The 144,179-nt window shown below is 39.9% G+C and overlaps 2 protein-coding genes across 4 annotated transcripts in view; both read right to left on the reverse strand.

The window, feature by feature from the left end:
• Positions 1-1,806: 1,806 nt before the first annotated feature.
• Positions 1,807-75,464, reverse strand: asah2 (N-acylsphingosine amidohydrolase 2). Its single transcript, XM_028793419.2, has 21 exons — positions 75,456-75,464; positions 61,962-62,106; positions 61,385-61,476; positions 60,236-60,379; positions 55,279-55,455; positions 53,228-53,355; positions 47,988-48,065; positions 47,769-47,889; positions 47,478-47,603; positions 42,051-42,137; positions 39,341-39,445; positions 30,247-30,328; positions 25,768-25,883; positions 25,460-25,554; positions 20,804-20,843; positions 20,069-20,167; positions 15,153-15,248; positions 11,097-11,249; positions 6,554-6,613; positions 3,376-3,458; positions 1,807-2,688 (listed from the first exon to the last, which is right to left on the reverse strand). Exons 2-21 carry the CDS (start codon positions 62,089-62,091, stop codon positions 2,505-2,507), a joined length of 2,196 nt encoding a protein of 731 aa, XP_028649252.2. The 5' UTR covers positions 62,092-62,106; positions 75,456-75,464; the 3' UTR covers positions 1,807-2,504.
• A 17,773-nt stretch (positions 75,465-93,237) lies between these two features.
• sgms1b (sphingomyelin synthase 1b) overlaps positions 93,238-144,179 on the reverse strand; it is a 257,517-nt gene continuing 206,575 nt past the window's right edge. For 2 of the 3 annotated variants that reach the window (XM_028795426.2, XM_028795423.2), the window contains 5 exons: positions 131,805-132,668; positions 106,351-106,468; positions 100,970-101,123; positions 97,905-98,071; positions 93,238-95,371 (listed from right to left, as the gene is read on the reverse strand). In XM_028795426.2, coding sequence (XP_028651259.2) covers positions 95,198-95,371; positions 97,905-98,071; positions 100,970-101,123; positions 106,351-106,468; positions 131,805-132,409 — 1,218 coding nt within the window. In that variant the 5' untranslated portion in view covers positions 132,410-132,668 and the 3' untranslated portion in view covers positions 93,238-95,197. Of the gene's footprint in view, positions 95,372-97,904; positions 98,072-100,969; positions 101,124-106,350; positions 106,469-131,804; positions 132,669-139,806; positions 139,931-144,179 lie in introns of those variants that run through there. The other variant, XM_028795424.2, reaches the window with a different exon arrangement.

The following is a 144,179-nucleotide window of genomic DNA, read 5'->3' on the forward strand; positions in this document are numbered from 1 at the left end:
AAACCCCGTGACAGCAGCCAAGTGGTTTAAATGCCTTAGCCTTCAATCTATAGGCATAAACAATTTTCAGAAATGATCATGTAATAATAATAATAATAATTTATTTCATTTTGAGATTGATATACTACAAACTCCAGTAAGGTGTGATTCATTTGTTGATTGTCATTAACAATCCTGGTCAGTAAAATAGCAAGTATTCCTCTAGAATCAAGAAATTAAAAAAAAACTCACTTTTATACATAGCTCAGAATAAAACAAGGGGAAAAGACACAAAGCCAAGAAGCTACTTAGGTATCATAAAGGACTTTCTAATGTTAAAGTGAGCTTAAATTATCTTGGGAATGCCATGTTAGGTTGACTGAAATGTCTATGTAATTAGACAGTCACTTGAATGAAGAGTGACAGGTTAGTCACGTCAGTGTGACTTTGTGTGGTTAAGGATTTCTTAAGGATAACCTGAATTTTCTGTGAAACTGTTAATAATAATAATAATAATTCTTTACATTTATATAGCGCTTTTCTTGTCCGCTAATAATACCAAGTATTGTTCAGGGAATACAGAAGGTGAAGAATTTAGATGGGCGGCACGGTGGTGCAGTGGGTAGCGCTGCTGCCTCACAGTTGGGAGACCTGGGGACCTGGGTTCGCTTCCCGGGGTCCTCCCTGCGTGGAGTTTGCATGTTCTCCCCATGTCTGCGTGGGTTTCCTCCGGGCGCTCCGGTTTCCTCCCACAGTCCAAAGACATGCAGGTTAGGTGGATTGGTGATTCTAAATTGGCCCTAGTGTGTGCTTGGTGTGTGGGTGTGTTTGTGTGTGTCCTGCGGTGGGTTGGCACCCTGCCCGGGATTGGTTCCTGCCTTGTGCCCTGTGTTGGCTGGGATTGGCTCCAGCAGACCCCAGTGACCCTGTGTTTGGATTCAGCGGGTTGGAAAATGGATGGATGGAAGAATTTAGATTGAGTATACAGTATATATTCAAATGGAGGCATACCCATAAAAGAGTTTCATAATTCATTTTTCTTAAAGTAAGAGTTTACTTGATTTATGGTGGGTTCACACCTTGAAGTGTAGAATTTTTCGGCAATGGAGTGCGTCTGTTTCTGAAGGGGTTGTGGTATTTAAAAGTGGCAAATCACAGTGAACTATACTCACTCAAACCATAGGTGAGGATGTTTGTTTGAAATTATTGATAAAAGAACACCTCATGTTGCCAGAACAGTTACGACATGTGCATGCTCACACATAACGCAACAAATATTATACACTTAGGCTTTCGTCACCTCTGGCTTTTGTCCTATTTTCACATGCTAATGATTTCAACTCTGTTCAACCAGATTTATTACTAAAAAAATAAGAAGTAGAAAGAGAAAAGGCACTCGATGCATTATAGCTGATTGCCATTTTGGAATTTAAGGACGATGCACTATTTTTGTATCAAAAGATATTGAAAATTAAACAGAACGGAGTTTTTCCCACAAAAAAATTTTCATTTTACCATCCTTATGTTTTACCTCAAATTAAAGTGAACAAACTGGTAAAAAAAAAATGCCCAGCCCAATATTTCCATTGCATGAATAAGTGGGGAGTTGGAAAGTGTGGCCTTTTATGCACCACTGTAATGTCCAGTATTGGCTTCTTGTCTTGTGGTCGGTTCTGATGTCCCCAAAGCCCTGTATTAGAATATGCCAGAAAAAAAATGAATGAAGTAATATTTTATGTTCTTACTCACAAATGTCTGAAAGAATAAAATAAAAATGGAAAATGTTAAAATGAAATAAATTAATGAAAAATGAAAACAAAGAAAACATTTGTACTTTGAGGTGTAATTTAATAAAGCAGTAATTAGTACATTCTTGACTAAATAACAAATGTGTCATATCCTTAACAGGATTTTCCTATAAAATCTCACACCAGGGTTAGTTATGAACATTGCTCATATAACAATTAAGTCATTTATTTGGCACAGGCGTAAAGACAGAAGACAGAAGGGTTACTGTCTGCCCGCTGTAGCCTACATGGAAATGACGCTTAGTGAAGGGCGCTATACCAACATAAACTAAACTAAAATGTCTCACTCAGGTACTCTACATGTGAAGAGCCTGTACATCAATCTCATGCACATCATTTGCACTAAAACCAATTGTAATGGATTTATTTTTCTTAAACTATCCACAATGAAACTTTTCATATCTGCCATTAACATAAAGTGGATATTATTCAGCTGGATATGTGTCTCCAGTGTCTGCATCAGTGTCTGGATAAAGATCCGCTCTCCATTTTTGACCACCTTCAAATGTGATCTGAATGATCTGATCACAAGTACATGTACTGCTGGTTTTTACTGTGGTCAAGTGCTATCTGATTGCTATCACATCATAGAAAATGGTTATTGTCAGGTGTAAGGAAGTCCAGTGACTTGCCAGCCAGCAGAGATTTCGAAAATGTCCATGTTGAATACTGAACCAAAGGAATAGGACTGCTCAGCAGCAGAAAAAAGAAATGTTTTCATTTGTCAACCTTAAATATATCAGATGATCCCTCATAAGGTTTAACAACAGGTTTTAGAGCCACAAGCTCTTTGTAATGGCCGAAGTGTCGTATTTTGTAAATGCCAGGCAGAGTGGAATGTGGAATGTGCCACTCAATGGTAGCGTTGCTTCTGCCCACTTTCTCTTTTTTCCAGTGAAATCTGTAGGTGAAGAAATCAAGTAGAAGGATTTAGTTCATTAAGCACACCGTTATGAAATATCTGGACACGATTTATTCATTTTTTTTTTCGTAGTGATATCAATTTCACTTTGAGAAATTAAAAATATTTTACATGGCCTTGATTTCCTTTTAAATAAAATAAAATTGTAGAGGCATTGGTTTCATTTTGCCAATATCCTCATGCAGTTTTCTTCTATAATACTTAGTGACACCATTACACTGTACATCACACACAAGAATTAAAATCTTCTATTTTTACTGACAGGTACATGCGGGAGCCTTTTTTCAGTTTTCATAAATGAATATTGCTCATTTTAGTATAATTACTAGAATAAGCAAAAAGGAAAGATCCATGAATGATTTACCTATAAGCAATGTTATACCTTTTTATAATATGTATAAATGATCAGGTCTGAGAATGTGGAATGTAAAATATATTTTATATATTAATTTTTGACCTTGTATCCCAAACAACATGTCCTGAGGGTTTAATGGCCGCAGTCACTGGTTGTGTTAAATCCCCGCCAGGCAGAACTAAAGGAACTCTCGTCTTGTCCAGCGTTTTATTAGCAATGATTACTGAGTGGAGACATTCTTACCCCAACCCACAGTCTGGTCTGTTACAATAGGAGTGCAAAGACACTGTAATATGTTGGTAATATTTTACCTTGTTTCCCATGATGCATCATTGTGAACTACCTCCCATTTGTCTGTTGCATTATCATACTTCTCAATTGTAAGGAATGTTTTCTGAAATACAAGCACAAATAACCATATCACTTTTTATCATATTTCTTTCTTTCAGTGTTTCTCAGCTGAAAATGCTATTGAAGAACTCTGAGGCAAGTGTCACAGAAATGGAGATCAGGGTATGTGATTTGTATTCAGCCATTTTGTGAATATTTGGTTAGTGTCAGTCCACTTTGAATAAAGTTACACTGTATTTAGTAAAACCGCTCTCGGCGTACACCTAACCAAACTCATTTCAATGCTTCAGAAATATTATAATATAATGTTTTTTAAAGAGTAGTAACAAATCTAAAAAACTAGCGTAAAGCATGTATGGTAACAATGGCAATTACTGCAATCACTGTGGTCATTCAAGAAAAACAAAATTAAGCAATGTACAAAAAGAAAAAGGGTTTAGATTCTTTTCCAAACCATACATAAGACAAGTGGTTTCTTTTAGTCGATGACTCCTCCGTTTCTCTTTCCTAATACTCAGCTGTGCTGCTGAAGTTTCAAGACATACGTGAATGTAGGTGTGGGTGGATATAGGGGCTTAGGAAATAGGCTGGTGTCTATAGGGGAGAGTGGAGATACAATAGGTGGTTATAGATGGGAAGGGGACTCTGGGTATTATTTTGCAAGACAAACTCTATATAGAGTTAATAGTTTACAGTAGAACCTCAATGTATGCAAATTCATCTTCATGCAAACAGTCTCAAGTTGGGGAGCATGCAGTGGTATGGCATGATGCTACACCCAACATACGACGAAACAGCTCAGGATCCCGGTTGGCAACTCTCCAGACAGACACGGGGTCCAGTCCCACCCTCCAGAAATGACCCTCTATCTGCCACAGCCAGGTGTTATGCGGACGCTCCCTTGGTCTGGTCCAGCCACTCAGATCCCCAACAATGAGGATCCTACGACCTGGATAACCATCGGGGAAACGCGCCACATGGCCGTAGTGCCGTAACTGACACTCCCTCACAATGCAGGTAATGTGCCTCATTCAGGACTCTATGAGCAACCGCTCATTCGACACAAACTCAAAAAAGTGCTACCCAAGGATTCTCCAAAGAGACACAGTACCAAAGGAGTCCAGTCTTCATCTCAGGTCACTGGATAGTGTCCATGTCTCGCAACCATATAGCAAGACAGGAAGCACCAGGACTTGGACCTTCATCCTTTATTGCATAGAGGGAGGACCACACACCCCTAATCCATCTACTGACTTCATAGGAAGAGTCACCAGAGACAAGAATATCACTGCCGAGGTAAGTAAATATCTCGACAAGGTCAACACTCTCTCCACAGACAGACACACTGCTGATGACTGTGCCCAAGAGCTCATTAAAGGCCTGGATCTTGGTTTTTATCCAGGACACTCAGAAGCCCAGACACTGAAACTACTCGCTCATTCTCTCGAGAGCCCTGATCAGGGCCTCCATTAACTCCACGAAGATCACAACATCATGAGCAAAGGCAAGATCAGTGAATAATGCAAAATTAAAAGTGGCTATGCTCTTTTTTCAAACTTTGCATAGGAATGGCCTCTCATAGTCTCACTCTGTCACATTTACTGTGAAAGAGGTAGTTACGTGTCTGCTGCATTCTCATTCTCTCACATTGCCATGATGCATGGTAGCACAACAACGAGTGCCACGTGCTACCAATATACTTTTCCATTGTCTCATCCACAGCAGTAAAGGAGAAAGAGGAATGTACTGCTGTCTGTACTCTGTCTTATTCACCCTTGCATTAAGTAGCCCAAGAATAAGGGAGATGTGTGCCTTCCATACTTCGACCACCTCACCTTCATCACTGCATAGAGTAGTCTGAGACAGAGAGAGACATGCATCTCCTGTACTATCACCTCATGTATCTTCTTCTGTGTCTCACCTTGTTTAGTGTGATTTTTGTGTAGCAGCACTCTGTTCTGTTTGTGGAACTGAATATATAATAGTAGAAAGACACAGAAACGTTGTCTGGAGCCATTTCATGATACATGCTTTTCCAGTATACACAATTGCCAGGAACAAATACTTTGCTTCAGAAATGTTTCTACTGTTTCTACTTCTACCTTTTAAATTGGTCTACTCAAAATAAAACTCAAATAAATAAGTCCTTCACCTATACCAAGAAATTCTGATTTATTATGAGGAATTACTGCTTTCTACTGTTCTTCATTTTAGCAATCCCAAGATGATCATTAAAATGTTATTTTTTTTGTAATCTGCCACCACGTAATTCACACAACCCAACTCAGAAAGTCAGGAAGTTCCATCTTAAAGCAAAAACCTGCCTAATAAATGATGTGATTCTGCTGAACAGCCTGCTGAATACACAAAAGAATAGACAAAATGCATACATTAAATGGGCCCAATGACTGTACATTGGCCTATTATAAGGAATTGTAGGGGTGCGTGAGTGTGAGTGTGAGTGTGTCCTGGGGTGAATCTGCACCTTGTCCTGCTCTGAACATGATGCTTTCAGGGCAGCTTCCCATGTATCTGGATTGGACTAAGCACTTGTAGATAGATGGAGAGATGGACATCTGCTATAGAAAGTAATGAACATGGTAATAAGGAAAATGTCACAAGAGCTAGGAATTAATGCAACATAATTATTGAGATACGTAATTATTATTCATACAGGCATTCAGGTACATTTATGACTAAGAGCACTTAAGGTGCAAGAGTGCCAGGGAAGGTAAAAGCATTAGAAGAAAAGAAATACAATCTTTAAAAACCCTAGGCAACCTACTAAGAATGCAGGCCAATCTACATGTCCTGTTAATAATAAAAGGATTACAAGTGTTAAGCAGAGAGCCTCAAACAGAAATTATTTACATTTGGAGGCTCTCAGGGCCATCTCAATAGGTGTCTAAAGTGGCTAGATGCCAGATATATCATATTTCGTATCTGTGTATTCCTGCAATTTTTGCAATGCCATTAATGTTAGGGTCACCTACTGTCTCATTTCTTCTCTGAATGGGGGTTCCTCAATTAACACAGACAAATAAAATAACTATTCCTTGTATAATTTGAAAGCCAGCAGCATTTTCATTATTAAGAGGAACATACTATTTGCTCAGAAAGTGTACTGTTTTCTCTTACCATTCTTGTTACAGAATTTCTGGGGTTGCCACTGACAAACGTCACATCGGCCACTTCTCCCTTTTTAAAAAAAAAACAAAAAAAAAGTACTTAAAATTCACATATTCACAAATTTCATCATCATATATACTGTATAATCCTTTCAGCATGCCCTGACCTTACCTTGAGTTTTCTTCCAGAGGGCAGTGTCAAGCACACATCATATAGAAGGCACCAAGGGGGGCATACTAACGACATGCCCAAACTACCTCAATAGGCTCTAATCACTTGGAAGAAGCAGCATTCCTACACCAAGGTTGTGTAAGTATTGCTGAACTTCTACAAAGTGCGACTCCCAGCAACCCCATGTAGGAAAGTAATTTCAAAGGCTCTTTCAGCCAACATCCGGAGCTCATTACCTCAGGTGAGACTGTGGCTATAGACTCACTTGTAAAGTTAAAGCTTCACCTGAGGATGTAACTAACCCTTCTCAAACATGGTCCAGTACACCCTCCACAAAACTGGTACTGTTGCTTCAATTTGTTTGTCAATCTCACAAGCACCTATTTACCACTTATGAACAAGGCTATGATATAAATGAACTCTTACACTTCTGGCAGATGCTCATCCCATACCTGAAGAGAACAAGTCACTCTCTTCCAAGAAAGGACTATGACATCATATTTGGAGGCAAGAACATGCAAACTCAACATGGACAAGGCCCAGACATGAGATTTAAATCCAAAATGTAGTATCTCTGAAGCAGCAGCATCAGTAACTGCACTACTGTGCCATCTTAAATCAAAGCTACACTTCTATATAGTAGACAATTTCCTAGTAAACAACATTAACCATTGAAAATGCTACCTGGCTCTATTTTTCATCCTGCCTTTTTTTAGTTTCAGAACAATGAATAATCAAGAAAATGTTTGGAACTGCAGTAAGCAATCAAGAATGTTTTTTTCCCCCTTTTTCTCCAGGCTGCAAATAGTCTTTCTGGGAAAAGTGAGCACCAGAAACCTCAAAAGAATTTCAATTGAGATGTTTAAATGCAATTTTAGCGCTACAGGTAATAACTTCAGAGCATCACGATTACCATAAGGATGTCAATGGAAACCATAAACACTTAACTTTTTCATTTTATTTTTCACATCCCAGATTCAGGCATTTTCTGACCATTTTAGTAAAAAGGCAAGGTTGTGCTAAACAGACACATGAGTGTATTTGTTTATTTTAGTTGCTTATATATAAGAAAACTCCAGCAACAACAGTCACTATGAACAGACATGGAATAGGAAACTGTTTTTACCTCAGGATATATAGTGCCAAGAATATGTAATAAAACGTATTGCTAGGAATACTTTGTTGTCATAAACATATCTCAGAAATGTAAAACTTTTCTGATTAAAAATAGACAAATTTGGTAACTTTTTAAAGCTTTTGTTTTCACATTTGGACCAGTGCCCTGCAGACTCCATTTTGAAGAGAAGGCATGATATTTTTTTTAATTATTTAAAAAAAAAATTAAAAAGCTTCACTTAACAACATAGTTCCTCATGGTATACTAATCTGTACCATGAGAATAAAAAATAACTATGACTTGAAAAATTACAGATGTAATGTTTGCTCTGAGGATGTTGATGGAGAAGTTTAGAGAAGGCCAGAAGGAGTTGCATTGCGTCTTTGTGGACCTGGAGAAAGCATATGACATGGTGCCTCGAGAGAAGCTGTGGTATTGTATGAGGAAGTCGGGAGTGGCAGAGAAGTACATAAGAGTTGTACAGGATATGTACGAGGGAAGTGTGACTGTGGTGAGGTCTGCAGTAGAAGTGACGGATGCATTCAAGGTGGAGGTGGGATTACATCAGGAATCGGCTCTGAGCCCTTTCTTATTTGCAATGGTGATGGACAGATTGACAGACGAGATTAGACAGGAGTCCCCGTGTACTATGATGTTTGCTGATGACATTGTGATCTGTAGCGATAGTAGGGAGCAGGTTGAGGAGACCCTGGAGAGGTGGAGATATGGTCTAGAGAGGAGAGGAATGAAGGTCAGTAAGAACAAGACAGAATACATGTGTGTAAATGAGAGGGAGGTCAGTGGAATGGTGAGGATGCAAGGAGTAGAGTTGGCGAAGGTGGATGAGTTTAAATACTTGGGATCAACAGTACAGAGTAATGGGGATTGTGGAAGAGAGGTGAAAAAGAGAGTACAGGCAGGGTGGAGAAGACTGTCAGGAGTAATTTGTGACAGATGGGTATCAGCAAGAGTGAAAGGGAAGGTCTACAGGATGGTAGTGAGACCAGCTATGTTATATGGGTTGGAGACGGTGGCACTGACCAGAAAGCAGGAGACAGAGCTGGTTGTGGCAGAGTTAAAGATGCTAAGATTTGTACTGGGTGTGACGGGGATGGACAGGATTAGAAATGAGTACATTAGAGGGTCAGCTCAAGTTGGACGGTTGGGAGACAAAGTCAGAGAGGCGAGATTGTGTTGGTTTGGACATGTGCAGAAGAGAGATGCTGGGTATATTGGGAGAAGGATGCTAAGGATAGAGCTGCCAGGGAAGAGGAAAAGAGGAAGGCCTAAGCGAATGTTTATGGATGTGGTGAGAGAGGACATGCAGGTGATGGGTGTAACAGAACAAGATGCAGAGGACAGAAAGATATGGAAGAAGATGATCCGCTGTGGCAACCCCTAACGGGAGCAGCCAAAAGAAGAAGAAGAAGAAGATTGTTTGGTGACAAGCATGCATACAAAACATAATTACAGGGACACAAGGACTGACTGCAGTGGCCATTGAACCTCATGCTCTCAAAGGACCTCCTACAAGATATAACAGAGTACCTGGTCAGTGCGTTTACATGCACAATCACAATTAGATTAAGGTGTGTGACCCGGTTAAGGCAGAAACATGATTTCTTAAAAATTCTCATTTACATGCTAAAGTAATCTTCTGGAGTTCTCCTTTGTCAAGATGCTCTGACGTCCTAAAAACTGCACAAAAAAGAGTTAAACGTCATCATGAACCACCATAAATCCGTAAATAAGCATGATGCCTGTGATAATTTTCTTGTGTTTTACAAATATGTTTAGACAAATTGACATTTTATTTATAGGTTTCTGTTACCAGATTGCATGCAGCAAACTCTTTTCTGCTTGGCTGTGTGATTGAGCCCTGCAAACAACCCAGTACATGTGCTTCTTGTCTTACTTCAATAGGATAAGTATCGTGTTTGGCTACTCATTACTTTAAAAAGTAATCTGTCTACGTAACATACATTACTTTTAACGTGTTACTCCGTACACTGTTCCTGAGGTTGTGCATCTGAGTTTAGTACTGTACATTCAGCTCTTCAACATAAATTTAGCAATTTCTGAAGTATTGAGACAGAATTTTAGTTAGAAGAAAGAATAATGCAATCACTTGAACATTTGCTCCTGAAAATGTATTTTGTGGATGCTTCTACCCGTGGCTGCTGAAAGCGTGTGCAATGCAAATACATGCGCAGGCTAACAGAGTACAACGGACATGCTCAGACTACAAAATTAACCAGGTTACCAGTAACCCAGTTAAGGGTTTACAAGGCCACATACTCAGGTTATTCTTGGAGAAATCTACCTCTGGTTAACCAGGTTTCTCAGAGGCCAGAAACCCGATTTCTCTAGCTGGAGTAAGGATTTACATGACATTTTACAAACCAAGCTTCTGTGAAAACCAGGTTATTGAGGAATGTGTAAGCACACTAGTTTCTAAATCCACAAGCAAATGCAGACATATTTGGCAAATTCCTGCGACCCCCTCAAATATCTATGCAATCACAAAAAGTTTATTTACTGTTCTCCAGCCAGCGCAAAATCTACCTCGTTTGTCCTGGATAAGCCCTGCTATAGCTGCTGCGTTTTTGACATACTATTAACTTTCAGATCAAATCTGGAAACCCTCCAATTAACATTGTATGGAAGGCCTTCTTCCTCATCATGATAGCTTCTCTACTGGTCCTAGAGTTATGCTTTAACAGACACCAAAATCTTTAATGCCACAGCTCCTTGCAGTAGCCTGTATTACAAATTTGAGAGCTGAACTCATCCTCCACAGAGCTATCCACTGGTCAATCCTAGTAAAACCTCACTACCTACTTAGGTTTTCCTGGTCTGTCTACTGGGAATGTGTTCTTCACAATTCTTCAAATAAACAATAATTGTTTAGTTTTCTATTAATACACAGTAATAAGATTACATCTTGCCTGAAGAAGGGGCCTGAGTTGCCTCGAAAGCTTGCATATTGTAATCTTTCTAGTTAGCCAATAAAAGGTGTCATTTTGCTTGGCTTTTCTCTACATTCATAATGGCTAACACGGTACAACACCCTAGTACTACACAGTAATAAGAAACAGTGTGCACTTTTTCAGAAACGAAACGTTGCATGTTGTAATCTTGTTATAATATTAACACAAAACAATCACACCACATATCAGTATCAGTTCTTACAGTGCACACAGAACGTTGTTGGAAGTCTTCTTTCTTGACAGAGATACAGTATATATAAAATATGTTCCTTACCACTCTGTACGATGGCCGCACTTGCATTAGAACATCTCCAAAAGAAGTGTTAGTGGGTTTCTTATCAGGCTGGTTACTAAACATCAGGGTGAACAGCTGTTTGTCACAAAAGAATGGAGGCTGTGGCCCTTTGGGCAAGTGATTAACTGTGTTCTGCAAAAGAAACCAAAGACAGCATCAAGTACATCTATTAAGCATGATATCTGCAATATAAGTTAGCCAGTTGAGCTGTTATAACACAGAGTCCACTTTACGGCAGCATGAATAGCAAGCAGGACAACATATTCATTTTGTAAAATACTGCAAACAATTAAAAAACAAATACCATTCAGGACCCCTCTTTCAGGTGTCTCTAGTCCCACCTTTTCAATAACCTGGAACCCCAGTGCCCAGGCTTGATTTTTCAATGAATTATATACTATGTTCTATGTAAAATAAGAAACCAGTGTTTAATTTTTAGCTGGTAGTTGAGGTCACAGACAAAGCACACTGCAACTCCTATGCAATACTGTATTAGACTGGATATTATAAAATTATTTTTTAAGGAAGAAGGCTGAAAGGTATGCTTGGTAAAGACAAAACCTCAAAAGTTACTGTTAAAGAGGTCTAATATTCGGACTACACTGAATGGCAGAAGTTTTGAATGGAAATGGAATGAGGAGATGTTTCCAACTTGAAATAGCAAGCCAACAAGGACAACGATTTTGATAAATCACTTATGCTTTGAAAAGGTAATTTTGCAGTTAAGCAATAAATATCTCTTCCATTTACAGAGTTAGCAGTGTCTCTACTGAACAACATGTTAACTGTTGGTAGCATGGCACAAGTTTGTGTTTGCTTTCAACACTGGGCTTGGCGTGCTGTCTCTGTTGAGGAATTACTGTACTTGCTGTTCTTGTGTTGTATTGTCAAGTATAATTTTAAGCTTTGCCGTACCGTACTCTGTCTGTCTGTTCCTGTCTCTCTATCTGTATGTGTATATATACAGTATATATATATACATATATATATAAATACAGTATATCTATATATATATATATATATATATATCTATATATATATATATATGTAAATATATATATCTATATATATATATATATATATATATATATATATATATATATATACAGTAATCCCTCCTCCATCGCGGGGGTTGCGTTCCAGAGCCACCCGCGAAATAGGAAAATCCGCGAAGTAGAAACCATATGTTTATATGGTTATTTTTAGAATGTCATGCTTGGGTCACAGATTTGCGCAGAAACACAGGAGGTTGTAGAGAGACAGGAACGTTATTCAAACACTGCAAACAAACATTTGTCTCTTTTTCAAAAGTTTAAACTGCTCCATGACAAGACAGAGATGACAGTTCTGTCTCACAATTAAAAGAATGCAAACATATCTTCCTTTTCAAAGGAGTGCAAAGCAAGCAGTCAAAAAAAAAATCAATACGGCTTTTAAGTATGCGAAGCACCGCCGGTACAAAGCTGTTGAAGGCGGCAGCTCACACCCCCTCTGTCAGGAGCAGGAAGAGAGAGAGAGAGAGAGATAGAGAGAGATAGAGAGAGACAGATAAAAAAAATCAATACGTGCCCTTTGAGCTTTTAAGTATGCGAAGCTCCGTGCAGCCTGTCCTTCAGGAAGCAGCTGCACACAGCCCCCCTGCTCACACCCCCCTACGTCAGCGCAAGAGAGAGAGAGAGAGAGAGGGAGAGAGAAAGTAAGTTGGGTAGCTTCTCAGCCATCTGCCAATAGCGTCCCTTGTATGAAATCAACTGGGCAAACCAACTGAGGAAGCATGTACCAGAAATTAAAAGACCTATTGTCCGCAGAAACCCGCGAAGCAGCGAAAAATCCGCGATATATATTTAAATATGCTTACATATAAAATCCGCGATGGAGTGAAGCCGCGAAAGGCGAAGCGCGATATAGCGAGGGATCACTGTATATATATATATATATATATATATATATATATATATATATATATATATATATATATATATATATATATACTGTATAGTGACACTCCTGAGATGGAAGGATGGGGAAGGCAGCTTTTGTAAGACACTGCCGCCCCCAAGATGCTGGATGGCAGCTCCCCTGGACTGCAGCGGTGCCCTGGATTCCCGCAGGGCACTATGAGACTTTGAGTTCGGCAGCACAGCCCACTGAGTACCGTGGGTGCCACCAGGGGATGCTGTGGGACGATGGTGGGAGAACAAATTATCACCTAGACCGGAATTACTAATGGATTACGACAACGGAATCCCTGAAGTACTTCCGCGCTGATTAAAGAACTTTAATTCTCTGTCTGACCCAGAAGTGCTGGCAAGTCACATGGACGGAAGAGTAGAAGCACTTCCAGGTCAAGATCTATATAAAGGACTGCAGAAGACCCAGCAAGTAAGCCAGGAGTCTGGGGAAGTAGGACAGAGCTTGCTGGAAGATGTGGAGAAGAGATTTGTGTTGTTTATTATTATTATTATTGTTGTTGAATTGTTTGTTTATTGTGGTGGAGGTGCTTGATGGCACTATAACAGAAAGAAAATAATTAAAAGATCTTCTTGTTGTTTTTAACCTGTGTCCAGAGCGTCTGTCTGTTGGGTTTAAAGGGGCAACAGCAACCCCTAATATATATATATATATATATATATATTGTCACGCACGAGCGCATGGGGAGCAACTTAAGGACCCAACACGCATCGCGACAAGTCATGCCAGGGGACAATGGCGGGGTACTAACCTCTCTCTCTCTCTCTCTTTCCATAGAAAAGATGAAGCGCCGCCACCATAATCCTTCCCAGATAGCTACAAGAACAACACTTCCGGGTCCCTTTCTGTCCTCTGGTCCCCTTCTGATGACGTTGACTACCCATCCACTGCCACATCTTCCCAGCATTCCATCCATCCATCCATCCATTTTCCAACCCGCTGAATCCGAACACAGGGTCACGGGGGTCTGCTGGAGCCAATCCCAGCCAACACAGGGCACAAGGCAGGAAGCAATCCCGGGCAGGGTGCCAACCCACCGCAGGACACACACAAACACACCCACACACCAAGCACACACTAGGGCTAATTTAGAATCACCAATTCACCTAACCTGCATGTCTTTGGACTGTGGGAGGAAACCGGAGCGCCTGGAGGAAACCCACGCAGACACGGGAAGAACATGCAAACTCCACGCAGGGAGGACCCGGGAAGCGAACCCAGGTCCCCAGGTCACCCAACTGCGAGGCAGCAGCGCTACCCACTGCGCCACCGTGCCGCCCTCCAAGCATTCCCCGTTCCTAATTTCCATTCCGGCTCCTTAAATTGTCCGTCTACCCGTCCTTTGTTGTCTTATAATTTCTATGAAATATTTGACCTTGCTTTTTGTTACAGCATATGGGGCCACAAACCCCAAACCTTTATGACCTTGTGCTTGTCATTATTACAATATGTACTGTATAGACTATATAGCTATATATAGTATATACAGTAGCTTATAATCTATAATGTTGTTTCAGAATTTTGTTTTTGGCTTTCCATACACGTATTACATACTCTTGCAATACTTGCTGTTCTTGTGTAGTGGCTATTCAACTCTCCTCTATTTCTAAGCTCTGACATTACTTTCTAGTTTTTACTGCGGTTCCCTCAGTATAGTCACATGGGGCCCAAACAATGATTCAAGTCCAGGAACCCCCTCCTCACTAAGTTTGCCCCTGTTTGTCTGTGCTAAAGAAGATCACAAAATATATATTTTAAAAAGAATACATTACTGTATTTTTCTATTTAATTAAAACAAATACAGAATAACATAAGGGGTGAGTTTGACAGCAAATCAAGCAACAATCCATAAAAGTCAATAAACTGTTATTTCTACTGTAATCACTTGTGTGCATTTGCATAATAGAATATGTATTTTAACCAGTGTTTTTCAAAAAGCTGCAGAAATTAATTATTTCATTTATACAGTGTGACAAATACCAGAGTGAACAAAAGAACAGTAAACTCTTAGAGTGTTGTTGCCCCCTCACAGAGTAAAGGAAGGATATGACAGGTCAGACTCACAGTAGCAATTGCTCTGGCCAGGCCTCTGAAGAGCTGAATATAAGCAGAAAGTGTGTGGGGTCCATATATTGTTGATGCCCCCTCATATCTCTGTACCTGCAGCAAACAAACATGCATCTCAGATGGAGGAAGTACATCACAAAATGATGAAATTAAATAAAACTAGATTAAAACAACAACATGTGCTTCATATATTAGGTACTAGAAGTTAGAAAAGACATCAAAGTTGTCTACAGTAATTCTTAATCTTAATCATCCTTAAGTTTAGCTCTAGTGTGCCTGCATGGCTGCAAGTTTTCAATTCAGCCAAAATTCACAAGTCAGTGGATCAGCGTTGTCTCTAATTGAAATAACTGTGTAACTGGCTGGCCTTTTTTCCTTCTGTTATTGTGCATTTGGAAAAGTGTGCTGGTATGATATTAACATTTTGATGAAATTCAGATATTTTTATTTTTTCCATATCTTTAAAGGTTTTAACTTTTTTTATACTGTTTTCTTTTTAATTCACCTTTGCCTGTGCAGTTTGTTCCCTCTGTCGTATCCAACTCCTAACATTTAGTGGCAGTATACAGACACAGGTACAAGAGACACTGAATATAAAGCAGAGCTGCTACTTCTGTGTAAAAGGTTCATTCATGTGCTAATTAATTTAAAAAAATGCTTAAATCAATGGTTCTCAAGTTCAGACCTATGGACCCCTGTAACCGCAGTGATTCAACCCAACCAACTTCAGCTTTCAACTACAGTAGACTCCTGCCTTCATTAAGCAAGATGTTATTTCCCAGTTTCTGCTTTCCTTGTTTCAGTATGGAAATTGTTTGTTTTTGTCATTTTAAGATTTGGCGTCCTTGTAATGTTCTGGTTAGTTTTAACCCTTGTAAGCATTTATCACAGCAAGAAAAGCTGGATTTCTTTCTCATTAAAATACTGTGTTAAACTGCTGCCATATTTCTAATTTTTCTTCTGATGTGTTACAAGAACTTTAAAATCTTTATTTGAAGGAGACTTTTAAATGTCAACCAGAGGTGTAATGAAAGATAAAGATTAAGGTCAGCAGTATTACATTGTTGCTTTAACTTTAAAGGGTGGGTGGCAGAGTTTAGTCCTACATATTATTCTTTGACCATCTACTCCTTCCCGAAGCATTCCACAGGCACCCCAAATGTGTCAAGTTAGGACTGACAACAAACAATGTATCAGCTATTGGCCGCATTATTTATTTAATTTTTTTTTGACTGCCATAAAAAACAACAATTGATTAATGACAGCATTAAAATATTTGAGCAATCACTTGACTTACTCTTTTTTTTGATTGCATTACATGGATGTATTGCAAACTGCGCTCTTCCATTTCCTTTTTGACTACATTGTTTTGTAAAGGGCTGTGTTTTCTAGTGTCACATTTATTTAAAGGCTGCACTTTTTACTTCTTAGATCATGCTCTTTAATGTTAACATAGCAGGAGGCACCATATGTACAACTGTGCACAAGTCATAAGTGCTCCATGCTTTGTAGACACACCACAAGCATAATAATAACAATAATAATAATATACATGTAGCACCCAGAACATTTAACCTACAGTGGCTATAAAAAGTATTCACCCCCTGGGAGGTTTTCACATTTTATTGTTACAAATGTGAAAACCTCTCAGGGGGTGAATACTTTTTATAGCCACTGTAGGTTAACGTATAGTTGTACAGGAGAAAAGCAATCTTGCCTCAAATCAATGACAACCTTTTGTAGGTCTATGAACTATTTAATGTTAGCTAAGAACCGGCACTTAAAAGTTTCTCGCTACAGCAATTTTAACTCCGTTACAAAGTGATCCAAAGTCTCGTTTATACCTCGTGTCTTCTCATTAAACTTGTATGTTGCGAATATGTTATTGCAAACGGCAGCGGGAGCGTTTCTATAAACTTAATTTAAACTTTCGGTTTACACCGTGCTTTGTTTCCACAGTAGCTGCACTTATGAATATGCTTGTATGCGTCACTCGCTCGCTTCTTATTGTTTCGCTGCCTTCTCAATTGTGTAATGAATGTTTTCTTCAGCGCTCTTTGGGGCTCTTCCTTGTTTTGTACATACTGCGTTCACAGTCAGTTCACATGATTACATGGGAGGCGTGATGACGCGATACGCAACTCCGCCTCCCACGGCCATTGAGCTGCACTCTATTACAGTATATGGACAAAAAAGAGGTTCCATTTATGACCATTATGCGTAGAATTTCGGAATGAAACCTGCCTAACTTTTGTAAGTAAGCTGTAAGGAATGAGCCTGCCACATTTCAGCCTTCCACCTACATGGGAAGTTGGAGAATTAGTGATGAGTGAGTGAGTCAGTCAGTCAGTCAGTCAGTGAGTGAGTGAGTGAGTCAGTGATGGCTTTGCCTTTTATTAGTATAGATAACAATGAATCACAGTGGATTTAATTTGGAGAAAAAGTCTCTTTAGTGTCAAAGTGAAAACAGATTTCTGCAAAGTGGTCAAAATTAATTACAAATAAAAACCACAAAATATATATGACACACACTTAAACTACACTGGTCAACAAGCATTTTGCTACTGGGATTCTTTCTCCTGTACTTTAACAAATTTCACTTGCTGACTCCAAATCTGAAAACCGTTTTCATCCAGCATGTCCCATTTTTTAGTTATGATGTTCCAGGTCTTGGACAACTAGGGTGAATGGACAGTAAAGGCGATGCATTTCAGCATTTAAGAAATAAGTTTGGTCTCGAGAAAAGTGAAACCAGAATTAATGAAGGTGTTTTTGTTGGTTCTGAAATCCATGAACTGATGCTTGATGATGAGTTCAAAAGGAAACTGAAGCCAACTGAATCAGCACCCTCATTTGTGCGGGTTGTCCAGAATTTTCTTGACAAGCACAGAGCAGAGAATAATGCTGAGCTTGTGGTGAATATGCTGAAAGTATATTAGCTTACGGGAGACAGAATGTCACTGAAGACGCATTTTTTACATTCTCATCTCGACGTTTTTCCACCGAATCTAACCGATGTCAGAGATGAGCATGGGGAAAGATTTCATCAAGATACAAAGGTGATGGAAAACCGATGTCAGGGACAATTTACTCCAAACATGATGGGTGACTACTGTTGGTTCATGCAAAGAGAGATGGATGTGCAGTACAAGCACAAAAGCAAGGGCCTCAGACAATTTTGAGCACACTGACCTCGCTTTTATATTGAGGTAAATTGACATAAATATGTTTTAACGTGTCTCTGGTATCGTCTTCTGGTTTGTTTTCAGAATAAACACATTCAAACAATTTTGGTGGGACAGAGTTTAAACTCTAGATATTGTGTTGATATACTGATATTCAAAAGTGTCAAAACGGCAATGATGTGTATCTCAAAAATCTGACGTGCTAGCTTAATTCCAATTCCATATATGAAATCAGTGTAAAAAACTTAATAGAGAGCTGCTCTGAAGTTCCCAGTAGCAAACAAAAAATATTTTTTTTTGTTGACCAGTGCTATCACTCAAAAAAACTGTTAAAGAAGGCTATCAAAAAGCACAAGTTAAGGGAAACTATCACGGACCAGAAAAAGTCCCTGACCATCCCTTGGAGTCTAGTTAAATCAATCATTAAGAAATAGAAAGAGTATGGCCCAGCTGTAAATCTGCCTAGACAAGGCCATCCACAATTGCTGAGTGATCGTCATAGCACAAGACTAATGAAGGAGGCCACCAGGAGACCAATGAGAACACTGGAGGAGTTACAGTGACCGAGACTGGAGAGACTGTGCATACAGCAACTGTTGCCTGGGTGTTTTATGAGAGAGTGGCAATGCCACTGTTAAAAAGAACATACATAACATCTCAGCAATAGTTGGCTAAAATTGGCATGAGAAATCTTTGAAGTAAGCTGGAGAAAGGCTCTGTGATGTATGACACGGCTTTACAAGTTAGCTTTATAGGAGAATGGAAGAGAGAAAGCCACTGTTAAAAAGAGCACATCTGACATCTCAGGTAGAATTTCACAAAAGAAACTTTATAGATATATTGAGGAACAAGGTTCTATGATTTGATGAGACCAAAGATGAGATTTTTGGTGATCAGACTAACCTTAACCTTTGGTGCAAGCCAAATACTGCATATTATAAAAACATTCCATCCCCACCATGAAGCATGATGGTGGCGGCATTATGCGGTGAGGATGCTACTCTGCAGCAGACCCTGGAAGGCTTGTGAGGGAAGAGGGTTAAATGAATGCAGTAAAATACAGAGAAATCCTGGAGGAAACTCTGCAAGAAACTTGCATCTTTGGAGATTTGTTTCCAGCAAGACAACAACCCCTAGCATAAACCCAGAGTGCAAAGGAATGGCTTAAAAATAACAATGAAATGTCCTTGAGTGGTCAGGTTAGTATACAGATGTCAATCCAACTGAGAATTTGTGACTGGACTTGGAAAAGGCTGTTCATTTGCAATTCTGATGCAACCTGAGAGACCCTGAGCAGATTTGCAGTATCTACTGCATATGTGTAAAGCTGACAGACACCTCTCTGTCACACAGACTCAGTGTGTCAAGGCTAGGAAAGATGCATTTACTAAATAGTGACTTGCAGAGGGAGAATAATTATGGGATGAATAATGAGAGTGAGATTTAAGGAAGAAAAAGTGTTTCTTCAAATTACTGCTAATGCTATTCTACCAATTACTTTCAATTTAGGATTTTTTCTACTGAGATAAATTATACTAGTTTATTAGAAAGCTAAGTTGCATAGGAAGGACTATTCTGTCTAGCTATTGACTGATTCAATCACATCTATCCAAAATTTATCATGTTATTTTTAAAATGGCAACAAAGGTTTTAACAAAATGACAAGATAAAGATTACTTCAGCATTCCAAAAATATACTCAGCATTAATTTCTGACACCGGTTAGTACCTGATACTCTTCATAGGTGGAGATGTAATGTGTATAGACATTACATAATCCAGCAAGCACTACTTCCATATGCTCCATATTGCCATTGGATTCCAATTCCTCAAAAGACAATAAAAATGTAATAAATATTAGACATCAAAATGAGTAAAAATAAAAAAGAAGGAAATGATGTTATGAATCTAATGCTTAAAATAAAAAAGATAAAATTGTTAAAAAAATAAATATGTTAAAATAATAAAGACTAAGATTAGAAATATCACACTTTCTAAAGAAAATGTTTCACTAATAACTTTAAGCATACTGCCAAAATGTTTTTTTACTTTCAATAATTGTACATGACAGCTCAGTCCAGCATGTTGTTAACAGTAAATCTTACATAATTGAGTACTACTTTAGGTGCTCTATAAAGTTTATTGTTTTTGTATGAAGAGGAATATTGGAATAGGCCCTAAACCTAACTCTAACTTGTACTTTTTTCAGAATCAGATAATAATCACTTGTTATATTTCACATTGACTAACCTACATATTTCAGAGGACTGCAGTAAGAGTAAAAGTAAGCAGATTCATTTTTGCTACATTCATTCACTGTATTGACACAGTTAATGTCTGAAAGAAACAAGCTGGATAAGTCAATTGAAAGGTTAAGAAAAGGGATTATGAACATGCATAATTTTTCTACAAATTTCATACTTGAAAATACATCTGCACTCGAGAAAATTAATATGCGGCTCACTTTTTTGACAGCTTCTCTTAATCTTCTTCCTGACATGGTTCTGAAATGAAAAAGGTGAGTTAAAAACATCATATGAATTAATCTGCTGTCGCAGAAAAAAAAAAAAACTACTGTACTTAGGAACCTTCTTTCAAGGTTATGCTCTTTATTCCCTTTCAGAAATGAGTCTTCAAGCTGAACAGAAGGCAAAATGTCCTGTTCGGGACACCAACAATAACAAGATTCAGCAAATAAAATGACTTTTGTCTACTGCTCCCCCCACATACCAGGAAATTGAGAATGAAGGATGAAACTGTAGTTAAAGCAGTGACATTTTCATACATGTTACAAAAACAATCTTTTCTTTCTAGCCTTCTCAAAGCCAAGCAGATTTCTCTCATTTAAATGTAAGCTCTGCAGAATTCAACTGGAATATATGTGATTCAACCTGAAGAGGTAAAGACACGTCACCAAAGATATAAAAGAGTTACCTAGTGTTTACTATTCCACTACATAAGAAACAGAAGCGTTTAGTAGAAGAATAATGCTTGCTAGCCTTATACACTTTTATTCATCAAATGGAACAAATAGACCACATCTACAAGTTGACTAATGGCTTCATATATGATATATGGTAATACAACGTTTGTAATTCCTGTACTGAATTAAAAAGTTGTTATTCTAACACCCTAGATTATCTTTCGTGGTTGAGTTCTTATACTAATTTGGATGATATCTAAGATCTTCTGACATTTTCTAATAATTTCATGGGCTGGTTATGATGTTTGCAGTGAACTCCCATTTAGTTTTGTTGCTCCTAATCTCCGTTGCTCTTTCGCTAGGTCTATATGTTCCATCCCTGGTCACATTAAAATCACACTTTAAAACTCACCTCTTGCCTCTTACATGTTAATGTGTAATAATTTTTACTATTTGATTGATTTTTTTTTTTGTGCCAACTGCAAGTACTGATACTTATATTACTGTACTGTCATCTTATATTATCAATCTCATTTTATGTACTACCATTTAATACTTACTAAAGCATGCTCTTTAAACTTTATTTCTTGGTAGCAAAGTGGTAATGACTGATATCACGCCACTCCTAAGCACTGGGTTTGAATCCCAGACCCATGCTCTACCCAAGTGAAGTTTGCAAGCTCTTTCAATAGCTGCACCTTTTTTTCCTTCATATTGTTTTCCCATGTACCCAAAACACACACGTTAGGCTAACTGGCGACTGTAAATTAGCCATATGTGACAGTGAGGATGTGCGTCTAAGATTGGTTCCTGTCTTGTACCCAACCCTGTCAGGATAGGCTCTGCTCCCACCTAACCAAGTTAAATGTGTTAGAACATTAATGTATGGATCAAATCATGATCTTGGAACTTAACTATTTTGCTTCTTTCTTTGCCTGTGAAGAAGACAACATAAATTAAATAATAAATGATTCATTAATTGATTCTTTCCACTTCCCACATTATGAGCACTTCCAAAGGAATGTATGCATATTACTCCCTGTGCTGAAACAAAGTCAAAAATCAACATTTAATGCACGGAGAAATACGCTTCTAAAGAGATATGTTCATTAAATTAGGGTCTACTAGGGGGCTCTGCCCCCTGCTCGCTTCGCTCGCCAACCCCTGGTCTTGGGTAACCCGAAAAAGATTTGAAAGAGATTATTTATCTCTGTCAGTTGTGGTCTTTCGTTTTGAACCCGTGCCTGCTTTGCTTCCGCAGTTTCAGATGCGCGTTGTAGGCGCCTGCGTTCATTGATCTTATCCAGGTGGGCTCGTGTTTGTATCGTTGAGCTGTATTGTGTTTGAATTTGGTGTAAAGCGTTCAGCGGTTTGTACAATCCCAAGCAGCACATTATTCCTAACTTCACTCCGCAGTAGTGCCACTCACAATATGGCGGTGACGCCTGCGCCTTTCGTACTATCTTTGTGGACCTGTGGGGCCTCCGTAGCCTCTCACGTTTGACTCTGGGGTGCAGCGCAGAATCCTCTTTTTTGTGTGGTTGTGTCGTTAGTGGAAGCTATGGGCGCGTTGTTGCTTCATTTCTCATTCACGTTAGTTGAGCTCTTTCGTTCTTGGGCAGTGACTCCTTCGTTCGCGGTGGATACGACTTCGCTTGCGGTTTATGAGAAGTGCGCCTGCGCAGTACGTCTCATGGTCCCATCGCCGTGTCCCTGCGTCCATATCCGGTTTATTCTCGGTTAGTAATATGGATAGTACACTTAAGTCAATCCATCCATATATTTCCAAAGCCAGCTGTTTCCACAATAACGTCACTGGATGCCAAAGCTTCAACGACATCATGTGCAAGGCAAGAACCAACCCCAGCCCGAGAGCCAGGTCATTACAGGACTCACTCATGTATAGACCAACCTAGGACCAGCAACAACTTTGTAGTTTAGGAAGAAATCTTGAATACCCACAGAAATCACATTTTAACATAGGGAGAATGTACAAACTCCATACAGACAGTGACTAGGCCAAAAATTCAAAATTAAATCCCTAGAGCTGTGAAACAACATTCTCACCATTGTGCCATAGTACCATTCTACAGCAGTGAAGCAAGTATGCAAATCTGCAGTATTATAAACTAATTTTAAAAGGTACTACATAGATATATGGTGTATGCACAGGATGCCTAGAAACAGAACTAGCAACCTTAATCTGCAAAGCATGACAAGAACTTTGGTTATGAGAAATGCTGACATAGCCTTACGTTGATGTGACATTACGCGATTTCAAGTCAGAAGGGATGTCAAACTTGATGACTGCAGTTGCTGATCTCATTTACATGACTAGAAATCACAGGGCATGACAAATTACACAACTGCTTGGCTACTTACCAGCATGATTTCACACTTCTAAGTATTCATGAACTCACCACCTCACCTGACAGCCAATAATGTGCTGCCTGACTGAGCCAGTTCTGATGCAAAGGGTTTACAAGTATGGATAGTTCAAATGCAATTCCAGCCCTCCCACGTTTTTTTTTTTTTTACTTTCTTGTATGCGAAGTATAGGGAAAGTATTGTAATCGTCCTAAGATTCAATGTTGAGATTTTGATGAATCTTGACGTTTTAGACCTCCAAAAACAGTATTTTTGCAATTATGTCTATGTGTGTGTATGTGTGTATATTTAAACATGATAACTTGACCTACGCTTTCACTTAGGTGAACCAAATTTTGCATACAAGTATTAGGTACAAAACGTAGATTTCAATCAATGTTTGGGCTAATTCTGTTAACCGGAAGTGGTACTTTACCTTTTTTTTACTTTACTTTACCTCCAATTTATTTAACTTTACTTTTATAATAATTGTTCTATATATTATTAATTTGATTTGTTGTTGATGGTTCTTTAATGTACATAATATAAAAATATAATCATTGTCTTAGGGTTTACTCCTCAAATATCCATCCCCATATCTGAGTATATGAGAAAGTCTAGGGGAGACCACTCCTGATTTTTTTTTCTTAGGTCCTATCAGAGTACATAACACACAAGACATCAACCAAATGAGTCTATCTTCTGCTTATGAGGTCCTAAACACCAGTGACCCTCTTCAGTGCATTATATGCATTGTACTTCTGGGTAGGCTCTCTTTGGTTGTCAGCTCTAATGCACACAGAGACCACCCCTAGGACTAAAGGCAAAATCAAACCAGTCACAAACTAGTTGGACTGAATCTCCCCATCTTGCTAAAATTGTGTAAATGAAGTCTGTAACTAAAAAATCACAGGAAAAGTCGTGTAATGTGACGTGGCCTTTAGATCTTGTTAAGCTGTCTGGAAGAGATCATAGACATCAAGTAGAAAGCAACATCACTTTGTCAAGCCTGGACCCATACGTTGGGGGCACAGTGGGCATTGTCCTTTAAAAGCCTATGAGGATTAGAGGTGTGATGTCTCCAGTTGTCTGGAAAGGGTGGTGATCCTGTCCTCTGGCTGGGATATAAATATAGACACTTTCTGCTAGCAGCTGTTGAAGGCAAGGTGAAGGGGAACTAGAATGTTATTTCTGAACATTAAGTAACCAACAGAACAGCTATTTACAGTATTTTCTGTTCTATGCTTGTGGGTATTCCTTTTTGAATTTTTTACTATTGATCAGGACCCTGTGTGGTAGATATAGATGGCACCATGATAAACATCAGAGTTTTATTTTCCATTGTGACTCTGTCATTATACTGATTTATGCTCTAAAACAAATGTGTGGTGTAGGTTTGTATTGAACTTTGCTTAACAGATAGTGCTAATCTGTATGTAGTTCTGGTTGTAGTACCTCTTGGAGGCTTTACCCTTAACCACTGGCCATCTCAGCTCTAGGAGTGGGGTAACCACTGCATTAATTGGAGTTGAATAGCTCAATTAGAGTTTTACTTTGTACTTCATACTCCTTCTTGTTTTATATGCACAAAATAAAAAGAACAATGGCTATCTGGCTCTCTGCATTTAAGAAGTGCCACAACTGGTACTTACAAATAACAAGACATACACAATAGTCTGCTTGGGCATTATTTTGTTAGTTGAAGTTAGGAAAATATTATCATCTTCTGAAGATTCCCACAGGATTATAGTAGCAATATTAAAGACACCTTAGCAACCTAGTACTCTATAAAACCTTAAGATTGGCAAAGTAGATTTAAAAGTCACCTACGTAAATTCTCCAGGAACAGCCACTACTGCTAAAGACCCTATGGTGATTATCTGGACGTCGACAATAGCTGGGTGCCAGGGCAAGGGCTGATTCATCTACAAAGAGCAAAGTGTAAGACATAAAACAATACAGTATAGTATTTTTCATTGTCCTTCTGCTAACTGGAATATGGTACAGATGATTAACAAGATTTTATGGAACAAGTGGGTGCAACTAAAACTAATGTGATCATGGTTTGCCTTGCTGAAACTACAAACACAGAAAACATTCTAACATGTATAAGTACTAAGAAATTTTTAAAAATTCACCTCTCCTGTATTTAGAAGGATGGGTTTTGGACTGTGACAGTCCTTAGTTTCATTTGAAGGGACTCCTAACAATGCATCTCTGATACCATCCCAGAATGGGTCCCCCTCTAAAGAACCTGTTGAAGAAAATGAAAGGCATTAGCATTTAAAAGGACATCACTTGTTTGTTACATTATAAATGCACTTTCTGCCTTTATGTTGGTTCTCCTTTTGCTCTTCCTTGGTAAATATTACAGGTTTCCTTGGTCTTATAAATGTGCGCATTGTGGTATTTTTAATTTCTGCACAATATATTTAATCAATCATTTAAAGAATCATTGGCAAAGAATATTACTTACACAGAGACAAGCCATTTCCAAAGCAACTGAGAAAGCACAGAAAAAAATAAAATGCAAAGGAACCAGAATATTCTGAACTCATACAAAAAAATAAAGAAATAACTCAAAAGAATTGTGCTTCTCAGGCATGTATATATGTATAATTATAAATGATATGCTACTAGGTCTGTTTAGCCCAGCAGGTGCAAAACTTCAGTGGATGATTGTAAAACAAGGATGTAGTCAAAAAACTGTAGTGAGGGGTAGAATCAGGAGAACAACTATCAGTAAACAAAATAATAAGCGCGAGACAAAATTGAAGTCAGAAGGAATGCAAAAGGTTCAAAATCCAAAGAAACAAAACAAGAGGGTTTTTTTTTCCAAAAAATTTTGAAGGGTTTTGGAATCCATATAGTGAGATGGAGGAGCATGTGCCTGCATGGTCTTTTATTCTGTTGTGTCATGATTGACAGGCCACAACCTATGAGGACATGCCAACTCTGGGACAGCCCAAGCAACAGTAATCAACAATAGCACCATCAGGATGTCAGTAATACAATGGCCCAAATCAAAATTAAATATGTCAAAAATAAATTAACCAAATGGAACCCTAAGGGTATAAAATCCCCCAAATGGGGAAAAGGAAGTCAAATTGGGACCCATATCATGGACAGAGTAATATTTAGGTAGGAAGCACTGCTCAGTTCATATAGCAATCACTTTGAAAGATAGATAGATAGATAGATAGATAGATAGATAGATAGATAGATAGATAGATAGATAGATAGATAGATAGATAGATAGATAGATAGATAGATAGATAGATAGATAGATAGATAGATAGATAGATAACTTGCTATTAACACTATTTTTAACAACAGTTTTACTTTTAGATTTTTTGTAATATCAACCTTTATTAAAGACCCTTTTCTTATTTTCTTTAGTCACTTTCTTAATCACAAGGTAGGTCCAAAGCAATGCCTTTTATTATTCATCTTAAAATATTTAAAAATGTGGACATTAAATACACCTCAAAATTGAACAAGTGAAATAATCTAGGTCATTATTTGTTTTAAAAAGATGATGTCTGGTACCAAATGTTTTTCTAGAGTGGAGTCTTGAGGAACATTGCATATTGTGCGTAGCTAATAAAAGATTGCCAGGGAACCACTAGCATGGTGCAGATCAGTGTTCTGTCTTACACTGAATTCCTGGGTCTAAAAGAGAGTAATACTGGCAAATTATATATATATATATATATATATATATATATATATATATATATATATATATATATATATATATATATACAAGGGGGCTGTGCCCCCTGCTTGCTTCACTCGCCTACCCCCGGCGTTTTGAACCCGTGGCTGCCCAGATGACGCACGTTTAATACGGAGCGTTCGCCCATGTCACTCTGGGGCCCCCCACTGTTAATACGGAGCTCCGTCCGTACTATTATGCGGTGCATTGTGGACTACTGCGGACCCCGTAGTGTTTCCCGTTTCAGTTTGTATCTCGGTCAGTCGAGCTTTTGTTTTTGAAGCTTTTGAATTCCGGTCTTCATTATCTGTAACCTGCTGTCCATGTGTTTGGCCCCCTCGTTTAACCTGTTTATGACGTTTTACTTTGCTTTCTACTCTGTCTTTCATTTCTGATCTCGCTTTATTCTGCTTTTGTTTCAATGACACCTGGTCTGTGGTGAATATATTTTCCCTTTTTCGAGTAATAATTTTCATTTGTTTGCGATACTGTGATGTTTATCGTACTGTTAATAATGCCTCACTGTAATGTGATTCACCTATGCTGTATAGTTTGGACGTGTGAGGATGACGTATGTTTAATACGGAGCGTTCGCCCGTGTCACTCTGGATCTCCCCATTGTTACTACGAAGCTCTTTCCGAACTATTATGCGGTGCATTGTGGAGCACTGCGGACTCTGCAGTGTTTCCCATTTCACTTCGTATCTCGTTTAGTCGAGCTCTTTCTTTTTGGAGCAGTGCCTGCCTGGTGTGCGGCATTTCAGACGCACGTTGTAGGTGCCTGCGTTCATTAATTATATCCAGGCAGGTGCGTTTGTATCTCAGTTACTCGAGCTGTGTTGTGTTGAATCCGTGCCTGCTTTGCCTACGCAGTTTGAGACGCGCGTTGTAGGCGTCCACGTTCATTAGATCTGTCTACGCATGTCGAAGCTGTGTTAGTTGTTGAGCTATTTGGTTTTGGAGCCGAGACAGTTTTGCTTCCGCGGTTTCAGACGCGTGTCCGTACCATCTCGGGTTTGATGTATGAACCTTTGTGGACTCCGTAGTGTGTCCCGTTTCACTCTGGGGCGGGGCATTGACTCCTCTTGTTTTAATATGTCTCCTCCTGCGCCTTCACCACGCATTAGTGCCACTCACAATAAGGCGGCGACGCCTGCGCCTTCCGTATTATGTCAGTTTTTACCATGCTGTGTAGGCGCATTTGCCTTTTGTACTTTACCGCGCCTTCCGACGCACAATGTAGGCGCCTGAACCTTCCGGGTCCGCCTCCGCTGTGTGGTGTGGACGTTTAACTGTCGTTGTTTCTGCCTTTATATTCTGTATCTCGGTGTGCATGTGTTTAGTGCCTAGGTTTTTTTGAAGCTGTTGCATTCCAGTTTTCATCATCTGTAACCCGCTCTCCATGTGTTCGTCCCCGTTCTTTAATCACTTTATAAAGTTTTACTTTGTTTCCTACTCTGTGTTTTATTTCTGACCTCGCTTTATCCTGCTTGCAGCATGTCAGACGGTTCGTAGTCTTCCTCGTTTTACTCTGGGCAGGGGGGCTTTTTTCTGTAACCTGCTCTCCATGTGTTTGTCCCTGTTCTTTAACCTCTTTATGACGTTTTACTTTATTTCTTACTCTGACGGTTAGTAGTCTCTCCCGTTTTGCTCTGGTGCGGGGGGGGGGGACGGCTTTGTGTGACGCCTGCGCACGTGCGTAGTCTCTCCCGTTTCACTCTGGGGGGGGGCTCTTTGTGTGGCACTTGCGTACTATGTCTTTTGCGTCCACGGGCAGGTCCCTGTGTCCATATCCGGTTTACCATTCTCGTTTAGTAATATGGATATATATATATATATTCATGGCATTCGTAGTCTGAATCACAATCTGATTGTATAGGTGGTTACCTACCAGGTAACGCTTGTGGTTGGTCAGCAAGTTGGCTAACATCCGCCACGGTGCCCTCTTTCAGTTGCGAGAAGCAGATCATAGAATGGTTGAAAATAGTTTTACTGTCAAATAATATATTGTGGTAGATGGCCAGGACCCTTACATGGCTGGGATGCCTTCAAAAAGGAACAACCAGGGGGAGAGAACTGGCACAGAGCATTATCTTTCCCTAGGTGCTAGATGGCAGCACCCCTGGGTTGCAGCAATGCCTTGGATTCCCACAGGGCCTCATGACAGTTGGAGTTTGGCATAGCCCTGTTGGGTTCCGTGGGCGCCACCACCTCACCTGGAAGTGCTTCCGGGCCATGCTAACGGGCACCAGAAGTACTCCTGGGAGCTAGATAAAAGAACCCGCTGCCGTTGCTCCAAGAGCCAAAGTCAGGAAGGAGAACATGAATATTGCTGGAAGGAGTGGGGGCAGAGGCGACAGAGAGAGAAGGAGAGAAAAGATGAAGACAACTGCTTTGTGCTGATTTTATTATTGGTGCTTTTGTACTGTGCTGTGGGAAACAGTTCTGGAAGAGTTTCCCACTGAATAAAGCTCATGTGTGCTGCTAGACTTGTGGCTTTTGTCTGTCTGTGTCAGATTTGGTAAACTGAGGCACCCCTTGCAGGCCACAATATATAAACACAACCAACTAGGAAAGATCCATGCATGACAAAATATTAATAAATGCTTATATATATAACATCATGGTGATGGTTTAACTATGAACATTTACTATTGTACACAGCAAAATTTTCTACAAGCAGTTCTCTCCATTAAAAGGTAACATAGTTTCCAAGATTCACACTTTTGTGAGACACAAGTAGCTTATATATGACCTCACAATTAATTGAAATGTTCCTGTGTTATCTCTAAAGTGCCATCCATATCAGAAAAGTTAAATATCCTTAGTTTGTTTTTTAAATAAGTTATCACAATGTCTCCTCAGAATTGTTGGTTACCTGTTCAACATGTTCAGTTACCTTGTGAAAAATTCAGGCCACCAACTCCATCAATAGTGCCAGCTGCAAAACTGTAGCCTAGAGCTGGTTTACAGGTTTTAGCCTAAAATTTAAAAAGAAAACTAGAATTTAGTATTTTATGTTGATTTCTTGTCTCACATAAAAGATACAATAATTTTATATTACACATACTTAAATCTGACTGTGTTATACTATAACAAAATAAAGAAACAATGTAGTGAATTTAATTTATTACCAATGAATACAATACTAAAATAATTGATCTGATTTTCAGGTTTTGCCATGACTCTAATTTGGATTAAGGAGATCTGAGAAGGTTATTGAAAATAGCATGAAGTGCTTGCAGTGAACTAGGATGGCTCGTACCTTTTTTGCTGGCTTAGGCTCTGGCACATTGGATTAAATTTGTTCATTAGGTGAATGTTAAACATTTCTGAGACTTGCACCAGACAGAGTAAAGGCTCATGTTTTTCACCAAAAATCAGCAAAGTGCAAAGGAAATCCTTATCTGATGGAAGATTCGTAAGCGTTTTACACATGAACGACTGATTATTTAGCACTGGCAGAGGAGAGTCTCAGGTAACTTAACAAAGCCAGGAAGTTAAAGCAAGCTGAGTAAAAAAGGTTTGTTGTAAATAGTCACTCAGCCATCTTGATAAGCTTGGTACTAAATTTAAGTTCCATCTATTCTCTGTGGTTGAGGGCACATTTGTTTGTTGCACGTCATTTATCATGCACAGTTTATGCTTTCCTGCAGACAGTATAAATAGCTTTACTTGACCAAAAATATATTGTTAACTTAGAGTCAGGAGGAAGACTACATTAGGAACCTGATAGTGGTCAGCAAACTGAAATTTGGATTGACTCAGGTTTTGTCTATTTCTAATTCGGCTTCAATCTCCCCAGGCCCCGCTGTATTCAGAGCATAGTCAAAATCAGCATCAGCAATTTAGTCCCAGGGTGAATGGATAAAAGAAAGATGGAGGATCTAAGAAGTCCATCAGCACTCAGGTCACCAATTGTGGTACTGAGCACATAGAAAAACATCTGTTCGAGATGACATTAAGAATGTGTACATAATTTATGATTCTATACCGCAGAATGTTATAATTCCAAACTATGTAAACCTATTTGTTAAATTAAATGTCTCCCAGTTACCAAAGTTTCTGACACTGAGGTCTGTAGCTGCCATCCAAAATCCCTGTTGCATGGTATCTCTGAACTGAGTTATGTAGCAAAATTTAAATCAAAAGAAAAGCAAAAAATAGAAAGCATAATTAAACCTATTATTAGAATAAAAATATAAACCTGCCCAAACACATTTGTCAGTTTAAAATATTGGCCAATAAACATTCACTTACATGGAGATAAACTACTTTGTTGAGCTATATTATACGAAGTTCAAAATTTGATCTCGTTCTGAAACCAGGAGTATTACACCTAAAACTACTCCCTTAGTTGAGGCAACAGCGAATGGTTTACATTCCTTTATAAATCAAGTAATAATGAGGAGGTGACCTTGGAATAATTCTGTGTGATGGTCTTACCTGAATTTACATCTGCTGAGGTGCTTATATTAATTAGATATTGAAACAGAATCAAGCCCAATTGTGGTACTACTTTAGAGACAACCTATACCATATTCATTGTTCATACTGAATTTGGCAGCCTTTTTATGACTTAGCTATAAGCTATGATCATGTAGTGTTGATGGGGGATTTTAATATTCCTATAGATGTGGACACCTTTAGCAAATGTTTTACTCATATACTCAACTCATTTGGGTTTTATAGATTGTTAAAGGACCAAATTATTGTCTTAATCATACATTGGATCGAATCATTACTTACAAAGCTGAGATTCAAAATTTAGGTATCAGTAAATTTAAGTACTACTCTACTTAAACATCAGAGCCTCAACTTATCCCCAAACACAAATTATGTTTGACCTGTTCCTGCCCTTACAATAAAAATGCAGATTAACCCATGAACAGTGTCAAATTTACATTACAACACTGCATCAAAATTTGTTCATATTGTGACAAACCCAAACTTAATTAAGGGGACAATATAGACTAGCAGACATATAAATGTTGTAAACAACATTTTAATATCTTCTGATAAAGGAAATTGTATTGTAATTCTCTTGTTAGATTTAAGTGCCGCCTTTGACACCACTGACTGTTCTTTACTGTTACATACCTAGAAAATTTAACTGAACTCTCAGGCGCCATGCCTGTGCAGTTTTGTTCAGATTTATCAAGTTGATTTCATTATGTACATAAAAATATATACTGCTACTGATCCTCCTATATGATCCTACTCCATCATTCTCTTTATAATAAGTTAGATATAGTGTCCTGCAGGGCTCATGATTCATATATTTGTTTTCGCTTGGTCTTGCAAGGCCAAAAGTAATTCTTAAATGAAGAATACACATCTGGGGACAACCCATTGAAAAGTGCTTAGTGAACAGCGGCAAAATCCCCAGTTCCTCCAGTTTGTGTGTTTTAAACTGTTGCTGGAGAATCTGGATGAGAGCAAAAGAGTGAATACATTACTTGATGCTGACAGAAAATAAAAAGCTAAAATTGTTGTTATCTATTGAGGAGCTCAGTAGCACAAGGTAACTGGAGCTTAATAATTCACAATGTGTTGAAGCACAGTTTCTATTTTGTCGTGGAATGTTTGCCTTTCCAATTAGATAATAAAGGTAAATTTCTTTATTCATACAGATCCAATATGATGGAGAGAAGGAAGGTTGATATATTGTGCGTGCAAGAGAATAAATGGAAGGGGAGTAAGGCCAGGTGTATAGGAGGTGGATTCAAATTGTTCTATCATGGTGTGGATGGAGGAGAAATGGGGTAAGTGTTATTCTGAAGGAACAGTATGTCAAGAGTATACTGGAGATGAAAAGAGTGTCAGGCAGAGTAATGATTATGAAGCTGGAAATTGGAGGTGTGATGATGAATGTTGTTAGTGCATATGCCCCGCAAGTTGGGTGTGCAATGGAGGAGAAAGAAGATTTCTGGAGTGAGTTGGATGAAGTGATGGACAGTGTACCCAAGGGACAGAAAGTGGTGATTGGAGCAGATTTCAATGGGAATGATTGTGAAGAGAACAGAGGAGACAAGGAGGTGATGGGTAGGTATGGTGTCAAGGAGAGGAATGAAGAAGGTGAGATGATAGTGGATTTTGCCAAAAAGATGGTCATGGCTGTGGCAAATACGTATTTTAAGAAGAGGGAGGAACACAGGGTGATGTACAAGAGTGGAGGAAGATCTTCTCTTTTTTATTTCCCTTCTCCATTTTTTATTTATCTATATATATTTCTTCCTTTCTTTGGTTTATTGTTGGCTTATTAAAAAGCCCAAAGCAATTCTCCTTTGGCTAAGCTCTCCTTCTCAGGGGTGGGGTTTGATTTGTCTTCAATTTTTTTTTTGTTATAAATTGATCTATTTGTATGGAATGATTACAATAAAATTAATAAATAAAATTTTTAAAAAAAGTGGAGGAAGATGCACACAGGTAGATTACATCCTATGCAGAAGAGTCAATCTGAAGGAGATTGAAGACTGCAAAGTGGTAGCAGAGGAAAGTGTAGTTAAGCAGCATGGGATAGTGATCTGTACGATGATGTTGGAGATCAAGAAGAGGAAGAGAAAGAGGGCAGAGCCAAGGATCAAATGGTGGAAGTTGAAAAAGGAAGACTGCAAGGCTGAGTTTAGGGAGGAGGAGAGACAGGCACTGGGTAGTAGTGAAGAATTAACAGGCAGTTGGGAAACTACAGCAGATGTAGTAAGGGTGACAGCAAGAAGGGTGCCTGGCGTGACATCTGGAAAGAGGAAGGAGGAAAAGAATACCTGGTGGTGGAAAGGGGAAGTACAGGAGAGTTTACAGAGGAAGAGGCTGGCAAAGAAGACGTGGGATTGCAAGAGAGATGCAGAAAGTAGACAAGAGTACAGGGAGATAAGGCGCAAGGTGAAGAGAGAGGTGGCGAAGGCTAAAGAAAAGATGTATGATGATTTGTATGGGAGGTTGGACACTAAGGAGGGAGAAAAGGACCTGTACCGATTGGCTAGACAGAGGGACCAAGCTGGGAAAGATGTGCAGCAGGTTAGGGTGATTAAGGATAAAGATTGAAACATACTCACAAGCGAGGAGAGTGTGTTGAGCAGATGGAAAGAGTACTTTGAGAGGCTGATGAATGAAGAGAACGAGAGAGTAAAGAGTTTGGATGATGTGGAGATAGTGAATCAGGAAGTTCAATGAATTAGCAAGGAGGAAATAAGGACAACTATGAAGAGGATGAAAAATGGAAAAGTTGTTGGTCCAGATGACATACCTGTGGAAGGAGGAGTTTAGAAGAGATGGCAGTGGATTTTTTGACCAGATTATTTAATGGAACTTTGGAAAGTGAGAGGATGCCTGAGGTGTGGAGAAGAAGTGTACTGGTGCCGATATTTAACAATAAGGGGGATGTGCAGGACTGTAGTAACTACAGGGGGATAAAATTGATGAGCCACAGCATGAAGTTATGGAAAAGAGTAGTGGAAGCTAGGTTAAGAAGGGAGGTGATGATTAGTGAGCAGCAGTATGCTTTCATGCCAAGAAAGAGCACCACAGATGCAATGTTTGCTCTGAGGGTATTGATGGAGAAGTATAGAGAAGGCCAGAAGGAGTTGCATTGCGTCTTTGTGGACCTGGAGAAAGCATATGACATGGTGCCTCGAGAGGAGTTGTGGTATTGTATGAGGAAGTCGGGAGTGGCAGAGAAGTATGACAGATATGTACAAGGGAAGTGTGACAGTGGTGAGAACTGCAGTAGGAGTGACGGATGCATTCAAGGTGGAGGTGTGATTACATCAGGGATCGGCTCTGAGCCCTTTCTTATTTGCAATGGTGATGGACAGGTTGGCAGACAAGATTAGACAGGAGTCCCCGTGGACTATGATGTTTGCTGATGACATTGTAATCTGTAGCGATAGTAGGAAGCAGGTTGAGGAGACCCTGGAGAGGTGGAGATATGCTCTAGAGAGGAGAAGAATGAAGGTCAGTAGGAACAGAATACATGTGTGTAAATGAGAGGTAGGTCAGTGGAATGGTGAGGATGCAAGGAGTAGAGTTAGCAAAGATGGATGAGTTTAAATACTTGGGATCAATAGTACAGTGTAATGGGGATTGTGGAAGAGATGTGAAAAAGAGAGTGTAGGCAGGGTGGAATGGGTTCAGTAGCCATCTGAAGAAACTACACACAGAAAAAGCTGCGGGATTAGATGGAGTCAGTCCTAGAGTTCTTAATGCCTGTGTTGACCAACTTTGTGGTGTCCTCTGTCACATGTTCGGTCCATCCCCAAGACTTCAGAAAGTGCCACTGCTGTGGAAAACATCTTGCATTGTTCATGTTCCAAAGAAGGCAAGCATCTCTTCACCTAATGACTACAGACCAGTGGCACTTACATCTCACATCATGAAGATCTTTGAGAAACTGGTCCTGGACTATATGAGTCATCTCGTGGATCTAGTGCAGTTTGGCTGTCGGACAAATATTGGAGTGGAGGATATTCTCACCTGGACAATGTTGGCAGCACTATGAGGATTATGTTTTTTTTAAATTCTCCAGTGCCTTTAATACCATCCAGCCATCTCTGTTAAGGGGTAAGCTCAGAGATATACAGGTGGATGAGCCTATGGTGTCCTGGATAATGGGCTGGCAGTCGGCAGTTTGTGAGACTTAAGCAAGGACTGTGTTTCTGATACTGACGTGAGCAACATTGGAGCACCACAAGGAACAGTCCTGTCTCCCTTTTTCTTCATTATGTACACTTCAGACCATAAATATAATGCCAGGTCATGTCACTTGCATAAATTTTCAGATGATTCTGCACTTTGGGGTTTATTGATAAATACGATGAGACAAAATATATGAATCAGGTGGAGAAGTTTGTTTCTTAGTGTAAAGAGCATTCTTGGCATCTTAACTTCAGCAAAACCAAGGAACTGGTGTTTGACTTTCGCCATACCAATGAGCCTCTATGTCCGGTCACTAGGAGTGGATGTAGAGGTGGTCCACTCCTACATGCATTTAGGGGTCCACATTAATGATAGGTTGGACTGGTCTCAGAACACAGAGGAACTATATAAGAAAGGGCAGAGCAGGCTCTTTTTCCTTAGGAGACTGTGTTCCTTTAATGTGGGAAGTGACATCTTTCACATCTTCTACAACTCTGTGATGGCCAGTGAGATTTTCTACACTGAGGTGTGTTGAGATGGAACCATCAATTCAGGAGAAACCCACAGATTCGAAAAACTAATTAAAAGGGAAAGTTCAGTTATAGGATACACTCTGGAGACCCTGAAGGTAACAGCAAAGGAGAGAATTAAAACAAAGCTGAGTGCCATTATGAACAATGCTGCACAACCTATCTATCTATCTATCTATCTATCTATCTATCTATAGAATGTATTCAGCTCCTTTAAAACGATATTTAATGGGTTTAGACCCTGACCCATTTTATAATTTATGCTCTCTAAAAGTGCCTGGTTCCTTTTTTCATATGTTTTGCTCTTGCCCTTCCATTCCAGTTCTCTATCACTTGATTTGGATGTTTTTATTCCTTGTTCACCATAGTATTTTTTTTTACTTCTTGACCAATTCTTGTCGTACTCCTTTTCATCCATTAATAAGAAATTGATTTCATTGAGTTCTTTCTTTGCTAAGATCTTTCTGGGATCTTGCTAGGAAAAGCTAGACCGGTACCTAATAAATTCCTGGAGGTTCTTATTTTCTAGTTTACTTCTTCATAACTTTTCATTTGTTTGTATTCATTTCTCTTCTTTTTATTAAAAAAAACTACTTTTTTTTGCTTATGCTGCTAGCACATCATGTTTCTGTTTATTTGTTTTCAGCCATCTCCAAATGGGGTGTTGCCAGTGGGCTGGGGACTTCATTCTGTCTTTGATGTTGCACTTTTCTTATCTGGTCATTCCCCTTTTTCTTATAAAAAAAGAAGATTATTACAACATAAAAAAGCAAATCAATGTTATCCATAATTATCGATGATTAAAATAGTTATCAATGAACTTTGTTGCCTTGTTATGTACATAACTTCATTGACCAACAGTAATGTGAATTACTTGTTGGGATTTGGCAGAGACAATGGAAAATATAAATGCAGTTTAGGGGCAAACAGCAAAGAAGGATTGGTATTATTTCAGCTTCATATTTGGTAAGAGATCTTGTTTTGCAATACCTATAAAAATTACCTGTGATGTGATGTGATGTGGAGGCACCATAAAAGAAAATACATTGGTGTGATGGTGATCCCTCTCTTACACACTCATGCATGGAGTTAAATCAGCGGTGTACTCGGGGTCACTAACTTTCCTCTTTCTTCTGCCAGCTCAAAATTCTTATCTTTCAGTTCAAATTCCAAGTCATATACAATGTGCAGAACTGCTGTTGCCGAGCATTTTTTGAGGATGGTGATGGAAGGTTATTTAATACCATACTATAAAACAAGTGGAGGCTTCAAGTGTGCAAATCTCAAAACATCGGATGGTCTCTGTGACCGTCTAGGGGATAAAATGAAACAATACATTCGAGAAAATGTTTGTAGATGCTTAACAATGGTTTCAACCTTTTTAGTGTAATGCTAGACCTTAAAGTTGGTTAGCTGGTTTTAGAGTATACTTCTATTATTGTTATGAAGGGAGCGTTGTACAAAGAATTACACTTTTTATTTTTGTATAAAATATGTGCATTTTATGTTTCATTTTTAAAAGCCTCTGATTAATCAAATTAAAAAGCAACCAACTAATCAATTACCAAAATTATTTGTCAGTTACAACCATACTTTGAAGTAATCTGCATTTTTAGATGTGCAGTTTCTCACATTTCTAATTATTTTTTTGCCTGTATTCTTGTTACAGAGCTCTGAGCCACTCAGCACAGAGTGCTACATCAAATAAACTGAGCTGAATTAATGTGACTTGCAGACTAATCCGTCACATACCTGGTCGTCACGCTCACAGTCATGTAAGGCCAACTGAACACACACTTCTTTGTACAAGTGAGAGAACAGCCAGCGTACCCTGAGGAAAACCCACACAGACACAAGAAGAATGTGCAAAGTCCATATGGACAACAACTAAGCAGAGGATTCAAACGAAGAATGCAACATCCATCACCACTGCGCTGACACGCGACTTTAGCCTTCTGCATCAAAGGCCATTTGCTTCAACAGCAATACAATAAATAATATCGGAAAAGGTTAAACCAAACTTTTGCTTCTCTGATATACTTTTTCTTGAAGTTAATTAACCAACGTGGAAAAGACCTTTTGGGATTGTTGGAGAAATTTGTTTTTACTTTGCTGCCATCTTGTGACTACATTAATTATTACAACAGGGTAACATTTTGTATTTGTGCACATTGTGATAAATATCAAAATGTATACAAGTACAATTGCCAACCTGAGATTTACTTTTCAAATTACCTACATAAAATACCACTTTTTAAATGAAAAATCTGTTGACTTATAAATGTGCCTGTATACTGAATAAAGATCGATTCAAAAATCCCATTGCCTGATGTAGCTTAAGCCAAGTCGAGACTGGCAGACAGCTACCCTGACACGACTGGGTGCCAGGCAGAACCAGCACCAAACACGCTGGCAACCAAATCCAAAAACTGTGTTCCATTACTGCTTTTGAACATTGTTTGTTACATCCATGTTCTGGAATGTTTTTTACAACTCTCATAAAAGTTTTTATTCACCCTGATTTAATACTTCTGCGGTGGGCTGGCACCCTGCCCGGGGTTTGTTTCCTGCCATGCGCCCTGTGTTGGCTGGGATTGGCTCCAGCAGACCCCCGTGACCCTGTAGTTAGGATATAGCGGGTTGGATGATGGATGGATGGATGGATTTAATACTTTTAAGTAAACAGACTAGCATTTGTATAACAACGCTACTCGATTTTGATAACTTATATTTTATCTATTCAAAATTATTCAGGGAAAAAAAATTCTTTCATAGGTTGTTAAAATCGAAAGTGTCCCGACTCACAAACCAACATGCAAATTTACTTACTGTGTGAGTAGAATTGACCTGGACTGTTACATCGGTCATGTTGACCCACTGGTGAGCAAAATGGATGGGTCCACTTACTTCATGCTTTGCTGTTCTGTATATTTCCTAGAAAAACATCAACATCGGCAGGAGTTAAAAGCAGTTCTAAAAGAGGCCACATAACACTCTAATGAGATTTAAGAAATGCATATATTTATCGGAACTGTGAACAGATCAGAAAAAAATTTCCATAAGGATGAAAAACATATTTTTGATATCATCTATATACAGCATATATATTTCTTCCACTTTCAATAGGCCTTCATTCCTGGAATCATAGTACTAGGGTGTTGTACCTTGTTAGCCATTATGAATGAGAAGTCAAGCAAAATGACATCTGCATCTTAAAGTAAATGTTGCATCTCCGTTACATAGATGACATCTTCACAATCTGGACTGCCAGTGAGAAGGCCTCCTCCATTTTTATAATGAATACTAGGGGGGCTTTGCCTCCTGCTCACTTCGCTTGCAACCCTCTCTTGCTAAATGAATCTTAGCCTGAAGAGGTCTATTAATTTTTTACATTTAAGATGTCTCACTTAAAGGTTTTCCAATGTCGAAGTGTGTATATAAACACAGACAACTCCAGTTTTTGTATTACATCTTGCCTGAAGAAGGGGTCTGAGTTGCCTCGAAAGCTTCCATATTGTAATCTTTTTAGTTAGCTAATAAAAGGTGCCATTTTGCTTGACTTCTCACTGGAATCATAGTCTAATTAATTTATCGATATGAAAATGAAAGACAAATAATCCACTTTATATTTGCAGAGATGTTATGTGCTTAATTTGATACACAGACCATCTTCATGAACTGCACAATTCGACTTTTTTTGTTCTGTTTTCTTCATGATGTCATTTCGTTTATCCAGGCTACGCAAAAGTTCTTTCAGTATTAAGTGTGCGTCAGACTTAAAGGAGACAACTGAACAACCGTTTACAATTAAAATTACTGCATAAATTCAGAATAGGCTTGTGTGAAAGAAAGCTGGATGAATAGAAAAAGTTGCAACTAGCCATTTTACATCTAGAAGTGGTTCAGTAGTAGGCTTATACAAATGTTTACAGTTTTGTTTTTACATTAGAAAACTGCAAATATATTGAAGGAGATACCAAGTAATGCAACACTTTGGGGACATTTAAAACGTGACATTCTTTTGGACAGAATAAGTAAGCAGTAATGTTCTTAATAAGTATATCAAACACCCAAGCTAGTTTCGCAAATAAATGCCTTCTAACATCTACATAATCTCACAGTCCCCAAACCCTGCTACGCCCTTCAGTTTCCCATGACAGGAACCACAAGATATGCAAGAGAAGGCACTAGATAGATAGATAGATAGATAGATAGATAGATAGATAGATAGATAGATAGATAGATAGATAGATAGATAGATAGATAGATAGATAGATAGATAGATAGACAGACAGACAGACAGACAGACAGACAGACAGACAGACAGACAGACAGACAGACAGACAGACAGACAGACAGACAGATAGATAGATAGATAGATAGATAGATAGATAGATAGATAGATAGATAGATAGATAGATAGATAGATAGATAGATAGATAGGGGTTTAGTTATCCAGATGACAACTCTGAGCTTTTACTGCTTGATTTTCAGTTAGTGGCTATTGGTGCCTTAAGAATGACACTGCGAAGAGGGACAACCAAACGACTCAAGAAGAGGATCCAACTCAAGAAGGCCAGATGAAAAGTGAAAGAACTGCCTTGCTGGGTAATGTGACTCTAGTGAGTTATCATGAGGGCCACAGAACAGGAAAGGCAGTTCACCTAGTACCAAAAAAAGCATTTGACACCACTCCAGGTAACAGGCCAAGGCTCTACTAATAGAGGCGTAGCTATGGTTTTCAGCGCCCAAGGAAAACTGAAGATTTTGCGCCTCCTCCTGTTTGCCAAAATGCAATGGGGAAGGGAAATTTGGTGCCCCCTGCATGCTGTACCCAGGGACAGATGTCTCCCCTTGCCCCTCCCCAGCTACGCCACTGTCTACTAACCATGGATGAACACTGGATCTTTTTCTGTTCATTTAAAAATTTTAACTGGAAATTTAAACTTTTTAGTTTGGCAATAAAATATGTCATTTTGATTGACTACTCATTGCATCCATAATGGCTAACATGGTACAACACCCTACTACTACAAACAGGAAAGAGAAATACTCAGACTAGGAAAAACACATCCAGCCTGACAGATATGATCACTACAGGTCCTTTCCTAAGCAGACCCATCAGTCACAATTTACGTTAGACAAATGTCTAGAATGCAGATAACATTCAAAGGAAACTTGGCAAACATGCAGTGTGATTATTGATATCCAAAAATACCATAGCTTTTTTCTTTTATCACATTATCAACATGACCTAAGAAAATGTTTCATGCTCACAGATACTGAAAGTAGGGTGTAAGTGCACTTTAAGCATCAGAATCTCACTATAAACTTAGTATACAAACATCAGAGGAAACAAAAACAGAATCAGCATAAATGAAGACAAATCAGACTTTGTCATAAATTACATATTCTATAAAGAGCAATAGACTAATTGTCTACAGTACTTATTAAAACATACATAGCATTTCTTGTGATAGCCTACGTTTTTTTTTAAAATATTAACATAAATCATCAAATGCACACATTACGTATTTACCTTGGCTTTCTTGTAAATGTTTTCTCCAATGATCTTTGTACTTTCAAACATGTCCAGTCCAGGACCCATCGCCATGCACATATTTGGCTTCAAGAGATAAAGAAACAAAAAAATTACATTTGAAGTATTGTACATTTCAATAATCTTAGCAAAGCTGGTATTGTAACAGTGTGCAACATTGAGTAATCACTGTGCCCCCACTTATGCAAACCAGGTGGGGAACAGAAAAACCAGCTTAACTCAGCCAGTTCGGTCCGTTGTTTGATCTCAGCAGGACTCCATTTTGGAATCATAAGATATAAGTAAATATTCATGCATAGGTATACATGGAGAGGGTAAAGATGATTGAACAATTACAATCTAGTGACCACAATACAGTAGATTTCACAGGGCGCATATTATTTATATAACAAAAACAGTTCAATTTATAGTAATTTTGAGCAGATGTAGCAAATAACCTCAGTAATAATAATAATAATAATTCATTACATTTATATAGCGCTTTTCTCAGTACTCAAAATGCTATCCCCACAGGGAGGAACCGGGAAGCAAACCCACAATCTTCCACAGTCTCCTTACTGCAAAGCAGCAATACAAATTGGGATAAACTTTTAACAGTTGAGGAGATGTGCGGCAAGTTTAAATGTGTTTTCCCATCCCAAATTTTAGAAACGGTAAGACAATTAAAGAAAACTACATGGTGGATAAATAAGTACCGCATATACTTGCAGATAACTTGGGACTTGATTTAATCGTATAATTTCTGGTATTTTATAATGTCGATTGTATAAGCTCACACTATTGGTCCAAGAGATTATTATATGCTATCGCCCACCTGAGAGAGTAACCACGGAGGACAATGCCTTTTTTTTCTATGTATTGTGCCTACATGACCACACGGTAATACCCGAACTATTCTGAAGAGACGTTTGCACTGTTAAGTGTTTTTTGTATCTCACACCCCCATACTCCTTTATTGTAAGAGCATCCTTTATCTATGATGGAGCGTTAGATCCAAAGGAAATATGAAGCTTGGTTTTAAATTAAACGTCGTTGAAGTAGCGAGAGAAATTGGTAACTGCGCTGCTGCAACAAAATTCGATGCGTCTAAAAAACTGATGCGAGATTGGAGGAGGCAAGAAGATGTAAAAAGAAAAATTTAAGTGTCGCATTTTTGAACGAGCGTATAAGTCGGGGTCTGATTTTATGATCGATTTTTCGGGTTTCAAGACCTGACTTATATGTGAGTATATACGGTAGCTAAAAAGGAAGAACAAAAAATGTATGAGGCATGTAGGACTAGTGACTTCAGTGTGAACCTGAGAGCAACGGTTAGAAAGGATAGCAGGAAGGCTAAAAGACAGTTGGAGAGGAATACTGCAAAAAAGGTGAAAGATGAATTAAAAAGATTCTTTCAATATTTTAGTAGTAGTTAAAAACAATTAAGGAGGAGAGGAAGAGTATTAGGGGTGGTAAAGGTGAGCTAGAAAATACAGACAGTGGAATAGCAAATGCCTTGAACTTGCAGCTTATTGAAGTTTTAATGTGTGAAGAAGTCAATGACCATCTAACAGTAGAAGGGACTACTAAGGAGGTGGAAATTGTAGAGGGAGAAGTACTGATTGGATTAAATAGGCTGAAATGAAACAAATCTCCAGGACCAGATAACATTTATCCTCGAGTGCTTAAATAAGTTAATAAGTACATAAATAAACCCCTGGCGCATAATTTTTGAAAAAACTAAAGAATATGATCAAAGAGGTGCATATTATTTCAGAAGGCTTTTGATAAGGGAGCACATGAAAAGTAAGTGATCAAATTAAAAGAAGTGGGAATTCAGGGTGCGGTCTGTGCATGGGTACAAAACTGCCTCAAACACAAGAAGTAAAGGGTAATGGTAAGAGGAACGTTTTGGGAATTTGGTAATGTTATAGTGGTGTCCTTTAGGAATCAGTGCTGGGGCCACTGCTTTTTTTAGTAGACATAAATGAACTGGATAGGAATATAATCAATAAGATGGTTAAGTAATTGGTATCAAACTAGGTGGAAGTTCAGATAATGTAGAATCAAATGAATTGTTACACAGGGATTTGGACAGAATATAGGATTCAGCAGTTCAATGGCATATAAAATGTAATTTAAGTAAATATTACATATACTAAATAAAAATGTTAGAGTTGAATACTCAATGGGAAGTCTGAAACTTGAAATTACACCTTATGAGAAGGACCGATGAGTCATAGTGGAGTCTTCACAATATACAGCCTCACAGTCTACATCCAGGAAGTGATCTAGAAAGCTAGTAGGGATTTAGGTCAAATATCACAATGTGACAAGTACAAGTCAAGGGAGGATAGGCTTAAATTATATAACACATCAGTGAGGCCTCACCAGGAGTACTGTGTGCAATTTTGATCTTCATGTTACAACAAAGAGATGATCAACTAAGCTGACTGAGAGACTATGAGATTTGAGCTATGAGGAGAGATTGATGGAGTTGAATATTTTCCGCTTAATCAAACAGAGATTAAGAGGTGACATAGTTGAAATATTTAAAATTATGAAAGGAATTAGTACAGTAGATCCCAGTTGTTACTTTTAAATAAATTCTGCAAGAAGAATGTAGGAACATGGTTGAAAACTGGAAAACTTGTTAAAGACAGATTTGGTATGTTAGAAAACGTTTCTTCATGCAAAGAATCATACACGCATGGAATGAACTACCGAGTAGTGTGGTGGAAAGCAGGACTTTAGAGAGTTTCAAATTTTGACTTGATGTTATTTTGGCACTCTAGATGACTATGATGGATGAGCTCATTGGACTCGAAGGCCTCTTCTCATCGTGAATTTTCTAATGTTATGCTCTAGATCAGGGGTCTGCAACCTTCACTATCAAAAGAGCCATTTTGCCCCCTCTTCCTCCAAAGAAAAATAGTCTGGAGCCGCAAAACATAACACAGCTTATAAACTTTTAAAAGTTTTAATCTTTTTTTAGATTTTACATGTTACAACCACGGAATACAACAAACAGAAGTGCAGTGTGCATGTGTAGGCCTACTTTGAAATAAATTTAACTGAACTCTGCAGGCCTATTTGAGTCCTTCCTATACCTGTATAAAATTAAAATAAAAACTAGCCCACTTTAATATAAATAAAACATTTAGCTGTAGCTTAGCAGCTTTAAAAAAGTAAACATAAAATTCCATTTCAGTGTGCTCTCATCCTCTTCAGGTTTCCCTCTCAGCCAGCAATCAACTGAAGCACCTGAACATACAAAAAAACCTACATCAGCTCCGGGTCTGAAATAAATGTGTTTTTTTTTTTGTTTTTTTTAAAATATTAGCCTATTAAATGCTATTGTTCTCACCTGTTTAATGTGACTTCTGTTTCTGAAGTTCGCTGCAGATCATCTCTAGCACTTTGAGCTACTTTTTGTATGAAAATGTGCTATATAAATAAATGTTGTTGTTGTTGTTCTATGTCGGGGCTATACGATGTGACTTTGACCTTCACACAGGACTGCAGGCTCATGTGTGAGGTGGGAGAGATATTTGGACTTTATTTAGTTCATTCTTGAGAAAACTTGCTCACATAAGTATGTTGAGCCAAAGATGGACAGGACTCCAAATGCATATTTTTTCATGTTCATATATGTTTCGGGAATGGCACTCCATGTATTGAAAACAAGTTTGTCGGGTTTGGGGAGGTTTTCAATATCACTCCATTTGTGCTCTTTAGCGAGAGTAGCCTTCTGACGGGCGACTTCTTCAAGATCCGCTGTCAGGCATTTGAACTTGGACACCCATAAATCTTTATCCGCTATGCGGCCAGTTCAATTTCTAGATCGGGCTTACTTACTCCTGTGAATGCGGATGTGTTCAGCAGGGATGGGTCGATGTCCAGGGAAGGAGAGAGTGTTTTTTTTCTTTCTGAACTCACTGAATCTTTCTCTAAATGCAGCTTGCATTGCAATAATTGTACGGTGGAAATAATCACAATTTATGTGAATGTTCACTGCTTTGAACTCTCTCAGGGAGGGGAAGTGAGAGAGTGTACCTTTCTGTACATCTCTGGCAAACACTGTCATCATGCGCTCAAACACCAAAACATTTAAAGTCAGAGAATAGATGCTCTGATATTTTTATGAACGATTCTTTCATGTATTCTCCGTCTGTGAACGGCTTACCCCTCCTTACGATCTCTTGAGCTGCCACAAAACTAGCAGCTGTAGTTGATTGTGGAGAAGTGATCCACTTTTTTTGTTTGCTCTGTTCAGCTTTCCGTTGCAGTTCCGAAATTGCTCTCTTTCGCTTATCTTCACTTGGGTATTTTTCAGTGAATGCTGAGTGCTTGTTTCGAAAATGTCTTTCAACGTTACATTTTTTGTTGTTCGATAATTTATCGCCACATATTAAGCACACCGGTAAGCCAGCGTCGTTGGCGGTGAAGGCAAATGCTTCTGTCCACGCAGAATTAAACTCTCTGTTCTCTTCTGGGATTTTTCATTTTTGGGATTTATTCATGGTTAGTGCAGGGGTCGCACACTCCAGAAGCCACCTGCAGGTAAAGGCGAGGGCTATAGACGTAGATGTGACGCATATTTTAGTTGACAAATTATAAATAAAAAATAAAAATAAAAATTAGATGTTAAAGTGTATAACAGTAGTAGTAGTAAATAAACATTATATATATTACATATATTATATACAAATTAAATTAAGAAATTGCCGTTATTCATTTTCATGTTTTGTTTTTTTTTTGTCAAGGCCAAAAGGAGCCATTACAAGGAGGCTGAAGAGCCGCATGCGGCTCCAGAGCCGCGGGTTGCCGACCCCTGCTCTAGATAGTTGTGATCTGCTGCTACTGGCCATCTTACAGTTCAAGGATAAAATTTCACAAAATTCAGCAAGACATTGTTCAAATTTGCAGCTCCTACTTAATGTAATTTCTTCCAGGCTGTAGTCCAATTGTCTTGATGTTCAAACACAGATTCAAGACCCATCTGTTCACTCTTTTATGTATATTTCCTGTGTATTAGCCCATCTTGTACCCTATGATACCATCATACCCCACTCTAATTCACACTGATTCATGTCAGAGGCTCTACCTTAAATTTATTGATCTATTTTATATTCTAATCTTGTTCATATCTCATTATTGGTAATACAGTAACGTTTTGACTTGCAAAGATCCTTCTCGTAAAGATATTTCATGTTATATTTTAATGTTGTTTGTTCTGCAAAGCAGATTGCAATGTGTCTGCTGTTAATGGTCAATATAAAATACAGACTGATCAACTTAACTGTGCCTTCACTCTGTGTAGAGGTTGCATGTTTTCTTCTTGCACTATAATCGTGTATGTTGCTCTGTAACACACTTTATAATTGTGCAGACAAATACTGATTATTAGTAAGATGTTGTACTCACCCCGCCTACTGGGCATGAGCTGTCGAGTGAGTCACATGACTCTCCAGTGTTGATGCAATGAGGCCCCTTGGTATTAGGCGAAGCATCACCCAAATTTGAAGATGAAAATGCAGCAACAAATGGTCCCTGTAGACATCAAGAGGAATTTACACCTTTAGTGGATGTCGATGAATTAGTGGGTGCATTTCAGACAGACCGCAGGCATATTCATATGGTAGCAGTGAGCAGAGAAGAACTGCACAGATTCAGCCATTGGATCATAATAGCATTTCAATTTCTAGATGTCCATACCTCCCCAGGAAGTGAGCCGGTATTCTTCTCTTCTTCAAAGAGATAAGATGCGTAACCCATGTTATCACTGCTTATCATAAGGTTGGTGTTGTTCATGCTGACAGGATGAACTGCAAACCAACTACAGATAACCAGCATGAGAAAAATCAGAACAAAACTGGAAATGCGATGCACAGTTCCACCTGTAAGTAGTAAGGTGAATCTGCAGGCCTACTATACCTTAGTGCTGCAATGCCATCGCCATCCATATCAGTAAACCTTAGCACAATAAGATCTTTGTCTGTGTTAGATGTATACCTAAAAATGTGAACAAATAGGATTTTCAAAGCAGATCATTTTAATTTAGATAACCTGATAAGCTGAAGTCCTTTGTTATAGCAACATAGTAATAGGCCAGAGTAGGTAGGTAGGTAGGTAGATAGATAGATAGATAGATAGATAGATAGATAGATAGATAGATAGATAGATAGATAGATAGATAGATAGATAGATAGATAGATAGATAGATAGATAGATAGATAGATAGATAGATACTTTATTGATCCCAAGGGAAATTTAAGAACAAGTAGATAAAAATCATACCAAGTTAAATATAAACATTTAAGTACACACTATACAAATAACAAATACTATACAAATAATGCAGTCATGAGCTGGTGCATACAATAATACCAGTGCAATGAGAATTATTCAAATAATGCTATACTACCTAAGAGACAGGTGGCACCTAATATTAAAGAAACAGATAATAAAGTGACATTAATATTAAAGTAAAATAAAATAAAATAAAGTGACATGGCTTAAGCTGACATTGTAACATGTTGTAGAACCCACATGGACAGGATGGGCATCCCAGCCAGTAGAGGGGATGATTGCTGACGCAGACAGGAGAGTCCTAATAGGCAGACAAGCATCCCGGCTGGGGAGGAAAGAAGAAGCAGACCCGGAAGGAGGGATCGGAAAGGATAGACAGACAGCCCATTGAAAAGAAAAGATGTTGCTGAGGGTTGGTTATTCCCCCAGCACGCTAGATGGCAGCAGTGGCAGATATCAGTACCCGGTGGAAAGACATTAGGGCATGCAGGGAAATCTAGTCCAGCAGAGCAGCCCTGCTGACTTCACTGGGTGCTGCAAGAGAGCACTGCAGGGAGATAAGTTCCTTGCTGTAATGGACTTCCATATGATCTGGAAATGCTTCCATCGGGCAGGGCCCTGGCACCCTTGGCCAGGTGAGTCGGAACTGGGAGGAAGAGAGGCAACACTCAACTGGAGGTGGGCAGTGCGATGGTGAGAGAAATTGTACTGGTACACTGAATTATCCATCCATCCATCCATTTTCCAACCCGCTGAATCCGAACACAGGGTCACGGGGGTCTGCTGGAGCCGATCCCAGCCAACACAGGGCACAAGGCAGGGAACAATCCTGGGCAGGGTGCCAACCCACCGCAGACACTGAATTATGAATTTTGCAATTCGACTAGAGCAGGGGTCTGCAACCTTCACTATCAAAAGAGCCATTTTGCCCCCTCTTCCTCCAAAGAAAAATAGTCTGGAGCCGCAAAACATAACACAGCTTATAAACTTTTAAAAGTTTTAATCTTTTTTTAGATTTTACATGTTACAACCACGGAATACAACAAACAGAAGTGCAGTGTGCATGTGTAGGCCTACTTTGAAATAAATTTAACTGAACTCTGCAGGCCTATTTGAGTCCTTCCTATACCTGTATAAAATTAAAATAAAAAACTAGCCCACTTTAATATAAATAAAACATTTAGCTGTAGCTTAGCAGCTTTAAAAAAGTAAACATAAAATTCCATTTCAGTGTGCTCTCATCCTCTTCAGGTTTCCCTCTCAGCCAGCAATCAACTGAAGCACCTGAACATACAAAAAAACCTACATCAGCTCCGGGTCTGAAATAAATGTGTTTTTTTTTTTGTTTTTTTTAAAATATTAGCCTATTAAATGCTATTGTTCTCACCTGTTTAATGTGACTTCTGTTTCTGAAGTTCGCTGCAGATCATCTCTAGCACTTTGAGCTACTTTTTGTATGAAAATGTGCTATATAAATAAATGTTGTTGTTGTTGTTCTATGTCGGGGCTATACGATGTGACTTTGACCTTCACACAGGACTGCAGGCTCATGTGTGAGGTGGGAGAGATATTTGGACTTTATTTAGTTCATTCTTGAGAAAACTTGCTCACATAAGTATGTTGAGCCAAAGATGGACAGGACTCCAAATGCATATTTTTTCATGTTCATATATGTTTCGGGAATGGCACTCCATGTATTGAAAACAAGTTTGTCGGGTTTGGGGAGGTTTTCAATATCACTCCATTTGTGCTCTTTAGCGAGAGTAGCCTTCTGACGGGCGACTTCTTCAAGATCCGCTGTCAGGCATTTGAACTTGGACACCCATAAATCTTTATCCGCTATGCGGCCAGTTCAATTTCTAGATCGGGCTTACTTACTCCTGTGAATGCGGATGTGTTCAGCAGGGATGGGTCGATGTCCAGGGAAGGAGAGAGTGTTTTTTTTCTTTCTGAACTCACTGAATCTTTCTCTAAATGCAGCTTGCATTGCAATAATTGTACGGTGGAAATAATCACAATTTATGTGAATGTTCACTGCTTTGAACTCTCTCAGGGAGGGGAAGTGAGAGAGTGTACCTTTCTGTACATCTCTGGCAAACACTGTCATCATGCGCTCAAACACCAAAACATTTAAAGTCAGAGAATAGATGCTCTGATATTTTTATGAACGATTCTTTCATGTATTCTCCGTCTGTGAACGGCTTACCCCTCCTTACGATCTCTTGAGCTGCCACAAAACTAGCAGCTGTAGTTGATTGTGGAGAAGTGATCCACTTTTTTTGTTTGCTCTGTTCAGCTTTCCGTTGCAGTTCCGAAATTGCTCTCTTTCGCTTATCTTCACTTGGGTATTTTTCAGTGAATGCTGAGTGCTTGTTTCGAAAATGTCTTTCAACGTTACATTTTTTGTTGTTCGATAATTTATCGCCACATATTAAGCACACCGGTAAGCCAGCGTCGTTGGCGGTGAAGGCAAATGCTTCTGTCCACGCAGAATTAAACTCTCTGTTCTCTTCTGGGATTTTTCATTTTTGGGATTTATTCATGGTTAGTGCAGGGGTCGCACACTCCAGAAGCCACCTGCAGGTAAAGGCGAGGGCTATAGACGTAGATGTGACGCATATTTTAGTTGACAAATTATAAATAAAAAATAAAAATAAAAATTAGATGTTAAAGTGTATAACAGTAGTAGTAGTAAATAAACATTATATATATTACATATATTATATACAAATTAAATTAAGAAATTGCCGTTATTCATTTTCATGTTTTGTTTTTTTTTTGTCAAGGCCAAAAGGAGCCATTACAAGGAGGCTGAAGAGCCGCATGCGGCTCCAGAGCCGCGGGTTGCCGACCCCTGGACTAGAGGATTTAGGTGAATAAATCAACCTTAATTTGAACCCAGGACTGTCCTTGTGTGTTTGTGTTGGGGTTTGGGTTTGCTGATGCCCCGGTTTCCATCACAGAGTTTAAAGTGGCACATTATGAAAAGGTCATACAATAGTGACCAGGAAGTGAGAGATCAGATGTAGTGCATAGCTAATACAGCTAATATATCTTATGAGCAGAGAAGTATCATCAGGCCCAGAACTCAACCAGGCCCTGCCCCTGTTGGAAAGAGTTAAAGAGTCTAATGGCTCTGGGCACAAAATACAATTTTACTGTGATGCTGTATATAGCAATAAACAGTATACAGGCAAATCTTTAGGAATAACCAGCTTTACATACAGTAATAGAGGAGACAATAGTTTATTAAAGGCAAATAAGAGGCAAGTCGACAGAGTAGACAGCAAAACTGGGAATAGACTCACAAGCATAGGAAATGTCTCTTCATAACTACCCTTCCATTTTTGTAAGGCTTTTTCCTGCTAAATACCTCTAGCAGCTACCTGTAGTTCAACACACTAATTCATGACAGTGAATACCCGTCACACCAGGTCAATTCAGTCAGCCTGACAGAATATTCTTAGGCCAATAAACTAGGCCAGCACAGACTTACACAGGACAAATGCTCAGAAGGGGGCGTGCAGCCAGTTGGCCGTGGTCTCCAGGACTCTGACTGCATCTGACTGTGTCTTATAACTGACCGTGGAACCTCAAGAGGTTTATTTTCTCAAAGGATGCTGCTGAGTTTTAGTTTTCCTCTCTTCTGTTGTTCATAGTATAGCAATTAAGTTAATGGACAAATACCGTTAGGTTGTATTTTGTGTTAATCAGTTCGAAAATTACTTTTCCTTCCTGTATGTTTAAAAATATCTGTGTCAGTATGTATATTCATTATGGAATTAGTAATTTATAAAGTACTACATTTACCTGTGAACTTGTTACAGTGCTGTGAGCCAGCACTCATAACAAACAAAAAACTGAAAGAATACACTACAAAAATAGGAAAAACTTCAACTTGAAATATTTCATACTTTACAGTTCTTGCTGAGTTAGCCTTTGTTAATGAACATCCCAGATGGTGGCGGTAAAAAGAATTGCCGGTATTTTGCATTGCAGGATTCTACCGCCTACCAAACTGCTAAAACACAAATGAGAGAGCACAGGATAGGCCAGCCATACTGTACGTGTGTCACTGGCACCTAACCTTAAGGGAACTATCATAATATTTATTTTGAATACCACATTTTATGCCACACCAAGCCTTGTTTCAAGGATGGGTTATCATAAGGACTAAATTTCAGTTTTTATAGGGGGATTCCTCCACATGTAAAAATAAACCAAGAAGATGGTTGGGGGGGGGGGATGGGTTCTGCACAAGTTTTAGAAAACAATGATATACAATTAAAAACTGTGTTACCCAGCTTTGTGCAGAACATTCTGTAAGAAAAGTGGCCTCAGTAATAGTGTTGTTGGTTACTCAGGAGGACCCAAACCATTTTTTGCCATTCAAGTCTGGGAGGCTGCAATCTCTTTTTTTTGGTGCGGGACGTCTCCCGAGCTTAACTTAAACTTCTACTAAGCTTAACTCTGTTTTAATACACCTAGCACCACTTTCCAGCTGCAGTTATCCAAAGCGAGCTTCACTCTGTCTTTGTATTACCTGTTTATGTTTTAACAAAGCAGTCAGGCTGTCTAAGAACCAAGAGCAAATAAAAACATGGAAATAAAAAGATAAAGACAGAGAGAGAGAGAGAGAGAGAGAAAGAGATGGATTTAAAGGGAGCATCCACTGAGAAACAAACATTTTGAACTGAGCATTACGTCCAAATTGTTTGCTTCTTTTCATCAGTCTTCCAGTTCACATGGATCCTGGTTTGGTCTCTAAATTTTTCTTTTTGTCTCACCCAGCTGGTTTATGATCTCAATAAATGAACAAGGAAAACAAATACATGCAATTGATTAATAAAAAGCATAGAACATACCTCTTTCTTTCCTCTGCTGGGTTATTCAGGTAAGCATGAGGACTTCTGTTTAAACTGCTAGTTTCTTCTCTTCCTTTGTTAATGAAAATTCTACCTTCTTTCATATTATCATGAGCACGATCAATGCTCTGAAATCAACAGAAACACAAAAGCAAAAGGGAGGTAAAGAATTGTATAGCAAGCATGGGAATAACAGAAAACACATTTAAATCATGAGCCTCTAAAATGTCCAGCCCAGCAAGCAGGTCCTCCGACTTGGCAGGGAAAACTTGGGTGTTGATGGCAAGATTGGCACTACAGGCACCATTAAAAAAAAAAAACTTACACTGTTCAGTGTGGTGCTGAGGTGTCACCCGTTGGACGCCTGCATTTGGTTCTCAACTCAGGTGGTTCACCATGTTGTGGGTGCGGCAACACGCTGTAATCATTTCCCATTGGGATTAATAAAGTATCTATCTATCTATCTATCTATCTATCTATCTATCTATCTATCTATCTATCTATCTATCTATCTATCTATCTATCTATCTATCTATCTATCTATCTATCTATCTATCTATCTAATCAATGCATGCTCCCAATCTCACTCTCTCTAACATGGTCTTCTTCTCCCTGAAGTGACTAACCCGTAAGGTACTGTTTATTGCTAAAGAATTGCCAATGACCTTCTTTGGTTTGAGTTAAGATTTTCTGTTTGACCTTTGTATATTAAAGACACAAGAACACATGTTTGATTTTTAGGTCGTCAAATAGCAGGATGATGTTGTATAGATTGTGAATTTGAAAGGTAGTCACACACGTGTGCATAGGTGGCAGTCAAAGAGCTTAACTGAGGGTAAGAGGTCAGCTCGGGGGTTGATGAAGTGCACTAACCTCTTTTCTCTCTCTTCTAGAGAGATCGTCAGTAGGGAAACCCAGCTAAACCGACATCAACTTCCACATTCCTGTCCAGACCACGCCCTCCTACTGATCTCACTTCCGCCACTCCCCTCACAGACCCGCCTCTTCCTGCACACCACCTATAAAAGCTCTATTCAGACTCAGTCCTTTGTGATTACTCGGTGATTTGTTTTGCTGTGTTTACCATATATACTCACAAGTCTTGAAACCTGAAAAATCGATCATAAAATCAGACCCCGACTTATATACCTGTTCAGAAATGCGACACTTACATTTTTTTTTTTACATCTTCTTGCCTCCTCCAATCTCGCATCAGTTTCTCAGACACATTGAACTTTGTTGCAGCAGCGCAGTTAATAATTTCTTTTGCTACTTCAACGACATTTAATTTAAAACCAGCTTCATATTTTCTTTTGATCATAGATAAGGGATGCTCTTACGATAAAGGTGCATGAGGGTGTGAGATACAAAAAACACAAATCAGTGCAAACGTCGCTTCAGAATAGTTTGGGTATTACTGTGTGGTCACTTAGGCACAACACATAGAAAAAAAAGGCAGTGTGCTCCGTGGTTACTCTCTCAGGTGGGCGTTAGCATATCATAATTTCTTGGACCAATAGTGTGAGTTTTCCACGTTCAACTTATACGACGACATTATAAAATACCAGAAATTATACGGTAAAATCAAGTCCCAACTTATCCGTGAGTATATATGGTATCTTTTGCAATATATGGGGTGGATCCCCAAACCTTTTCCTCTGTGTTCCCTCCTTATTACATTTCTACATTTTCAGTTCAATTCACTTTGTATTCTTGTATGCCTCTTCACCGAGTACAAGCTAAGAATGGATAAAAAAAGCATGCACAACAAGGTAAAAGACAGTAAAACAGAAGATGGATCTCATTAGCTAAGCATAAACATAATCATGGCAATAGTAAATTTCATTAACGTAGAAACTGAGACATGGCCAGTTCACAACATTTAAGATAAAAACAAGAACTCCTGTTAACGACAAAATAAAGATCTGTGGATCCATGGTCATTTGTAAAAGCAAAAGTCAAATTTTTACAATAGACATCAAAATCTGTATGTTCATGGACACTGCAAAGAATATCTCTCCTTAACCCCAAAGTCAAGAGACTTAATGTACCTCCACAATCCCATTGACAATGGCTGTGATGGACTCCTTCAGATAGCCTTTACTGGTCAGCATAAACAGAGTATACTGGAAGTACCCCGCAGGTCCCGAGTGTGTATGAGTGCCACTCAGCACTACATTATCTTGACTATAAAGGTGGCCGTATTTCATTTGCAATTTATTCAGAACCTGCAAGAAAAACCAAAAAAAATTAGTACTAAAGTCTTTTTTTTTTACTTAAAGTGTGTAAATGCCTGTCGGATTTTATTCCATTTCCCATGTGTGTTTGTGTGTAAGGTAGAATGGATTACCTTTCAAGGTGGGCTCTGGTTTCGATGCCCCATCTATCACACATGTTTCAGTTGCTTTTGTGATCCTGAATTTTTCCAGAAAAAAAACTGATGACTACATCTGAAGTGTAAGATATCCTGGACTGCAGTTTGTGTCTAGGTTTTGAGGGGAATTCTTTATTTATTTTGGCATTTGTGTAAACCATTCCTTAGGTTACTATCCTGGGCCAAGTCAATAGACGGAACAAGTCAACAAGAAACAGGTGGAACGTTTATCAATGATGTCTGTGCTTATATTATTTGCTGATGGTCACCTGAGGTCAAAATAAGACTGCCATCCCAGCAGCATGTTGCAAAAGGCAACTAAAGGAGGCTGTCATAAGGATGCACATCTACCCATAAAAACGTCTGTTTCAAACCCCCCAAAACTGGAAGGGCAACCGACCGATGGGTTTGAAATCAGTGTGCTTACCTCAGTGCTACAAAGCTATCAAGCAAGAAAATAGAATAGAAAATAATTTAAAGGTGAGCAGCAGATGACAAAATGAAGGCAATTTAAAACAAACACAATGAAACATACAACAAAGCATCAGTAACAATAATAGAATAAAACATCATCAAATAACACAGGCAAAATCTGAATAAAAGAGGGCAGAAGATCTCTATAAATGTTAGACTCCTTAAAAGTTCATTGAAACAGTGAGTTGTAAGCAGCTTTCTAAAGCAGTTGAAAGTGAAGGTGAAAGCTCTCGCTGCCACAGTTCTAAGTTTGCAATGGCGCTGCTGCATGATGAAGAAGGTCTGGGAATATATGGCTTGATACCCTCACAGATACCCTTGGGAACCACTTTATTAGGTAATAATGTCTAGTATTGGGTCAACCCCGTTTTATCTTCAGAGAAGCAGGAATTCTTGAAGGCAAAGATTCTGCTAAGTGCTGATAAAATACCTAAACAATTTAGGTCCATGCTATCTCAATAGTATTGTAGCAAGCCTACATAACACTACAAGCGGGTTAGCTTTCTGGACTGGCCGTCACTGTATTATATGGTATGGACGTTGACAAAGAAATATCCCTTCAGGCGTTATAGTGGACAACCAAGTTTAGTAAGTCTGGAGCCGGTAAGGACTCCAGCTGCCATATGCAGGCATCATGTATCTATGACAACTAAGCAGGAAGTGGACATTTCCGTGGGAAACCTTTCTTTTTAAGGGGAACGGCGGACCGAGAAAGAAGAAAGGGATAGAAGCAGAAGGCAAGGGACTCGGCTATCTACGCCGAAGAATACAGTATGATCAGACTTCACCCAGGGATGTCCGCTATTTGTGGGTGGCCACCCAGAAGTTGAAAACAGGAGGCAAATTCTCGACAGGAGGCAAGGGGTTACGGTATATGGACCTGTAGTTCTCCAGGTGCTGCCGTTGGTGAGTCAGGCTCGTATTTCTAAATTCTTTGGGATAGCAAGAAGCTAGCCATATTTGCCTGAGGACCATTTTTCCTTTCATCGATGAGAACTGTGCGACCGGATTCATCGCCGTTTCACACAGACTATGTTTAATCTTTCTCCTTTTGATTTGCCTTTTATTTCGTGTGTGTTTCGTACCAGGGATTAAGATTTGGCCACTGAGGGTAAGGAGGTAAGAGAGGGCATCCAGGGAAAAATGGGATCACAAACGATCACCCAGTCATCTTTCACGTAAATACATAAATATTGTACCCTAAATTACAATACACTTGCTTATTTAACCAACTGAACTAACATCTAGGTTTCTGTCAAGCATTGGCAGGCGCGGAAAGTGGGGGAAGAGGGGTTGAGGACTGAATATTTTTAAATACTAATATATCCTTCGAACATCATCCAAGTGTGAAGTGTAGCGAACGCGCACATTTTGGCCGATTGTTACAGTATCACTCAGTTCCTACAGCTTTTTCAGCCTCATACTGATGCAGCAGACTTCTTGTTCCAAATCATTCCAAAGGCGATCTATTGGACTGTGAATTTCAGATGGCACTTTTCCCATTTTATTTTGTGTGGCAAATGCATATAATCCATCTTTGTGAAGAAATAACTTGAAAAATACCAACCATACCCTTTAAATCTGGGCCATTCTCTAAAATCCTTGCTATTATCACCTACCTAGCATAATGGTAGTGAGGAGGTGTGCCATGGACTTCTTTTTGAATGTAATGCATGATGTAATGCATGCATGAATCTTGAGCCATTGTGACTGTGACAGGACAGGAGTGATACAATAATGTAATGAGGTTTGAGTAAGTGCACGAGTAGCACAGTTTTGGTGCTTCTTAAGGAGTTTTGCAGGTAGTTTGGAAAGCAGTAATTTACAATAGTCTAACCCAGAAGGCGCGTAATAAGCCTTTCAGCAACAGCCCATGCGATGAATGGCCTAAGTCTGGAAATATTGCAGAGGTGATTGTAGGGAATTTCAGTAGTGTTTTAATGTGTGCCTGTGCAACTGACTCCAAAAGTTTCATGTATAAAAAGTATTTAATATCCAAGTCCTACCAATCAATGAATTTTGTGCATAGATGATTAAAATAACCTCAGTCTTTGAACAATTTAATTAAGGGAAATTGTGTTGCATCCATAACTTTATTTCTTTGAAGCAAACAGTAAAGACAGTAATGGTAAACATATTTTAGGTTTAAAACCAAGAATGATTTGAGTGTCATAAGCACTGTATTTCCTAATGATATGCCCTAAGGGTAATATGAGGATGCTAAACAAAATATGGCCTGGAGCCAATCACGGAGAAACGTCATGATACACTGGAGTAGATGAAGGTGTATTACTACCTGTGAAAGCAAATTGCTGTCTGATAAGCAGGACTTAAGCCAGTCAAGCCCAGTTCCAGTGAACCCCAGTGATTCCCTCCTAATCGACTGAATGGCAGACTGTGTTCAAGGCAGCACTGAGGTCAAACAGTACTAAGACTTTAATGTAAGCTCCTGAGTCAGCTGAAGTAAGGAGATCGTTGCCAATACTTGACTGGGGCAGCTCCAGCGCTGTGTCCAGTTCTGAAGCCAGACTGGAAAGAGTCAAAGAAATTATACAGAGACAGTGGATCGCTGTAATCTGTTCAGGATTCTTATAGTAGGCTTGCCCTGAAGCCAAGGAGGTCATGCAGGTTTCTGTTGTCATGTTGTAATATTTCAGCTCTGGACACGTGCAGCTTCTGAAAGACCTCTACTGCTACATTATGGTGACAGCCTTACTAAAACGTGCTGTTGGTATTCACTTTTCACTCTATCACTGAGTTACATTTTAGTGTCCTAAATCTTTATTTGTTAATTGTTGTTAATCATTTGGGCCTTGGCTTTTAGAGTTTCCAGACTGTACATTTCTACTTAACTGTTTCATGTTGTGCTAGGATTTAATGATTTGCCTGTATTTTTAATACATTTTTGCCTTTCCCTTTCCTCTACTTATTGATCATTTTACTTATCGAGTTTTTTTATTTGTGCCGCAGTATCCAGTTACCCTCCTGCTGCCTTACTTCACACTGAAGTCTTCTCTATATAACATCTCTAGGAGATCTATTTTGAACTCATTGTGGCCAAATGACTCCTTAAAGGTCAACTTGAAGAATGAGTTCTTTTACCAAGAAGATGAAGGCTTGGCATAGGCGACATTAGCTTGTGGTAATGTAACATTATTGTGCAGCTCATCTGTGAGGGTTGCAGTGAGACAAGATGCCTGGTCAAAGCCTTAAAGAGCAAAGTATACACTTACAGACATAAAAGGCAGGACTAGTGCAATGGATTCTTCTTCTTTCGGCAGCTCCCGTTAGGGGTTGCCACAGCGGTTCATCTTCTTCCATACCTTTCTGTCCTCTGCATCTTGTTTTGTTACACCCATCACCTGCATGTCCTCTCTCACCACATCCATAAACCTTCGCTTAGGCCTTCCTCTTTTCCTCTTCCCTGGCAGCTCTATCCTTAGCATCCTTATCCCAATATACTCAGCATCTCTCCTCTGCACATGTCCAAACCAACGCAATCTCGCCTCTCTGACTTTGTATCCCAACCGTCCAACTTGAGCTGACCCTCTAATGTACTCATTTCTAATCCTGTCCATCCTCGTCACACCCAATGCAAATCTTAGCATCTTTAACTCTGCCACCTCCAGTTCTGTCTCCTGCTCTCTGGTCAGTGCCACCGTCTCCAACCCATATAACATAGCTGGTCTCACTACCATCCTGTAGACCTTCCATTTCACTCTTGGTGATACCTGTCAGTCACAAATTACTCCTGACATTCTTCTCCACCCATTCCACCCTGCCTGCACTCTCTTCTTCACCTCTATTCCACAATCTCCAATTACTCTGTATGGACTAGTGCAATGGATGAAATCAGTTAAATAAGCAGTGACTGCTGTAAAAAAAACTACAACAGGCTTTACCTGATCCAAATGGAAGTCTCCTGAACTTCAGGAGTGGTTTCCTTACTCTGATGCTCTTTTTCCTCTTTATATCATTTCAGATCAAACAAAAGAGATTCAAACAAGTAATTTGAGGGAATGGCCTTTTCTTTAGTCGGAACTGGGCTTTAAAGGCTTGTCAACTGCCACTGCCAAATTGTGCTAGGCAAATTGGGGCAAAAATACAGAAACAAAGAAAGAGAGAAAAGGAAAGCATGATAAGAATAACACAGGGATTACCTCAAGACGGAGTCGCTGTGACACCATCCCAATATCCACACTTACGAAAACGACTCGCTTGGAGCCATCGGACACAATGAAGGCTCGGCTAAAGAGTCTCATGTGAAGTCCTCCAGCTACTTGATTAGGATTAGCATATCCCATCTATTCAAGAAACACAAAGACATGCAGTGAACCAAAAATTAAAATTCCAAAACTACTATAATTTATATTTTGATTCCTGCAGAATAAAATATATTTTCTCCATTACTATAATGAAATGAGGTAACTTTTGTTAATAGATGAATTAGTGGAAGATTTCAAGCCTTGGACTTCTGACATTGGAGAGCTGAACTTAAAGGTCCTGGTGCCCTCGCCAGCAGGCAATGATATCCTGTCAACACCACATTTGACTGAGGTTATATAATTAAGCCTGCAAAGTGGACTTAGGGAAAAGTTAAAACTGCTACTGATCCTCTCCTGTTAATAAAGTTTATGTACATTTTGTAAAAATGTTAGGGTTCAGGTTAGGGGTAGAGTTATGGGTAACTGCTGCATGTTACATTGCAGTACATATTTCATATATTCATTTATAAGTTATGCAGTCATGAAGCACTATTTTTGATACCAAACTGTAACTCGATCTTTCCAGAGCGACTAATAGGCACAGCAAGAGATGCCAAAGATGACTGTAAATCAACATAATGGTAAAGAAAAACTCCGGAACAACTAGAAAAAGAATTCAGAATTGTATCTCTGCAGCACACCATAGCTTATGACCACTTTCTTGCTGTCTCATTTGTGTACCTGCCTCACGTGTCTTTTAGACAGTTCTATCCTTAGACAGGTTAGGTCAGTATATGACTGTCATACATTATTTATGGGATTTCTTGCAGAATTTTCTCTTCTCATTTCGGTAATCCATGAAATAAGTAAATAAAAGTGGTGACTGCAAATAAATGATATTGTGACTTTCACTGACAACTCAGACCTAGCTGCCAGCTTTACACAATTTTAGATACAAGAAATCAGTGCATGCAAGTCAACCACTTGTCAGATAACCTTAAAGTGTTTTAGCACCATAAAGTAAAACACAGAAATGTCACAACTTTCTCAAACCTCATTTCCTGATCAACCAAAAAACATTGATAAATATGTTGTCTTACTCACCAGCGGCAAATCAGCAGCTGGTCCAGTACAATCTCCTCTTCCAACACCAATCCAATAGCGAGTTTGGGGTTTTTCTGGGTTATACTGGACATCTGAAAATCATTTAAAAATATTTCTGTGTGCAGTAGAGGAGTTACTCTCTATTATCCTTACAAAAGTATATCCCAATGTATCAATCTTTCTGCCTATCCTTTGCTTAACCCTTAATGTCCATTATCAAAGGGAATCAGAGATTATTCTGGAGCATGAAGTAGTCAGTCCATCACAGAGCCCAGACATGCATTTACAGGTCAATGTGCAGTTGCCAGTCTGACATTGGGATATGGAGAGAAGCTGGAAGTCAAAATTTACACTGAAATCAACCCAGCCAAGTTGCAAACTGAGGCCCAACACAACTTATTATCATTATAACTGTTAAATTAATAAAACTACTAAAAAGCATCAGAGCACAATGCATACTTTCATATTACTAGGTGTACAGGTTTGATCTCTCTTCATATGACATTCGTGTCTGTCCTGTGTACACTAAATCATTCTCCCTGTCACTAATGACCCTTCATTCTTTGGTTTTGCTCACCTTGGACAGCTTTCTGCTCCAGTGCCAGAACAGCGAACAGCCCCGTTATCACTGCAGTCATCAGTGTAAACACCACTATCAAAACCACCTCGAGGGAAGTGAAAGCTCTTCGACAATGTCTAGATGGCATTCTGCTTGGTACTCCTGAAAATAGATAGATAGATAGATAGATAGATAGATAGATAGATAGATAGATAGATAGATAGATAGATAGATAGATAGATAGATAGATAGATAGATAGATAGATAGATAGATAGATAGATAGATAGATAGATAGATAGATAGATCTTTATTTGTTCCCAGGTGGGTATCTGGCTTTTTACAGAAGATCTTAAAAATGAATAAATTAATAAATAAACACACACACACTATTGTCCGAACACACAACAGAATGACTAAAAAGCAAGAAGATGAAAACGAAAGGAAACTTCTGCGTTGGCTCTCACAGTCCCAGTGAGGTGTTATGCAGGAGTATTGCTGTTGGTATAAAGGAGCTCCAGTAACATTTCTTGACACATTTCTGTTGAATAATTCATTGGTTGAGAGTGCTCAGTGCTAGTGTGTCAGAGAGGGGATGTGCAGCACTGTTCATAATGGCACTCAGATTTGTTTTAATTCTCTCCTTTGCAGTTACCTCAAAGGGGGCCCAGAATATGTGCTATAACTGAGCTTGCCATTTTAATTAGCTTTTTGATGCAGTGGGCCTCTCTTGAACTGATGTTATCAGCCCAGTGCACCACAGTGTAGAAAACTACACTGGTCATCAGAGAGTTGTAGAAGATGTGAAGGATGTCCTCTCCACATTAAAGGAACACAGTCTCCTAAGGAAAATAGTCTGGTCTGCCCTTTCTTGTAGAGTTCCTCTGTGTTGCTAGACCAGTCCAACCTACCATTAATGTGGACCCCCAAGTACTTGTAGGAGTGTACCACCTCTACATCCACTCCTTGAATAGTGACCAGACATAGAGGCAGTGAAACTCTATAACCAGTTCCTTGGTTTGCTAATGGTAAGATGCAGACAATTCTCTTTGCACCAAGAAACAAAGTTCTCCACCAGACTCCCATACTTTGTCTCATCCCCTTTATCCATATACCCAATACGTGCAAAATAATCTGAGAATTTCTGAAGTGTTATATTTGTAGTCTGATATTTACAGAGTTAAGAGAAAAGAAGAAAGGACTCTTCCTTATGGTGCTCCAGTGTGGCACACATCAGAAGCACAGTCTGCCTGACATACAGTCCATTATCTAGGACACCATACTCTTACTCACCTGCATATCTCTGAGTTTACCCCTTAATGGGTAAATTGGCTGGATGGTGCTGAAGGCACTGGAAAAATCAAAAAACATAATCCTCACAGTGCTGCCAGCTTTGTCCAGGTAAGAATAAGCCTTCTTGTGGAGCAGAGAGATAATTGCATCCTCCTCACCAATCCTTGTCTGATAGGCAAACTGCAGTGGGTCCAGGTGGTCTACCAGAAGAGGACTCATATAGTCCAGGACCAGTCTCTCATGATGTGAGACGTGAGTGCCACAGGTCTGTAGTCATTAGGTGAAGAGGTGCCTGCCTTCTTTGGGACAGGAACAATGCAGGATGTCTTCCACAACAGTGGCACTTTCTGAAGCCTTAGAGACGGAATGAGCAGATGACAAAAGACCCCACAAAGCTGGTGAGCACAGACCTTAAGAGCTCGGGGACTGACTCCATCTGGGCATGCAGCTCTTCCTGTGTGTAGGTTCCTCAGTTATCTCCTTACTTGGTCTTCAGTTATGGACAGTCCACACTGATGGTTAGAGGTGGACTGGGTATTCCAGTTGACATGGTAGTAGTTGTTTATGTAGAAGGAGGGGTGGTGTGGGAAGACTAGTCATTGGAAAAAGGTGACAATGGGAGGGAAACTGTATTAAAAAATTCAGGGTTTTAGTTTCATCCCCTTCTAGCACCTTAGCCCTGGAGTGCTTGAGTCAAGTAATTATCCATCCATCCATCCATTGTCTCCCGCTTATCCGAGGTCGGGTCGCGGGGGCAGCAGCTTGAGCAGAGATGCCCAGACTTCCCTCTCCCCGGCCACTTCTTCTAGCTCTTCCGGGAGAATCCCAAGGCGTTCCCAGGCCAGTTGAGAGACATAGTCCCTCCAGCGTGTCCTGTGTCTTCCCCGGGGCCTCCTCCCGGTTGGACGTGCCCGGAACACCTCACCAGGGAGGCGTCCAGGAGGCATCCTGATCAGATGCCCGAGCCACCTCATCTGACTCCTCTCGATGCGGAGGAGCAGCGGCTCTACTCTGAGCCCCCCCCCCGGATGACTGAGCTTCTCACCCTATCTTTAAGGGAAAGCCCAGACACCCTGCGGAGGAAACTCATTTCAGCCGCTTGTATTCGCGATCTCGTTCTTTCGGTCACTACCCATAGCTCATGACCATAGGTGAGGGTAGGAACATAGATCGACTGGTAAATTGAGAGCTTCGCCTTGTGGCTCAGCTCCTTTTTCACCACGACAGACTGATGCAGCGCCCGCATTACTGCGGATGCCGCACCGATCCGCCTGTCGATCTCGCGCTCCATTTTTCCCTCACTCGTGAACAAGACCCCGAGATACTTGAACTCCTCCACTTGGGGCAGGATCTCGCTACCAACCCTGAGAGGGCACTCCACCCTTGTCCGGCTGAGGACCATGGTCTCGGATTTGGAGGTGCTGATTCTCATCCCAGCCGCTTCACACTCGGCTGCGAACCGATCTAGAGAGAGCTGAAGATCACGGCCTGATGAAGCAAACAGGACAACATCATCTGCAAAAAGCAGTGACCCAGTCCTGAGCCCACCAAACCGGACCCCCTCAACGCCCTGGCTGCGCCTAGAAATTCTGTCCATAAAAGTTATGAACAGAATCGGTGACAAAGGGCAGCCCTGGCGGAGTCCAACTCTCACTGGAAACGGGTTCGACTTACTGCCGGCAATGCGGACCAGGCTCTGGCAACGATCGTACAGGGACCGAACAGCCCTTATCAGGGGGGCCGGTACCCCATACTCTCGGAGTACCCCCCACAGGATTCCCCGAGAGACACGGTCGAATGCCTTTTCCAAGTCCACAAAACACATGTAGACTGGTTGGGCAAACTCCCATGCACCCTCCAGGACCCTGCTAAGGGTATAGAGCTGGTCCACTGTTCCGCGACCAGGACGAAAACCACACTGTTCCTCCTGAATCTGAGGCTCGACTATCCGACGGACCCTCCTCTCCAGAACCCCCGAATAGATTTTTCCAGGGAGGCTGAGGAGTGTGATCCCTCTGTAGTTGGAACACACCCTCCGGTCCCCCTTCTTAAAGAGGGGGACCACCACCCCGGTCTGCCAATCCAGAGGCACTGTCCCTGATGTCCATGCGATGTTGCAGAGGAGTGTCAACCAAGACAGTCCTACAACATCCAGAGCCTTGAGGAACTCCGGGCGTATCTCATCCACCCCCGGGGCCCTGCCACCAAGGAGTTTTTTGACCACCTCGGTGACCTCAGTCCCAGAGATGGGGGAGCCCACCTCTGAGTCCCCAGGCTCTGCTTCCTCATTGGAAGGCATGTTAATGGGATTGAGGAGGTCTTCGAAGTACTCCCCCCACCGACCCACAACGTCCCGAGTCGAGGTCAGCAGCGCACCATCCCCACCATATACAGTGTTGACACTGCACTGCTTCCCCTTCCGGAGATGCCGGATGGTGGACCAGAATCTCCTCTAAGCCGTCCGAAAGTCGTTCTCCATGGCCTCCCCAAACTCCTCCCACGCCCGAGTTTTTGCCTCAGCAACCACCAAAGCCGCATTCCGCTTGGCCTGCCGGTACCTATCAGCTGCCTCCAGGGTCCCACAGGACAAAAGGGTCCTGTAGGACTCCTTCTTCAGCTTGACGGCATCCTTCACCGCCGGTGTCCACCAACGGGTTCGGGGATTGCCACCACGACAGGCACCGACCACCTTACGGCCACAGCTCCGGTCAGCTGCCTCAACAATAGAGGCACGGAACATGGCCCATTCGGACTCAATGTCCCCCACCTCCCTCGGGATGTGGTTGAAGTTCTGCCGGAGGTGGGAGTTGAAGCTACTTCTGACAGGGGGCTCTGCCAGACGTTCCCAGCAGACCCTCACAACACGTTTGGGCCTACCACGCCTGACCGGCATCCTCCCCCACCATCGAAGCCAACTCACCACCAGGTGGTGATCAGTTGACAGCTCCGCCCCTCTCTTCACCCGAGTGTCCAAGACATGTGGCCGCAGGTCCGACGACACGACCACAAAGTTGATCATCGAACTGAGGCCTAGGGTGTCCTGGTGCCAAGTGCACATATGAACACCCCTATGCTTGAACATGGTGTTCGTTATGGACAATCCGTGACGAGCACAGAAGTCCAATAACAAAACACCGCTCGGGTTCAGATCGGGGGGGCCATTCCTCCCAATCACGCCCTTCCAGGTCTCACTGTCATTGCCCACGTGAGCATTGAAGTCTCCCAGCAGAACGAGGGAGTCCCCAGAAGGTATGCCCTCTAGCACCCCCTCCAGGGACTCCAAAAAGGGTGGGTACTCCGAACTGCTATTCGGTGCATACGCACAAACAACAGTTAGGACCCGTCCCCCCACCCGAAGGCGAAGGGAGGCTACCCTCTCGTCCACCGGGGTAAACCCCAATGTACAGGCTCCAAGTTGGGGGGCAATAAGTATACCCACACCTGCTCGGCGCCTCTCACCGGGGGCAACTCCAGAGTGGTACAGAGTCCAGCCCCTCTCAAGGAGATTGGTTCCAGAGTCCAAGCTGTGCGTCGAGGTGAGTCCGACTATATCTAGCCGGAACCTCTCAACTTCGCGCACTAGCTCAGGCTCCTTCCCCTTCAGAGAGGTGACATTCCACGTCCCAAGAGCCAGCTTCTGTACCCGAGGATCGGACCGCCAAGGTCCCCGCCTTCGGCCACCACCCAACTCACACTGCACCTGACCTCCTTGGCCCCTCCCATAGGTGGTGAGCCCATGGGAAGGGGGACCCACGTTGCCTCTTCGGGCTGTGTCCGGCCGAGCCCCATGGGTGCAGGCCCAGCCACCAGGCGCTCGCCATCGAGCCCCACCTCCAGGCCTGGCTCCAGAGTGGGGCCCCGGTGACCCGCGTCCGGGCAAGGGAAAACACCGTCCAAAATTGTTTTTCTTCATAGGAGGTTTGTTTAACCGCTCTTTGTCTCATCCCTCACCTAGGACCAGTTTGCCTTGGGTGGCCCTACCAGGGGCATAAAGCCCCAGACAACAGAGCTCCTAGGATCTTTGGGACACGCAAACCCCTCCACCACGATAAGGTGGCGGTTAAAGGAGGGGATTAATTAATTAATTAATTAATTAATTAAGTAATTATGCCCAGTCCATTCCGGACATCCTTTTGTGTTATTCTGAGTGAGTTTGTTTTCGATTTTAGCTTTGTTACCTTCCTTTCCTTCAATCAGCTTTTTCTTTAGCACATGCTGTTTGTCCTTCAGAGCCACTTTGTTACTGGATTTGAATGCTCTCTTCTCATTCTGGAGACCTTTTAGCTCCTCAGTAATCCAGGGCTTTTTATTTCTAAAGCAACGCACTATCTTTGTGGGTACCACTGAGTCGACACAGAAGTTAATTTAGTCTGTGATGCAGTAACAGAGTCTTCTATATTGTCACCATGTGACTCGCACACCATTTCCCAGTCTGTCATTTAGAAGCAGTCATTCAGCCTCCAGGCTCCACTTCCTCACTATTCTGGTGGTGCCATATAATAACAGGCTTGCAGCTGGGAATAGGATGAATCAAGTTGTGGTCAGATTTACCTAAAGGAGCCAGCAGATTACACTTAAAGGCATCTTTAACATTTGAATACAGCAGGTCTAGCTTGTTAATTCTTCAAGTGGAACTGGTCACAAACTGGTAGAAATTTGTCATTGTTCACAATGAAGGCACCACATAATGTAACTGCAGGGTTGGAGTGAGTCATCTTTAAAGTGTTAGTGACAGAATTAATCATTTCCGTTGCTAGGTCCCCATTTGCGGAGGGAGAAATATAAACATTGATGAAGATGATGTAATTTATCTCCCGGGGCAAATAACGTGGATGAATTCCAACAGCCGCCGAGGTAAGTAAACCTCTCGACAAGGTTGACACTCTTCTCCACAGAGAGTCACACTGCAGATGGCTCTTGGTTTATATCAGGACACTCGCAAGCCCAGACTCTCAAGCCAGAAGCTTGACGGAACCAGCGTGACATTGACCCAGTGCCAAAAACCAAGGCACTGCACTTGGCCAAAATGGAACTGCAGTCATCAGCAACAATCCTGAAGAACTGAACAACACTTGCACTTTCCAATGGCTTCTTTTCTGTGTTTGTGTGTAGAAATGATTAAACTATAATGTGTATTAGGAGTGAAAGCTGCATTTGAAAGCAAGTTAAACAGATTCTTTCTTTTGTACCATATTTCTCTTGTCTTACAAATTCTGCCGTGGTTACTAAAAGAGGTTCAAGTGTGAGCTGCATTTCAAAAAGCACACATTTCCAGGGAGTGTGTGCCCCCTGCCGGACACAGAGTGTTGTTCAGGGCCTCACTGTTGATTCAGAGACAGGCATTAAACCATTAAACTAGTGCTGTGTCTTAACCACTACTCCACAATGCCAGTTGGGAGAACATGAAACACTGGTGCAGGTTAACAAACTTCTGGGAATTTCATGTGGAAGTTAAACGATAGGTTGGACATGTCTAACAGAAACATGAATGAATAAGAGAACACAAAGGAAAGTGATGATTAAACACATAGGACAAAAGCAAACAGCAGTGCTAAAAGAAAACCAAAACATCTCAAAAAAAATTCAGGTTCATTAAAAGAATAAGAGTAACAGAAAAGGTTTGTGGAAAAGCACTGGCGAGGGGTTTGATGTGCCTGAGAACAAACTCAGAATGTGTGAAATGGAGGTTAGGATTTCTAGAACATATTCGGATGTTTCTTAAACTGGTATTCCAACAAAAGAGGAGGAGTGGGGGGAAAAACAATTTGGGGTACAAGTAATAATGTTCTGACTGGATAAAATAAGAATTAGGTATATCTTTTATTATACAGTAATCCCTCCTCCATCGCGGGGGTTGCGTTCCAGAGCCACCCGCGAAATAAGAAAATCCGCGAAGTAGAAACCATATGTTTATATGGTTATTTTTATATTGTCATGCTTGAGTCACAGATTTGCGCAGAAACACAGGAGGTTGTAGAGAGACAGGAACGTTATTCAAACACTGCAAACAAACATTTGTCTCTTTTTCAAAAGTTTAAACTGTGCTCCATGACAAGACAGAGATGACAGTTCTGTCTCACAATTAAAAGAATGCAAACATATCTTCCTCTTCAAAGGAGTGCGCGTCAGGAGAAAGAGGAAAGCAAACAAATCAATAGGGCTGTTTGGCTTTTAAGTATGCGAAGCACCGCCGGTACAAAGCTGTTGAAGGCAGCAGCTCACACCCCCTCCGTCAGGAGCAGGGAGAGAGAGAGAAAAACAAAGTCAAAAATCAATAAGTGCCCTTTGAGCTTTTAAGTATGCGAAGCACCGTGCAGCATGTCGCTTCACGAAGCAGCTGCACACAGAAGGTAGCAACGTGAAGATAATCTTTCAGCATTTTTAGACGAGCGTCCGTATAGTCTAGGTGTGCAAACAGCCCCCCTGCTCACACCCCCTACGTCAGGATCAGAGAAAGTCAGCGCGAGAGAGAGAGAAAAGTAAGTTGGGTTGCTTCTCAGCCATCTGCCAATAGCGTCCCTTGTATGAAATCAACTGGGCAAACCAACTGAGGAAGCATGTACCAGAAATTAAAAGACCCATTGTCCGCAGAAATCCGCGAAACAGCAAAAAATCCGCGATATATATTTAAATATGCTTACATATAAAATCCGCGATAGAGTGAAGCCGCGAAAGGCGAAGCGCGATATAGCGAGGGATCACTGTACATTGTATTTTTAAAATTACAGTTTTCATATATACGGTAGTTATATGCAATTCAAATTCTGACACAACATGATGAGTATTGTCGGTAATTTGAATTGGACCTAGACAAAATTAAATTGCAGATATGTTAATATGGAGTAATGAACTATTTAAAATAATTATTAAAAAGTTAAACAAAGATGGTGGACCTTAACCTCCGTACTAACCCCTACTCTCTATTCTGTTCTTTTTCCGTATTTTTGTGGTGGCGATCTGCGCCACCACCACCTAATCAAAGCACTGTGATGTCCCTACATTGATGGATTAAAGACCAGAAGTCCACATGACCGTCATCATCAAGTCCTTTCATGAGAACCCTGAATACAATGAGGACTGATTGAGGTCATTTATGTCAGGTAGAATGCCTAGAGGGGACTGGGCGGTCTCATGGCCTGGAACCCCTGCAGATTTTATTTTTTCTCCAGCCATCTGGAGTTTTTTTTTGTTTTTTCTGTCCTCTTTGGCAATCGGACCTTACTTTTATTCTATGTTAATTAGTGTTCTCTTATTTTAATTCTTCTTTTGTCTTTTTTTGCTCTTTCTTCATCCTGTAAAGCACTTTGAGCTACATTATTTGTATGAAAATGTGCTATAAAAATAAATGTTGTTGCTTAAGCTAACAGAACAAACACACGTAGTCCACCTCCATAAGTAGGGCAAAGCCTATGCCAGCTCTGGAGTCCCTTAGAAGATACAGTGGAACCTCGGTTTGCGAGTAACTTGGTTTACGAGTGTTTTGCAAGACGAGCAAAAATTTTTAATAACTTTTCACTTGATAAATGAGCGATGTCTTGCAGTACGAGTAGTTTGTCTGCTGAGCGTCATGTGATCATAACTGAGCTGATGGTTCTTCTCTCTCTCTCACTGCGGGATTGTGGGCAATCGTCTCCTATTCTCCGTCTGAGTCGGCGTGCCTCACTCATATTGTCAACATCCGTACGAGCGTATAGTGTTTACTACAGTATTAGCATTGTGACTGTGTGCACGTGTGTGTGTGTGTGTGCGTGCGTGTGCTCGCGTCTGTGCTGTGACATGCGAGTCCCCGTCTTGCACCCTAAAACACGAAGCTGAGTCTCAGTACTTTAGCAACACAAGCTTTATTCAGCTTGAAACAGCAACAGCACGGTTATTTATACACAGACACAGCAGTCAGGCAGGGCCCTGCACATTTATAATGTTCCTTGTTCCTCGTATCACCCATTGACGGCAGGCGCTTATAGCATGTCCGCGATCTTTTAGGATTCGCTTTTACGGAGAACTGCTACAGCGCTGGGAGACTGCGATTGCTTTGGGACGCTCTTCCGCGTGTCGTCCCGTTGGGTGCAATCCCACAAGAGTTTAGAAACTCACTCACACCAGCCATGATTCTTTTCAAAGGTAAAGTGCAAGTTAATTTGTTTTATGTATTTTTACTTTATATTTTGTATTAATCATTTTTATATGAATAGTTTTGGGTTGTGGAACAAATCATCTGAGTTTCCATTATTTCTTATGGGGAAATTCACTTTGATATACGAGTGCTTTGGTCTACGAGCATGTTTCTGGAACAAATTATGCTCGCAAACCGAGGTTCCACTGTACTATAGAATTTTAATCAAATATTTGTAATCAATGCATCGTCATTTTTACAATTTAATACAATCATATACTTATATTAAGTTGTAACAATTAATTATTAAAAGCATAAGGAAAAGGACCGAAGGTAACTAAAGGTTCAACTAAACAAGGCTTAAAGCTTGGGCACGTGAGGCTTTGTCTCATCTAGAGGAGCCACCAAGATAATTAGGTTAAGGTTAAAATAAAGTAGAGGAGTAATGAACACCCCCTTAAAAAGTGAGAATAAACCCATTATGAAGTGGTGATAAGATCAATGGGAAGACCCCTAGGACACCCCCCTAGGAAGCGATGATTAGAATAATGGAAGAATCGACACGTATACGAGTTACTGGTGGCTGCAGCCAACTGGCTAAGATGATAGAATTCTGTGATGTGATGTTTTAGATAAGGAATGGATTGTTTTCTTCATTGCTCACTTCATGGACTGAGACATTTGTGCATATCTGAGTGCAAATAAAGAATTGTTCTGCATTTTCATCTGATCTTCAAGAATGACTTCTTTGAAAAAAGAGGAAAGTGTTTTTCCAGAACAATACACGCTGGCCCACTGGGGACAATTTCAGAGATGCCAAGTAGGCTTATGGATGCTGGTGGAAAACTCCACTCACCAAGCAAATCCATAAAGCAGCAGCGCTAACCACTGCACCCGGCTGAGAGGAGTGCAAGGCATTGAATCTTTAAACATCTTCCGGTTCATGGCCGCCTTCCTCTGTTCTGTGAATTTTGTCCATTCCTCGCTAATACTGTAGGTGTGTGAGCCGAGAGGTCCAGTGGAGAATGTACCCATTATGCCAAATTCCTATTGTGTACCAAAAGCTTCTTCTCCATTCAAATGGTGTGTGGTTGTGACAGCAGCAAACAGCAAGGCTCTAGTAAAGCAACAGTCACTCTGCAGACAGCTGCCAGTCACCTCGAATTACATAATTCGGTAAAATTGTACTCTCGGTGGCCAGTACAATACACACCGTGGATTCAGAAAGCATTCAGACCCCTCATTGTTCTACACACTTTATTGTGCTGTAGATTTAATTTGAAATTATTGATTGACTGAAGGGTGGCACTGTGGCGCAGTGGTAGTGCGGCTGCCTCGCAGTAAGGAGACCCGGGTTTGCTTCTCGGGTCCTCCCTGCATGGAGTTTGCATGTTCTCCCCATGTCTGTGTGGGTTTCCTCCCACAGTCCAAAGACATGCAGGTTAGGTGCACTGATGATTCTAAATTGTCCCTGGTGTGTGGGTGGTGTGTGTGTGTGCCCTGCCCGGGATTGTTTCCTGCCTTGCGCCCTGTGTTGGCTGGGATTGGCTCCAGCAGACCCCCGTGACCCTATAGTTAGGATATAGCGGGTTGGATAATGGATGGATGGATTAAATTTGACATCATTGCCCATCAGTCTACACTCAGTCATCCATAATGACAAAGTAAAACCACATTTTCAAAAATCACGAGTGCTCTCCCCTAGACTTCCTCAGGTATACTCAGATATGGGGATGGAGATTTGAGGACTAAGTCGCAAGACAATGATTGTATTTTTACATTATATACATTATAGAATCATTAACAACAAATCAAATCAAATTAGTAATATATTGATCAATTATTATAAAAGTAAAGTTGAATAAACCGGACTCTGCAGCTGCATAAATAAAAAAGTACCACTTCTGGTTAGCGGAAATAGCCCAAAAGCTGATAGAAATCTACGTTTTGTACCTTATACTTGTACACAAAATTTTGTTGACCTAAGTGAAAGTGTGCTCAAGTTATCGTTTTTACATATTCACACAGACATAATTCCAAAAATGTTTTTTTCGGAGTCACGAGGGTCTAAAACGTTCATCTCGATATCGAATTTTTTGGACGATTACAATACTTTCCCTACAAGAAAATAAATCGGACTCAGGGAGCTCTAAAACATTGAGTTTCATTAAAATGTCGAGGTCGAATTTTTAGACGATTACAATACTTTCCCTACACTTCGTATACGAGAAGGTGAAAAAAAGTCTTCAAACGTATTAAAAATCAAAAATCAAACGCTGGAATCTCCTACTTACGTAAGTCTCTAGCCCTGTGCTGTGGCACTCCACAGTTGCGTCTTCTTTGCTTTAACTCTTCTTAAGCTGCGTCTCCAACCTGATGGCGTCCACAAATCAAATTCAATTGACTGAACATTACCACGGCTGTGTATAACCGGGCAAGAAGGGCCCCCGGTCTGGGTGGTGACCGGGCACCCAATTGTCTCTCTAACGGAGCTTTGGAAATCCTCTGCAGGGAAGGGAGAACCTTTGGGAAGGACAACCATCTCAGCGAAACTCCAGCAATCAGGTGTTCGCGGTAGAGCGGCTACAGTTCAGCGACTTTTGCCAAATGGCATTTTGACAGCATGAGGGAAAAAAAAGATTCTCTGGTTTAATGAAATGTTAAAAAAAATGAACTCTTTGGGCAGAACTTCAAGCATGAAGTCTGGTACAGTTCATCACCTGCCTGATCTCAGCCCTACAGTGAAGCATGGCGGTGGCAGCGCCGTATTATGGGGGTGCGGCAGGGGCAGGAAGACATTAAAGTTGAGGGAAGGATGAATGCAGCCAAATACAGAGAGGTCCTTTTTGGAGTGCATGTGGCCTCACAGCGGAGTGAATGTTCAGCTTTCAGCATAGTAAGTGTAAAAAATTCTTATTATTATTATGATGATGATGACTCGAACTATACACCCAAGACAACGCTGGAGGGGCTTCAGGTGATAAGTCCCCGACTATCCCGCGGAGAGACCAGAAGATAGCAGTTCATAGACACCTCTCAAATGGGGTTTGAAAGGATCTGTCAGGAGGAAAAAAAAATGGGATAAACTGATCAAATCCAGGAGTGCAGAGCCTGAAAAGAGACTTAGAAAACAGCACTGGAAGCTGTAACTAAATTACGAGTCTGAATACTTAAATGAAACGAGATTTCACTTTTTGACTTTGTACTGAATTTGCAAGCCTTTCCGAATGCGGGCAATCCTCCCAAATTATTTAACAACTGTTTTCCTATCGAGTGGACAATACTACACTGAAAGCCGCGAAAAAATATTTATTGCAAGACAATAAGATGTATTTCCAATATTTTGTATTAATTCCAGCACAACAGCTGCAACGTCTCTTAGTGGTAAAAGTAGTTATTATAATTCACTATGGTGTCCCAGCTGGTCAGACCCTCAAACAACATCACATGCTTCGACTTCACGTCATACAGCCAGAAGTACATCATCATTATTGTCTTGTCAGATGTCATGATGCAACCGATATTTTTAAATAAGTAAGCTGGTTATAACTAACCTTATTGCTCCCGCTCCTAAATATTGTCCACTCGATAGGAAAACAGTTGTTAAATAATTTGGGACCGGTATTCGGAGGATTGCCCTGAAGGCGTGTTCATTATGGGTGATTTAGTGTTGATTGACGGCTAAATATAAATATAGAACATAAAAGAGTGTGCGGAAGGTGGAGAGCTCTGGACACGTTCGGAATCCTCGAAATGTCGTGCTGATTGTCGCTCGTCAAACCGCATTCATGGTTCGTTTTTCTTCCGCTCTCTTGAATCTGCGGGTTCGAGCACTCGCAGTCCGCATGCGCACTGGGGTCAGACGGCGGCTAAGCGCCACGCTTTGGGCAAAATTCAGAGACAGCATTCGGTCCCAGCAGCATCTCGTGGAAACACACAACGGTGAGTGGGCTTTTGATTCTACTTCCACGTGTTAGGACGGATTCCAAAGAACACCCCTTTCCCAATCCATTTATCGATCGTTTTTCTGAGGTCGAATAATATAAGCAGCAGTCTTGGACGGAGCGTCACTCCACAGCAGGACTCACTCACGCACGCCGACTTACCAAAAAGCTGCTGCGAAACAGACGACTTCCTTCAACATCAAGTGGGAAGAAGAAAATAAACCAAGAAGTGCCGACGAGCTCGAGAGCGCACACAGAAATAACACTTTTACTGCTAAATTACTGTTTACCAGAGTTCACATTGATTAGATAAGAGAGCAATTAAATGGATTGGCTTAAGATACAAAATCTGATTTCTCGAAGGTCAGGAATAGGCCTGTTAATATTTGATGCTTTGCAAAACCCTGAAGTGCGATCGCAATCTAAACTAATCAGTAAGCAGCGCTAAAACGAAGATCACGTCTAAAAGATGGACAGCAAAGTAACAGGTGACATCTGCCACATACAGCATTAGCGTGCAGGTTCGAGTGCACTGAAAGGTTTGGGCTTCTCCCCCCAGTCCCCTGTCATGCTGGCAGAGTGACTGACCGCAGCATGGAGTGACTGTGAAGGTCTAAACGTCGATTTCTGCACATGGAGCCCCCATAAAAATTAAACCAACTGAGTCTTGGAAGCTGAGCATAGAAGCAGTAGTAGAGATGTTGGCCCCCCTGCAATACTTTTACACCCCTTGTGAAATGTGAGCACCCTGAACAACACGAGTGTTTTTTTTCTCTTTATACTGACATTATAGGGGTCTTCACTTTTTTATGTCCCACCACCAAATTGCTGCATGTGCACCTTTTCTAGACCAGGGTGCTAAGGGACTGGAGATGGAGCCAATCCCAGGTAAGCACAGGGTGCCAATCCATCGCAGGGCAAACACACACACACACTAAAGCCAAATTAGCATTGCCAGCCCACCTAACCTGCATGTCTTCGGACAGTGGGAAGGAAGCCACACAGACCCGGGGAGAACATGCAGACTCCATGCAGGGAGAACCAGGGATGTGAACCACAGTCTCCATACTGCAAATCAGCAATGCTACCCCTGATGTGTTGTAAAATGTTGTAATTCTGCAGTATAACAGGCCAAGCTGTTTTCGACCTTGCCTTGGGTTGAGGTGGTCAAGGATGACTTTTATTTGAGCTCAAAATGGTTAGTGTGCTGCTACTGCAGCCTGTGTTAATATTGTTATTAGACTGTTTGGTACATTCCTACCCCCACCCCTTATTTAATTAAAACATATTGGTATGTCCCTAGCTCCCTTTTTGTTATTGGCGCTGCTTTAGTCTTTACTTTACCTTCCGCCATATTGTATTTTAGGTTAAGGAAATTATCGTCCTTTTATCTTTGAGTTGTCAATGGTTTTCTTGTCCTAATACTTGTATGACTTCTTACCAGAAATCTATATTATATGGATTCTCAGCCTTGACTTTCTTGGTGAGTAAAACTATCTATCCACGTTCACTACAACTAGTAGGGCGACGCACACTCCGTATGGACTGGGTCTTGAGAGAGACGCCTCGCTAATACGGCGTTCGGGGACAGAATGGTTAGCACTGACTTGATCAGATACAACTACAGGTGCTGGTCATAAAATTAGAATATCATGACAAAGTTGATTTATTTCAGTAATTCCATTCAAAAAGTGAAACTTGTATATTAGATTCATTCATTACACACAGACTGATGTATTTCAAATGTTTATTTCTTTTAATGTTGATGATTATAACTGACAACTAATGAAAGTCCCAAATTCAGTATCTCGGAAAATTAGAATATTGTGAAAAGGTTCAATATTGAAGACACCTGGTGCCACACTCTAATCAGCTAATTAACTCAAAACACCTGCAAAAGCCCTTAAATGGTCTCTCAGTCTAGTTCTGTAGGCTACATAATCATGGGGAAGACTGCTGACTTGACAGTTGTCCAAAAGACGACCATTGACACCTTGCACAAGGAGGGCAAGACACAAAAGGTCATTGCTAAAGAGGCTGGCTGTTCACAGAGTTCTGTGTCCAAGCACATTAATAGAGAGGCGAAGGGAAGGACAAGATGTGGTAGAAAAAAGTGTACAAGCAATAGGGATAACCGCACCCTGGAGAGGATTGTGAAACAAAACCCATTCAAAAATGTGGGGGAGATTCACAAAGAGTGGACTGCAGCTGGAGTCAGTGCTTCAAGATCCACCACGCACAGACGTATGCAAGACATGGGTTTCAGCTGTAGCATTCCTTGTGTCAAGCCACTCTTGAACAAGAGACAGCGTCAGAAGCGTCTCACCTGGGCTAAAGACAAAAAGGACTGGACTGCTGTTGAGTGGTCCAAAGTTATGTTCTCTGATGAAAGTAAATTTTGCATTTCCTTTGGAAATCAAGGTCCCAGAGTCTGGAGGAAGAGAGGAGAGGCACAGAATCCACGTTGCGTGAGGTCCAGTGTAAAGTTTCCACAGTCAGTGATGGTTTGGGGTGCCATGTCATCTGCTGGTGTTGGTCCATTGTGTTTTCTGAGGTCCAAGGTCAATGCAGCCGTCTACCAGGAAGTTTTAGAGCACTTCATGCTTCCTGCTGCTGACGAACTTTATGGAGATGCAGATTTCATTTTCCAACAGGACCTGGCACCTGCACACAGTGCCAAAGCTACCAGTACCTGGTTTAAGGACCATGGTATCCCTGTTCTTGATTGGCCAGCAAACTCGCCTGACCTTAACCCCAGTATTGTGAAGAGGAAGATGCAATACGCCAGACCCAACAATTCAGAAGAGCTGAAGGACACTATCAGAGCAACATGGGCTCTCATAACACCTGAGCAGTGCCACAGACAGATCGACTCCATGCCACGCCGCATTGCTGCAGTAATCCAGGCCAAAGGAGCCCCAACTAAATATTGAGTGCCGTACATGCTCATACTTTTCATGTTCATACCTTTCAGTTGGCCAACAAGTCCTTTTTTTGCATTGGTCTTAATTGATATTCTAATTTTCCGAGATACTGAATTTGGGACTTTCATTAGTTGTCAGTTATAATCATCAACATTAAAAGAAATAAACATTTGAAATACATCAGTCTGTGTGTAATGAATGAATCTAATATACAAGTTTCACTTTTTGAATGGAATTACTGAAATAAATCAACTTTGTCATGATATTCTAATTTTATGACCAGCACCCTGTATATTGCCGAAAGTATTGGGACGCCTGCCTTTACACACGCACATGAACTTTAATGACATCCCATTCTTAATACATAGGTTTTAATATGGAGTTGGCCCACCCTTTTGCAGCTATAACAGCTTCATCTCTTCTGGGAAGGCGTTCCACAAGGTTTAGGAGTGTGTTTATGGGAATTTGTGACCATTCTTCCAGGAGAGCATTTGTGAGGTCATGCACTGATGTTGGACGAGAAGGCCTGGCTCGCAATCTCTGCTCTAATTCATCTCAAAGGTGTTCTGTCAGGTTGAGGTCAGAGCTCTGTGCTGGCCAGTCAAGTTCCTCCACACCAAATTCAGTCATCCATTTCTTCAAAGACCTTGCTTTGTGCACTGGTGCGCAGTCATGTTGGAACAGGAAGGGGCCATCCCCAAAATGTTTCCACAAAGTTGGGAGCATAAAATTGTCTAAAATGGCTTTGTATGCTGAAGCATTAAGAGTTCATTTCACTGGAACTAAGGGGCCAAGCCCAACCCCTGAAAAACAACCCCACACCATAATCCCCCCTCAACTAAACTTTACACTTGGCACAACTTTACTGCTGGCAACCACCAAACCCAGACTCGTCCATCAGATTGCCAGAAAGAGAAGCGTGATTCATCACTCCAGAGGACATGTCTCCACTGCTCTAGAGTCCAGTGGCGGAGTGCTTTATACCACTGCATCTGATGCTTTGCATTCCACTTGATGATATAAGGCTTGGATGCAGCTGCTCAGTCATGGAAATCCATTCCATGAAGCTCTGTTCTTGAGCTGTACCTATTGACTCAGTTGAAAGTTGGCGACTTCTGCACACTGCGTGCCTCAGCATGTGCTGTCCCCACTCTGTGATTTTACCTGGGCTGTCACTTCGTGGCTGAGTTGCTGTTGTTCTCAATTGCTTCCACTTTGTTGTAATACCACTAACAGTTGACCGTGGAATATTTAGTAGCGAGGAAATTTCATGAATAGACTTATTGCACAGGTAGCATCCTATCACTGTACCACGCTTGAATTCACTGAGCTCCTGAGAGCAACCTATTCTTTCACAAATGTTTGTAGACGTAGTCTGCATGCCTAGGTGCTTGATTTTATAGACCTGTGGTCATGGCAGTGATTGGAACCCCTGAATTCAATGATTTGGAGGGGTGTCCCAATACTTTTGGCAATATAGTGTCTTACATGCACTTTCCATCTCCTTACCTTCAGAAGATTTCGCCTTGATTTCACCTTGCCTACAAGGTTTCACAGCACCTGATTTGACATCAGGATCCAGTACACAGTTTTAAGCAGAATTCACAAAACTGTCTACTACCCTTGAAAGGTAAGATGTGGACTGAGTCTAGAAAGCAGACACTGTCGCTGCTACCAGCAGTTAAATCAGAGAAGATGTGGCAATAGGTCTTCATTTCTCCTGCTGTGGTCATTGGCCTGTGAAATTGTCGGAAGACAAAACTCATGAGCATTGTCACACACATGCACATGGGCGACAGCTTAAGGGCTCAAATAACTGATTTACCTGCCGGACCAAGGGTTGCCACTTTATCTCTAACTCCCTGTATACTTGAAGTTAAGACAAATAAATACAATGGTCTTTTCAGACAGAGCTCATAAGAGAAATGAATTCAAATAAAAGATGGCGGCTTATATGCCCAGATGACAGGAAGAAGCGGGTCCTGAAGAACAAATGCTCTGAGCCAGTTGTCCAGCCGTCACGATATGGCCCTTGTCAAAGTTGCTCAGATCCTTACTCTTGCCCATTCTTCCTGTTTCCAACACATCACCTTTGGGAAGTGGCTGTTCACCTGCTGCCTAATATGTTCAACTCCTTGACAGGTGTCATCGTAACAAGATAAGCAATGTTATTCAATTCATCTGTCAGCAGTTTTAATGTTGTGACCGATCAGTGAAATTTAAGAAATAGAGTTTCAGAAGTACAGAAGCTTTTTAAAAATCCAGAGTAGGAAAACAAGAACATCCAACGTATCAAATTTCTAATTTTGCTATTCTTGAAATCAACAAATGTGTAAAAGGGGCAGACGCTTTTTTATAAGTTGTTTATTGAGTCTGTTGTTGCATTTGCTTTCACTTGGTGGTTTGGTAAGCTCAGCATTAAGAAAAGGAACCATCTTAATGACACAGGAAAAATTAGTAGTAACATTATAATAATTACTATTATAATTATTGGTTTGCAGCAGGCCTCTGTCCCCGAGTTAGAGAGAAGGCCAGTTCCATTCTGTCAGACAGTAGCCATCTTCTTTGTCCTAAATGTCAGCTGTTGCCATCTGGCTGCAGATTTATGCTCCGGAGGGTAAAGAGCAAGAGATTTAAGAACTCTTTTATTTCCAGAGATCCTGAGGTGGTTCGTTGTGTGGTGGTTGTGTCAATGCTGTATTAATTCTCTGCATATTTAGAATTTTGTTACTTGTAAGGATGCTGCTGAATTCTGAATTATTATCTTGCGTACCGTTAAATATAATTATTACTTTTTGTATTAATCTTGAATGTGGGTACTTAAAATAACACTAATTGTCAGCCATTGTGTCTTGGCTTATTTTATTGTATTTGTGCAACAATGTCTTATACGTTTTTGTACGTTTCTGCTTCAAACAAAGTCTCCTCTGTGATGATAAAGTCTACCTAACCCAGGGGTCTCCAACTCCAATCCTGGGGCCTCATGCATAACGGTGTGTGTAGAATTCACACAAAAGCATAGCGTATGGACAAAAGCGGAAATGTTCGTACCCACAAAAAAATCCAGATGCATAAATCTGTGCAAACGCCAACTTTCACATTCTTCCGCTTCATAAATCCCGATCAGCATGAAAAGTAACGCATGTGCACGCGCCTGCGGTCCCTCCCCAACTCCTCCCAGAATTATGCCTCTTTGAATATGCAAATCAATATAAATAGCCCTTAAGCTCAGTGTCCTGTGAAAAGACAATGGCAAAAGCAGGGGGGGAAATAGAAGAATTTCAGCGAATACCAAAAACGTACTATTTGTTGGTTTGACCAGTGGTGTAATCAACAAAAGGAAGTTGATCGAGTGACAGAGTGTCAGAGAAACTCGAAAGCTCAAGTTCACAAAGTCGCACAGTGCCCGAAATAAAAAAAAAGAAGTTGACAGATATTAAAGTTGGAGTGAAAAGGCGAGTCGTAGCCCACCGTCTAAGTGTCATATGAAAGCTTATTAGGGTACAGAGAAAAAAAAAAGGGACACAGTGGGGGAAAAAAGCACAAAATGTCAACTTTAATCTCGAAATTTCCACTTTAATCACATAGTTTATTTTGTCTTTAAAGTAGAACATCATAAACTTCATCTTAAAATCATTTAATTTACTAGTTTTGTAACTAAAGTAGCACGTTAAATGCTTTGTTTTGTATGTGTTCTTCTGTGTGCTCTGTGTGTGTGAATCACTTCTTAAGTGATTACACATGCTTCTTAAACGGGCTTTCTCTACATCCGACAGGACACAAAATCCATTACATTCGTGATATTACAACTCTCTGAATAATTGAAATACTGAGATGTATACTTGATATAATTTTCATGATGATAGGAATTAAAGCATGTTATTAAACACGGGAACATGGTGGCGCAATGATAGTGACGAGGTGGTGCCTCGTCCAGAGATTGTTCCTGCCTCACGTAAGATGCTTGCCCCGCCGTGCGTGACCTTCGATGAAATAATTTATTGTTGCAGTACTGTCTCCCTCAAACGTACTAACTCCCAATTCCTGTCTTTCCTTTTCTTTCTCCAAGTAAACAATCGCCACACAATCAGCTCTGTAATAGACGCTAAGCCTTCTGTAAGCTTAGAACGCCGTTTCTTCAAAACTTGTAAGGATCATTGAAATATCTTCGTAGTACATATTTAATTATTCTCTCCATCTATCCATCCAGTGTCGCGCCAGTCCCAGCAAGAATACAGCGTGAGGCAGGAACAATCCCTGAACGAGGCACCAGATCGTCATTAGCGCTACAACACCATGTCCTCACATGTTTAATTATTAACAATATAGATTATTTAAATGATGTTAAAGTTTTATCTGTATAATATAATAAATATTTTGCTGCATTTCATCTTAAAAATGATATCGTCATATGTAAATTCGATACAGTTATAATATTGCACAACTTGAGCATAAGTGTACAGTGAGGTAATTGTACTTATAAGTACAAACAGTTCTACAAGGAGCACTTGATGGACTGATTGAGTGCGTTTAGAGTTCTTGGGATGAAACTGTTTCTGAACCGCGAGGTCCATACAGGAAAGGCTCTGAAGCGTTTGTCGCATGAGAGCAGTTCAGTAGACAGCATGGCTGAGGCAGCATGTGTTTGATGCTGTATACCAATAATTCTCTTTCTGATCAGCTGCTGTAGAGCTGTGATTCCACAGTCAGATACAGTGATATAAATACTCCGAGTGGTGCATTGAGAGTAATATGAAAAAAGATGATCCGATGTGGGAACACCTAACGGGAGCAGCTGAAAGAAGAAGAAGAAGGTGCAGTGAGAGTAACAACACTAAAGCAGTTATGGAATTTAGAATAGTTTGGCCATTCCGTGGACCATTATATTGTTACTGGTTAATTTCAATCAGATGCATTAAACTAATAAACAATATGTGGTTAATTTCAGTGTATTTGATAAAGCCGCATTAGGGATGTGGATCTGAAAAAGAAAGGGAAACCACACAGGAACAAAAGCACTGCTTTGACGCAGGGTGCTGCCAGTTTGCAAAACCAAACGGTGAACTTGCGTACGCCAGGGTTTGAGCTAGTGTGAAAATGTGCGTGGCTTTACGCCAAGTTTAGGTTTTATACATCACGATTTGAGCGTGGAAACGGGCTCACGCAACATTTTTGTGTGTATGCACCATTTATATATGAGGCCCCTGGAGAGCTACTGTGGCTGCAGGTTTTCATTTTAACCCTTTTCTTAATTAGTGACCAGATTTTGCTTCTAATTAACTCTTTTCCTTAATTTTAATTGATGCACAACTTAAGACTCAGGCCCCCTTAATTATTTCTTTTTTTCTTAATTAGTAACCAAACAATATTAAGGCACAGAATGAACCAACACATGAACAACAACCTGCGTCCATTACACAATAACTGAAAATAAAGAAAGATCAAGGTCTCAGTAATGTTGGTCTGCTCAGGTCCACAAAATATTTTGACAGCGCTCTTAAAATAGAAAATCAACAGTTTTGGAAAGTCTGCCATGGCAGAATGATCGCCATGGAATTAAATAACGGGTTTAATTAGCAACAAAATTGGCTTCAAATTAAGAAACTGAATGAAGTAAATTTGGTTGGAGTTTGAGGCCCCAACTTAGTTGGTCATCTGTTGGCTCACTTCACATCAAATTTATGTTTAGGTGCCGTTTAAGGAAAAAAGAATCAATTCAGCGGTCAGAGTCTCAAGAAAAGTCAATTAAAATAAAGGGAAATAGTTAATTGGCAGCAAAAACTGGTCACTAATTAAGAAAAGAGAATGAAATCTTGCAGCCACAGTAGCTCTCCAGGACTGGAGTTGGAGACCCCTGACCTAACCTGATTACAAAATGTGACATTTCCAGAGCAACCAAGACTCACAGTCATATGTAAAGGTTAGGTTCCCTTTTGTCCGTTTATGACCTCACAACAACGCTGACTTTTTCCAGACCTTAAATTAAGCCAGTTCTTGACATCTCCCAGGTTGAATGAACACGCTGACCCTTCAAACCTCTCAGATTGTTCCTGTTCTGAAAACCATAGAGTTCTCTTAAATTTAATGCAGGATTTGAAAATAGAGATCCTATAAGCTACCCAAATGGCTCCAACTTGGAATTTCCATTATGAGAAACATCACTAAGAAAAGAAAGCTAATAGGAACTTTTGTGGTCAAGATGAAAATCTGCAAAAACCCAGGAGGATCTCATAGGAAAACGTAAGACATTTCATTTTCTGCAACTGCTTTTTGTGGTGAGGGTCACGGTGGTGGTAAAAAAGTCAGGTTAGCCCAGACTCCAACTACAGACTCCAGCTTTTCCAGAGGAATTCCCTGGCAATCCTAAGCCAACTCCAGCATATTTTGGGTCTGTCACAGGGTCTCCACCAATTTACATTTTCGGGTGATGCCTTTATCCAAGGAAACTTACAACATTTAAGATACAATTGGTTACATTTCTGTTGTTTTTTTTCAATTGGAGTACAGGCAGGTGAAGTAACTTGTTCATTGTCACACAGCATCATTAGCAGGGTTTGAATCCACAACCTCAGGGTTTGAAGTCCAAAGCCATAACCACTACACCGCACTGCCGGGGGGAGCCTAGGTGGCAACTTTATAATATGCCCAAGCCACCTCAAATGGCTTCTCTCGACTCTACTCTGAGGCAGCCCAGAATCGCTGAAGTTCTCATCGCAAAATGTCAGCCCCGCCATCCTGCACAGAAACTTCATTTCTGCCACTTGTCCTTACAATCCCCTCCTTTTGGTCATCACCCACAGCTCATGACCATAGGTGAAGACAGGGATGCAGATTGAGTGGTAAATGGTAAATCCAATTCCCACTTCACCACTACGGACTGGTACAGCACCAACAGTACAGCTTCCATCACTCCAATCCACTTGTGGACCTCATAATCTCTTTTCTTCATCACTTGTGAACAAGAGCCCAAGATACTTGAACTCTTCCACTGAAGGAAATTATCCTAAATCTGGAGAGAGCAATCCAGTCTTTTCAAAGAGAGAGCCTTGACCTCAGACTTGGAGGGTCTGTTCCTCATCATAGCCACTTCACATTTGGCAGTGCATGCTGAAGAGCACAGTTGAGGCAAGGAGGACATCATCTAAATAAATGCAAAGCAGAACCCATACATCACTGCATTGATCTCCAAAAAGATGTAGCTGGCCCCACAGGAGATTTCCAAAATGTAGCATTGTTTACCGACAAATGACTTGCACAGAAGAGTTGTCACAACCTTTCCAATCACGTTGACTCAAAAGTCTACAATATGCAAAACAATACCTAGACAAGCCTGAAATGTCTCAGCACAAACTGCAGTGGAATTGAACCACAAAGATACATTTAGAGAAACAAAATAGAAGAAATATTTGAAGAATAGAACATCTTACCAACCTTTACGCATGAAGGCAAATGGCTTATGCTTCAGGCTTGTGTGGCAGCCACTGGCACCAGAGATACTGTGAGGGCAGAAGGAAAATGGATTCAACTAGATATTACAAAAAAGAGAAGAAATCAACGCTAAGAGGTTGCGTGTTTCATCATACCAACCAAAAAGTTCTCAAGGATCAACCATGAAGATCTTAACAGTAGAGATTGACTAAGGTTTCATAATGGACTGCAAAGTCACTAAATTATTGAAAACCAGTGGGGAGATATGCAGTGGACACAAGAAAACCTATTCAGAGTTCTGAGCTAGAAGAGATCTGTGAGGAAGAAAATCTTTTTAAGGCAACACTAGAAACAGTTGGAAGCTTCTGCGAAAGGCTGTGTTACAAAGAACTGACAGGGCGCTCAAACTTTTACCCAGGCATCATTCACCTTATCAGCTTTATAAGTTGTCAACATGAGCAAATAGGAATTGTACAGAAAGATGAGCAGATATACCAAATTTACCTGTACAGTATGTCCTACAAATGTTATGCCTGACTTCATTTAGAGATTCAGGGACAAATGATGTTCGACCAGACAAGCCTGAACTTTTGCATACACCTGAACTTTTTTTTTAAAAGGAGCCAGCTAATCGAAAAGTTAGTCTCCATGGTAGGTTTCATGGTTTATGATGAAGCTGAGCACTACTTTCCCTAGTTTACTTACTTATCATTACATCAAGTTGTCATGACTTGTGGCCTAAAGATAATTGAATCAATTTGAGCAAAGGTCAGCTTGAAATTCTCCAGAAACTGTCGTAACATACTGACGTGAGTTGACTCAGCAAAAAGGAAACTGTCAGCCGAAAGTAAGAAATGAAACATTAGACTGGAGCCATGGATGTGGCCAAGACAAGCAGGCAATCAAAATCCTAAATACGATGGAGAATCAACAAGTAAAGGCAACTTACCCTTTACTACCGGAAGCTGTGAGCAGATGACCAGGAGAGTTTTATTACTTCTCAACATAGTCTCCCTGCAGGTCAATGCTCCTCTTGTATCATTCCTTGGGAGAAGAAGTGTTTCTGCTGCTCCCAAATCCAGGTCTGCCCCACTTCCTTAACCTCATCATCAGAGGTGAACCTGCGACCAAATTGGGCCTCTTTAAGTTGACCGAAGATTTGATAGTTGCAAGGTGCTAGAACAGAGCTGTAATGGGGATGTGGAAGATGTTCAAACCACAACTGTTGCATTGCCTTCTCCGTTGCGGCCACTTGTAATAAGCTTAAGTTTAATATGTCACTATACTCTGTGAAAATATATTTTATAAATCTGCCTTTTCCATCTCACATGCACAGTTGACACAGAGCCAGATTTAGCACAGGGGTTCACCATATAGAACTGCTAAGCAATTATAAGACAGATAGACACGACTGCGAAACGGGCAGTCAGACTGAGAACAGTTGTGTGCTAATATTTGTCTGTCAGAGTCAGCATGAAATTGTAACCTCTTTGCCTTGTTTGAAATTGTATTATTCAACTAAGTGGGGGGCCTGCATGTGGAAGAAACAGTATAAAGCCTTGGAAAGCAGTCAAGCACCTTTGAAGCCAACGGACGGATAGGAGATAATGTCATCCGATCCTGAAAATCCTTCCATTACACGGCGAAAATGGCAGACTCTACACATTGGCCCCCCACTCCCGAACCGGGTTCTTGCCATTGACTTCCTTCGTCTGTTATGCAGCATCAGCCGTCATTAAACAAAGCTACCTTATTTCTCCTATGTGATTTCTTACCACCGTATCACTAAGGGAGGGGTATTGCCTTTTTATATTTTGTCTATATAGTTTTCGGGTTATGTAACATGCCACAATTACAAAAGAACTCATTCCAACAAGGGAACTGAACTAGCGCCCCCTGCTGAATACACCGCTGCACAGGGACGTGCATTGTCGTGGAATAGCAAGGCTTCTTTTTTTTTTTTTGCAGCATTCCGGTACTTCTGCTGAGAATTGTGGGTTTCAGTTTCTCTCTAAGCATAGCACCACACATCGCACTGGTCCTTGATTGTCTGTATTCCTGAAAAGGCGCAAGGATTAGACCCTTCATCTCAAAAGAAGATCATTGTGATTTTCTTGGTGGAGGGTTGTCGTTTCAATTTCTTCTTTAATGGGAAAGATGGATGTTTCCACTAAACACTCGTGCTTTCCAGCCCACAGTGATGGACGCATGTCTCACCTCCTGTGACAATCCTCTCTAAAACGTTTGGATCTTCTTCATAATGTTTTAGGAACTGGGTGACAACCTCCATACTTCATTTTTTGTGCAGATCAGTAAGCCATTTGGGAACCCATCTTGCAAGAACTTTACAGTACCCCAAGTCATCATGCACTGTGGCATGTGCACATCTACACCCGATACCAAAATGTGAAGCGACAGTAGACAACATAATGCGTTGGTCTTCAGTGATGAAGGCATTCGCCATGTCTATGAATGCTTGTGTGCGCAATGTTGACAGTCTACCAGATTGAACTTCATCAGTAACACTTGTCCTTCCCACCCATTCATAAACTTTTCATTGAGTTGCAGTGTTTGACTTTCCATGCTGAGCCAACATCTTTGGGTGAAGTTCAGCAGGTTTCATTCCCTTTGCCAAAAACAAATCTCACTACGGAACATTGTTCAAAAATGACGTAATACCGCAGTGGAGCATCCATTTTCATTTGACCATGGCTTCAACTAGACTAATGGCAGAGCACTGTGTTCGAATGTTTTGAGTCAGATTCCATCCTTTGCAGTTATCATTTTTATTTGATTTACTTACGTATTTAATGTCATGTAAAAATGCTGGGAAGACCTAATTAGACATTCAAATGTCTTAGAGAAAAGATTTGTGTGACCTGAACAGAGGACTAACTGTTGGGCAGGAGATTATATGACAACCATACAATGTCTGATGAAGAACAGTGGCTAAGGAAAGGTGCGTATGCAAAGCAAAGGAAATGTCTTCAGCTCGGGGGAATCTGATGAAATCAAAGTTGAAAACTGAAATCACAAGCTGATCCAACTTGCGTGAATTTCATCACAGCAACTCATAATGTGACTCAGTAATGTGTATGACCTCCCAATGTGTCTGTATGCACTCCCGACAATGTCTAGGCAAGCTCCTGAAGAGATAGCCGATGGAATCCTGGGAGATCTCCTCCCAGATCTGTTTCAGGGCATCAATGATCTCCTGGACAGTCTGTAGCACAATTTGGCGGTGTCAGATACACTGATACATAACATCCCAGGGCTTCTCAATTGGACTCAGGTCTCATGACCGTGCAGGCCAGGCAATGGCATCAATGCCTTCATCATCCAGGAACTGCATTAACACTCTGGCCACATGAGGTTGGGCATTGTCCTGCAGTATTAGGAACCCGAGGCCCACTGCACCAGAGTAAGTTCTGACAATAGCTCTGAGGCACATATGGATGTACCATCCTGGAGGAGCTGGACTACCTTTGCAACTTGAATGGGCTGCAGGTACCACCTAACTCTACCAGTAGTGACAAGCACACCAGCAAAACAGAAAACTAGTGAAAAATAAGTCAGGAAGGATAAGGAGAGAGCAATTGTCGGTGGCCACCATCTACAAAAACATTCCCTTTTTGGGGTTGTCTTGCTGTTGCATTTCCAGCACACCTGTTTTCACATTCATTTGCACCAAAGCTGGTGAAGTTCATTCACAATCACTTCTGCTTCCTAACTGGACAGACTGATATCACTGAAGCTTAACCGACTTGGTATCAGAATGATGATTAAGTGCTTCTTTAGTTTTTTTTCAGAAGTCTATTAAGGCATCATCTGCATGTGCTTTGGGACAACTGTAAGAGAATCTCACCCATGCAGCACGGATGTGACAGCTCCAGGGTTAGCTCGGCCTGAGGCTTCATAAGGCACACTGATCCTACCTCACTAATCAAGAGTTTTGTCACACCTTAAATTGGCAGCCACCAGCAACTAAGACTATGTTCAAATGTGAACCAGTCAACCCGGTGCCGTACAGAGAGGTTACTTTGCTGCTTAAGAGTCGCTCTCAGCACGTCACTCATGTCACCTACACATGGCAGCTGAGAGCAGCTTGGAGGCGATTAGATACTGCCAGCTAAGCACACTATTTAAACCTTGCATTAGTTTGTTTTGGATTTTTTAAAATAGTGGAGACCGGTCCTTAAGTGCAAGTGGGTTGCAATCAGAGGGTCCATCATGTGACTTTTTGTTGGACGCTGCTGACTTGCTTTGTAACATTTACCACCATGTCTTTAGTTGATCTATACATTAGCTTCTAAACAGAGGAAAATGTCTGCTTTGCATCTGCTTGTATACAACACGTCATTGTGGTCCTCCTCCAGCACCACACAGCTCTTACCTTTAAGCAACATGAAGCATCTATGCAACACACATCAGATAGACACACGAAGACCTTCACAGTCATGTGAAAAAGTAACTACACCCTAGCAAATGCTTTTTCAACATTATGTGGACACACAGTAAGTACTAAGATTGTGTCTTCATGTAAACAGTGTATTTAGATAGAGGTGGGTGGGAGCAGTTGGGTTAATGAAAAATTAACTTTGCAATAATTTAATAATTGAAAAAATGAAGAGATTTCCTATTTCAGTCTGTCCGCCTTTGGCTCTAATGGCTAGCACTGGCCACTTAATAGGCATTTCATGTAACTGTCTAGCAGTCTGTGACATCACCATACAGAATTCTTTTAGCTGTGTGATATTTGAGAGGTGTCCCATTTCAAATCCCTCTACAGAACCTTGATGGGATTCAGATCTGGGGTTTGACTTTCATGCCATAACCCTTAATTTCTTTCTTTTCAGCCATTCCCTGGTGGATTTACTGGTACCTTTTGTGTCATTGTTACGTTGCAATGTCCACTTTTGGCTTAGCATCAACCTTCTGACAGATGGTCTTACATTATCCTCAAGCACCCGTTGGCACAAAGAAAACATTCCAGTGGATTCTACAGTATGATGGTGAGCTGCCCAGTTCCTGATACAGTATATCAGCCCCAAACAAACTTCCACCATCATGCATTACAGTTAGTGTCAAGATTTTCTGGTCAAATGGCATCTTTGGTTTGTGCCAAAATGTCACCTGGGAATGTGGCCAAATAACTATCTTCACCTCGTCAGTCCAGAACACTTTGTTCCAGAAAGTCCCGTCCTTTGCTTAGGTGTTCAGAGGCAAACTTTAGTCTTACCCTGATGTTCTTTCTATACACACTGCTTTCTAATGGTAGTTTCACGCACTTTTGACAACAGTGGCAAGAGCTACCTGTAGGTACTTGTGATTGGACTTCTCTCCGCACCTTGCATCTTGCTTTCGGGCTGAGCTTGATAGGGTGGCCTGGCCAAGCCAGAAGTTGTTTATATTCCTTTTCAACTGTAGATGATGTTCTAGGCAATACAATAGTTGATTTCCAATTATTTTGGTATCTTTTCAAATTCATTCCCAAACTCACAGGCATTTATGATGTTCTTTCTGAAGGACTTAAGAGAGCTCTTTCAAACTTGGCATAGTGATATCACACACTTCAACAACAAACACCAAACCAGATTAAAATGTCTGGGGTTTCAATAAGACAGGATCGTCTCTAATGATGTTCAAATCATCTGCATCCAATTCTAATTTTAGATATTTGACGTGGTGATAAATGTAGGGTAGATTTGCATGTTTATTTAAATTATACATTGGACTGTAAAATGTAAATGCGTACTGATGTTTGTTATATCAGCTTTATCTATGGATACAATTCACGCTAAGATCAAATCTTTGTGTCCACATATGCTAATGAAGAAAACAACATTTCCTGGGGTGTACTTACTTTTTCACACAGCATCTGTGATATATTAGTGGTTTAACCAAAGGACAAGCAGGTAATGCAAGAAAGATCAACAACCCTTTGCAGCACAGGTTTGTGTTTTCTTCTGTGCTGGCCACTTAATGCACTATAGCACTGTATTGCTGTTTTTTTTTTTTTGACATTTTTTAATTTCAGAAAGTGTATTTTGTATTATTAAAGTGTACATGCAAATAAGGGCTGCAACAACTCATTGCCATTATCTATAACAATTGATTAGGCTATTAAAAATTTTGGCAACGATCACTTTCATCAGTTGATTATGTCATTAGGCTGTATATGTTGTGCCATGCAATTGCATCTCTACTTCATTCAGTTGTGAACACATGTGAAGAAAGGCAGACAGTACGCAAATGCCAGAAAATACAATAATAAAATACCTAAGACTTCCAGAGCTTTGGGAGCACTCTACTCTGAACACAGAAAGAAAAAAAAAAAGGTTGATCAGTTGCAAAATGTGTAGGTCTGACATTGTATGGCACGATAGCACAACGGAGATGAACAAACATTTAAACAGAAAACATACCGTTACAGGATCTGTGGAGGAGGAAGGGTCGCTGTCATCGCTGTAGGTTGAATGTTACTTCAGCGTTATGTGATACAGATCTATAAACACAATGTTTGCTAGGGAAGGCATAATGACATGACTTCAGGTTTGAAGTGAGGAATAATTTCAAGGCACAGTCCAGCCCCCTACAATGTGAATAAAAAACACTAGATAGGCAAATGAAATAGCTATTAAATATTAAACATTCAGATTTTTACTTGCCATATTTGTTTTTTTTTTAATGTGGCAACTCTGCTAAATTATAGTGAACTACACGCATTCATGTGTAACGTTAGTGTGTGAGTGTTTACAAAAAATGGTTGCAAAGTTATGCATAATATAGGACCTTTCCGTTAAAATAAACACAATTTAAACCACTTGCTTTGCTGCAAAAGGAAAATAATCTGGACATTTCCTCAACATACGACAACTAATTTCAAACATTACTGCAAAAAAAAAAAAAAAAAAAAATGACGGAACAAATTAGATTCTTTAGTAGTGGAATACTGTGATGGTCAGATATTTAGATGATGCTTTCCCAGAAACTGAAAAAAAAAACTTTCAAAATTAAACATATAATTTAAGTGTGTGTTTAGTGTATATACATAAGCTAAATTGTGAGTTTAGTTAATTGTGTGTGTGTGTTTTCATTGCACATCCTCAGCCAGAACTGCTACTAAGTGTTTTATTTTTATTTATTACCATTTATTTTCAATGTATTATTATATAAATGTTGCATAAAATATATTTTATTTAAAATATCTACAAGTAGTTCATTTAAAAAAATACATGTCTGAAATTTTTATTCAAATCCTTTTATTTGGTGAAAAAGTTCCATTTGATGCACTTTGTGTTTAATTCCAAATTAATTGTTTTACAATCCAACTGATCGATGAATTCAACAAAATAACTGCCAGATTGATTATCAAAACAATTGCTAGTTGCAGCCCTAATTTAAATAAATTTTATAAATTAAACAACTTGACTGGTAAATAAGCAATCATAAGACCAGCTGAGGAGAAGTATAAATAAAAGGTTCTGACTGATCTCATTTTCAAATTTTAAACAACTTTCTTTGATATGAAGGATCATGCAGTGTGGCCTTATTTAAATTTCAAAAACAGTATTAAAAAAAAAACCCTGCTACATTCCTTTAAAAGCCTTTTATTTTCCATCCTTCACCTTAATTGTTTAACAATACAAATAGCATCTGGTGTGTACACAAAAACAATCTACATAAAATGACCTCTGTTTCACATAAAATACAGAATAATTAGATTTACTTCCTTAAAAAACTAATTTGTTTTACATATTGGCAATAATGAATATAATTTTACCTGCCGTAGTTGATGGCAAGGAGCGATGCTTGTAAACTACATGCATTGTCTGCACAAATATTATAAATTCCATCTAGAAATAAAATATATTATGGGCCTCCCTAATGAGGTCTCAATTAAAGCACTGTTTATTTCTGCTTCCAGGACAGAAGCAATTTTTGGAAGAATCTGTACGTTAGGGAGGACTGATGTTTGTATTATGACTTTTATATTAAAATAATTTATATGTACATACAGTTATGGCACGCCCATTTCTAACGAGCATTTTATTCCTTACATTTCTTTTGTGATTAAGATTTAGGACATTTGGTACAATTTAGCTCCAAACATTGTCTCTTCTAAACTATTATTGAACAATAACTTTTCCACCTTGTTAGTTAAAAGACCCTCGAAATTGTATGCCACACAAATCATAACCATAACACTGAGAATGATAAGTGAACGGAAGAAGTAATTCCTTTCAGATTATAGTCTCATTTTACTAACTGAGTATGGATGGGGAAGGTGAGGCAGAGTCTGACAAATTCTAGAAGTCACCTTCGTTCTCAGTTATGCCTTCTTTTTCTGGTCTTAATACCATGCAACACTTTTGTTGATGTTGCAGATTTTACAAACACAGGAAATGGATGGGTCACAGAGGGAAAAATTAAAATTAAATCTTCAAAAAAATTTATGATTTAGTAAAAATGAATGGAATTCCACCAATTGTGACAAAATTAAATCTTTCAAAATTTAAACAGTCATATTTTAGGAATAAATAATGATTAATACTAAGCACAATAAGATAATGATATAGGAAGACAAATTAGTTTTATGGCTAAAATAAATATTACATTCAATATTTAGTGATAACCATGAATAGGAGGGTTGTGAAGCTTCACAAACAATATAACTTTTTGAGTCTAACATAGGCCACTGCTTTGAATTTAACTGACATCCTTTTCATGGTTTAAGCAAAAACAACTGTATATCTCAAAATGTACATTTTTATTTTAAATAAAGACATCAATGAGACCACCAACGGACTATACAATCAGGACAAGAAAGGCACTAGAAAACAGAAAAGATTACTCAATTTTTCTTTTCCACTTACTTTCTTTCCAAAATGTAAAAATCTAAAAGACCATTTGTTTTTCTTAACATATCTTTAGTTTGAAAAATAACCTGTGAAATACTTAGAAAAAACAGTTTTTTTGCACCTTTTTTCCATGTTTAGTGAATATTCTTACAAAAAGGCTGCTCGCTAAAAAACTTGCAAAAAAGAATCGCACAACCTTCCTGGATTTTAAATTGGTAGTAACACAAATTATTAAAATTTTACTGTAATCTTCTAAAGAGGCAATATGTATTTTGCACATAGTAAAGGCATGAATGAGGCATACAGCCAAATCAGTGGAATTAATATATTTGTGTTTCCTCCACCCAAGAGTGGGAAGGTTAAATTAGAATAAAAACTGCTTAAATGTTTGCAGGATTTACAAAGAAGCATGGTTTTGGCTAATGGCAGAATACAAAATCTATCAACAAAAAAATCTGTACAGTGCATGTTGTAATTATTTATCCAAAGTCCTTTGGAAATGGAAAGAAAATATAATCACAGTGTGGACCAGCTGAACTGGAACAAGTCAAAGGTGAGAAATAAACAGGGAAAGAACAGCAAAAAGTTCACTATGGCATCTTCTCATAGCGAGATCATAGCACTTTAGGTGGTCCTTCAGCAACTCCCCATCCCCACCTGTGAAATCGGGGCAGGTGTCAGTTTCTGGGGTCATTATGTGTCTATTCGATTATATTTCACTTGTCTGCTGATAAAAGATGGTCTACAAGGGAATGGCCATTGATAGTTTCGTGGTACAATCCCTTGAACATTCTGTTCAAAATACTTGAAGGCTCTGAACCACCAAACTCGAGAAGAAAAGTTAGTTTGAGAGGCTTCTTTTAGCACCTGTAGAAAGAGATTGAGAAATTTAGCAAATACATACACCACTAAAAGGAGACTATTGTTTCTTTATTTAAAAAAAAAAGAAAAAAAAAAGAAGAAAAAGCTGCACCAATTTTGTGATAAAAAAAACCACAGGCCTCACCATAACCAGAAAGTAAGTACAGTGGAACCTCGGTTTGTGAGCATAATTTGTTCCGGAAACGTGCTCGTAGTCCAAAGCACTCGTATATCAAAGTGAATTTCCCCATAAGAAATAATGGAAACTCAGATGATTTGTTCCACAACCCAAAACTATTCATATAAAAATGATTAATACAAAATATAAAGTAAAAATACATAAAACAAATTAACTTGCACTTTACCTTTGAAAAGAATCATGGCTGGTGTGAGTGAGTTTCTAAACTCTTGTGGGATTGCACCCAACGGGACGACACGCGGAAGAGCGTCCCAAAGCAATCGCAGTCTCCCAGCGCTGTAGCAGTTCTCCGTAAAAGCAAATCCGAAAAGATCGCGGACATGCTATAAGCGCCTGCCGTCAATGGGTGATACGAGGAACAAGGAACATTATAAATGTGCAGGGCCCTGCCTGACTGCTGTGTCTGTGTATAAATAACCGCGCTGTTGCTGTTTCAAGCTGAATAAAGCTTGTGTTGCTAAAGTACTGAGACTCAGCTTCGTGTTTTAGGGTGCAAGACGGGGACTCGCATGTCACAGCACACACACACACACACGAGCGCGCGCGCACACACACGCGCGCGCACACACAGTCACAATGCTAATACTGTAGTAAACACTATACGCTCGTACGAATGTTAACAATATGAGTGAGGCACGCCGACTCAGACGGAGAATAGGAGACGATTGCCCACAATCCCGCAGTGACAGAGAGAGAGAGAAGAACCATCAGCTCAGTTGTGATCACATGATGCTCAGCAGACAAAGCGTATACAGTACATACTACTTGTACTGCAAGACCTTGCTCGTTTATCAAGTGAAAATTTATTAAAAATTTTTGCTCGTCTTGCAAAACACTCGTAAACCAAGTTACTCGCAAACCAAGGTTCCACTGTACTTTAAACATTTGTACAATTCTGGTGAAACAATCAATCAAAGTATTTCAACTCTGGAACCTGTGTGACTATGTGGGTACTTCCTTTATTGTGTTAGTTTTGTACAAAGATGGAAATTTGAGTACTTAAGCATACCCATTTAATATAAAGGTTTATTTGTACTCACCTTCTACTAGACCACCTTTACAAAAATAGAAAATGCATGTGTGTGTTTAATGTGCATAATTATTCTGATTTTTTTATGGAGGCCATCATTCTGATGATCACTGAATGGGTTGCTTTCCAGGTGGACATCCTGTTATGATTTGCCACTGAACAGGTCATTGTAAACAGGAATAATTCAGTCTGCGAATATGACTGATTGGGCTTGGCGAAATTTCCTAAATTGATTTTCGCAGTGATAATGTTGTTCGATGAATATTTTTCTAGAAACTTGCTATGTGACTGGCTTACATTCCCCATCCCAGCCCAACGCCTTAGGATGTTCTGTGAAGCCACTCTGATACAGAGCTGTAGCAGCCATGCACAGAAATTTTACACATGTGTACTGTAAAACCGCTGCTGAATTGCTCTGCTCGATGTTGCAACCTGTAAATGTACTCAAGTTGGATTTCCACCAAGCATGCATTAAAAAAAATCTTAAAAGTATTTTCATTTGAGGGGTATATTTTCTGAACATAATGAGAATGTTATGAGTACTGCCACTGAATATATAACACTAAAACACTAATCCCGGTGGGCTAGCATCCAGCTCACATGGTTAATTTGCATGAGTAGAAGGCCATTTCTGGCAACACAGTCAGAGCAAAGCTTAAGGGGGCTCTGTTCTTCTCATAAAACAAAGGAGACCCTGTAAAATAACAGAATATGTACAATGTGTTTTTTAATCTATTTTTTTATTTACTTATTGCTAATTTTTGGTCATTAGCTGTATTTTGTTTGTGGTATTCATTCCGTTTGCGTCTTATGCTGTTCCAGGCACGGTGGCGCAAAGGCTAGCACAAATCACATGTTTAGTCAAATAATCAGTCCACCATAGTTGAAAGACACTTCCCTAGCCCTCAAGGACACTTAAAAGACCACTGAACATTATAATCCACTAAAAACTAGTTTAGATCCTCCTTCCCCATTGACTTCAATGCATTAACAGAACTCAGCGAAGTTCCTGTGATTTCTTCAAACTCACAGTCAAGCAAACTCTGGAGGATTCGCTCATCACTACTGACTGAAGCACAAGTCTGGGGTTTCTGGGTAAAGGAAGTGATTGTTAGTTAAAACATGTAGCCATTGGGATCTGGTGCACCAGGAAATAGTATAAATAAGAAATTCATACTTAGTAAATGGTATTTCAGATAAGAACACCAATCTCTACAAAAAATGTGTAGCACTATCTAAAATGATATAGTATTTGGAGAGCAAAGCAATACACAATTTCTTCACGTAATAAGCTTATAGAAATTGCTTACTTGTTGATTGGCCATGGTATGATACCACCAAAAAAGTCTTGTAGTGATAAAATAAGCTACCACAACATCCACAGTATAGTGGTCGTGGGCGAGCAGAATACAGAATACTCCAACAACACTGAGAAGCCAACAGACCCAGTGATAATACCAAAATCGTCTGGGAGAATCTGAAAAATAAATAATTATGTGATTTAACAGTGTCATGGTTACATGATATGGCATTCAATACATAGTTTCCTTAATTATGCTTTCTCTTAAGTATACAGTGGGTATGGAAAGTATTCAGACCCCCTTCAATTTTTCACTCTTTGTCATATTGCAGCCATTTGCTAAAATCATTTAAATTAATTTTTTCCCTCATTAATGTACACACAGCACCCCATATTGACAGACAAAAAAAAGAATTTTTGAAATTATTGCAGATTTATTAAAAAAGAAAAACTGAAATATCACATGGTCCTAAGTATTCAGACCCTTTGCTCAGTATTTAGTAGAAGCACGCTTTTGAGCTAATACAGCCATGAGTCTTCTTGGGAAAGATGCAACAAGTTTTTCACACCTGGATTTGGGGATCCTCTGCCATTCCTCCTTGCAGATCCTCTCCAGTTCTGTCAGGTTGGATGGTAAACGTTGGTGGACAGCCATTTTTAGGTCTCTCCAGAGATGCTTAATTGGGTTTAAGTCAGGGCTCTGGCTGGGCCATTCAAGAACAGTCACAGAGTTGTTGTGAAGCCACTCCATTATTTTAGCTGTGTGCTTAGGGTCATTGTCTTGTTGGAAGGTAAACCTTCGTCCCAGTCTGAGGTCCTTAGCACTCTGGAGAAGGTTTTTGTCCAGGATATCCCTGTACTTGGCCGCATTCATCTTTCCCTCGATTGCAACCAGTCGTCCTGTCCCTGCAGCTGAAAAACACCCCCACAGCATGATGCTGCCACCGCCATGCTTCACTGTGGGGACTGTATTGGACAAGTGATGAGCAGTGCCTGGTTGTCTCCACACATACCTCAGTGCAAGACACATGACAGCCCGCATGGAGTTTGCTAAAAGACACCTGAAGGACTCTGAGATGGTGAGAAATAAGATTCTCTGGTCTGATGAGACCAAGATAGAACTTTTTGGCCTTAATTCTAAGCGGTATGTGTGGAGACAACCAGGCACTGCTCATCACTTGTCCAATACAGTCCCCACAGTGAAGCATGGCGGCGGCAGCATCATGCTGTGGGGGTGTTTCTCAGCTGCAGGGACAGGACGACTGGTTGCAATCGAGGGAAAGATGAATGCGGCCAAGTACACGGATATCCTGGACAAAAACCTTCTCCAGAGTGCTAAGGACCTCAGACTGGGCCGAAGGTTTACCTTCCAACAAGACAATGACCCTAAGCACACAGCTAAAATAACGAAGGAGTGGCTTCACAACAACTCTGTGACTGTTCTTGAATGGCCCAGCCAGAGCCCTGACTTAAACCCAATTGAGCATCTCTGGAGAGACCTAAAAATGGCTGTCTACCAACGTTTACCATCCAACCTGACAGAACTGGAGAGGATCTGCAAGGAGGAATGGCAGAGGATCCCCAAATCCAGGTGTGAAAAACTTGTTGCATCTTTCCCAAGAAGACTCATGGCTGTATTAGCTCAAAAGGGTGCTTCTACTAAATACTGAGCAAAGGGTCTGAATACTTAGGACCATGTGATATTTCAGTTTTTCTTTTTTAATAAATCTGCAACAATTTCAAAAATTCTTTTTTTTGTCTGTCAATATGGGGTGCTGTGTGTACATTAATTAGGGAAAAAATTAATTTAAACGATTTTAGCAAATGGCTGCAATATGACAAAGAGTGAAAAATTGAAGGGAGTCTGAATACTTTCCGTACCCACTGTACATTACCAATATATACTTGAATATCTTTAAAATAAATAACAGATTAATGCTTTATGATGTTTTTTTCCCCAATTCAAATATATCCAGCTGAAACACTACACGTCATTATATCATTTCTAAATTTGTTTAAATCCACAGATTTAATGTTAAGTTATTCATTCCAAACTGACAAATGCTGTTGCATGTGCACCTGGGGACCACCTTCCAGGCTATGAAGAGGTAAGCAGCAGTACACTGGGACAAGAGGGAGCACTGGTGGCAACAGTACCTTCCCTTGTTCCCACGACAACAAAAGCCGCTGGAGGAGAACATCTAGCACCACCCACGATGACCAAAAACACCCCGCCTCTCCTGTTACAGACTCAATGAAATAAAACTGGAAAGGCCCCGGAAGGTGGCATCAGATCTTGACCCAACAAAGAACTGAGCTCCGACTAACTCTAGAAATGTTTAAAGCTACATGAAGCTAATTTATTTTCTATTTCTGTGCCTGAGTGGCTATTCATTCTCACTTTGTTTAAATGGGGTTACATGGCTGGTACCCCAACATTTTTCCACTGTAGTCTGGTCTGCTTTTCCTGGTCACAATGCATAAAAGGAGGATTTGAGGAGCAGAATGCACACAATCTGAAACACAACTAAATACGTCAAGCCCTTAAACTGCATGCTATTAACACTAGAATCCCTGAAGCCTACAAAAAAAGTTGTAAACCCGGGCCACCTTAAATTCCTTTGCACCTCTCCATTAGTGTCTTTGTTTTGCAAATGTGTTGATCAGCACTGGCAGCAAGCAGCTTGCTATCCCATCCCCCCAAATGATGCAGCTGAAGTTCTCCCAGCTAAAGTCTGTTTATCTGGGTGTGAGGTGCCTTGAATTGCATAGGGTAAATAATACATTGTTATTGCCCTTAATTATGATTACACTGTACGCTGAAGAAAACTGTCAACATTGCTCAGAAAAGTGGTAATGGGACCAACTCTCTCGTCTTGTAGCTAGGCACATTTAAAATGGTAGCGAGAAGACAATATTAAGAAGCAGGTAAGGCATAAGCATGACAAACACACAAGGTATTAAAGCCCAAATCAAATACTATATTTTACATATGCACATACACAATTTATGTATAAATTATGTCAGTAATGGCAATAAAACAAGTTAAATTGTCAACTTGTGTACAATACTTACACTCTTTAATAAACAAATATGTGAGAGTTAACATGACTGTGTGTCCACTGTACAGGTAATCACCACACATAGTGTGTGACCCTGTGATTGATAGGCCTCCTCCAGCAATCATCTTCATAATTCGCCTCATTTGGGCTTCCCAGTTTCCAAACAGCTGAAAAAGCATCAAATGAAAAATGACTTAATTAAAACTTAAAACAGTCCAAGTGATCTAATAAACACAAAAGAAAAGATTTTATATACTTATTTGCATTGCATAAAATACATACTTCTAAGTTTTAAGAAAAATAAGCTATTATTTCAGGATGTTTTGCACATAACTGAATAAACTATTATTAATGTATTCACCAGCAGATCTTTGAGGTACTGTTTAAGAGCAAATTCCCCCAAAATATACAAACCAAGGGAAGTCCGATGAATGTTTTTATCTGTATTAAGTCTCTATGAAACATAATGCAAAATACTTGAGCAAATAATCAGTCAAACATGTATCCTGGTAACAAGACTTACTTTAATACTGTGAAAAATTGCAAAAACTATAAAAATAAATAAATAATAAAAACCTATATAAAAATAACATTCTAAATAACAGCCAGTATGGATTTATGAAAGAAAGCTCTAGCCAAGCCAATCTTTTACATTTTATTACAATAATTGGGGGAAAAAAATCAAAGCATACAACAATTTACTCAAGACTTTCAAAAAGCCTTTGATATGGTCCCACACTGAAGATTAATTCTAAAAGTAGAAGCTGTAGGAATCAGAGGTAACCTACAACACTAGACCTCAAGTTGGGCCTGTCCTTGGTGTGTTAGGTTTTTTGATTTATATTAATGACTTTCATTTTGGTGTAATACTTGGATGGATGGATATCTCTAACTTTATTTGTTCCCGGGGGAAATTTGTTTATTTTCAAGATCTTCCACAAAAAAGCAAAACAGATACATAAGTAAACAAATATACAAACATTATGGTCTGAACACACAAGAGAATGACTATAAAGCTAGTAAATTAAAAAGAAAGAAGAGTTCTGACTTGGCTGTCACAATCACAATGAGGCATCATGCAGACTTATTGCTGTTAGTATAAAGGGGCCCCAGTAGTCTTCCTCGACGCACTTTGCTTGTTGGTTGAAATAAATCAGTATTTAGTGTGTCAGAAAGAGGATGTGCAGCATTGTTCATAATGGAACTCAGTCTGAATTCTCTCCTTCGCTACTACCTCCAGTGGGTCCAGAGTGTGTTCCATAACTGACCCTGACCTTTTAATTAGCTTGTTGTTTCAGTGAGCCTCTCTTGAACTGATGTTACCAGCCCAGGTCACCACAGTACAGAAAAACGCACTGGCCATCACAGAATTATAGAAGATGTGAAGGATGTCACTTCCCACATTAAAGAAACACAGTCTATTAAGGAAAAAGAGCCTGCTCTGCCCTTTCTTATACAGTTCTTCTGTGTTGCTAGACCAGTCCAACCTATTATTAATGTGGACCCCCAAGTACTTGTAAGAGTGGGCCATTTCTACATCCACTCCTTGAATAGTGACCTGTTGAGAAAGTCAATAACCAGTTCCTTCGTTTTACAGATGATCAATAGACCCCAAAAGTGCAGAATCATCTGAACATTTCTGCAAGTGACATGACCTGGTGTTATATTTATAGTCTGAGGTGTACATAATGAAGAGAAGAGGAGCTAGGACTGATCCTTGTGGTGCTCCAATGTTGCTCACATCCGTATAAAAAACACTCCTTAAGTCTCACAAACTGTGATCTGCCCGACATATATTCCATTATCCAGGGCATCATAGGCTCATCCACCTGCATATCTGATTTTACAACTTAACAGGGATGGCTGGATATATATTGTATTGTATGAATGTGTATTGAAGGCACTGGAGAAATCAAAAAACTTAATTCTCACAATGCTGCCATCTTTGTCCAGGCAAGAATAAAACTTGTGCCACAGATAACTAATTGCATCTTCCACTCCAATCTTTGTCCCATAGTCAAACTGCAAACTTGTGAAATTCATAAATAATACTAAAATTGGACAAATGACAGCATGCAGCAAACACAATTCAGAAAGACCTGGGCAATCTTCAGACCTTGGTGAACATTTGGATAATGTAGTTCAAAAAAAGGGTGAAGTGCTACATGTTGGTAAAGGGAACGTTAATTATAAATACAAGATGGGAGAGACTGTATTACAGGAAGCAACCCCTGAATAGGATTTAAGTGATTTTGTTGACACAATATTTTCATCAGAAACGTTTAAAAAGGCAAATAAAATATTAGGTTATATCATAAGAACTGTTGAATATAAATCAATAGTTGTTATGCTCAGACTATATAATGCACTACTGAGACCATATCTGGAGGATTGTGTGCAGTTCTGGTGACCATGCTACAAGAAAGCCGTGCAGAGAAGTGCAACCAGATATATCCCAGGACTTAAGGACATGTTGTACTCTAACACAAGTCCGAGAATTTAACCTGTTTAGTCTCAAGTAGAGGAAACAGCGTGGGGACTTAATCCAGGTTTTATCATAAAGTACATCCATCAGAATTCTTTCAACCTAATAGTGAATCATGTATTCCAGGACGCCAGAGGAAATTAAAGGGAAAGGCATTTAGGACAGAAGTGAGAAATCAGTTCTTTTGCTCAAAGAGTTGTTGAACTCTGGAACAAACTACTGCGACAAGCAGTTGAAGTAGAAACCTAAGATCTGAATGAGAATGAGACTGAAAACTGACTTGGTGGTTAATAAAAGTATAGTGAATAAAGTTAAGACGACAAAATGTCTTAAACAAAATGTCCGTAAAAGTAGAATTAAAAATGGTTAATGGAAAGAACATGGAATATACAGTGCATCCGGAAAGTATCCACAGCGCATCACTTTTTCCACATTTTGTTATGTTACAGCCTTATTCCAAAATGGATTAAATTCATTTTTTTCCTCAGAATTCTACACACAACACCTCATAATGGCAACGTGAAAAAAGTTTACTTGAGGTTTTTGCAAATTTATTAAAAATAAAAAAACTTGAGAAATCACAAGTATTCACAGCCTTTGCTCAATACTTTGTCGATACACCTTTGGCAGCAATTACAGCCTCAAGTCTTTTTGAATATGATGGCACAAGCTTGGCACACCTATCCTTGGCCAGTTTCGCCCATTCCTCTTTGCAGCACCTCTCAAGCTCCATCAAGTTGGATGGGAAGCGTCGGTGCACAGCCATTTTAAGATCTCTCCAGAGATGTTCAATCGGATTCAAGTCTGGGCTCTGGCTGGGCCACTCAAGGACATTCACAGAGGTGTCCTGAAGCCACTCCTTTGATATCTTGGCTGTGTGCTTAGGGTTGTTGTCCTGCTGAAAGAATAACCGTCGCTCCAGTCGGAGGTCAAGAGCGCTCTGGAGCAGGTTTTCATCCAGGATGTCTCTGTACATTGCTGCAGTCATCTTTCCCTTTATCCTGACTAGTCTCCCAGTTCCTGCTGCTGAAAAACATCCCCACAGCATGATGCTGCCACCACCATGCTTCACTGTAGGGATGGTATTGGCCTGGTGATGAGCAGTGCCAGGTTTCCTCCAAACGTGACGCCTGGCATTCACACCGAAGAGTTCAATTATGTCTCATCAGACAAGAGAATTTTCTTTCTCATGGTCTGAGAGTCCTTCAGGTGCCTTTTGGCAAACTCCAGGCGGGCTGCCATGTGCCTTTTACTAAGGAGTGGCTTCCGTCTGGCCACTCTACCATGCAGGCCTGATTGGTGGATTGCTGCAGAGATGGTTGTCCTTCTGGAAGGTTCTCCTCTCTCCACAGAGGACCTCTGGAGCTCTGACACAGTGACCATCGGGTTCTTGGTCACCTCCCTGACTAAGGCCCTTCTCACTCAGTTTAGATGGCCGGCCAGCTCTAGTAAGAGTCCTGGTGGTTTCGAACTTCTTCCACTTACGGATGATGGAGGCCACTGTGCTCATTGGGACCTTCAAAGCAGCAGAAATTTTTCTGTAACCTTTCCCAGATTTGTGCCTCGACACAATCCTGTCTCGGAGGTCTACAGACAATTCCTTTGACTTCATGCTTAGTTTGTGCTCTGACATGAACTGTCAATGGTGGGTCCTTATATAGACAGGTGTGTGCCTTTCCAAATCATGTCCAGTCAACTGAATTCACCACAGGTGGACTCCAATTAAGCTGCAGAAACATCTCAAGGATGATCAGGGGAAACAGGATGCACCTGAGCTCAATTTTGAGCTTCATGGCAAAAGCTGTGAATACTTATGTACATGTGCTTTCTCAATGTTTTTATTTTTAATAAATTTGGAAAAATCTCAAGTAAACTTTTTTCACGTTGTCATTATGGGGTGTTGTGTGCAGAATTCTGAGGAAAAAAATTAATTTAATCCATTTTGGTATAAGACTGTAACATAACAAAATGTGGAAAAAGTGATGCGCTGTGAATACTTTCCGGATGCACTGTATGCATTTGTCTGGGCTTACTTTCAAATGTAATTGTTGTAAATTATGATAATAATTAGTTAAATAGCAAAATGTTCTGCCAAATTTGCCAGGGAATGATGGAAAAAGAAAACTTCTCTCATGAATTAATGACTGCTTACTCCAGCACCTATTTTTATATAGTCCTCATGATCTGTATCTTTGGGTATTCACATAGCACTCAAGGGATGCGTCACAGTAGTATCTGGTTTACAGTAAGAAAGGTAAATAAAAGCTCCCGTCAACCAGATGTGCATGTCAGTGGAGCACTCCTTTTTCTTTCTGAATCAACAGTAGAAAATAACCCAAAATATTTATTCTGCAACAAATAACTTAGAATAGTATTTAATTACTTAAGTGGCACTTTCGGCATAGAACTGATAGACTAAAAGGGACTTGTGAGAAATGTTTAAGCTTACAATTTAGAAATAAACAGAACAGGTACAAGAGTAGACAACAGTTTCAGTGAGCTGTAGGGGTCACCAGAGAATCATTTTTAAAAAACCAAGCATACATAAACCAGAGCGTTTTTTTGACTATCTGTATGTATGGGTCAGATGTGCTTATATGGTAAGACGCTTGTCATTTCAGCTTGATCTTACAAAGGGGACAACAGATGATCCAAAAAGATTCTCAGAACACTGCACACAGTGTATTGTGTAGTGATCATGGCACAGTTGGGGTAATGAGTGGGGGCAGGGAGGGGTGTTATTAGATTTCACAGGTAGCACGGAAAAACTAATTAAACCAGTCATGACAAGCAGGAGACTTGTGCTAAGGAAAGGCAAGTATAGCCTTCTCCCCTCAGCAGAAACAGTATTAGATTAATCCAAATACAGCTTAGAACAAACTCAGGTTAACAGACTTATCAATACTCACCTTTGGAGAACACTTAAAATGTATGCCAGGCACGGGGAGTGTAGTGATATACATTGTTATGCACCTGTACAAGTACAATGTGCCAACAATAAAGAAAAACCTCCGTCCAATAATGGATCTGAATGAAGAAGAAAAGAAAATTCTTAGCCATAGTTCTAAACAGAAAACATAATGGTTGAAAAGGTTTAGCATCTTTAATACAAAGGTGTATAAAAAACTGTCATCTTAAGACAGTGGAAAATTGAAAACAAATCCACATTAAGTTTAGAAAGAACCACTAAAGGAATTACAAAATTTTCAATCTGTAGTCCACATTGCCTACTAACAGTTGGGACACCATTGTGAAATGAACAGTATATGGGATTGAACATTTTTACCCTAAACTTCTCTGACTGTTTTTAACTCTTCAGGCCCTCTGCTTTTATCTAAACTCCTTGATTAAACATTTACTATTTCTTTTTGACCAGACAGGAATTTTATGACCAATTCCAGAAGACTGCAAGTAAACATAAGGCTAACTCAAGTGACCTAAAGCAGCAAAAACACACACAAGAGAACTGCTTTTGTAGTTAACTAATGTAATGTAGTAAGTACTTTCATTTTCTGCATTGTTCATAACAGTACACTTTGTATAATAGTTTGAATTTCAAACTTTATTTACAGGTGAACTTGGTTCGACCAAACAGAAAAATCCTTAAAGAAATCCTATTGTTGGAACAAGTGACCAAAAGGGAACAAAGTATTCAAATGCCACAACTGACTGAATGGTACTTATTCACTGAAACAAAAGATAAAGAAACTAATATCTGAGCAATAATGTATTTCTTCATGCAAGAAAATACCAAACACCTACTTAAGACTGATTTAAGTGTTACATGCACTGCTACAAATTAAAACTGTACTGATATTTACAAGTAGGGCTTACTGAACTTCCACTAATGCTATATTCATATTAATAGTCTGAAGGTTTTCACAAGCTCAGTTTACTTTTTATTAATTACACTTCTAAATTATAAACATAACTGTGCTATTTTAACCACCAGATGGCAGACTACACTCACATGACAGGACTACAGCCAAACATTTTCAAAAGTTACACTTGTGTGCTTATGCTGTGTGCATTATACTCTCAATATATGCCGAGACCAAAAAAACATTACATACAACTACAGTTTTAGAGAAAGCTTTGTGCGTCGTCATTTACTGTAACTGGTTAAAGCTTATGTTGTCTGTACTCTATGCATCACTGTTTTGTGCGCGATTGTTAAATTCACCAAGAGTGTACTGAAACTACATACACAGAGCAAGGGCATACTGGCAGTGTATATTCAACAATATGATACGGTGTTTAGCATTTGTTTTACAGAATTTAAACAGCCCCGGACAAGCACATTGTATTTTTGGGGCACTGACTTACAACTTTGCAGCGATGCAAATTTTAGCAAGGGATTCAAAATTTAATTTTTTAAATTGAAGTTTTAAATTTTCAAATGGGATTAAAGTGAGTTCTGTGCAGAAGCGAGTAGGAATCTGTTGAGAAGAAAAATGTTCCACATAGCTATATACTTTATACTGAAAAACTGCACAAGTTCCCACATTGAAAACAAAATTATATTTGCAGATGAAACGACTTTTTGGCTCTGACAATGAGGAGAATAAGCCAATTAATAAACTCCTTTCACACATGCTGACCATCACAGGGATATAACAAAAATCTACTGGGTTCCGAACATGCTGTACATCTTCCAGGCTATCTGCATGTGAACTGCATTGAACATTATAATAAATAACTAGTATATCACCATCATTTATGCTTTAACTGTTTATGGAAACAAAAATCATATTTTTGGCTTATTACATATTTTACACATGGATGTGAGTTATTTACGCACGCAGAAGTAGTTTAACTCATATTGGGAACAGGAGACACTGTATAAGCAGCAGAATAAGGCCTTTTGAAGTGTATACATTCAGACCGAAATTAGGAAGTACAATTACAGCTCAGGCATTTTTTAACTATTCATATGAGAATATAATACAGCATTTCAAAAAGATGATAAAGGGGCTGCTCTAATACCCTGTTGTGCTTTTCTATTATGTCATCAGGAGTTAGCATCCAAGTCCATTCTTGTTGAACGTTGTCAAGAGTTACATTACAGCCTTTGGACATATTTTCCAAGCCAAGCTCACTGGACAACTGAAGAGTCAAGAAAACAAGAGAGAGACAAGAAACTGCCACGTTCTTGTTGTGACAGACTTATGACGATGATAATAATATGCTACAAATTAAAATTACCATTAAGAACTAGGGAGTTTTTTTTTTTTTTTTTTTTTTTTTTACCTCTAATGTGTTTTGTCCTCCACCACTTGTTTTGAGGTGTGTCATTATGGGTTAGTCATGAGTAATAAAGTAGATTCTATAAGGAGGACCATAAGGAGGACTAGACAACAGACGACTCAGGAAATGACACACTGTATAACAGTTTACAGGTATCTAGATATTACGTTGCAAAAGTAGTTTTGCAAGGTTAGTAATTTGGAAAAAAGTGTCCATAAAATTAATGGATTATGAAACAAGAGTTATTCTTCATGTAACTGAAGGAGAAAATTAAGCTCTGTTACTGAGATGGCTGTTATTTTCCCCCGTTTTACAGTTGCTTCAGTCTTGTAATTTGGAAACATTTTCTACCAGGTTAGGGAAAAATCGCAGGTCTGCTGTATTTCTTTGCTTACCGTTTCTGCAAGGGAACTGTATACTTTATAACTATTCAATTCATTTAAAAGCCTTGCCTTAATATTTAAACAGTTTATACAATGCAATAACCGCAAACTTACAGCTGGGCTCATTAACTGTTAAGCTGGTGTCACACTACAGGACTTGCTCTCTAACAAGAAGTTGGAATGGCTGCAGTTGCTAATCTTGATTCTCAGGACTTTTCCACATGATTCAAAATCTTATTGGTGCATGACTGCATCCAATGTGGAACATACCGATACAAAAACAGAAGCATCAAACACGACTGGCTCTGCCATTTTCACAGTCCAAAACTCTCACTTTCTTTCTGTCCATGCAGTCACCATTGTTTTCACTGTCTGTCAGCATAGCATGCATTATCTGTTAGACTGCACGCTGGCTGTAAACCTTCTGACACAAGAGTTCACTTCTACAAATTGCAACTTGATAAAAGAAAATCAGACCAGTCCGATTTTGTTGCAGCAAGTCATTGGGAGCTGTAAAGACCATTTAAGAGCATTATGACTGAGTCAACTCAACTTTTGCCGTCATTCATCATAGTACATGGTTGATCAAAATTCCAATTTTTACAATCCCAGTTGCATAGGCAAAACAACATACATTTAACATACACCATAACATCACCAAATCTTGGAGAAAGATGATGTTATAGGACATGGCTATGCTGGTCTTAATGCTGCGGTATTTTCTAACCGACGACAGTAGGTCAAAAAAGTATGTGTCATGGGTAACAGATGGCGGAGGCACTACGCAAACAGTATGTCTGAAAAATGCCCTGGACCGAGGAGAGGGAGACCCCTATGATCCTCTTAGCTGTCTTCACTATGTGCTGCAGAATCTTGTGCTCATGGGCTTTGCTGTTTCCAAACCACACGGTGATGCAGTATGTCAGGATGCTCACTACAATTCCTCTGTAAACGGACGAAAGAATGGGTTTGTTATGCTGATTCCCTTCACTTTCCACAGAACATTAAGGTGTCATTGTGCCTTCTTCACAGAAGAGATGGTGTTGATTGTCCAGGAGGTCATTAGAAATGTACACACCAGGAAACTTGTTGGTATTGACTCTCTCCACAGCAGAGTCATTGATGAGGTGAGGGGAATAGTCGACCAATGTTCTCCTGAAATCGACAAACATCTCTTTTGTCTTATTGACATTTAGGGATACATTATATTCACTACACCACCTCACCAGATGTTTCAACCTCCTCTCTGTAGAATGCGTAATCATCACTGCTGATGATGCCTACTATGGTTGTATTATCCACAAACTTGACAATGACATTGGACTTGGCGGTACAGTTGTTGGTGAACAGCGTGAACAATAGTGGACTCGGAACACAGCCTTGGTGGGGGCCTGTGCTCTGCCCGATGGTGTTTGATGTTCTACTGCCAACATACATCTGCCAATATGCATCGACTGTGGTCTCTCTACCAAAAAGTCTAGAATCCAATTATACAGTGAAGTGTCAAGGCCCGGCAGAGGCAGTTTTTGGGGAATGATCGTGTTGAATGCCGAGCTGAAATCAACAAACAGCATTCTGACATACTGTTGTTCAGGTGAGACATTACAGTATGTAAGGTATAGGAGATGGTGTCATCAGCAGAGCGGTTTGGACTGTAAGCAAAGCAGTGGGTCCACTGAGGTGGGGGGGATGGAGTTGATAACTCTTCTTACCATCTGCTCAAAGCACTTAGTCATGATAGGAATCAGTGATACAGGATGGTAGTCATTAAGACACATCACTGCCGACTCCTTTAGCACATGAATAACAATGGTCTTTTTGAAGATCATGGTGATCATGCTTAGAGAGATGTTAAAGATGTCTGTGAAGACATCAGCCAGTTGGTTGGAACAGTCTCTGGCCCTGGAATGTCGTCTGATACTGCAGCTTACTGTGGCTTCATTCTGGAAAGCGTCCTCCTTACATCGGTAGGTCCAGACTGAGCGCATGTTCTTCAGGGGTGGGTGTGGACTTGTATGCCCGCTTGTTGTTTTAAGCCCTGAAACGTGCATAGAAGTTATTAAGCAGGTCAAGGAGGCAAGCATCAGTGCCGTTGGCCTGTGGTGATATTTTATAATCTGATAAGGCCTGAATGCTCTGCCACATGCACCTAGGATCTTTCAAATCAGTAGGGCCCTATGATTTCTGTGATGTGGAAAACACTGACGGGATCACAGAATTAACACTTAAAAACGGATTTTAGATTTAAACACAGAAATGTGTGGAATTTAGAGACTGAAGGGGTGACTGTTACAAAACTTCCCAATAAACGCTTGAATAATCTGCAGTTCTGTCATTCAAATACTATTTTCTAGTTTGTTGTTTTTGAAACAAATGCAAATTCTTCATAGAAATCCAGTCGTGCCTCTGTTTGTGCACGTTTCCTGTATGTTTTCTCATTAAAGGGATGCGAATTAGGCAGCTACATGAGACAGAAATGTCGAAGCGATCAGTATCAGATACCCTAACTATGTTGAAAAGACTAAAACACGAACTGCAAAATTTAGGGCACAATAATATCCTGGTGACTTTTACAAATCTGGACAACTTTTCTGCAAGTTTTTTCAGCATACCATAGACTGGACATGAAAATATACTTGCAATGACCACTTCAAATCTAAAACCCATCTCAAAAACAAGGAGAAATTAAGATCAAAAAGTGTTCCCCTTCAGGTAACAACAGAGGAAACAACAAAACCGTCAGATGCAAGACACTAGTTTGTGGCCATGCGAGTCAGACATACTGCTTGAAAAAAATGACGAAGATGCATCATTTCTTATTAATCATTGTAAACAAGGAGGCACGCTACCAGAAAATGAGAGCAGTCTTTGTCAAACTCATTTGTCCTGTGTCTTTGAACATCATATGGACGCCGTTCTTTGAAAGATTTGTGGCAAGAAAATATATGTTGTAGTTGATGAAACCACTGAGAGCCGAGACCACATAGTTCTCATCCTAGTGATAGGCGAGTACACATTTGGCTGTATGGTAATTGTTTTATGTAGGCAGTTCTAATTGTACATGATGCATTTACTGTGAATCATTTACCTGATTAAATTATAGAGGTATTTAACCGGTACTAACAGTCTTTCCTGTAGAAAAATGTTATTAGCGAACGGCACTGGTTGTTAACGGTTTCCCTTTTAAAAATTAACAATGATGTTTTGGGATTTAGTAAGTGATTTGCCTCACGGTGACGAGGCACGCAAGGACCACATTGGACTCTTTTGTTATAAAATCGTCACCTACAAACCCGGGGAGAAGAGCAGGCTTCTCCGATGCAACAAGCCCTTAAAAGCGGGTCACTCTTTCTTTTTTCTAAAAGTGAAGTTAACCTTCATCTCAGAAGGATGCATCAAACTAGTAACAGCTCTTACAGTTCTGGAGGGCACTCACTGTCCTATTGTCTCAGCATCATGGAGAATCTGGGCTCCTACCTGATGAATGGAACTGCAAAATAAGGTTGAGTGCTAGTGTGCTGTTTCATTAAAAGGAATGTAAAGTGCCATTTCATTATTGTTTGTTTTGTTGTAGCTGTTACAACTTCCTAACAAAAAAAAACCAAAAACAAACAAAAAAAAAAACCCGTAAAAACCCAAAATTCCAAATCAAGGAAAAATAAAGCTGTGAAAACCGAAAAAAAAAAAACGGAATTTGTGAAAAAAATAAAATCTAGGGCCTTAAATCAGAGTAATTGTTGTTAATCTTCTGTGCATACGAACGCTTGGCTTTCCTGACGGACTTGGAAATTTTAGTCCATGCTGATCTGAGAGCCTCTTTGTCTCCTGATCTAAAGGCAGCATCTATTGCTCTCAGCAGAGCGTGGACCTCAGCTGTCAGCTATGGTTTTCTGGTTGACACATACAAGGATGATTTTTTTTAAATAGTGACATTCTCAATGCACTTTCCTATGTACCCAGTCACAGAGTCAGTGTATTACTCTAAGTTAATATGCTGGTTATAGGTGGCTACCTCCACCTGTCTGTACACTCAAAAAAGTCCAGCAATGCTATGTTAGCTCCTTCAGGCCTGACTCTGATTCTCTCTGGTTCTTTGTACAGGCCTGGATTGTTTCAGCAGTGGCCTGTATTTTGGGAGCAGCATAACACAGCAGTGGTCTGAGAATCCCAAATGGGGGCAGAGAATAGCCTTGGGAGAGTCTTTAATATTAGTGTAAGGAAAAAAAAAAAAAAAAAAAGGTCCAGCGTATTATCTCCCATTGTGGCAAAGTTGATATGATGGTAAAACTTTGGTGCTAAATTTTTTAAGTCGGCATAATCTAAATGCCAGCAATGATAATAATAATTAAAAAAAAGCCACCAAGATGGGCCATCAGATGCTCAACGATGACATCATGCAGCTGTCACAGCATCACATTTGCATTCATTCTGAGGGAAGGTATATACACTGTAATCGAAGTGAATTCTCTCGGCAGATAAAACAGACATTTCACAACTAAAAACTACAGCTGAGCCGAAAGTCGCGACTGCCATAGCATGAACATACCCGACATGTTTACATGAACAGTCTCCCGTAGCAAGTCTTACAAGAAGTAGTAATATCTCTATCTACACAAAACGGTGTTAATACTTGTAGATGAATAGCTGCGTCAGGGACATTGCTTTGCAACCATGTTTCTGAGAAAATAAACAACAATTCCTCGTTCCAGACTAGATGTTGAACTGGAGTCTCAGATGGTTTATTTTCCGTAGAGCTTACATTGGCCAGTATCGCTGACAAGAAAGCTGGATGGCTAGTCTTGGCCTTCAGCCTACAAGAGACTCCCAACCGCTTAACTTGCTTCTGCATTGTGGTGCCTCCTAGCCCCAGAAACTGAGTGGAATTTTGTCCACATATTAGTCCTACGTTGCTTAGCCTGTGACCGATATAGAAATTGAAGGTACTTCCATGTGTGTTCTTTAAGCCCAAAGCCATAACAATATCATGACTGTAACTAAAACGAAAAGGGCAAGCACTCCTGGAAACTCCTGGATGGACATTTACACAAACATTACTATAGTATGTGGAAGACAAAGAGGCTGCTGTGTTCATGTGCGGCACCATCTTGTCTCTACAAAGCATTACAAAACATTTCTAACAAGGAAGTCAAACTTTTGGAAGGTGGGAGAGACACCCATGGAGATATGGGGAGAACCTGAGAAATCTGGTGCACACTTTGTAATTTTAGCTTGATTAATGCGGCCCCAGTGTGTTTCTTCGTGTCGGTCCCAAGCCCTGGTAAATGGGGAAGGTTATGTCGGGAAGGGCGTCCGGTGTAAAAATTTGCCACATCAATATGTAGACAACAATAGAAATTTCCATACCGGATCGGTCGAGCCCTGGGTTAACAACGACCGCCACCAGTACTGTTAGTCAACAGGGTGCAGGAGGAAATTGGGCTACTGTTGGCCGAAGAAGAAGAGGAGGGAGATGTGACCAGAGGCAGGAGGAGAGGAGGAAGGTAAAGAGAGTGGAACTGAAGGTAGGAACTTTGAATGTTGGCAGTATGACTGGTAAGGGGAGAGAGTTAGCAGATATGATGGAGAGAAGGAAGGTTGATATATTGTGCGTGCACAAGGAAGGGAGAAAAAGACCTGTACCAATTGGCTAGACAGAGGCACCGAGCTAGGAAAGATGTACAGCAGGTTAGGTGATAAAGGATAAAGATGGAAACGAACTTACAAGCGAGGAGAGTGTGTTGAGCAGATTGAAAGAGTACTTTGAGAGGCTGATGAATGAAGAGATTAGCAAGGAGAAAGTAAGGACAGCTAAGAATATGATGAAGAATGGCAAAGCCGTTGGTCCAGATGACATACCTGTGGAAGCATGGAGGTGTTTAGGAGAGATGGCTTTGGAGTTTTTAACCAGATTGCTTAATGGAATCTTGGAAAGTGAGAGGATGCCTGAGGAGTGGAGAAGAAGTGTACTGGTGCCAATATTTAAGAATAAGGGGGATATGCAGAACTGTAGTAACTACAGGGGGATAAAATTGATGAGCCACAGCATGAAGTTATGGGAACGAGTAGTGGAAGCTAGGTTAAGAAGGGAGGTGATGATTAGTGAGCAGCAGTATGGTTTCATGCCAAGAAAGAGCGCCACAGATGTGATGTTTGCTCTGAGAGTGTTGATGGAGAAGTATAGAGAAGGCCAGAAGGAGTTGCATTGCGTCTTTGTGGACCTGGAGAAAGCATATGACATGGTGCCTCGAGATGAGTTGTGGTACTGTATGAGGAAGTGGGGAGTAGCAGAGAAGTATGTAAGAGTTGTACAGGATATGTACGAGGGAAGTGTGACTGTGGTGAGGTCTGCGGTGGGAGTGACTGATACATTCAAGGTGGAGGTGGGATTACATCAGGGATCGGCTCTGAGCCCTTTCTTATTTGCAATGGTGATGGACAGGTTGACAGGCGAGATTAGACAGGAGTCCCCGTGGACTATGATGTTTGCTGATGACATTGTGATCTGTAGCGATAGCAGGGAGCAGGTTGGAGAGACCCTGGAGAGGTGGAGATATGCTCTAAAGAGGAGAGGAATGAAGGTCAGTAGGAACAAGACAGAATACATGTGTGTAAATGAGAGGGAGGTCAGTGGAATGGTGAGGATGCAAGAAGTAGGAGTTGGCGAAAGTGGATGAGTTTAAATACTTGGGCTCAACAGTACAGAGTAATGGGGACTGTGGAAGAGAGGTGAAAAAGAGTGCAGGCTGGGTGAAGAAGAGTGTCAGGAGTGATTTGTGACAGACAGATATCAGCAAGAGTGAAAGGGAAGGTCTAGAGGACAGTAGTGAGACCAGCTATGTTATATGGGTTGGAGACGGTGGCACTGACCAGAAAGCAGGAGACAGAGCTGGAGGTGGCAAAGTTGAAGATGCTAAGATTTGCATTGGGTGTGACGAGGATGGACAGGATTAGAAATGAGTACATTAGAGGGTCAGCTCAAGTTGGACGGTTGGGAAACAAAGTCAGAGAGGAGAGATTGCACTGGTTTGGACATATGCAGAGGAGAGATGCTGAGTATATTGGGAGAAGGATGCTAAGGATAAAGCTGCCAGGCCAGAGAAAAAGAGGAAGGCCTAAGAGAAGGTTTATAGATGTGGTGAGAGAGGACATGCAGGTGATGGGTGTAACAGAACAAGATACAGAGGACAGAAAGATATGGAAGAAGATGATCTGATGTGGCAACCCCTAATGGGAGCAGCTGAAACAAGAAGTGGCTTATGAAATCAGAAAAAAAAAAATCACTTTAAAGTTGTTTTATATGTGTATAAGATTGTAATACTGAATGTTGCAACATATGAGGTGTGTTCTCTGAGACGATCTGAATGGCTTACATGGTACTGAAAGCCAGGGAAATAATTTTTAAGGGTCAATTTTTGCCTGATTAACTTTAATCCAAGGGATTTTTTATGAAGAAATAAAAGCATTTTGCAAAATATACACACAAATGTTACCTTATAATACAGAAAAATTTACAAATTCATTAATAAGCATATATATCACTTTCTTTTTCATATAAAAAAAAACAACATCAAAATGTAAGCAATAATGATTACTGTGATCCCAATAAAAGAAAACTTTCATATATTGAAAGTTAGTGGTTCTCAAAGCTCTTCCATACTGTAAGCCAATTTGCTGAAGTGAAAGATATAGCAAACTTACTGCCAACTGTCTAGTAGCATACTTCAGCATTACCATTAAGTTATTTTACTAATGGAATTTACTGTATGTGAAAAACATTAAAATTCTAATCCAATTTTGTTGGATGTGTATTTCAAATCCCCAGATTACAGCTAGTGATCAATAGTAACTCCTTGGAAATGAAGCGACTATAACAGCTGGAAGACTGAAGTGTCACATGTCACCATCTGTATGAAATTAAAGGACTGGCCAGACTCAATATGAATTTAAGAGACAGATTTGCAGAATGACTGATAAAGTTTGAGCAGAAGAAGGACTAAGTTTGAAGAAGTGTCAAACAAAAGAAAGAGAAAGAGAAAAAAGCTGTTGATTTAGTACAGTAATCCTCAAAGTCCTGAGCACAAAGGCAACTTTTGGAAAATGAGCTGGGGCTGGTGGGCCTTAATATTATTTTTAAACTTTTTTGTAACAGCAGTTTATTTTTCCCTTTGTCTACTTGTTCCTCACGTTCAAATTTCTAATTTGTATTTTTAACATCTTGTGAAAGAGGAATACACAATTAACAGTTGTTATGTCTCTAAATGCTGTATAACAAGTCTAACATGTTATTGGATTCAGTGACATTGCAGGTCCATGGTGAGTTTACTGAAGGCAGGCTTGTGGAAGGTCAGAGTAAGGTGCTTGAACTAGTTCAGATGCTTCTCTGCGAGATGGTTTCAACCCAGATTTTTTAACAAGATTCTTTATTTAAACTCCTGACTTATAAATGCTTCCCATGGGCTCACCACCTATGGGAGGGGCCAAGGAGGTCAGGTGCAGTGTGAGTTGGGTGGTGGCCGAAGGCGGGGACCTTGGCGGTCTGATCCTCGGCTACAGAAACTGGCTCTTGGGACGTGGAATGTCACCTCTCTGAAGGGGAAGGAGCCTGAGCTAGTGCGCGAAGTTGAGAGGTTCCGGCTAGATATAGTTGGACTCACCTCGACGCACAGCTTGGACTCTGGAACCAATCTCCTTGAGAGGGGCTGGACTCTCTACCACTCTGGAGTTGCCCCCGGTGAGAGGCGCCGAGCAGGTGTGGGTATACTTATTGCCCCCCAACTTGGAGCCTGTACATTGGGGTTTACCCCGGTGGACGAGAGGGTAGCCTCCCTTCGCCTTCGGGTGGGGGGACGGGTCCTAACTGTTGTTTGTGCGTATGCACCGAACAGCAGTTCGGAGTACCCACCCTTTTTGGAGTCCCTGGAGGGGGTGCTAGAGGGCATACCTTCTGGGGACTCCCTCGTTCTGCTGGGAGACTTCAATGCTCACGTGGGCAATGACAGTGAGACCTGGAAGGGCGTGATTGGGAGGAATGGCCCCCCCGATCTGAACCCGAGTGGTGTTTTGTTATTGGACTTCAGTGCTCGTCACGGATTGTCCATAACGAACACCATGTTCAAGCATAGGGGTGTTCATATGTGCACTTGGCACCAGGACACCCTAGGCCTCAGTTCGATGATCAACTTTGTGGTCATGTCGTTGGACTTGCGGCCACATGTCTTGGACACTCGGGTGAAGAGAGGGGCGGAGCTGTCAACTGATCACCACCTGGTGGTGAGTTGGCTTCGATGGTGGGGGAGGATGCCGGTCAGGCGTGGTAGGCCCAAACGTGTTGTGAGGGTCTGCTGGGAACGTCTGGCAGAGCCCCCTGTCAGAAGTAGCTTCAACTCCCACCTCCGGCAGAACTTCGACCACATCCCGAGGGAGGTGGGGGACATTGAGTCCGAATAGGCCATGTTCCGTGCCTCTATTGTTGAGGCAGCTGACCGGAGCTGTGGCCGTAAGGTGGTCGGTGCCTGTCGTGGCGGCAATCCCCGAACCCGCTGGTGGACACCGGCGGTGAAGGATGCCGTCAAGCTGAAGAAGGAGTCCTACAGGACCCTTTTGTCCTGTGGGACCCCGGAGGCAGCTGATAGGTACCGGCAGGCCAAGCAGAATGCGGCTTTGGTGGTTGCTGAGGCAAAAACTCGGGCGTGGGAGGAGTTTGGGGAGGCCATGGAGAATGACTTTCGGACGGCTTCGAGGAGATTCTGGTCCACCATCCGGCGTCTCAGGAAGGGGAAGCAGTGCAGTGTCAACACTGTATATGGTGGGGATGGTGCGCTGCTGACCTCGACTCGGGACGTTGTGGGTCGGTGGGGGGAATACTTCGAAGACCTCCTCAATCCCATTAACATGCCTTCCAATGAGGAAGCAGAGCCTGGGGACTCAGAGGTGGGCTCCCCCATCTCTGGGACTGAGGTCACCGAGGTGGTCAAAAAACTCCTTGGTGGCAGGGCCCCGGGGGTGGATGAGATACACCCGGAGTTCCTCAAGGCTCTGGATGTTGTAGGACTGTCTTGGCTGACACGCCTCTGCAACATCGCATGGACATCAGGGACAGTGCCTCTGGATTGGCAGACCGGGGTGGTGGTCCCCCTCTTTAAGAAGGGGGATCGGAGGGTGTGTTCCAACTACAGAGGGATCACACTCCTCAGCCTCCCTGGAAAAGTCTATTCAGGGGTCCTGGAGAGGAGGGTCCGTCGGATAGTCGAGCCTCGGATTCAGGAGGAACAGTGTGGTTTTCGTCCTGGTCGCGGAACAGTGGACCAGCTCTATACCCTTAGCAGGGTCCTGGAGGGTGCATGGGAGTTTGCCCAACCAGTCTACATGTGTTTTGTGGACTTAGAAAAGGCATTCGACCGTGTCCCTTGGGGAATCCTGTGGGGGGTACTCCGAGAGTATGGGGTACCGGCCCCCCTGATAAGGGCTGTTCAGTCCCTGTACGATCGGTGCCAGAGCTTGGTCCGCATTGCCGGCAGTAAGTCGAACCCGTTTCCAGTGAGAGTTGGACTCCGCCAGGGCTGCCCTTTGTCACCGATTCTGTTCATAACTTTTATGGACAGAATTTCTAGGCGCAGCCAGGGTGTTGAGGGGGTCCGGTTTGGTGGGCTCAGGATTGGGTCACTGCTTTTTGCAGATGATGTTGTCCTGTTTGCTTCATCAGGCCGTGATCTTCAGCTCTCTCTGGATCGGTTCGCAGCCGAGTGTGAAGCGGCTGGGATGAGAATCAGCACCTCCAAATCCGAGACCATGGTCCTCAGCCGGAAAAGGGTGGAGTGCCCTCTCAGGGTTGGTAGTGAGATCCTGCCCCAAGTGGAGGAGTTCAAGTATCTCGGGGTCTTGTTCACGAGTGAGGGAAGAATGGAGCGTGAGATCGACAGGCGGATCGGTGCGGCATCCGCAGTAATGCGGGCATTGCATCGGTCTGTCGTGGTGAAAAAGGAGCTGAGCCGCAAGGCGAAGCTCTCAATTTACCAGTCGATCTATGTTCCTACCCTCACCTATGGTCATGAGCTATGGGTAGTGACCGAAAGAACGAGATCGCGAATACAAGCGGCTGAAATGAGTTTCCTCCACAGGGTGTCTGGGCTTTCCCTTAAAGATAGGGTGAGAAGCTCAGTCATCCGGGAGGGGCTCAGAGTAGAGCCGCTGCTCCTCCGCATCGAGAGGAGTCAGATGAGGTGGCTCGGGCATCTGATCAGGATGCCTCCTGGACGCCTCCCTGGTGAGGTGTTCTGGGCACGTCCAACCGGGAGGAGGCCCCGGGGAAGACCCAGGACACGCTGGAGGGACTATGTCTCTCGACTGGCCTGGGAATGCCTTGGGATTCTCCCGGAAGAGCTAGAAGAAGTGGCCGGGGAGAGGGAAGTCTGGGCATCTCTGCTCAAGCTGCTGCCCCCGCGACCCAACCTCGGATAAGCGGGAGACAATGGATGGATGGATGGATGGACTTATAAATGGTGATAAATTCAAGCAATCGAAATATAAGAGGTATATCTGTTGGAATTAGCGCTGCTGTTCACATGGTCCAGAATGTGAAGTTTCTACTCACTGAACAAGATTTTGATGATGTTGTTGATCTGCAACTGAATCATTTCCAGCTGAAACAACACCTGTGTGTTTTAATTCCCATTTACCAATCTGCGTGGGATTCTGCGCTTTTACTTTTGCACACACAGCTGTGAAGCGTTTGTGGTCACACCAGAAGAGGGCAGACTGGTCTAGAGGTCAGAAGAGAACCATCCACCATATGGTATTTCTTCTGAGAAAAATCATCAATGGGTCCTCAAATATGACATACTGAGGAAGAACATCCCCTAAGAGCTACAAATTCCTTGCAGCACTGCATGTCTGTACTTTAAATAGATTAGCATACTACAGACACAGGCTAACCAAGCTAATACTGATGGCAAGCTAGCTACATAATGAACGATTCACTAGATGATGATGCAGCAATGATAAGTTGCTTAAATCAGATTAAGGTTTTGCACTGTGCAGTATCACCAATTGTACATGCTGCCAATACAGATGATAAACTGATATTGTTAGCTGCATATTTATTAAAATACAAAAATTGCATTAAATTAATACTGTAAAAAAAAAAAAAAAAAAAAAAGCAACCATGTTTTGTGCAAAAAGCAATAAATGCTGCAAAATATTTACAAAAATAATTCTGTGCCTACAATACTACATTTTAAATAACTAAAACCAGTCTGCAGCAAAACTTAATCTAGGCCTTGTGGTGCAATTCCCCACAATGGGCAGCAGTGCTCTTCAGGAAAATGGGCCTGGATTGGGGGGTGGGGGACTTATCTTGTTAGCAACTTTGATCTATGTTTGGTCTATACCAGTATACTTCATAGCACTCATGTTAAGTTGCCCTAAATGTGTCTGCCAAACACAGTAAATATTACAGTAAGGCATGAGAGAACGGCAGACATATTTAATTCCACATTACACTGTGTTACTAGCCAGTTAAATTACTGAAATAAACGCATACCAACACAGCATGGTGCAGTCTGTGTCCAAAACACTTCAGTCTTGGCCAGTCATTTACTTCAGCAGCTTTGATCATATTTTTCACATTGTCAGCAGTAAAACACACTATCCCATCTTCACACAAACGCCATCTAGCCAAAGCTTCATGTAGTGCTGGGCGATATACCGGTTCATACCGAAAACCATTTTTTATTTTTGTTATGATATGGATTTTTCTTATACTGCAACACTGGTTTAAATTGCTTAAACAATGTTCGGAATGTGGTGCTATGGGAAACTGTTTAAGAGGGACCTTTTTCACTGCTACACTGGTGTTGCATGGGGGCTCTTTTTCACTGCTACACCGCTAAACAGGCATGCAACGAAGTACATGCGGTAGTGGAGGTATTGTGCGGTGAAAATGGACAGAGAACATTCCGAAACTGAAGCTATAGCAGACGATAAAGTTGAACATGATGACACAGAAGAACTTTTGCTGGAAAAAGGTGTCACGTTTGTTGTCTGGAGATACTTTGGATTTAAAAGGTCGGATGTGGACCATTATGTTCAAATGTGTGAATACTGTTTCTATACTACTGGATAATACTGCAAGCTAAGTTGTACTTGTTTTATTTTTTTCACTACTGTGTAATGTACCTGGGTACTGTGTAATAGTGTGATGACATGATGACTTTATTCTTGCCGTTTGTCAAGATTAAAGTCGACATATTGACTTTATTCTCGTAATTTGTTATTAAAGTAGAGCATCGTAAACTAAACTTCATCTTAAAATAAATATTTAAATTTACTAGATTTTCTCAAACCCCGTCATAAGTTATATAGCACATTAAATGCTTTGTGTTAAGTGTTCCCGGAGCCTTATTAATCGCTACGTTCTTCTTAAACTGACTTCCTCTTGCTCTAAGAGGAGGTGCAGGCAGCACACAGAATACACTAATTTCATGATATTCCTGCTTCCTGAACATTTAGAATGCTAAGATAAATACTTGATATAATTTTCATGATGAAATGCATTAAAGCATGTATTAATCATGTAGGGCCATGGTGGCATGGAGATTGCACTGCTGCCTCGCAGCAATGGGGTCCTGGTTTAGGGAATCCATTCCCGGGAATCCCAGGCTCCCGGGAATGACACTGCACGGGCACCTCACATGTGAACGGTTTTAGAACGACCAACACTTATTTTTAATAAAATTACTGCAATATGTTGACACCAATAAAAGACTAACCTTATCTACAAGCAGTTCATGCTGTCATATAAGTACATGTATCTTTAGTTGCGGTAATAAGAGCGTAGAAAGCACAATGTGTCGAGCGTGCGGTCGTCCAGGCGAGAGCGCACCGTCGTGCAGAGTACGCCAGCTGCTGAGTAAGCACGCTCTGCCTCCACTGAAGTAGGCGGCACAGTCATCAGATACTGATACACTTGTTCTAAACAACGCCTGTGCTTGCCGTTGCTCTGAAACACTGCCATTTCAGCTTTTACTGATGCATCCGGTTTCTTGTCATCATTCTGTGATGGCAAGTTTCTTAGCACAGATAATGCGGATGCAACAGACTGACGCATTGCAATTTCAAGTTGCTGTTCAAAGCTGTCAACAGCACAGACGTCAATGAACTCTGCCCTGTCATGGCATTCATGAGCTGCAGAGACTCCTCCCATTCCACTGTGCACACACTACACTGTGGGCCAAAAAACCATGCCACTTAATTATTTTCAACTATAACTCTGTTATTTCTTGATCGATTTTACACTTTTACACGCTATATAAGCGAGCTTGGCAGTTCCTGTTTTCCCGGGATTACAGCAGTTTCATTCCTAGGAATGAAAAATGTCTGGGAATCCCGGGCTCCTGGCCGGGAATGGATTCCCTATCCCGGTTGTTCCCAGCTTTGAATTTGCATGTTTTTCTGGTGGGTTTACTTGGCGTGATTCAGTTTCCTTTCAAAGTCATTTAGGATGTGGGGTTTTGTTATGCTATATTAAGCCTGCTAGTGTATGTATTGCTTGTATTCACCCTGCGATGTGCTGGCGCCACGTTCAGGATTTGCTCCTGCCTCACACACAATGCTTACTGGGATGGGCGCAACCCTGAATGGATGGCATAATTAAACATGTATAACGAAGATTTTTTTTAAGTTCTGAACACTCCGTGGTCTAAGTTTATAACTACATTTAATTTCACAAAGACAATTATCGTGTGGTGATTGGTTATGTGGAGAAAGAAAAAGGAAAGATAGGAACTGCGGGTTTGGTAAATTAGACAGATAGCACGCATGCAATAAAGAAAGTACGCTCAGAAGAACATGCATTGAATTCTGTGTTCGTGTCTCCGACCACCAGATCACAAACCCAACATTTACACAATATTTAAGTTAAACCTGTGCGATACCCATTCATACATCTAGTTTTTTGGAGCCTCGTCACACCTGCCATAAAGTTCTCTACACTGAATGTACACCTGGGGACCCATTACTGCGAGGAAGCAGCACTACCATGCATGTTTAATACCTGCTTTAATGCATTTCATCATGAAAATTTATCTTAGCATTCTACATTTTCAGAGAGCAGGAATATCATGAAGTGAATGTATTCTGTGCAGCGATTGCTGCCGGCATCTCCTCTAGTGCAGAGAAAGTCAGTTTAAGAAGCGCGTAGCGATTAACAACTGGGTCGGGGAACACAACACAAAGCATTTAATGTGCTACATTAACTTATGATGGGATTTGAGGAAATCTAGTAAATTAAACATTGATTTTAGGATGAAGTTTAGTTTACGGCATTCTACTTGAATGACAAAATAAACTGAGAATAAAGTGGAAATGTCGACTTTAATCTTGACATAATAGTTTTTTTTTTTCTTCACTGTGGCCCTAATATGCTTCCGTAGGGCTATACCACAAATAGCATTATAAATGCAAGTTGTAGTTTAATTATTTATGTATATAGCGTAGCTTGAAGCAAGGTTCATATTAATGCAGTTTGCCTTAATGATGGTTCAGTTGGTAAAGATGTCATCACCAACTGATGTTTTATTTTATTTTAAGTTGGTGAATACTGTGTAATGCACCTGGACTTTGAAGTCTTGGAAGTAATAGTATTATTACTGGAAGTTGCACTATTATTTATTGTATTGTTATTATTTATTAGTTTAAATATTATGCAATTTAATGATGGTAAAGTTGTTTAAAAAGTCACCAACGTGTCAGTGGACAGAGATTGTTAACATTAACAAAGTGTAGTTGGTTTACAAAAAATATTTACTATTCATTCCTTTTCTAAGACATGTTCAGTGCAATACAACTTTTGACAAGCACCTGTGGATATTTTACTAAGTCTAAATGCCTCTTTGGGTGGTTGAAAATAGGTTGTCAAAATTTTAGTTTAAGTTGTTTGCAAACTTTGTTCAATAAAAAGGTTCTATATTTTGACTGCATATGTCATACAATGTGATTCCTTCTCTTCATTAGTGCCACCCCCTTGAAAACTTTATAGGGCCATGCAAACCTGTATTAATACTTGTGTGCACATTAAAATGTTTTCTTGTACAATGTACAATTCTCATGACAGTGGAATAGGTTATTGTTAGCCAGTAATTGCTGTGGAAAATGTGGTTAACATCCACTCATGCATGGGAAAAAAATACTGTCCAATACCATGAAACCGGTATAATTTTGAAAAATACCGTGATATAGAATTTTGGTCATACCGCCCAGCACTAGCTTCATGTAATCCCATAGATAGATTTCCCCACTGCATTCTTTGGGGGAAGTAGGATGTCTGTAAACACAGAGTCTTTAGTTTAAAGTCATGGCTGATGAAGTGAATTGTCAGGCTTACGTAGGGCTCTTTTGCCATTCTTGACCAAAGATTGGCCGTCCAAGCGAAAACTTCTACATCTTTTAGCTCTTCCAGCATCCATTTGCAACACTGCTCATACATCTCTGGGGCTTGCAACTTGGGAAAAATGCATATGGAATGGAATCTGGTATCGCTTATCAAGCTTATTGATAAGGTACAAAAAAACTTTTCAGATTTTGCCTTCAGTTTTGCTGTGCTACTTGCACATTTTTGTGAAAAGCACTCTTTGTACTGCTCCTAGTGATTGAGTTTCAAATGGTGGAACAGGTTACTCTCAAAAAAGTCACCTCCACGTGACCCGATTTACAAAATACCTGCATTTGTAAATGGTCCTCCCGTTTAAACCAAACATAGTGCCATGCGACGGAGGAGATGCTACTCGTTTGTGGACCAAAACGTCTGCTTTTGAGCTAGAAATTTCAGTCTCGGGTATATCCATTCTGTTGCTGCCAGTAAAGAAGCTGATGGACTTTAAGCTGCTGTTGCTCTGCTTACCCATATAACATAATTGTTTGCTAGAGTGTCAGCAGCATGAAGGAGGCTCAACATTCAGCCTTTTATTAGTTTGCAGTTCAGTTACTTATATTTGTTCAGTTACAGCTATATATTTGATGTAGCAATATGTTTACTGCAGAAATGACTTATTGCAATAATGATAAAATGCAATTAATTGCTCAGCTTTAATCCGGAATGTGGTTTTCATCTTCGATTTAAACCTATTTACTGAAGTAGCTAGTTATGAAATTTTCAACCTCTAGGAAAAGAATGGATTTATTGAAATTGTATATATATTTATGGAAGAAACTACACTGCAGTTTTTGGTTGTTAATAAAAGCACTGCGCATTTCTACACCTGCCCTCGTTCTGTGTGCATCCTCATTGCCTACTCCATACAGGATTTAAATTTAGCAATGTCCCAGGCTCAAGGAGGACTATGCCAGCTGTGGGCAACCTGGACATCACAAGCCAATAGCGGGTGCAAAGGACTTGTACACAAGTTGTTTATATGGGATTTTTCCAATTTTCAAACTCTGGTTAAATTAAAACAATATTTAAATGGCTTTACAAATGAAGACTCTGATTCACTTATAAAAGTGGTTCTCCATTTAATTCCAAATTGACTTTAGGAATTTTTTTAGGAATATATCAAAGCCCACCACTCTAACCATTTGCACACTGCACTTTGGATCAATGTGCATGTTAACAGCAGACCCAAAAGAAGACAGGGGGATATTCTATTAAGTGTGTTTAGCGAATAAGCCTCACTTAAAGTTAAATGCCGGTCTTGTTTCAGTTCCACTAAAGAGGATTAATGCAAGTCGCACTTCGTAATCGAGGCAACAAAATATATCTTTAACTTGATACAGAGCAGGTTAGAGGAAACTTGGTGGAATGTTGTGGATTGAGTTCATGAAATCGGGCTTGATGAGAAACTCAATCTTGGAGAAAGGTTTAGAGAATTTTTTTTTTTTTTTAACAAATCTAATATTGCTTAATGCTCATTTAAAAAAATCTTACATGCTCAATAAAATGGTAAAACAAATAACCTAAACTACCATTGAAAATGCAAAGAATTAAAAATAAATACAGTTTAAATTATATCATTTGTTACTACCTTCGTCAGTGACCGTACCTTTTAAGCATAAGTATTATTGCTATATTCTTATGTAACTGTCCTTAAATCAATCTGATATGTTTGTTACAAAACAGTAAAACATTAAAGACTAAACTGTCTACTGAAAAATGACAAGAATTAATAATCTGTCTTATGTAAATTACTAAACCATTCATCCCCATTGCTACATTTTGTCAGTGGGAGGGAAAATGAAAATATATGGTTATAAAGATAAGTTACAAAATGCTGTAATTGTAAAATCATTATTTATAAAAAAAAAATACCTCTAACAGCAAGAATGCAGAGATGTACAAGAAATATTTCAAGTAATGTTAGGAACAACTATGTACAGTATGCGGCTTTGCTTGCATACTACATAAACCACTTCTATTAAATTTCAAATCAAATTAAATTTGCTTAAATTTCATGAGTGTGCACATAATTGTGGATTGCCTAAACCTGATTTGAATTAAAGTGCTTTGCAACTGATTGAGACTCAATTGGAAAACGAGGCTTACTCAAGGCAAGACTTGTTTGGCCAAGTCTTGATTTCATAAGCGTGCTTCTCGGGAATATCCCCCTGGAGTGAAGAGAAGGCTAAATGCCTCACTAAAATGTAAGCAGAAGAAACTGTTAGTAAGAGTTGAGAAAAAACTCCTAACAGCTTTCAGTGATTGTAGAAGACATTTGACACATACAGTAGGACTCCAGAGTGTTTACATGTACCTAATGTTCCAATCTTTTGCAGAGTACTCAGATATGCATACAACACTGCTCATGTAAATGCTTTATTCCAAGAAGTATTAGTGAAATTGGAGTAGATTAAGTTTCATGTTTCAAATCACCTGAAAAATGGGAACATAAACTCAATACAGTGGAACCTTGGATTGCGAGTGTTTTGCAAGATGAGCTAAAATTTTGAATAAATTTTGACTTGATAAACGAGTGAGGTCTTGAAATACGAGTAGTCTGTATATTGCAGAGTACTCAGATATGCATACAACACTGCTCATGTAAATGCTTTATTCCAGGAAGTATTAGTGAAATTGGAGTAGATTAAGTTTCATGTTTCAAATCACCTGAAAAATGGGAACATAAAAAACTCAATACAGTGGAACCTTGGATTGCGAGTGTTTTGCAAGATGAGCTAAAATTTTTAATTTTGACTTGATAAACGAGTGAGGTCTTGAAATACGAGTAGTCTGTATATGCTTTGTCTGCCGAGCATCATGTGATCACAGCTGATAGTTGTTCTCTCTCTCACTGCGGGATTGTGGATAATCGCCTCCCATTCTCGGGCTCATTCAGCATGCCTCACTCATATAGTCAACATCTGTCCTAGCATATACTATTTACTATAGCATCGTGACCATGTGTGTGTGTGCTGTAACGTGCGAGTCCCTGTCTTGCACCCCCCTAAACACGAAGCTGAGTCTCAGTTCTTTAGCAACACCAGCTTCATTCAGCTTGAAACAGGAATAGCACGGTTATTTATTGTAGTGGGATCTGCCACTCTCCCATACACAGACACAGCAGTAGTCAGGCAGGGTCGGGGTCAGGTTAGTGCCCAAGTAATACTGTGCCCTGCATGTATAATTTTCCTTGTATCACCCATCAACGGCAGGCGCTTATAGCATGTCTGCAATCTTTTCGGATTCGTTTTTACAGCAAACTGCTACAGCGCTGGGAGCCTGCGGTTGCTTCGGGATGCTCTTCTGCGTGTCGTCCCGTTGGGTGGAATCCCAAAAGAGTTTAGAAACTCACTCATGCCAGCCATGATTCTTTTCAAAGGTAAAGTGCAGGTTAATTTGTTTTATGTATTTTTACTTTATATTTTGTATAATCATTTTTAGGGGTGGCACGGTGGCGCAGTGGGTAGCACTGCTGCCTCGCAGCTGGGAGATCCGGGTTTGCTTGCGTGGAGTTTGCATGTTCTCCCTGTGTCTACGTAGGTTTCCTCCGGGTACTCCGGTTCCCTCCCACAGTCCAAAGACATGCAGGTTATTTGCATTGGCGATTCTAAATTGTCCCGAGTGTGTGCTTGGTGTGTGTGTGTGTGCCCTGCGGTAGGATGGTGCCCTGCCCAGAGTTTGTTTCCTGCCTTGCACCATGTGTTGGCTGGGATTGACTCCAGCAGACCCCCCGTGATCCTGTAGCTAGGATATAACAGGTTGGATAATGGATGGATAATCATTTTTATATGAATAGTTTTGGGTTGTGGAACAAATCACCTGAGTTTCCATTATTTCTTATGGGGAAATTCGCTTTGATATACGAGTGCTTTGGATTACAAGCATGTTTCCGGAACAAATTATGCTGTCAGTTTTTAAACAGATTATAAAATTAAAATACAAAAGAATAAGAACAGTTGATTTGTTTCACAGAACATATAAACATTAAGAGAAAAATATTCATGAAAATGCACTCAATCAAAACAAACCAAACCACCATAAGAGAATATAAAAAGATGATCCCTCTATCAGTTGTTATGGTACAAAAGAAATGATAAATATGTATTTCTTCTTTCTATAAAATAAATTTCTTTGAAAATTGGAAAAATGAAAATGAACCCCACAAAAGGTCAAAACTGCTCATCAGAAGATCAATCACAACACTTGAAGATGCGGTTAAATCCCTCTTCCATTTAGCAACACAGTGTCCTCCAATACAAATTCACACATATAATGCAAAATTCTGATCAGAAGGTGTCATGTAAGAAACCCATATGCGGTTCACATCTTTATACATCAGCCTACCAGATTTAAACACACATCTAACAGATAACATCACAACCTGAAAACGCTCAACATCCAGATCGCCAAGAACGGATAGTAAATTAGGTGAATGAATAAAATGATCACAGTAATTGATTCATTGTAACTAAACTGTAGTTAAGCCAGAGCTTGTACAGCATACGGTGGGCAAATCTGTTCTATCACATTCTCATATAGACCCACATGTTTCCAGCTGTCATGACTTGTCACTGGACAGGTGTGAACAGTTTCTCAGATTTTTTTATTGAAAAGATTGATATAATACGAGCCATTATAGTATCGTCCCCTTGCGATGCTCCCTGTCCTCCTGTCAGTAAAGCTGTGCTAGACCAGCTTGAACCAGTGTCTCTTTCTTCACTTATAGACATTATAAAACGGACTAAAGGTTACTTTTTGCCCTTCTGATATTATTCCAATACGCTTATGGAAAGCATCATTAAATACACTTGCACCACATATATTACATATTATTAATTTATCTCTTACCACTGAAATTGTGCCTGCCTATTTTAAACATGCAGTGGTAAAGCCCATATTGAAAAAAACTAACCTTAGGAAGGAGGACTTAAATAATTTTAGACCGATTTCTCAACTACCTTTTTAATCTAAAATACTTGAGTTGTTTTGCAGCATCTTCTGATTTTTTTGGATTGTAATGGTAGTCAAGAAATTTTTCAGTCCGGTTTTAAAACTTGTCACAGCACTGAAATGGCTTTACTCAGGGTTGTTAACGATATTTTACTTTCAGTTGACTTTGGAGTTTCGACAGTTTTAGTGCTTTTGGATTTAACTGCAGCCTTTGATACCACAGATCACAACATATTGTTGTCAAGGCTGGATAAGTGGTTAGGAATCCGAGGGGGTGCACTAGAATGGTTTAAATCTTATTTCACAAATAGCACCTTTTCTGTTGGTAACGAGTCTGCACTTTCCTCTACTGCTCGTTTGAAATATGGTGTTCCTCAGGAGTCTATTCTGGGTCCTTTGTTATTTTCTTTGTATTTGCTACCCCTTGGGTCCATATTTCGCAAATATGGTATTTCATTTCATTTCTGCCAATTGAAATTAGGTCAGCACCATCAACTCAGATGTTTAAATCTAGACTTAAAACACACTCGTTTTCGATTGCTTTAACTGTATATGAGTAACTCTGGTATCAATTTTATTAATAGGTTATTAATTTTTTCATATCCATTGTTTTTCTGTAAATTGTTTATCTTCTAATTGGTTCTTTTAACTTATTTGTTTTAGTATTTATGTAATTTTTGTACTTTGTTTACTGATTTATTATTGATATTTTTTGATTTTATTGTACAGCACATTGGTTTACACTTATGGGGTTTTAAAATTGTGCTTTACAAATAAATTTTGATTTGATATAGGAGTAACACACCACCTTGTGTCATCCTCAAACTCCCAGTTTTGACAAAAATGCGGACTGTGTAGGCGGCTTAATCACTGGAAACGAAATTGGAAATCCACAACTATTGTTACCATAAAAATGTCGAGATGTCACCCTTTCTCAAGAAAGTCACAATTTTACATGTTCCATATCCAGGTGATGGTGAAATGCCAACTAAACACTATTCCACTTAACTATGATTTTTTTTAAAAATGCCAGCTCAAAGAGCAGTGTTCCTTAAACAGTTAAGCGATTCTTCACATTTTCATAGTACATGTATGCTTGTTACTCTAAATCTCAGACAGTGAATTCAAGATTATCCATCTATTTTGTGCAAAAAATACTATTTTTAAAAATATAAAACAAAGCATTTTACAATAAATTATTAGCATTAAAAATAGCCAATATGTTTAAGCAAAAAATATAAACAGGTATATATTTTAGGTAAATTTAAATGATATAGGTACAAATGGATTCAGATGAAGCATACACTATATATTGCTTTTTAATTCTAAAGTTAAGATAATCCTGTTAAATACTTACTTGTATTTCAGAAATATCCACTGAACAAACCAAAGAATGACAAGAATCATGCCAATGACTTCACAGATTGAAAATGCCCATTCAACACGGTCAAAAAAGTCAAAGAATTTGTCAGGCAGTGGAGGGGTTTCCTCCTTGGGAGGCACTCGTTCATGGACCACTGAAATCATGATCGTAGTGAGCAGAAAACAAGAAAGGGCATAAATAAAGGCTACAAGTGTTTTACCCCATTCGAGAGGGAAGGGAGAACGTTCTGGTTGTGGCATAGGTATCTGTACCACTTCCTTACGAAAACCATTTGGGATGCCATTTCTTTTATTTTTGTTGGAACCTTCATTGATGCCAATGCTTAGGTGTCCATTAGCATGACCATTTTTGTGAACCTCAATATGATGTTCAATTTTAAGTGTCTCAATCTTGTCCAAAAGATGCCTGCCACTATCAGAGGTAATCTTTGAAAGTGGGTTTTTTTTTAAATCATCCTCCGTTAACTGCAGCAGAGCTTGACCATTTAGGTTCTGGAAGGATTCCAAGTATTCCTGCATGCCTTCTTCCACTAACCAGCTGGACACCTCTTTCGGGGACCAGTAAGCAACTTTCTTCATTTCAATCTTGGGACAGGATTAAAGACAAATGAAAACAAGTTTAACCACGCAAGGGTAAAATTTCCTCCAACTATGGAACACAGAGTTCTACCCAAAGTGTGGTCATGCTGTTTTAATGACATCAGGTTCAAAATTCTGGAAAATCCAGTTTACCACAACACCCTGGAGGACAGCAGCTGATACAATTTAATGTATATTTATTCCATGAAGCACCTTCTGAGCAGTCCTAGATTATTTCATTTGGCAAAGTTATCCTTTCCTGTCCAGGAGAAAGAAAAAAAAGAAAGAAAGAACAATGTTAAATGTCAAATTTGCTTAATGAAAAAATTATGAATAGCAAATATTATATATATATATATATATATATATATATATATATATATATATATATATATATATTAAGACAACCTCGTTTTTTGATACATTTCACCTTTCCTTCTTCACAGCACAAAACATCAGACTTCTCACATATGCCAGAATCAAGGCAATAAACAGACACAACATGACTGAAAAATTAAAAACAAAACTACATGATCATAACCTGTATGTGGTCCTTTAGGAAAATATCACCTGTTGGCCTAATTAATGTATCACCTAGCTGTGTGAGTATCTCAAGGTAGTAAAGTTCTGTACAATGGGATACAAAAAAAAAAAATATAAAATCTTATTAGAGTCCCTACCTTTCAAAGATCCAAGAGGACATTGGGAAGAAGATCTCTTAATCAATATATCAGAAAAGGAGTGGAAGGTAGCAAAGCAGAGAATTCACTCGAGTTCTATATGCGCAAAGCATAGAATTATTCAACTAAAAATTATATATCGAGCTCATCTGTCTCGCTTAAAACTGTCCAAAATGTTTCCAGGCCAGGATCCAACCTGCGAGCGCTGCAACCAAGCTCCTGCCTCACTGGGTCACATGTTCTGGGCCTGCACCAAACTAACATCATTTTGGACAAAAATTTTTAAGTGCCTCTCAGACAGCCCTAGTATCACAATCCCTCCTAACCCACTAACAGCTGTGTTTGGTGTCCTTCCAGATGGACTTGAATTGGAGAAGGACAAACAAACGGTGATTGCATTCACTACACTCTTGGCACGCAGACTTATTTTGTTAAATTGGAAGAATCCTAATTCTCCTCTTATAAGTCAGTGGGAAACTGATGTTTTATATTATTTGAAATTGGAAAAAATCAAATTTTCAGTTAGAGGATCTGTACAAAATTTTTTCAAAACTTGGCAGGATTTAATCAATATTATTTTAGAATAAGAGAATTAACTATTATTGTATTTAACTCCCTTCTCCATCTCTTATTTATATAGATATTTACTTCTCCCCTTCTTTTGTCTAATGTTGCCTTATTAAAAAGCTTAAAGAAATTTTCCTTTAGCTAAGCTCTCCTTCTCAGGGGTGGGGTTTGATTTGTTTTCAAATTTGTTGGGTTATAAATGGATCTGTTTGTATGGAATGATTACAATGAAAATTAATAAAATAAAAATATAGTGATAAAAAAAAAAAAAAAGTTGACCATCTCTTCATTTATTTAGCTTTTATTATATTTGGGTAATTTCTCCAAAAATTATTAAAAGTACTAACTGTGACTAAATAGTCCTAATAATATAAATACACCAATATAAAGCAAGCTGATTATGGATACATTCAAGATCCTTTAAAAGGTCTCAGAATGGTGCATTTTCTTTTTGAATCATCCATAGACTATTACAATATATTACACTCCATTTTATCAAACAGAGTGTTTCAACAAATATCACAGTACATTTATTACATTTGATGACCAGCTTCTGCTATCTTTATTTGAAAAATGTTTCGATGAGTTGCTCAGTCTGACAAGTGTTATATATATGAAAGTGAAGAAAACAACATTCTGTTCTATGTCAAATTCTAGTAAGGAATTTGTCACTTAAAGATCACCAATTTCTCTCCAATACTGGGCTGCAAATGTTAATACATTTATTAAAAGGCTATTTTTTTTCCTTAAAATCTTGACTTCTTAATTAAGAACTTTAGAAGGGATCATGTTGATGTATTTACCAAAAATTTAGACAACTAAGAATAAACCCTGCTGGAAGTTTTTGGAGGATACTACTGTGGATACTGGTAGCATGCTTAATAATCAGATTGGGAGAAACACACAGAAACATGTAAGTAATCAAGAGCCATCCAATTTGTGAACAATCTTAAATTTACCCATGTATTTACCCATGTGTATCAGAACACTAAATAAATAAGTAAATAAATGTTTTACCAGGAGCAGCAGCGATATTTTTTTCCCCCAGAAAGAGAGAAAAACTAAAGTAGTCAAATTAATATCAATAAAAGAAATTAAGTGCAAACAGCGTGCAAACATATAGGTGGTACAACTGTATCACCATAGGTAGTCTTAAAAACAATCAAATAATACTCTAACAAATAATACTAAAAGTATAAAACAGCAAATGTAACAAACTTGACAAGGTGACTTTCTGACAAACCTGGTTTGAAAAAAAGGTTTGCATAACTGAAAACATCCTTAAAATTATCCTGGTATACAATAAAGCATGAATTTTTAGTTTTAGTATCGACTTTCAGCATTGTTTATTTTTCAGTTACTTGATATTTGTACAGTGGCTGGAGTGCCAATCCTGCCACCAACCTCCAAGTTTTTCCCTGCAAGTTGGAGAGGAAAAAAACAGACCTTGAGGATCAGTTTTTTAAATTTTTTTTTTTTTAATATCGCCTACACTGAAACTCCCCCATCTGATGTTACCTTTGAGGGGAGGAACTCACCCCCATTGTCAGAAATAAAATTCAAGGCCTGCGTGTCATATGCATACCACTTCACTGACCAAGAATAAGGTGAAGACTGATATTGTAAATATGGTGAAAGATCAAACATTAAAGAACTAAAAAGTGTAAAGTTGTTTCAACTTCCAGCTCCAGTAAGAAATCTGTCTTTTGCAAGATCTGTAAAAATGAGCTCACTCAGTACAGCAGTATATCTGATGTGGGTGCACCTGCAAAGAAAATACATCGAAGTGATGGTAATCCCTCTTTGACTCACACTTGGGGATAATCCAACATCAATGTCATTTTCTTACGCCTGCTCAAAAAATGTATCTTATAGTGTACAGTCATCAAAAATATACAGAAAGTCTTTTGTATTTTTGTTGATTATAGCAACAGTTGGTGTTTGAAGCCATACCGTTAAGAAAAAATAGTTCATCTTGTGGTCTTTGCTGCCCTGCAGCAGGTTAAAAATAAATAAAAAAAAAAGTTTAGCAATGGTTCCAGCTTTCAACTCTCTTCCTCTTGGTGCCAACAACAGCTTTGAAAGTGTTAAGCTAGACTAAGTCATTAACAGATTTATTGCCATACACATTCTGAAAAATGTAATTTTGGATTATATTTTTACTATTGTTAATAAAAAGGAGTGTGCAAGTAAATTTTTAATAAAATGCTCTCTCTTTTATACTGCACAAAAGCTGCATTTTTGTAAACCCTGATTCATTTAATTATCGAAATAATAACCATCCAACTATCTGATTTACAAAATAATTGTTAGCTGCAGTCCTTACCCAAATGCCTCAATTTTGGACTTTTCCATTTAAAAAACAGACTTCTGGAACTCCTCAGACTTGTCGAGGTGGTCTCTTTTTTTGATAATCTATTTGCACTTCTACAACTCAAGACTGATTTTGTGATATAAAATATCTAGACAAAAGTGCACATGCTGGCTGACATTTATAATGTTTCATATCTTCTCTCAATATAGTTTGTTAATTGGAGAAAAGACAAGATCATACAAAAATAATGGCTGTTTGTTGTAAGTAATTAAAGACAGATCATACAATTTTGAGTGAAAGAAAAAAGTGCTCAACATTTTAACTAAATACATGTCAATTTTCTGAAATTAAATGAAGTGTATCAAATTCATGCTTATATTTTTTCAGTCAGGAACACCAGTGTTCCTTAGTAAAAAGCTTACCATGGAACCCTGACTGGTTAGGAGCAATGTTCCCTCTAAGGAGTAGCATATAGTGAGCAAAAAACATTGTTTATGAGCGACATTTTGTTTAAGCCAAAAATTTATGAGCACCTCGGAGTGAGCGATCGTGCGAGAAGTACGAGCGACGCCATCGGAATGAGTGATCGTGCGGGAAGTATGAGCGACGCTCTGAATTCGTGTGAGCGATCGCTCACGCGCTCAGCTTAGAGGGAACATTGGTTAGGAGTACTGAGAAAGTCATGTAAAATTGCCATCTTGTAAACTTATCAACATAAATTTTTGAAGAGAGCACACTACTTTGACTTCATCGGTCCACAGGACTTGTTTCCAAAATTCATCAGGCTTGTTTAGATGTTCATTTGCAAACATCAGGTGCTAAATTGTGGGGCTTGGATGCAGGAGAGGTTTTCTTCCAAGAGGTTCTTATTGATCAGGTGTCACTGCGCAGTAGAACAGTGTACCACCACTCCACTCTGCTAAATCTTCCTGAAGATCCTTTGCAATCAAACAGTGGTCTTTATTTACCTTTCTAACAACCCAACAAGCATTTTTTTCAGAAAGTTTTGTTGGTGTTTCACACCTCAACCTTACCACCAGTTAACTGTCATTTCTTAACATAATGAACTGAAAAAACAGCTACCTGAAAACTATTTGCTAGCCTTCTCCTGCTTTGTGAGCATCAATCATTTTATTTTTCAGAGTGCCAGGCACTCTGGTCCATGACTGCTGATTGTTGGGACAAGGTTTGAGGAGTCAACAGAATTTGTACAGCTTTGCAATTTGCATCACCTGGAGTTTCCTAATGAAGGCCTGAGACCTTGGGAAAAGTTATGAGACCTCAAATATCCTGGGGTGCCCAAACTTATGCATGGTGCTCAATTCTTTTTTTCACCGTACAATTAAAACAAAAAACAATAAAATGCTGAAATGTGTCACCTTTAACATTATGCCTTTTGGTGGTCAGTTCACCATCTCCTCATTTAACTATTCACAGTAACAGACATTTTAAGCAAGCGTGCCCAAACTTTTGTATGCCACTGTATTGCATTGTTCTGCACTTTATAATTTTTGCTATCAAAAGAGGACTGTATGGCTGCCTGATGTGGAAGAGGCAATATAAAATAAAAAATGGTTCCTCCTCTTAACTGTGGACGTAGACTGTTCCATCAGGAACAATAGTTTCAAGATGTATATTCAATACTTTAGTTGAAATAAAATAAACTATTGGCTTTGAGAACCATCTCTGTCACCGAGTCATGATACAGAAAGTGGCTGTGGTATTTTAATATGTAAGAAACCTAATGTTTTTCAAAATCATTGTGTCTTTACTTAATAAAACATTGATCACAAAAAAAAGTTAAAACTTTATTCCAGATATAAAATACATACTTTGAAAATCACTGCATTATTGGATAACACCATTTATTTAAAAATATTTTGTCAATGTCTGTAGTGAAAAGGTATGATAAAAAAATCATTTTTGTACCAGCATTAGGTAAAATTACAAAACAAAATGCAAAAGTGAACTCATAGTAACAAGTAACAACTATACCAATTTAAATAATGATAATACTTCTTTAACATTATATAAACAAAATCAGCTGATACTTGCATATTTTAACAGATAAAAAATACGTATGAGGGAATGAGGCCAACCAGAGAAATGGAGACAACATAAAAACCACAAAATGACTGTATCCACAAAGACGTTCGAAGTTATTATGCCCTCCTAAATGAGAGGCTACTCCGAAACTATTGAAAGTCAAATATAACTTTAACGTGATATTTTACAGAAAAAAATATCTTTTGCCTACTGAAATTAATGCTGTAAGCACATACATTTTCAAATACAATCCCCCATGTGTGAAGCGATTACAAATGAATTAAAAATAATCAGTACAAATTAATTAAAAATAATCAGATTAGCACTCTTGCACTTACTGATCTAAAATAATGTAAGGGTTCTTTTGGTTTATTGCCTAAGTGAATCAAAATGATTATCTAGTAATTGCGTTGTGACAGGGGTGTGGTAATTGAGATTAACAAAAAAAAAAGCCTAAAATTTAACACCTAGTTTACTGTGCAACTTTTGTTTTACAATTATATAACATGGCAGTATAGCTAGTGACTAAGCTACTAGACTCAAATCACAAGATTGCCAGGTTCATTTCAACTTTCTCACTGTTGTGACTCTGTGGTATTGGTAGAAGCAGATGTACAAGGCTGTATTATGTATCTATACTTGGATGTTGTTCACTATAAAGAGGTGCTATATAAAACGTTATATATAATCTTCAGATGTTAGGAAACAGTTTGATGTTTTTTTAGTAAAACCATTATGCTTACAATACAAATTCAGACTATCTGTAGAATTTCAAACTAAAGATCACTCTGATATAATATGGACTTTGGATGAATTAAAGGGCGCGGTGACGTTACTGCCTATATAATCTGAACCACATAAAACGGCAAAGGAACAAGATATCTGGAAGAGATGATTTTATATATTATATAAACATTAACATTTCCACAAATACTTGACCCAAAGTTAATATTTAAAATACAATTTCATTAACTAAAAAATAACTTGATACAGTTTTACTATATATACACAGTATATTAGAGACTTAAGAGACTTAAAGTGAATGGACACTTAGCAAGTAAATATGCGAACAAGAAGGATATGACAAATTGAGATTGTGTTTTGCAAAAGGGTATTTTAAAAAACAAATACAGTACAAGTATTTTCGATTGAATTCAGTGTGTTGCCGAAGAGTCTTCCGAAGAGTTAAATGTGTACATAAACTACATACTTGGCAAACTGCAAATAGGTAGCAGAGTTGTATCTAATAAGTCCCACGTCTAAAAAGAAACGCGATATGCTAAAAGCATAGATGTAGAGTTAACTGCCGGACTTTGTTTTTAAATGAGGGCTCGGTTTCCATTTGAATACAACCAGAGTGATCAAGAACACGATCTATCGCTGAAAACACGGTTGTAATGAGAGGGGCTGTGCTGCAGTGAGACAGATTTCGGGATCGGAAGCACTGGGGGTTGAGGATTAAAGACCGACAAACACATACTCGTACGAAGCTACGAAAAAAGGTCTAATTCTTTAAGACAAACCATGCATACTATTTTGTTTTTTAGCGTTTCACATGGATTTCTTAAGTTAACAGCGAGTCATGACAAACCCGAAGTTGGGCAGCAAGTTCTCACTGCTCAATTTAGCTGCGTTGAGAAAAAACCTTTAAGATTCACAAGTCATAGGACGCTTAAAACGCAGACGAAAAAAATCAACCGAGTCCTGAAAATATACGTTAAACATACGACAGTATGAAAATAAATTCCATATCCTGCATTATCCAATTTAAAAAGGCAGCACGTACTTACCCCTTTCGGACAACATTTACTCCTGTGAAAGTTTTCTTTTTTTTCCGCACTACACGCCTGGAAAACTGTTTAGCTGGAAGCGAGCGAGCAGCGGGGGCTCGAGAAACACATCTCGACTGGCCACTTTCAGTGCAACGAAAATGCAACAGCCAATCATCACACGGAAAAGGGTAAAGGGACGGACACGACAGAATTATTCCCTCATTCATGTCTCCTACGTCATTATCCCGAGGAGTCAAACAAGTTGCTCAGGGTGTGGTAAAAGAATGTCACTAATAACTAAAACAAAATGATGCATTGATCGTTACGCTTACTGTAAATCCTTAGTAAAAGTCGCTTTCAATAGGACCAGTATCACAAAAGGAATATGTTAAGTGCATTAGATTAAAAAAATCGCTGACATCAAAAAGTAAAAAAAAAAAAAAAATTAAATAATAAAAGTATTCGACTTAAAAATGAGCTTCCTACTTAGGAAATCAAAGAAAAAAGTTGGCGGTATTTATAGCTTTCAACCACGTATCATATCGAATTCCTGACACACACTGGGCAGTGTAGGCAGTTTTCATTTAATAAGATAAACGTTCAGTCATATGGTAGCATCGTCAAGCCTGGTCAAAAGTCTGTGAGTGAAGTTTATGTTCAGAGTCTGACTGGATGCGTTTTTACAACCTTCCTTCCACATCCCAAAAATGTATTGATGGTACACCGTCACTGAGTTCTGCTGTGTGCAAAACTGCTTTCCCATCTGAGGTAGGCTACTGTTACATACTGTTTGGTATTCAATGCAGGGTGAGTCACAAATATGTTAACACTAATAGATTATTTTTAACTCGACCACACCTTTCGAGGTCGATGGATAGGTTGTGGTGGACCACTGCCATGGCCTCCACACTCCCCTGATTTGACACCCTGTGATTTCTGGTTATGGGGTATCGTGAAGGAGCGCGTGTATAGCAGGAAAGTTCATGATATCAATGACCTGAAGGACTATGGTATCAACTATTCCCTGCGAAATGCGTGTCCAAGCTTTAAATGGTACTGTTGCTCGTTGGTTTTTGTGTGTTCAACATGATGTTGAACAGGTCGAGACATTCCTGCAAATCATCTTGCACATATGAAGTATGTTTTGTGAATAAATTGTTTCCGCCAATCAAAGGTTAACATAATTTTGACTCATCCTGTACTTCTCTGTGGCTTAGAGATGGAAAATGCGCTTCCTACAATGGATGAATGGATATCTCAAGATGGACTAGTACCCTATCCAGGGCAGTTTATGATTTATGTTTACGTTGCCTTGATAAGTACCATCTCTCAACAATAAAATAATAATAAATAAATACATTTCAGAATATGCATGTATCGATAATTAAATGCACATTTATATTATTGCTTGCTTCATTTTATTATTTTGTTAGTAGAGAGAGGCATTTGAATGGAATTAGTATATCAAAAAGAGGAAAAATACATCGTAACGTGTACTCTAATTGCTCTGTTTACTGTATGCTTACTGTATGCTTAAACTAATGTGTGTGTTCATGTATGTAAATGAGGTTTAGTTTTGTCATTTCTGTTAAATGCATTACAACTCTCACTGAGCCTGAACTCAAACAGAACTAAATAAACAAACAATACTATTGCAATTTACTATTGCCCCCCACTAACTCCCCTCTCACCAGTAAAAGTAGTTTGAGAAGATGCAACAAAATGAGATCTATGAATATCCAGTTCTTAACATAAAACCTCACTCAAAACAGGCATGATGGGCTCCTGACAACTGCATCCCTGATTTGGAATATGCAGGTTTGGAAAACCAAAGGAATTGATTCATGCTGAAAACAGATGTGCAGAGCATGGTACAATGTTAGCCTGTAATGATTTCTGTGGAAATAAGTCATTCTTGTTGGGGAAATTTAATGGAAAAAGGATTTCATCATATCTTCTGTAATATGATCACTAATTCATATATCTCCTGTTATTACAGAGTTAAAGAGATGGCAGCATCAAGGTGATCAATTAATCAATTCATTAAAAACAGATGAACAATAAGTTTAAAACTCTTTTAGATATACTATATACCAGATAAAGGCCCAACAACATAAAGTATTGCATTTCACAGTCTTTGAAAAACTAAGTTTATAATTTGGTTTTTCAGCATGGAATTAACTTTCATTAATTTTTATGCTAGTTGTAGTAAAAAACAAAACAAAACAACAATGGTAAGAGTTTTAAAAGCTAAGGAAATAACACAAGTTCTTCATGCTCTATGTCTGCTTAGAAGCCTAACTAATGTTCAAAGTGAACAGTACATCATCATTTTCATTCCACTTTACTTGGTAAGGAATGCTTCTATAACACACTGAGCTGGGAAGTCTCCCTATTCCTAGCAACTTCATCCACTGCTTCTTAAGCAGTACCTAGACACTATAAGGAAAGTTGTGGGATGAAACCTCTCCAGTGTGTCTTGGCTCTGGGTCTGCCCCTTGGTCTTCTCCTTGTCTATAAAGTAGACCCCCTCAAAGACGCGGTTCAGGGTTCGCGGCCTCAGTCACTCACAGATTTTTCCTTAGAACCTAACTAATAATTGTTCGCAGAAACCACAAATATCCTCAGCAATGTTTTATGTTTTTTTTCGTGGCAATACTGAACTGTAGAGAGAACAGGAAGCAACCATAGAGGGAGACGCAGATTGGGATAGTGAGAGTAGCCAATCCGAGAGTGTACTCTACTAGAATTTGAAACCTGTATCTCTCAGCAGTCCTTGCAGTTGCTCCGATTGGTCTTCTGCTGAGGGTGTAGGGGCTGTTGGGGTCAAAGGATGTCAACGCGGCTTTTAAAAAGGGGGCCGGTGACCAAAAGAAAAAAAAAAGTTTTTGTAATTTGTGTTTCAAGTTCCAGTCTCTCTGCCTGCCTTCTGTTGGGTTAACTGTACTTATTTGTTTTGTTCTGGATCACTTTGTAGTTGGGTTCTGAATTGTCTGCCTGTGTACATGAGAACTGTAAGTGGATTCATTGCTATCCTGCGAAGAAAGGAGCGCTCCTGAACCCGTCCACCCATTGTCATCATTTCAGGAACTACCGGTAGGACTATCTTTACATTCCCATTCAACATGCGGATCACTGGACTATCTATCTTCATCATTACATTTCATCCGTTGCCATTTTTCATGGACTTTACTGTGTGTGTTTTGTTGGTGCTTTGTTGTATTTAATGTATAATTGCCGTAAGGGAAACAGGGGTGGTATTGTTGTTTTTCATTTGCTTTCATTATATTCTTTATTTGCTGATCACCAGTTTGCTTTGTTTTTGTCTGTTTGTGAGTGCATGCGGGTCAGGTCAAGGCTGGGTGCGTTCCTGGAATCTCCACCATAAAAATAAATAAATCACCGTCTTCTCGACGGTGTGAATCTTAGCGGCACCAGACCGCTACAGCATTATTCATTTCTCCTTGTTGCTGATTGACTGCTGCCCTGTGATGCATCTCCAGCTGATTGTTCTCATGTTTTCCGTTTTGTTCTTCTTAATCCTTAAACCGCCGTAACCGGCTATAGTTGTTTCCCAGTTCCATTTGCCAGCACGTAGGAGCCGAGTATATTTGGTGACGTACATTCATTGAACGCCGCAACCAGCTATTGTTGGTTCCCAGTGCAATTTATCAGCATGCCGGAGCTGATCAGTCAGTGCCGTACATTCGTTGAGCAGCCAGCTCATGACCCCTGCCGGCCCCTGCAGCACTGCAGCCTCACTGTCCCTGGGACTGAGCCACTGCACTAGACTAGCCTGCCAGTGTCAGTGTTTGCCTCTGTGTGCTTGTGTGCAGCCAGTTCAAGCGCAGTTAGCTCGGTGATTTACTGAATTTCATCAATGGCTTCATTTGAACCTTGTACATATTGTTCCAGTAGTTTTTTAAATAGTTTTTACAGTTCATTAGCAGTGTGTAAAATGATCTGTGTTACAGTAATTGTGATGCTCTTTGCATGAAAAAAAATGTGTTCCTTTAAAATTTCACTTTTTCTTTGTGAATTGTGACATTTACTTAAAGTGCAGCAAAACAGCATTTGCCGTCCAAGAATGCATTAACCCCCAAGTATGTGGCAGTTTAAGGGTTAAAGCCCCAAGATGCTGTCCAAACTCCCTGCTCCTTCTAAGGCTTCTGGCAATAAAATGCACTTGCATGAATTACAGTACATATAGCGGTAACATCGGTATTTTACATTCTAGCACTGCGGGTGACAGTACTGTACAGTATACGGGTTTACCTTTACATTCTTTTTTTTAGGTAATGTATTAAGCTGAGGTTGAAATGAAATTAAAGTGTTTGGTGGGCATATTTATGGTTTAAACTATAAAAATAGCCATTTTTTTAACCACATCC

The sequence above is a fragment of the Erpetoichthys calabaricus genome, chromosome 2 (genome assembly GCF_900747795.2).
Source record: "Erpetoichthys calabaricus chromosome 2, fErpCal1.3, whole genome shotgun sequence".
Taxonomy (NCBI): Eukaryota; Metazoa; Chordata; class Cladistia; order Polypteriformes; family Polypteridae; genus Erpetoichthys; species Erpetoichthys calabaricus.

Excerpts from the sequence above, each read along its gene's own strand:
- asah2 (XM_028793419.2), bottom strand. The coding sequence starts at position 62,091 with ATGCCATCTAGACATTGTCGAAGAGCTTTCACTTCCCTCGAGGTGGTT. Across the intron at positions 47,890-47,987 it reads GATGGCATTGCAGCACTAAG|TTGGTTTGCAGTTCATCCTG; the intron begins GTATAGTAGGCC and ends GGTTATCTGTAG. Across the intron at positions 25,555-25,767 it reads TCCTTCTAAATACAGGAGAG|ATGAATCAGCCCTTGCCCTG; the intron begins GTGAATTTTTAA and ends TGCTCTTTGTAG.